Source organism: Gadus macrocephalus, chromosome 4, assembly GCF_031168955.1.
Source record: "Gadus macrocephalus chromosome 4, ASM3116895v1".
Classification (NCBI taxonomy): domain Eukaryota; kingdom Metazoa; phylum Chordata; class Actinopteri; order Gadiformes; family Gadidae; genus Gadus; species Gadus macrocephalus.
In genome coordinates, this window is record NC_082385.1 from 21428426 (window position 1) to 21572604 (window position 144179).

At 43.2% G+C, this 144179-nt stretch overlaps 3 protein-coding genes and 1 long non-coding RNA gene across 11 annotated transcripts in view; 2 read left to right on the forward strand and 2 right to left on the reverse strand.

Annotated features, from left to right (window-relative positions):
* The window catches only part of LOC132455154 (coiled-coil domain-containing protein 106-like), a 2309-nt gene extending 792 nt beyond the window's left edge, over positions 1-1517 (forward strand). Inside the window, exons 2-4 of the mRNA XM_060048902.1 lie at positions 1-123; positions 731-988; positions 1114-1517. The exon at positions 1-123 is cut by the window's left edge and continues 27 nt beyond it. Coding sequence (XP_059904885.1) covers positions 1-123; positions 731-988; positions 1114-1430 — 698 coding nt within the window. The 3' untranslated portion in view covers positions 1431-1517. The remainder of the gene's footprint in view (positions 124-730; positions 989-1113) is intronic.
* Positions 1518-21024: 19507 nt separating this feature from the next.
* On the reverse strand, positions 21025-98493 carry cfap221 (cilia and flagella associated protein 221). Of its 8 annotated transcripts, none has more exons than XM_060048879.1 (25): positions 98022-98492; positions 94136-94318; positions 93510-93610; positions 89759-89845; positions 89558-89653; positions 88702-88802; positions 88167-88276; positions 87260-87419; positions 82661-82814; positions 82177-82297; positions 81765-81876; positions 81204-81291; positions 80416-80508; positions 79210-79305; positions 77319-77400; positions 76743-76834; positions 75125-75205; positions 73781-73888; positions 73078-73242; positions 72517-72602; positions 67259-67301; positions 66848-66954; positions 22449-22544; positions 22240-22301; positions 21025-21581 (listed from the first exon to the last, which is right to left on the reverse strand). In XM_060048879.1, exons 2-24 carry the CDS (start codon positions 94257-94259, stop codon positions 22244-22246), a joined length of 2361 nt encoding a protein of 786 aa, XP_059904862.1. In that variant the 5' UTR covers positions 94260-94318; positions 98022-98492; the 3' UTR covers positions 21025-21581; positions 22240-22243. The 8 variants fall into 8 exon arrangements, with proteins under 8 accessions (XP_059904862.1, XP_059904858.1, XP_059904865.1 ...); XM_060048875.1 differs by having other exon boundaries at positions 22240-22306; positions 98022-98383; XM_060048882.1 differs by lacking the exon at positions 22449-22544 and having other exon boundaries at positions 22240-22306; positions 98022-98493.
* On the forward strand, positions 45692-46447 carry LOC132455157 (uncharacterized). Its single transcript, XR_009525103.1, has 2 exons — positions 45692-46079; positions 46120-46447. It is a non-coding gene; the product is annotated as an uncharacterized LOC132455157 (long non-coding RNA).
* Positions 98494-118563: 20070 nt separating the features above from the next.
* LOC132455463 (acyl-CoA-binding protein-like) lies at positions 118564-122476 on the reverse strand. The gene is made up of 5 exons (XM_060049326.1): positions 122470-122476; positions 119784-119811; positions 119563-119678; positions 118962-119024; positions 118564-118729 (listed from the first exon to the last, which is right to left on the reverse strand). Exons 1-5 carry the CDS (start codon positions 122474-122476, stop codon positions 118656-118658), a joined length of 288 nt encoding a protein of 95 aa, XP_059905309.1. The 3' UTR covers positions 118564-118655.
* Between the last annotated feature and the right edge of the window lie 21703 nt (positions 122477-144179).

Genomic DNA, 144179 nt, shown 5'->3' on the forward strand with positions numbered 1-144179 from the left:
AACTGGCTTCAACGAGAATGTACCATGAGCTGCAGATGGCCAGGCAGAAGTTGGACTGGCAGCAGGAGCTGGTTAAAGACTTGACCAAAGAAAGGGACTTCCTGCTGGAACAACTGGCTATGAGTAAGTCAATTTGCCATATTTGACAATACACTTGCTAACTTGAAACCTTTTCGTGCCAGCCCAAACGTGCCCTCATGGTCTAATACCACGTGTTTATAATCTCTTATGCTAACATAAAGTTATCATTGTGTTGCCGTATGCAGTTATGTAACTGCATTGTAATTCTAGTGTTTATAATACACTGAGTGCAGGTGATTGGTATAACAATTATTATTATTATTTCAGTTGTTTGCATAGCAAATCTGCATATTGCATAATAGTGAATTATATATTATGAATTATTAATATGTAATTGCACAATAGTGAATTATATATTATAAATAATGAATAATTACTATGTATATTGTTAAATATTAAGGATATTGGTACAGGTTGCTATTATGTATATTTATTTTCTGTATTTCTTTATTCTACAGAAAGCCAAACTTTAATTAATAATAACTAATGAATTATGATATTTTTAATACGGTAAATAATAAAACAAAAAACAGTAACGGGATGATTTTGAACTCAGAAAACTATCTTCCAAAGACCATCACACTTACTAGTGTGCCACGCACATGCCTATATTTTCCACTAATCATCCTCGGTCATTGTCTGTTTTTAGCAGCAAGAAAAAAGGACAAGGGCAGTCCACCCCAGGCGAAGAAGTGCCAGTCGCAGGGAGCCGACTCAACCGACTCGTCCAAGTCGGGGCCTGATTCTTCCCACTCTTCTTCCGACTCTTCTTCCGACTCTTCCTCCGACTCTTCCTCCTCGGATGAGGGACGGAAGAAGAAGAAGAAGAAGAAGAACAGCAGGGGAAAAGGACGGAAGCAGGGGAAAAGGGCAAAGAACCGGAAGGGGCAAGGTGTTTACCAGCGAGGTAATAAGAATATACAGTGGCGGGGGAAAGTGTACACCCACTTTCAAGTGTATCAAGTTTGATAATTGAATTAGTAGTATAAGTATGATGTGCGCTGTACTCATTTTACCTTCTCTCATTTGAAGCTAAAGATCCTGAAGAGGTGGTGGCCCGGTACCGCAAGGTGCTGAAAATCTGCAGGAAGGGAAGAACCATGGGGGCAGCCTTCAAAGCTGTGGGGGTCGACCGCAACACCATTGTTGTAAATGCCCCCATGGCAGAGCTGTGCATTGCTGCCCCAGAGGCGTATGCAGAGCTAAAAGAGAGCGCCCCCAAAAAGGAGAAGCTCTCCAGTTTTGCACAGAGGTGCAAGGATGCCATAGACGTGGACGAAAACATTGTTACCCGAATCAAAGAATATAAAGACTCTGGCAAACTTTTGCCAATTACTAAAAAAAACTAGCTGATCCCCTTATTTAAAGTTATGTTGTTGTTGTTGCTGTTGTGTTAGATATTAGATTATTAGAATGCATGTTTAAAGTGAATTTATTGTCAGTGTGGTTTTTTAAATAAAGGTTTTACAATTTCATTTCATTCCCTCGATGCTGTGTTGTGTGTTTTTGCCATTGATATGTTTAACAACCTAACGTTTGAGGTCATTTTTGGAGTTGTTGCTGCAGAAGTGTCTTCTAATGGTATGTCCCTCAGTAACAGGCCATTTGTAAATGCTTATAAAGTATAGACAGTACCAACTTTATATCAACCCATGCAAAACACTTTACTAATGGTAAGTAAATGGTTTCTATAGTATGGTCCTCAGTTACTGGCCATTTGTAAATGCTTATAAAGTATAGACCGTGCCAACTTCATATCAACCCATGCAAAACAGGGTACAACAGATGGGTAGAAGCAGTCCCATCAAAAGACCAAAGTGCGGCTACAGTAATCAAGTAATCAATCAATCAAAAATGTGGTCGATAGTGTTTGAGTGTGGTCGCTAGTGTTTACATGTGGTCGCTAGTGTTTACATGTGGTCGATAGTGTTTAAATGTGGTCGATAGTGTGTAGGTGTGGGCGAGAGTGTTTAAATGTGGTCGATGGTGTTTAATTGTGGTCGATAGTGTTTAATTGTGGTCGATAGGGTTTACATGTTTAAATGTGGTCGATAGTGTTTATATATGGCGAATAGGGTTTACATGTGGTCGATAGGGTTTACATGTGGTCCATAGTGTTTAAATGTGGTCCATAGTGTTTAAATGTGGGCGATAGTGTTTAAATGTGGGCGATAGTGTTTAAATGTGGGCGATAGTGTTTAAATGTGGTCGATAGGGTTTACGTGTGGTCCATAGTGTTTAAATGTGGGTGATAGTGTTTAAATGTGGGCGATAGTGTTTACATGTGGTCGATAGGGTTTACATGTGGTCCATAGTGTTTAAATATGGTCGATAGTGTTTAAATGTGGTCGATAGTGTTTACATGTGGTCGATATTGTTTAAATGTGATCGACAGTGTTTAAATATGGTCCATAGTGTTTAAATATGTTCTTTTCCCTCACTCTCCACCTCATCCCTAACTCTCCACCTCAAGCTGGTGTGTAGTGAGCGTTCTGGCACCGATTGGCTGCCGTGCATCACCCAAGTGGGTGCTACATATTGGTGGTGGTTAGTGAGGTCCCCCCTTCACTTTAGGCGTCTTTGAGTGTTATTAATTATTATTATTCTTCATGTTTAACCTCTGTTTTCCTTTTATTCCTAGTCTGTTTTACATTGTTTTGAATGATGACTATATGCTCTGTAAGGTGACCTTGGGTGTCTTGAAAGGCGCCTCTAAATTAAATGTATTATTATTATTTATTATCAAGTTTCGGACTAGAGAAGTCATGACTAGGTTTGGAATTCCGTCAGAAATAAGCTCGGACAAAACGTTTATTCAGAGAACACTCAAACAAGTGATTCAACATTTGCATGTCAAATAAAGACTAGATTACGCCCCAATCCTCAACCACAAGGTATGGTGGAAAGAGTGAATGGGACGCTCAAGATAAAAAAATTAACAACATTTGTCCAAGCACTAAATTGAATTGATGCACTACCACTGGCACTAATGAGTTATCGCATGAAAACTAACAGAACGACGCATCTAACCCCGCATGAAATGCTTAAGGGTCGACCCATGCCTTCACTTAACATTCGAGGATCCCAAAAGGGACTTCCATTAGAGTAATTAGAAATAGAATTAAGGAAAATATGTTTGAACATCTAACTGTTGTACATAAGTTTGTAATTCCAGCAAGAGAAACACAAAGTTCCAGGGCCAGAGGAGGAGCCAGATGCAGACACGCCCGGAGCCGACGAACTACCCAAGAATGATGCAATCAAATTTTGGCAGGGTTTGAATCAGTCCTGTTTTGGTGGTCCACTATTAACAAAAATGTTGATTGGATAAATAATATATACTATAATCAGCAACGTTTTGTCAATTTTTCCACGGATAAGGTCAAGGGACTATATAGATATAGATATGCTATTGGCAGAGCAAGGAGGGGTGTGTGGGATGATGAAGACGACATGTTGTACTTTTATCCCCAATAACACAGCACCGGATGGGTCGGTGGCCAGGGTGCTGGCAGGGTTACAGTCCCTCAGATTAGAGTTGGCAGAGAGCTCCGGCATTAATGACCCCTTCACAGGATGGATGGAGAGCCCAATGAGCGATGGGCGCTACAGGTGCAGCAGGTGCCATCCAAGATTACCTGGGGATCGAGTATACACCGGAGAGTTTGGACGAGGGACCACCAGAGGGGCCCGACCTGATCCGGCTGGAGAACATGGAACAGACCCCTGCCCCACTGTCCAAGAGACCCCACGCAATGCAGCGCACCAATACATGAAGATCACCTGACCCCCCCCCCCCCCCCCCTCCCTTCCCCATCCCAGCCACTACAAGCAAACCCCACCACCACACCCCCCTCCCCCCCGCCTGTGACGTGCTAGTAACCTCTCCAGGTGGGCTGCCCCATTCCCGTCCCCGCCAACGGCACCACCCCCCTCCCACCTGATGCACCCACGTCGCCCGGACCAGGGATCTGCGTTCCGGTACCAGGGGCTGCAGCCCGTTCCCTTAAGGCTTGAGGGCGCCCCTGGCTGTATTCGCTTCTGTACGCTTCACTGTTTTTAGCCGCTCCCATATCTATGCCCGCGTCTACGCAACCGACACTGGGAACGTAAATGTTGTTGTTTATATCGCTGTCCCACTAGATGGAGCTCGGGGATACACACGGGCGAGATTCCAGGGGCCTTGATTGCCCGTTTATCAGATGAGGTCCTGAGCGCAGTTGAATAAAAGGGTCTAATGCTCAGGTGGCGCCTTGCGTCCACCTGCCCGTGATGACGCTCAGGACTATTCCGTGGTTTCTTAGTTGTTCTTAGTTGTTGGCTGGGTGCTATAAGTGTTCCAATATATGTAGAAACAACATATGCAAAATATTTTTCCAGTACATGATGATTTAGGGGGGCCACCACACATCTGTTTTTGTTGGATAAAGTGGTTAACAGTGCTCAATGGTCGCCATGGAGTTCTGAGGTAAACAATACTACATCTTAAGAAAACTGAGGTGATCTTTCTGTTTGAGGTGATCTTTCTGTGTTGGGTATGCAATATTACACATTACTATCATATCTGTAGTTGTGTCATTGTGTCATCAAGTTGTATTAATAGGTATTGGCACACACAAGCGTGCCACAAGATGGTAGACTTAGTCAATGCTAACAACAAGCTGCTGAAAATCTCCCTGGCCATGGAGTGAAGACTTGATGTCACATTTCCGTTGTGGCCTTCAAAGGTCAAAAACCTGATTGATAACCCAGAAGACCTAGCTTTCTTGGCCAGCATGAAGACTGACAGAGTGGCCACATTTGGTGTATTGGACAAAAAGCTGCAGCTCAAGGTGAAGCAGTGAGAGGAGCGTCAAGGTGCCGCTGCAGCCAAACAGCCGGCTGTGTAAAGGAGCTGGAGGAGATGACGGCAATGTCAAGCTTGGAGTCGGAGAGTGATGAGGAGTCAGAGGAGGATACTGACACAGTCTTTCCACCATCTGAGCCATCCCACAAGCATAAGAAGACTGGAACAAACGTCTTAATTCCACCTGACTTCCTTAGCCGACCAAGTGTCGTGTCATTGGCTACAAGGTTGAGGATGTCACCAATGCAACAGGCTGCATTCACACGTGGCCTTGTTGTGTCAGGCGGTGAATGTAGACTCTCTCTGCATCTTACGAAACAGCTCACCGAGCAAGACGCAAAGAGCTGGAGACAATCAGTGAGGAACAGCACAAGCAGTGGACACCAAGTTAACACCGATGCTCAGCAATGTGCGCCAGGTGGAGGAGCGTCTTACAGTGGTTGGAAATGCAGAGCGGCTGAAACTGCTTGGTGTCCCGGCGATAAGAATTAGACCAATGAGGCATGTGGAGTGATCATTGCCCGGTTGACATGCAAGTTGCTGCAGGACTGGTGGTGCGCTGACCAGGTTGGCAACATGGCCTTTGACACCATTACCTCAAACACTGGCCATCTCACAGCAGCCTGCATTGCCATACAGCTCTCACTGGGCCGACCACAGCTTTGGTCTGGGTGCCGGCACCACATTGGTGAGGTCCTCCTGAACCTGGTTTTCACAGACCTGAAGGTGGAGACATCATGCTCGCCAGAGGTTACCTTGTTCACACGTCTCTGACAGAAATGTAACCTATTACCACAAGAATACAGCAGCTACTGGTCCCGCTACATTCCTGGCAACACGAGCAACCACTCCTGGGCAATTTACGTGCTGAACTTGTCAGGTGCGCAAAATAAGTCACTGACCACAAGCGAGGTGACTACCATGAGTTTGTGCAGCTGTGTCTTGTGTATCTGGATGCAGATGGTGAAGAGCAGACTGCAGTGACCTTCCAATAACCGGGAGCGCTCCACAAGGCACGATGGATGGCCAAGCTGCTCTATACACTCAAGCTGGCTTTGATGGAGAAGCACATCGAGTTGCTTCCCCAGGGCACAATCACCACACGCGGTAGCAGGTGCCGAAGATTCGGGCATTTGCCATTTTCATTAGACACATCTATGCAAAGTGGTGGTTGACCTGCGAGAAAGCTGTAGATGCTGCCTGGAATGACCTGACACTCTACCACCACCTGCAGGCATACAAGGCTGTAGATGAGGGCATTGCAGCATCCGCGATCAAGGTGATGGAGAGGCATCGCTGGTACCTAACTGTTGAGATGCTACCCCTGGCTCTCTTCAGCATAAAGGTGCCCAATGATGACAAGTGTGCACTTGCCAGAGCAATCTTGTAGCACAAGCCCGCTGATCTCCCCATGCACATCCCTGGGCACCGCTTTGGCACTGGCTTTGTCAAGCCAAAGTTCCCCACCCTCTTGCCAATCACCAGCTTGGCTGACCTCGCCAATAAGGATTGCTGCTTTCGAATGCACCAACTGCACATTAATGCTGCGTTCAATCAAGTGAGGTCAATGTACGTGCAATGAACGTGGTCAATGACTGTGCCAAGTGTGGCGTCAAGCTCACATCCGACTTCGTTGCAGTGGCAAGGGAGGAGCAGCACCTGCATATTGTGCTGCAGGCAGTTGAAAATGACCGCAACCAACAGCAGAACCTCCACCGCTAAAAACGCAAGCTAATCCCTGAATAGGACGGTTACTCTAGGGCGGTGGGTGGGAGGCATATCTGGGGGGAGATGCACTGGCTAGGTTCAGAGTTCAGGTTCCATTTCCTCTCTCTTTCTCCCAGGTGATGTTGCTTAGTGGAGCAGACTCTGGCACAGACTGAGCAATTAAGTTTGAAGTTTAGTTAGTGTCAGCTCTTACCATTAGGTACTGTTAGTTGCCAGTGAGTAAGCCACTAGAGAGGGTTTGTTATTTTAAGTGTGTCAGCATCACCCCTTGTGTTTAACAATATAGTCAATTAAACTTTATGTGTTTGTCCGACATCCATCACTGCTGCACAAAATTCAGGGTAAGGCCACGTGAACATGTCCCATTGAACTCCATTCATTTAGTCTATAAAACAAATTAATGGAGAATCTTGAAAGTTGAATTCTGAGAAATGGGTTAGGGTTAGTTGCCCAAAGGGCAAACAAACAACTTTTACTTTGGTAACCCTATTGAACATGCAACTGTGTAAAAGTTCACTGTACTCAACATTTCCAGGTCAACCTTTAGGCAATTAGAGTAAAAATTGCAATTTTTTTTGAAATTTCGCCAAAGTTCATGTGTTAGGTGCCACCCCTAAATCTCAATGGAATTCCTCAAAACTTTGCAAAAGTCACTTTTATGTTAATTGGAACAAAGTGCAATGCCAGCCAAATTGATATTTTGAAATAAAAAAATTTCCATTGAAATTTGATGCACCCTAACGACCAGTTAACTCCTCCTCGCATCCTTAGTGTGTGGTCATCTAGGGATGGGTTGAGGGGGATTGCCATTCGTTGTGTACCTCATATCTTTCTGATATTATTATTATTATTTAGGGACACGTTTCATGGTTGCATTTCTTTCCTGTGATTGTTATTGTGTAGTGTTTGTGTGATTGTTGCATTTTTGTTTATATCGTTATTGTTTACTGTTAGTTTTATTGTTGCATTTTGTTGTTGTTATGGTTTGGTGTTGGTTTTGTTGTGTATCATCTGCTGCCAGTATTGTTGGTATTGTCTGCTCGCGATGTAAGGCCGGGGTGGATGCCACCCCCTAGGTGGGGTGTGTATGGCATACCCATGTCTGAAGCAGGGGTAGCGTTTCTCCCACGTGGTTTCCCCATACACCCGGTCCAGCGAGTTGTTTTAGTCCCATGCTCATGGTTGTTTGTTTTTATGATCATTTTGCCTTCTTTCTGTTATTTCTAATGGTGTCATAATGATAGTCCCGCGCTGGAGTCCTATCCCTCGTACCCCTAATGAGTAAAAGTCGTCTTGCGACGACTTGAGGGGGATATGTTGGGAAAAATAACCTGCTGAGTACATCACATGTACATTATAAATATAGCTAACTCCTACCCTAGCCTGATGAGCACATCACATGGCAGACACATTACAATATAGTCAACTCTTGCTCTAACCCAACGAACACAAACATGATAATATATAGTCAGGTCAAGGCCAGAGCCAAGGCCCCATTTCCCAAGCAGGCAAATGGTAGACACTCAGACAATGCACCAGTCATCCTCAAGAACGGGAGAGCCACATTAAATTATCACACAGGAGACACTTCGGGGGGGCGCTCCCCCGTTTTAATTTATCACACAGGAGACACTTTGAGGAGCTCTCCCCCGTTAGGAGGACATATGCATATACCAGGGGCCTGGGAGCCAAGGTCAAGCAAAAACACACAGAACCACACACACCTCAAACGCACACACCTCATCGAGAGGAGGATACAGCATAAGACTGTATCACACAGGGACTCTTGATCTTCTTCTGAAGCAGACCTTCCACGGAGGCGAAGCTCTGGACGAACCATCAGCGCTGATTAGGGACTTAGACATATTCGATCTCTCACGCTTTATGACTCTGTATAACCGTTGCCACTTTACTTAATAAATCCAAGGTCCTCGTGCCGACAGACTTTATTACCTCTCCGTCTCATTTCATCTGGTCCAGTAACTAGACAGACCGTTTTTCCCCTCACTTGTTCTTTGGGTCACGCAGGAAATCTGGCCAATTCCCCGGCAGCTTGTTCTGACCAGACACCTTCCGTCGTATCCCTTTGCCTCGCTTCTCCCTGGTTGACTCTTTTAGACTGCTGGGGAAGTAAGTATCCCAGACGACGTCAACTCTTTTAGAGGTCCACAAGTGTTTCATGATGTGGGGAATAAAGACACAGCTGGCATATTCTTCAAACGTGGTGATGTTGGTAGGGGACAGGAAGTGGACCACAGCAGCTCCGTCAAGTACTTTGACATCAAAAGTAGCAGGAGGTTCCGGTTGTGTCTTCTGTGCAAGGACGTTTAGCAGATCTGACTTCTTTCCCAGCCGTAGTTTCCCTCTATCAGATAGAGAAGGAGGGTATGGATGGTTTTCGTGCTCAAAGAAGGTGCCACATCATCCTTCAACATTGAGATCTGCCCTGCCTGCTTGCTCTTGGTCTTGGGTGTTGGGCATCTGAAGAGCGGCAGCGAGTTATGTTTGATGGGGTCATGGATGGAGTGTGTGCGGTCCACTATCACTGTCTTATTGTAGTTGTTGTACTGATCCCTGCCCACTGATTCCACAGTGCGGACAGTGTTGACCACAGACCCGTCAATCACATTCCGTGTGTCCAGCGTAAGTAGCTCTGGGGTGTTGTCTAGGAACGGATTGCTCATCCCACTGATGGTGGTCACCAGAGTGAGGGCTTGGTCTTTGAATATCTTCTGTGTGGACAGTCCTTCTTCGTGATGTTGTTGTTTCTTGACTTCTTCTGACATATACTCTTGCTCAAACTCTTTTAGGAGTCGTGCTTGTTCAGGCCCTGCGATCATCCACTTCTTGAAGGCAGAGGGATTTTATGTGAGTCCCACTGCACCCCCGGAACCCTTCACCAGATCGTTGTTCTGCTCATGAGCCTGATCTATCGGCATGCTAGAGAATCTGTTTGTGGTCTTGTTAACGACCCAATGGCCATGTTCTTCATATTCCCTGTGAATGAATGAGGGCAAGCTTTCCATGTCGCGAATGTGGACAGGGATCCATCGTGCGTAGTTCTGGTGATCAAGGGCAAAGAACCATGGAACAAGAGCCTTGAGTGTCTCCACATAGAGTGGAAAATCCTGTTCTCTGTGGGCCCGCACAAATATCAGACCCAGAAGTTCCATGTTGAGGATGGTATCCCAGTACTGGAATGTTGGACTCTTTCTGATCATGTCTTGTCTCCAGGCTTCTTTGGTCTTCTCATCATGTGGTCCCTCAGGCATCATGTCCAAGAAGGCATTGTGCTGCAGCTTTGCCAGTGCCAGGGCGCTCACTTGATGGGCATGTCTTGTTCTGGTGAGGTGGGATGCTTTGAGGAAGGAGTCGGCTGTGCCAGTGGATGCAATGCCCGCCTCAGTCAGTGCTGTGGTCCATCCAGAAGCTTCCAAATAGTCACCAAATGTCTTCCACATTGCCATTTCGATATGGAGGCCGCCAAACATGACTAAACATTTGTCTTCACCATGTGTTTGAGGCCAGTTCCACTGAACATATTTGGCCAGTGCGTACAGTGGTGCGTCCACAGCCATTACTGGGATCTGTCCTGGATTCAGGAACTGTGTTGCTTCACGCTGTACATCCATCCCATGCTTGATCATGGAAGCCGTAGCAGCCTTCTCGTAGAACAGTGGCAAGAGCTGAGTGAGAGCAGGCTGCAGGTCATCTGATACATCATGTAGAGATGCGTGGTAAGCTGACCAGGCCACAATGTCTCCCTGGTCTAGCTCCTCCTTTTCGATCACCTTCAGTGAATGCTCAATCCAGCATTCCTCTTTCACATGTGCTCCACTAAGGTGTCCCTCGATTGTTTTTGTCGGATTGGGTGTCTTAGGAACAGCCACATTAGCCTTCTTGAGTGCAACTGCCGGCACATTGGTGAAGTTGTCAGTTAAGCGATGATTCCTTTTTGTTTCTGGCGAAGGCATGCCTATTCCATCCTGGCAGTGTCCCACATTAGACATGGAGGGGAACTGAAAAAGACTGATGCCTGTGCCATGGAAGGACCCTTTGGCTGTGGTGCTTGATGGGTTATGATCAATGTTGTCGAGAGCACTAACAGTGAAGAGGCCTTTGCGTAGCTGAGCAGGACACACAACACCGTTCTTCTCAATGTTCTCACAGACAGCTGTAGCCAGCTGATTCTCCACTTCCACCACCCGATCATAGCTGACACCGAGGCCCAAATCAAAGAGCTGTGTTTTCACTTTCTTTGACCTGGTCTGCGTGTGCATACTTAGTTCGATGTAAAGTGGCAAGGGTGGTTCGTACTCCAGTGAATGTCGTGATTTGGAGGTTGAAGCCTTCTTCTTACAGTTAAACAAGATGGTCTGTGAGATAGTGAGGCAGGCCTGGGAGTCAGTAGTGCTCTGATCCTTCAGGTCTGCACCGACCAGCATCATTGTCACCAGGGTCTTGAGACTGGTGGGAACAAAGGTCTCCTGGCATTCCGAGGGGAACGAGGCATTGAACCTGAATCCAGCAGAGTTGAATATATCACGGCGCACAAGTTTGGCAGCCTTGGCTAGAATCAGTGCATCCTCCACATGGTCAGAGTTCAATGCCTGCTTCAACATTTCCTGCATTCCTGGTTCAAAAACAAGTACCACATTCTTTCCATCTCTTTGCTCCTGAGCATAGGGAAAGTACTTCAGGACTTGTTCCTTGAAGCGGACCTTGTTGATTTCCTTTGTGATACCAAGCTTGAGCAGGCGGTTTTCATACAGTTCACGCAGGGATGAGAACTTGAAGTGGAATTGACCACCTTCCACAGAATTTTCCACATGGCTGACAAGCTCTACAAAGGCGTTGGATTTGATTTGTCTCTCTTGTTTCTTACAGTCGGAGGAGTTTTGGCGTTGTCTTGTTAGCGATCGATGTCGATTTCGAAATCCAGTCAAGCAAGTCAGGTGATATTTTGCCTCTAAAGCAATGACGTCACCACCCGCAAGTCTGCTTGATAGTTCCGTATCACCCAGTTCTGTGGCCTTAACCTTGAGATTCTCATCTGCATCAAGACTCTCGTAGTTGTGAAGTCGTCCATCAGACTTTCCACAAAACAAACATGCGCTCTTGTCCAGAGGCTCACGCCGCTGTCGTTTCTCAGCTGCAGCACAGGTTTCAGAAAAACTAGCTCTCGCCCTCTTCCGTGCTCTTTCCAGTTTGTCTGCACAGAATTTAAAGTGACAAGACTTATGCCACTGTGCACGATGCCTGGCGAACTGCTCCACATTACTGGCCTCATCAAAAGGAAGTGGTACTGGCAGTTGATTCAGCTCCCTGAAAGAATTCACATTGTCCAGGAAGGATTTGTATGGCTCAGAATTCTCTTCAAATCCATCCGCATTTAAAGGGCATCGGAGTGGTTCATGAGTAGACTTTTGGCATACAATACACAATGTCCAATCCATCATGTGCACCAGATCATTAGTTCAAGTATGGCCCTGTCTTGTATCGTATAGTATCAGCTTGTCTATGACAGTTCCTCTGATCCTGCAATATGACCAGCAAAATACTATTAGGCTTATTTTACCAGTAAAAAACACATGGCAATGACTGACCTTGAAGAAATAGCCTCTGCCTTATCTACCCTTACCTCTAATATTAGCCCATGCTTTATTTTCTGAAAGAAACCTCGCTCTGCTTTCTCAATGACGAATTTTATGAACATAAAAACCACTGGACAAAAGTTACTAGCTTACATTAGCTACTGTTACAGGTACAGCTGTACGTATAATCTCCCTCTGTCTATTCCCCATCAATTCACAAGCACAAGAGAACAAGTATTTTGTACTTTTAATTTAATACCCCTGGAATTCACTGGAAGTTGATTGAAGATGGTATAGTTAGTAGTGTTGTTATAACCAGTCAACTGAACCAACGATCTTTTCACCAAACTGACAAAACCTTGTTAAACTGTCAAAAATCCATCAACATTCCTGCATGAGCTACTGTCCATTCTATTGGCTCCATTCTATTTTGAAGACTTGTGCTGGCTGCACAAGTGTAATTTAAGGCTCTCACAAATAATAGTATGGGTATATTATACATTTTCTGAATCATCAGAGTGCCTTGAGTATTGAAGTTGTTGAGTTTTGTGTCCCTGATGTTCCTTCATGCCCCAAGGATAAAAGAAAGCATGCAGTTTAGGCGGAAATTGTGATAAAATGTGTGTTATTTCTAGTTTAAAGACGTCATGTGACCTCTGCGTTTGTCAGACAGATTCAGTCCTGGGCTTAAATGAAAGCCTAAAAGGTCCCCTTACCAATGATACCAAGCACCATATTATAGAATATTGACAATATCCCTATCATGAGCCTAAACCAGATATACACCAGATCTCAAAAACGGAATTTATCTTAGGGGGTTAGTAACCTCATGAGCTGAAAAAAAGTGATTTCGCTACCACCCCTGCACTGCTATCGTGATTTTTCTAGTACTAGGGGTGTATACCTTGCCAAAAAACAATGATAGCATTTGTCCCCCCGATGATACCGATCAACCCCCCTGGCTCATGGACTAATTGTAACTAAGATAATTGTCAACTAATTTGACTAATTGTGTAAATAGCATGCAAAAAAATGATCTACTGTTGGTAAAACATCACTTACTGATTTTCCTAACATCTTTACTGCATTCATTGACCCAGCAAATGTACATTTTGACACCAAAATTGACCTTCTAAGTGACTTGGAAGCTGATATATTGACATTTATAGGTTTTACATGCGAAAATCTTGGAAATCCAAGATGGCCGCCTTCCACCATCTTGATTAAGTGGAACCCCCTCTAAATTGAAAGGTATGGTGATGGAGAACCTGTGGAAAAAATGTGGTGCTTTTGTCCGCCGTGTCCCCATTTTTCTCAAATCTGGTCCTAAGCCGCCTGACTATGACGATATCCAGCATGTCAAACACCTTCTCACGTGTGGGTGAGAAAACAAATGCGCCAGGGGTGTGCGTAAAGTAGCGAGTGTGAGTGTTGAGCAGGAGGTTGATTTGCGCGCCTTTTATTTCGTTTTCTGAGTTTGGTTTTATGAACATTTTCAAAGATAGCCAAACGCCCGGAGAAGAAAGGAGGGGGATGGAGGGAGGGAGGGAATCATGCAAATAGTTATTGTCATTTTACTTATTTTTGTTTATTTATAGTATTTTTACTATTTCAGTTTTGGTGTTTTATACCATTGCAGGTTGCACTTTTTAAAGGGGACATATTATGAAAACAGAACTTTTCTTGGGATTTGGGGTGTTGTTGTGGGTATATGGTGCTCCCACACGCATACAAACTTTGAAAAAAGTCTGTACTTGATTTTTTGAGTAAGATACGCATTTCTGGAAGCAGCCCGCCTCAAGCTACCAAACGAGCGAGTCAGTTTCAGCGCCCGTTCCTACGTAGGATGGGGCGCTCATTTGAATATGACCCCACCCCCTTCAATCAGAGTATAAATAGGACACGGCCTTGTGTTTCATGATTGGAATTCATCATGTCGAGGATTCACAAGAGGTGTTCTGTTGTTGGCTCTATGGACGTCCACAAATCCCTCCATCGTGTCCCAGAGGACGAAAGAGCGACGTGGATTGATTTCATTTTTGAAGGCGAAGTCCCGGCTACAGTTGGCAAAAACCTGTTGGTCTGCGCTAACCACTTTACGACTGACTGTTTCTCCAACTTCGGTCAGTACACGGAAGGATTAGCTGTGAAACTTTATCTGAACGTGTATATGTGTGTTTATCCCTTCCAACTTTGCGTGGAATACCTGCAGACGAAGGACATGTAAGTATACAAATAATTTGCTGTGTGTTTCTTTAGTAGATTAGCATGAACTTGTGCGTGTTTGTGGCGTGAGTTTTTCCATTGAAAACGATGAAAGGCTAGGGAAAGCACATGCTCCAAAGCTACCAAGGATACATTCAGTGAGACAATGGGTGAACTAGATTTTTATAGGTAAACGTTCACATTGTCGGTAGTTAATGCAAAGGTGACATAGGGGAGTTGGAGTGACCATCGTGGAGAATGCAAGACAGTTAACGGAATCTACATAACAAAGAAGTCATTCGATAGACATGGCCTGAGTATCGGATTTCGTGGCTACAATGGCAATTCAAATACCAACGAAGCTCCCATCCAGAGAGGAAGGGAGGTATCTAAAGGTACAGCGAGAATGTATACAAGTGAATAGCAATTATATATACATAGTGAATATAATTTGTGTATTATAGTTAGGCAGTGGCTATTCGTACGGCGACCGAGCTTGTCACGTGACCGCTGCTCGGCGCTAACCCTAACCGGGCCGACCGTAATTATAGTAATTAATTATAGTAATAACCCTAACCCTTACCCTAACCATAACCTGCCGTGAAAATAGACTAATGCAGTTGCTGAGTTCTTCAAGGAAAGTTGTCAAATCCAAAGGATAGCTTTTAAGAGACTTTATTTGGTATCTCGTATTTTCGGTATCAGGGTATCTGCAGGTTTCAGCAAGTCAAATTTAAGACTTTTTAAGACCTTTTTAATACCACCTTGAAAGAAATTTAAGACCTTAAACCCGCGATGGCGGGGGGGATCCCGCTGTATTACAACCCAAGCATAGCATGTGTGTCACTCAATGAGACTCATTCAATTTTACTTTCTGTCTGTTTATTGAACATAAAGTGATACTCCAGGGCTCCGGACTAACTTTTTCCTTGGGTGCACTGGTGCGCCTAAATTTTTAATTTGGGTGCACCAGCACGTATTTATGGTGCACCCAAGTTGTAAGTTGTTGAGAGGGGGGAGACAGCGTCTGGGCCCCCGGGCAGCTGCACCGGTTGCACCGTCGATATTTACGCCACTTATTAATAATATTTTCACCATTAAATAAATGCCTTCAGTAAGACCTGGGGGGTATACCACGAACCTCGTTGAACATACCCAGGCTTTCTTGGGAAAACCTGGCTCGACAGAGCCGCAACTCGCAATCACAGTTAAATGGTACCACGACGCTCACTTTAGATTCAATTAGTTGAACCAGGTTTTCCGCTTTAGGTTCAATGCGCGTTCACATAAAAGGGGCGTTTCTCGCGTCATTTGAATCACCCTTATGCAAAATAAATCGCGCAAGAGCGTTGTATTTCATCCAAGGCGAGCAATGTATTATTATGAACTCCTACGAGGAATTCAAAGTTCAAATCACAGCCAAGGGGAACACGGTTGCCCATAATATGGCTAGGGTGGCGTGCTGGCAAAAATAGCCAACCGTGTTAATTCGTAAGTGAAAAGATTCTGCATATTGTCTACAAAATATTATGTATCATCATCCCTTTTACCCCCATATATGTGGGGCCCCATGAATTGCGAGCCCAAGTACCGGGAATGCACTCGATCTCCGACCCAATATCGGACGTGCACGTCAAGTTGCTTGCTTTTAGTGGCGTGGTTCAACGTCTCAAATATCAAAACAAAATCAGCCTTGTTGACGCTGCAGATTCGCTCGTTTCGGATGAAAGGCGCTGGTCCGAAGCGAGTTATATACGCCGTTTTGTCCCTTCCAGCAGTAAAGGTGCTCACGATTTGAGAGTCAGGGAACATCAAACCGAAGAGATCTCCTATCCCCTCATTCGAGTTGTATGACTGGTGCTTGACCACTGTGTTTAGAATCCACAACACCTCCGCTTTCAGTGTTGGTGTCGCACCAAATGCTACCCTCAGGTCAGTGCTAGCAGCGCGGACCGTCTGCGGCGGTGGCGCCGGGGCAGAGATGCAAAACGTAGAAATGGCTGGGGTCTGTGTGTGGTTCCTGGCAGAGGTTTTATGTTTTTGGCTCTGCATATGGCTGACGACAGCCTTAATCCCCATGGTGCCGAGCTTGAATGTAGGCTACTTTTGCACGGAATGCATTTGGCCTGTTCTGGGTTGGCAACGGACGCTAGCCAACCTCGGAAACGGACGTCTTCCAGCCAACTGACGTTGAACTTGCATTTACCCATTGTTGCAGACTAGCTAGCAAGCGCGCAGACATCCGTTTATATATGCAGCTAGCAAGAAAGTAGCCCCTCGTACATCTTCTTCCCGAAAAGTCCCGCGAGAAAAATAAAAATGTAATTACCCTGCCCCGACAAATTTAAGACCTCCGAGTTATAAATTTAAGACCAGCATATGACATTTTAGACGAATTTAAGACTTTTTAAGGCCTTAAATTTAGAAAAATGAATTTAAGACTTTTTAAGACTTTTAAGACCTCCGCGGACACCCTGGGTATGGTAAACTGGGACTATGAAGCCAAGGGAGGTTGAAGCGTATCTAAGCACGTGCGAGCGTCTCCTAGCTGATCAAAACATTAACCCTATGTCTGTAGCTGCCGGTGAGATTCTGGAGATCTCTCCCCCGTGTTCCTGGTGTTATCGTCTGGTCTGCAAGACCCAGAAGCAGTGGGAGGAGTCGGTGTGACGTATTACCCTCGGCTTCCTCGCCTTGTCTGTGGTGCTGCCTTCTGTGGCTAAAGTATTTATTGCGGCCTTCAGTAAGGTCTTGCTCCCCTTGTGGCTATGTATAGTATTTACGGCTTATATGTTTGGTCCTACTTCCTAGTGGTTAAGTGAGGGAAATACAGCTTGTGTTCTTAAAATACGTAACACAGTATTTTTACGGCGCGCCGTACGAATAGCCTAATTGCTATTCTTACGGTCGCCGTACGAATAGCCACTGTGTTATAGTTATGCTTGATATTTAAACGACACAGAGCTATATATGCAAGATAAGGTTGACGTCTCTTTTTGCCTCAGAGCATCCTGCATCATCGAAGTTACCTGCTACAAGGGATATTGGCTGCAATACTGAGCCACCTCAGAGACACCATGTTGGCACACAACTCTCTTTGAGGACTCTTCATTCACATTAAAGAAGTAAAGGTTGGTAGTGTTTATACTGTAACAGTACAGTCATGCAGAGCGCTGGCCTGGCCGTTTCGGCGCCCTAGGCGACTCGAAATCAACTTACGCCCTGGACAGGTCTTCCGAGGGGTGGGGGGGGGGGTGCTACGGTGACGGTTTCGGGCCGCCCTGGCGATTGCTCCCGCGCTCCCTCCCTTCTCCGTTCGCATCGTATATTTTAATTGACTAATTAAGGGCGCCACCAGAGGGCGCCCCCAACGCATTTGTCACCATAGGCGGTCGCCTAGCTCGCCTATGCCGAGCGCCGGCCCTGCAGTCATGTTTTATTCCTAAGAATGCCCTATCATAAATATATACGTTTTGTTACAGCTGTCCAGGCTACTGTGTCCTTCAAGGACTTTGGCACATCCACTGATCCCTTCACAGGCCCACTGCCTGTAGCATGCTCGACACCTGTAAAGCCGCCACCATCTAAGAGACCTCGGCTGCAGCAGCAGGAGAGAGTGCAGAGCCAAACCAGTCAAGACTGAGGCGACATTCCGTGTCAAATGTCAACTTTTTTTTTTTACTCAGAAAATTAACATTTATATTGAACATGAGACAAAGTACTGCAACTCGGGTAATTCCAACGCAATAAATGAACAAATAAATACACATAAATACCTCAAAATATACCAAATATTCGAAGTGCAAAATGTCAATGCATGAACAGTTAATCAATGAATAATCTAGTAACTAGTGATACCCTTTTGTGTGTATTGCATGTGAATGTATGTGAATGATTTGATGGACATGATCATGGAGAAGGTCTTTGTCGACCCAGCATCCTACAGAGCTGAGATTCTGAGGATAAACATCCCGCTGGAACTGTCTTCAGAATAAGAGCATCCAGACAAGGAGGAGGTCATCGCCAGCTACGTCTCCAGATTTAATCAAGGGAGGGTGGTTTGAAGCCTCCGTATCTTCCATGGGCGTCCGGAAATTCCCGGTGTATGCGAAGAACCACGCATGATGGGATAACAACCCGTATCTTCCGCCCAAGTACCAGCTCACAACATTTCTGTAGGCTAAATACCTGTAACGACTGAGAAAATGTAACATTGTTAGTGAACAGGTTCTACAATGTCAACATGTGTTCACATTTTCTCATTGAATTCAGTGAATTCTTCACTTATACTGTATTTAGATGCACAAATATTCATGACTGAGTTCAATAAATGTTTATTGTATCTGTACAATGTTTTATGTGAATTAATGCGTAATATGCAGTATCTGCTTATGAAAAAATTGGCTATGTTAAAATATGATGTGAAATTGTGGCTTTGGCTGACTTTATTTAGTTTATTGTTTATGAACAGTCAAGTAGGTTATTATATGTAAAACTCACTGCTCTATCCCCCGTAGTCGCAAAGGACCGTAGTCAGCTCTGTAGATGTTTCATGCGTTCTGCAGCGAGAACACATTTAGACAAACCGGTTCTAAACCTGGATGGTCCATCATGCAGGGAGGCCTTTCATCCAGCTTTTCCAGCCGTCTTGTAACCTATTATGGATAACATGAGGTGAGTATCTGCATAGGCATGTTATCAGAAATCATGCACTGCAAACAAGTGTAGGTAAGGGTTAGGTAGCTGCTAATGTTACCTGAGGCACCTCCTGACAGCATAAGTTCTCTGGCTCTGACTGCATTGTGGCACAATTTCCACATGTTCACCTATGCAAATAAATCATGCATGCATAATGCTAAATAAATAAAGCTGGCATACCAGAATTTGCAACCAATAATAGCTCCCACGTCTGAGTTGAATGTCCAGTAGCGCTAGGCATTCTCAAGATTACAACACAAACACATCTGGTTGACATAATTTCACATTTTGTGAAATAGAATATAGTTATAACTAGTGTAAATTCAATAGGCTTACTATATAATCGCCTAGCTTTTAAAGATGGCTACTAGATACTTGTATTTAATTCATTTGCACAATTAACATGACATATTTACCAAAAGCACCTTACCATGCATACTGAAACACGGCTGGCCCCCGCAAGCGTCTGATACAAGCGTATGAACCCAACGCAGACTATTCATAATATTCGAATGAGCACGGAAGAGGCAGTGAATGAAGTATCCTATTGATTAGACAGTGATTCAGACACTGTCAGAGTGTGAGGAGAGTTCACGTACAAGATGGCGGTTGACCTAGTTTCAAAGTTTATAGGCCTACCGTGTATACTCGGTAATACGGTTGTTGTATTACTCGTGTATTACTCGGTGTGAAAATGTCCACATCGCGGCAACCCTAATGTCTTCTATATATCTAGTGCCAGCAGTTAGCGTCAAACGTATACGGGAAAATCAGACAATGACGTTGAAAAGTTCCCTTAAAAAATAGAAAGTATTTCTATGACTAACCATTCAGAAGCATTCTGCTGAATTCTCGGAGTCTGGGGTTCTGCAGGAGCCTCCTCTCCTTCTTCAGGATCCGATTCAGGTTCGAACATATAGGGTTGAACCACTGAAGCTGCCATGTCCGCTACTTTCACAAGCTACGCTGCACTCTCTCCGTAACCATGGTATCAGTTTGTTAGAAGGGCGTGTCCAAATGCAATGAGCAGGGTGCCTCATTTGCATTGAAGCTACACCCCCCTGAAACAGCGCATTCTGAAAGGGACTGAACCAGAGGGAATAGCGGTAGGCGAGATTTTTTTTCCTATAAGTTATTTCAAGCAAACAGCTTCAAAAACACGTTTTTGGAACCTCAAATGCTATGTTTACTTGCTGTGAAAATAGCATAATTGTCACCTTTAAGTAAAAATAATTTCCAAAACACTTTTTTTTTGTCAAAGTTGCATAGTTGCAATAGCTAAAAAATTGATTTTTGTGTTATTATGCCTGCCTCATTACATATCAGAACAAGGGTAACCTTTAATTTGAGACCGAGACAAGTTTGGGTTCATGTGTAGTAAACCTTTTGTTTACAGTATGCATTTTGGGTAGCCAAAGGTCTTTTTTGGAGACTCCAAAAGGACCCTGACCAAAACGAATGGACATATTACATAAAAGGAGCTGGAGACTTCATCTTTCATTCTTTGATCTGCTTTTACACACAGCATGACCTATGGCTAGGGCTCAGCAGTGTTTCCAAGGGACATGGAGTTACCCAGGGTACTACAATCAGCTTGGTTTTAGAGGTGTGTGTAACCGGCTGGAAGGAAAAACAATATTGTAGCCTTCCCAGCACTGTGTCAGTACATGATACAGTTATTCTGATAATGTCATACAATTCTACAGGTTCTCAGTTTTCCAAAGAGACCAAGCATGTGATTAGAGGTCATACTATGAAGGAGCAGTGCTCTCTGGAGTAGGCGCAGTGCAAAAACTAAACAATGGCCCGAAGACTAAGTGGTTAAGATGTTATATATATCTTTTTTAAATAAAAGGTTTTTGTACAAGACACTGTTTTGGTTTGGATTATTTATAATATAATGGAAAGTGATTGCAGAAAACCTGTACATTAGCACGGTTCCCTACGGACGCTGACTTCGGACATGTAAGCAATAAATACAAAGTTAAAATAAAAGTGGATGAATAAATAAAAACAAAAAGCAAAAATCAGACATACTTTCCACACAAATTCTCTTCACCAAAATATACCAGATTGCTTCTTTTACATGTTCAAATCACAAAAAATTATTTAAAGGAAAGTAATTGTTTACCCTTTTAAATGTGAGTATTTATCCAAAAGACAATGAAAATGTTGAGTGGCGAGGTGACGGCAGGTGCATTCTGGGAGCTCCAGATGAAGGGGCCACATTGGGCCCCTCTGCTTGTCAATTGGAAACCAATGGCAACGTCGCCACCAACAACATCACTGATCAGGAGGATGAATTCTGGGCTTCTTTTCTTCTTTTTCTGTCGCCACGGCAATGACGACGAATCACGCAGGCAGGAAAATAGATTATCATCCTCTGTCGTTGTAGATCAAGGAGGACTCCCGTCTCTTTCCTAACACGTCTTTTATCCAGAAAAACACAACAGTAAATGAAAAGGAAAGTTGGCCTGCTCTCTGAGATGTATGTAATATATCTCTGGTTTGCTTGTAGAATATGAAACATTGTTGTGTCAACTGAAGAGGGATTCAAATTATGTGGTCGTTCACCCCCTATAGCGGCCAATTGTGGTTTAAGCTCTAGGAGCTGGTCGGGGAAACCAAGCCACCATTTACCACCAAGATTTAGAGCAAGCGTGAGGCTATTGATTGCGAACAAGCAAAGCCTTGCAGCTAAGTGGAACCTCCGTCCCCGCAGCACGATGTGAGGTGCTGCTGGAGACTGAACCAGAGGTGGGAGGGGAGGGGAGGGTAGGGGAGAGGTGGGAGGGTATGGGAGGGTATCGTGTAGCGGCACAGTCAGCCTCTGTAGGGAACCGTGCTAATGTACATGTTTTCTGCATGCCTGGCAGTCAAATCTATTGGTTTGACTGGAAATCTCTATGCTTTATGTGTTTGTGTTTGCATGTGTCTGTGTCGCTCTAGGAGTGTGACTATGTGCCATTTTGTATGTTTGTGTGTATGTCTGCTATAATGTATGTGTTTGTGTATGTCTATGCGAGTGAGTGTTTGGTTATGGTTAGTGTCTCTGGTCCAGTCAATGGGTCAGGTCCGGTCGCCGACCTCTTCATCCCCCAAGAACTCTGCTCGGATCATCTCCTGCGTCAGACACACGCCTGGCTCCTCTGTACTGTGAAATACACACACACACACACACACACACACACACACACACACACACACACACACACACACTCAAGCTCAAACCAATGTCTATGAAGCTGCTTTTCGGAAACAATTTAGGAATTTAAGGCTTGATTAAGGGGTCTCACAGTCTGTCAACCAGGGCGGGATCAATGTCATCGGAGGGGCCAATGAGGGGTGGGGGGACTCTCTCTGGGAACATGTCTGTTTTCAGGTCCAAAGACCTTCAAAGAGGAAGAAGAAGAAGAAGAAGAAGAAGAAGAAGAAGAAGAAGAAGAAGAAGAAGAAGAAGAAGAAGAAGAAGAAAAAGAAGAAGAAGAAACCAATCAAAAAATTAAACATTGTAAGTACTATAAAGCATAAGAAAATTGACTCATTTTTTTCTTAACCACTGATAAAACAAGACTATACTACTGTTATCAGATTTTACTTCTTCCTCTCTAAACCAGAAACATGAATATATGTACAACAAGGTTGTATGTTGCTCTCTTCAAATCACTCAGAGGAACAAGGATATGACATTCATCTCTCTTAGAGAAACAGAGCTTTATTTTTATGGACCAATGTTTTCTGTCCTTATTTTGATACAGCAATCAAACACTAAAGTCATCAGAGTGGAATAAGAGTCATGGGGACACTCTGCGGAGGTCTTCGTGAAGAAGAGGATAGAACTAGAAAAATGCATTTCCTGCAGAAAGTGCAGTGATTGCTGAAGTACAAAGTGAGGTTGAACATATTTTTTAATAAAGCCACATAGATAAGGGCATAAAGAAACGTTAAATGGCTTAAATCAAGTGAAGAATTTGAAAAAGTTCAATAGTCTAAATGCAGCAAACAATGTAAACATGCACACCATTTAAGAAAATGTAAATGGTTGGAAACAAATAAAGTAACGGCTGAATGAAAAGCGCAACGCATTGCTAAGAATGCAGAAATGTAAAATCAATTGAACTGAAGAATCTGAAAGGTCAAATGCATTGCCCTGCAGTGTTAGGGCCCTTACATAGTCGACGCGAGCAACGCGTGTAAACGACGTGAGTGACGCGAGCGTCGCGCTTCCTTTCATAGTCTACACAGCATACGCGAACGTCGCGGGCAATGCATGACATGCAATACACCACTCACGCCATGGGTGGCAGCAGAGTCACCGGTGTTTTCGCGGGGGGACGTTCGAGGTGACGTTCCGATCAAAGTGGCTACGGAAGAAGAGCGATGAAGCGCAGAGATAGGCGGTGGTATGTGCGCCCTTTAAATACCACACGAGATCAGGATGGGGAATTTGTTTCTCTGGTGCTTCCAATGCGAAGCATGGACGAGGAGAGGCATTTCCAGTATTTTCGGATGTCGGCACCAAAGTTTGATGATCTCCTTTCGCGAGTCATCCGATATCTTCCCGACTCTCACCAAAACCGGCCCGTCAGGGAGCAGCTGGCAGATTATTTTTTGTCAGATGCTGGCGTGTTTCCCCACCAGTACAATGTGCTACGATTGGGTATGCGCACTGACCAATAAATGTATATACATTGGTCACTTGGAAGCATGACTTTTGATTCATTAGTTATCATGTTACACAAGTTACCTAATTTGGTTTACGTCAAACTCATTAATTCATATCCATATAAAATGTTTATACAACGAGCTATTGCCTTGACAGATTAATGAATTATTTAAGTGTAGGCCTATAGCCAAAGGCTTTAAGCTATAGCGCATAATGTCCACAGTAAATTATATGGTAGCCAACATTATTAGAGAAAAGGGGTTTATTTATCAAATACAGAAAATAGTCCCACCATACACGCACACATTTTTCATTCACTACACACTCACGCTTTCAAATTTCATTCACTCAAAGAGGCTACTGAACTTATGTTTCAAATTGAACGTGAACACAAAACATTACGTAATTAATTCAAATAGGCTAACAGTAAAACAAATAAGGCCAGTAATAGAACGAATATCGGGTGACAAGAAGATCATTAAAATGGCTCACAATCCCGCATCAGCTGTTTGATGTCGCGCATCAAAATAGCACTTTGACCCTGTGGAAGGGTTCGCATAAATTGGCACAGATAATTAGTAAAAGAGACGTCAAGTCATTCTTATCACGTTCCCACATCCTCTCATATGTTCTTCTGTAAATATAACCTATAGTAGTAATAATGTACAATATTTGCAGTATCGCCCCCACCGACTACGCTTGGTATTGCATGGATCGGTGCGTCGCGTATCAAAAATTTGGAGGACGCGTTTTGCTACGCTTCAACGCTTAATGGCGGCCGAAGCGTCGCGTCGCGTAGCCTTTTGGACGCGTAAGCGTAGCGTTGCGTCGACTATGTAAGGGCCCTTAGGGTTAGGGTTTGTGTGTGCGTGTGCGTGTGTGTTTAAGAGAATAGCGAGCCGGTGCGTGATTTAAAGAGGCCAAATAGAGCGGGAAAACCCGCCAAATCTGCATGCGCGCAGATGGCACTAGGGACTCATATACTGACCCCCCCCCCCCCCACTGTTCCTACATAAGGCGACAAACATCACCGGTAAAACTGAGGATTAATGTTCCGTTAGTTAGACTACATAAGGCAGTGTTTCCCCTATATGCACCTAGCAGCGGCGGTTGCTGAAATATGATCGCCGCTGCTGAATTTCTTTTTTTTAACAAGAGGAGAGGAGAGCTTCATATTAACGGAGGAACTTCTGCAGATTCTGAGTTTGCGGTTAAATAGATCAGTGAAACATCGCTGCGACACAATTGAGTGTTGCAACCCAGAGAACCAGCTACAACATTGTTTTCATCCAAACGAGCCGTCTTTAGCGAACGGTGAATTGCATTGGCTTCTACGAGCAGAAGGCTTTCAGCCGCGAGCTTAGGGACCGTCTGCAAAGTGTAAAACTGAAAACGACCACAATGTTAAAATTTCCATAGCGTCGCCATTATTGACTCTAGAGCCCCAAAACTTGTTCCATAGAGGCATGGCCTCTTCATCGTCCTACTACAACCTTTAGTTTTGAAAAATATATCTTATTTTTTAAGATTTTTTATTTAGGAACAATTTCAATAGCGTTGCCATTATTGACTCCCATTATTGATCCCTAAAACGTTTTCCATATGCATGGGCATACTGCAACCTTATGTTTTGAAAAATATATCTCTACTTATTTTTAAGAAATTTATTTTTAGCAAAAATGTCAATATACATTTATTTTAGCAACTTCTTCAGTATTTTGACTCTAGAGCAGTATATTGTATATTGACTCTAGAGCCCCAAAACTTGTTCAATAGAGGCATGGTCTATTTATGCTCATACTACAACCTTTGTGATGGGGAGAGGGGAGGGAGTGGAAAGATGCATTGGTTTGAGGCACAGACCTTTTCGATTGTTGTAGTATTTGGGTTATGGGATTTTCATAGGGTGGTTGTTGATATAAAATATTTTTTGTTTAATAAATGTAAATAATGGTTTTAAAGATTATACTTGTAATATGTTCAATCTCTCCTTATTTCCCCTGCTCATTACTGTGCACAAATGTACTGTATGTATGTTGCCAGCAGACACATGGAAACCTCCCGGTAGGGTGCGCTTTGCGAGCACACAAAAAAAATTGCGCGCGAAAAACATAACATTTCACCTCCGCTGCTGCAACTCCATCCTAGGGGAAACACTGTAAGGTGAAAAACACAGCTGGTAAAACTGAGGATTAATGTTCCGTTAGTTTGACTAATTTGCCTGCAGCGCGTATTGAGAGCCAGGCTTTTGTGTGCTACGACTAATGGTGCGTTCCTGATGTGCACGAATGTCGGAATTTCCTTGCTCCAAGTCAGAATTTTAATCAGAACCTCCCGTGAAGTCGGATCTCCACCTCGCAAAGTCGGATTAATCTCACCAGCCAGACATAGAATTCATGCTATCTAAAACACGACTCTCACTCCCCAGGGTCCTAAAGAGGAACTTGTAGCTGCACCTGTACCTGTTGCGGTGATCATTGTCTACTATGACAGAGCGGGTCCTTCATTAAGAAACAAAATGAAGAAGAAAAAAACAATCAGAGCGTTTTTTTAAAAAACTAACAATGTAAGTAGGCTATCCTACGCCTGTTGCCTGTTGACTTTCCCAAATGTGGCAGCTAATCGCTTTGTAATGTTGAGTAGCTAGTGACATTAATAAACGGCATTTGCTCTCACCTGAAGAAGGCTAAATGTAAAATAAAAGTATTTTTAGGCCGTAGGTGAATAGCTTTAATGTTTTGAGTGTGGCCCATATATTAATACCTTATCATTCTCTTTAGCTAACTACCTAGCGCTAGCATATTAATACCTTGACATTCTCTTTAGCTAGCTTGCTATTGATAGCAGGGTTGCCAACAGTCACGCCCCTGGCGTGACTCTCACGCTTTCACCATCAATCTCACGCTGTCACGCACACGCAAGAAATGTCACGCAAAAATAAAAAATCCTCCCGTTCATTTTCTGCGGGAGCAGACAGCTGTAACATCTGCCTACCTACAACGTGATCACGGCAGTATTCTCTGATCGTTGATTCGCTGAAAACCACGCACCTGATACTAAGTTGCGTTTGAAAAGGTCAGAGAGAGTTCAGAGCCGGAGTCGGAGCCCACTGATGCGCGTTTGGGGATGGGTCGGTCGCGACCGATTCGTTCACAACGAACGAATCCCGAACGTGAACGACAAGAACTTGTTCCCCAAAACAAGAACAACTGGTTCTTTGATAACATAAAACAAAAATATGGTCACTTAAATAAAATAAACAAACGAACAGAGCTTCGTCTCCCCGCGACCTTATATCGATTGAGTCTACAACGTTCTCAAAGATTCAGCCAATGAGAGGTAGCAATGGTGTTGCCATGGCACCTGGGTAAACAAATGACAAGGTGGTACCGTCGAATTTGCGCGCTTTCTCTGTCTGACGTATCTTGGGTCATACCATTCGACGTTGGGCCACTAATATATCCCCCTACATTTCCGAAAATAGACTTGACCTCCATCTGTTTATTGGATAAACGCATTTCCCAATCCTAGGAGCCTTTGCTCCATTCTACGTCAATTGAAGAACAAACAAAGAAATTAAACTGCAGTTCGTATTTTTTATTTATGACCATGAAAGTTCTGTAATGCCTGAATTATGAAGAATTAAATGTAAATTAAAATAAAAATTATAAATATAAAACCATGAATGACATATAGAGAGTAAGCAAGTGGTATAAATATTGGTGGGACGTTTGATTATACTATATAGTATATCTTGTCGATTTTCACGGGGGGTAGAGCCTAGCCCTGGGTATATCTTGGAAATCTTAAGAATAGGGCAAGTGGCACTTTTAAATTCCCCAAATTATTCAAGGTGGCCCAGATTGTGTTGAGCATGTCTCACTGAAATGCAAATGCTGAGCGAACATTTTCATTGATTGGCCTAAACAAGACTGACACCAGAAACCGACTGTCCCTTGAAGGCACCCTGTCGTCAATTATGACCATGAAAATGAGCAGCCTTGAACCCTAATTCAGATACGAACCTCCTGCAGAGGTTGTGAAGCAGGCCAAAACTGCCCCTGTGGCATACAACAGGCCGAATATGTAACTTCTATGTTCTGCCTCTCCTGCGGAGTGTACACGCACACACACAGCCCCCCACACACAGCCCACCACAGCCAGCCAGCCAGCTCTGGGGTAACTATTGTGTCCCTTTTTTTTTTTTTCTCTGTCTTTATTTGAGATGCCTGTCTTTATTTTGTAATACTGCAATCAATAAATGAATTGTACATTTTTGAAAAATCATTGCTTTATTGGCCTAATCTGAGAAGAAATCTATGCCATAAACAGAAATATTATAGGCCTTTATTACACGGGTCTTCTCAATGCCGTGGAACGCTCCGTTCACTTGCATAGATAGTCCGGTAACTTGTCAACCCCAGCGTCTTCGTTTGCTAAGCAACGTCAACGTCTTTGAAGGACCATTTCTCTGCTGATCAACACTACGAATGCTGCTAACGAATAAATTGTAAAAAGACACACCATGTGAAGTTATTTTTTCGTCTTGGCAAGTAGCCTCGTAATAAACGACGCTGAAGTTGGCATCCGATTCGCAGTGAGGCCTGTAAGACCACTCTCTCCCACCAGTCTTGGCTGCAGACTCGCATCCAAATTCCTCTTGTTTGCGGCAGAGCTTAAGGTAAATATAAATATCTGACGAGAAATTGACGTTGCTGCGCTGTCCTCCTCCTTCTTAATTGAAGGAGCAGGCAGAGAAAAGCTCTCTCCTGCTGTGCTTTCATTAAAATCAAATTTAAAATCCCCGATATTGATAAGACATCCATTATGTCGCCGCCGGTCCAGAGATGTGTCAGGTGTGCGCGGAGACAGAACGGACACTTTTGTTACTGCCATGTATACAGTAGCCTACATTCGGAACACATTTTAGGAACAGATCTATAGTCCTTTTTCCATCAGATTTTCAAGCGAATGAACTCTTAAAGCGAATTAATTTGTAGCGACATAAGAAGCGCCTAAACGGTTTTCCATCGACAGAATGATTATAGCGAATTAAAATTGTGCCCGTGTTGAAGCGCATTTTTCTGACCCGCTAGATGATTTTCCATCAACAATGCGCATGCGCGACATTCTATATAGCTTCAGCCGTTTTCCATTACTTTTATGTCGCTAGAACTTTCCCAAAACCACCTCTGCAGAGCGAATTAACTTAGTGCGACAAAATCGGCGTTAGAGCGATATAACCCTTTTTCCATCACATATGTCGCACTAACTTTTGATGCGCATCATTTTAAAGCGCATTATCTTTTTGATGGAAAAAGGACTTATGCCGCATAGAAATCTATGCAGATTGTTGCATTGTCTGTGTGGGAGGCGGAGTCCTGGCGCAATCGTGTTTACATCCTTTTTATTTAGTGTTTCAATTTTATTTATTGTTTTTGGTGGTGTTTGGTTTTTATTCAAGAGCATTTTTTGTTAATAATAGATTGTTTTTGGTTGTTTTGTTAATTTATTCTGGATATTTTAAATGTCTTCCAGACGTCCAGTTCCAGTGTTCTTTAAAAATAAAGGTTTATTGATCTTCGAAAGGGTGTACTTTATCATTATATTAGTTGAAAAACTGCAATATTATCGCTTATCGCAATAATTCCTGGGGCAATTAATCGCCCAGAAAAATTTGTTATCGTGACAGGCCTATGCGTGTTAGTGTATGTGAAAGGCAGGCTTTTGTTGTCGTGAAACCAGGGGAGGCTATTATGAAAGTAACTACTTGAGCGCTAGTTAAAGCCCAAATTACACAAAAATAAGTTATTGAGTTGAAATCATTTGCTGACAGCTTGATCCCCCCCAGTTGAAAAATCCCATCTGTGCCCCTGCCAATCTGGCTACACCGCCTGAAACGTCCTCTAAAATTAGCCCAATCCGACGGGAAAGAACGCCCAATCTGGCAACGCTGCTGAACGTCCTCACGGTCCAGCGTCAACGTAAATTAATGAGACATGAAACTGAAAATGAAGCCGGTATGAAACTAAAACTGATTCTGAAGAAAGTATGAATTATTTCGAAATTCCGTTTAGATATTATTGAAGATAATAGTGTCAAGATTTGTTAAATGGTTTGAACGAAGATAAGCGGTTGAAAAATGATTTAGTTCGGTCGTAAACAGTTGAAGTAGCTGTCCCCCCATTGACTCCAAAGTCAAAAAATATATACTATTTTAAAAGTGGAATATCTTAAAAAGTATAAGAAATCTTAAAAATCGGAAAAGAAGCGCTGCATGCAGCCCTCACCTAATAATGGCAGATGTTGGAGCTAAATGGATATCCGCATTTTAGAAATAAATATCTGTTTTGAAGTAAGGTTTGGCGAAACATAAATATACCATAAATATATACAGAACAAAACTACGAGAATAAATGTAAAAGTTTCGATAGATACGTTTTTAGTGTGTCCTTTAATAATGCAACTTTTAATGGAAAATGTATGATTTGTATTTTTATGGACGAAATTATCTCCTCAGAAAAAGAAGGTTGTAGGGTAGTGCCCTCATGAGAAGGGACCACAACGGCATGACAAGGAACAGCAGCAGCAGATTACCTGGAAGAGTCAGCTAAACTTTCAGACGCTTCCCCAGAGGAGCTGCAGATATCCCTGCACCGCAACAAGATAATACCACTAAATTGTATTGCGCCCGAAAAAACACCTTCTTAAAAAAAGATTGGAAAACAAAAACGAATGCCGTTAATTACCTCATCCTAAATCACTCAGGAAAAATACAATAATAAAGAAAAAGTGAGAAGAGATGGATGGTTTGAGGGGGTCATTTTATGCGGCCTGGCTTACAGTTTGTGAAACAGACTTGACAATACAATTACAATAGGGCATTGAGCAGACGTTTTTATCCAAAGCGACTTACATCGTTCAATACACACATTGACAAATTGACGGCAGAGTCTGCCAGCTCGTCAATAGGTTAGGTTTAGTTGCTCAGCGACACATCACAACTCAGCTAGGAGGAGCTGGGATCAAACTGCCAACCTTTCGGTTACAAGACAATGGCTCTACCTCCTGAGCTAAGCTGACCCACGCAGAATAAAAAGAAGATTCAACCTTCCTATTTGGGGAATCACGACACTCAAAGATAAAAGTCAATGGGAAACATAAAGCAGTACCCTACATACAGTAGTACCCTGCAAACACTAGTAGCCTACACGAGTACCCTACCTACAGTTTTACCCAACATAAACTAGTACCCTACATACAATAGTACCCTACACACACTAGTACCCTACACACACTAGTACCTTACATACACTTACACCTTACATACAGTAGAACCCTACATACACCTATACCCTACACACACTAGTACCCTAGATACAGTACCTTACACACAGTAGAACCCATGTGTACAAAAGTACCCTACATATTGAAGTACCCTAAATACAGAGGTACCCTACCTACACTAGTACCCTACATAAAGTAGAAACCCTACAGACAGAAGTACCCTAAATACAGTAGTGCCCTACATGGAGAGGTACCCTACCTACTAGGGATGGGAATTGATAAGAATTTCACGATTCCGATTCCGATTCTGCTTATCGATCCGATTCCTTATCGATTCTCTTATCGATTCTCATTGGGTGAGAAAATAAGTACAAATGTGTTTGTTTGCATTAAATCTCTTGAATATCTGTTCAGAAGTGCATCAAGTATTAGGAAATTGTACATTTTCAAATCAATTGGTCTAGACCAAAAATATATACGTTTGGCTTTTTAAGCCCAAATGCCATCATTATGTGCCATAAAACTAAAAACACAGACTGAAAAGAGTCAAGTAAGAGCTTGTGCCTTTTGGAATGCTAAAAGTGCTCATTTGCATTAAACTTGTAACAAAATTCAACTGACATAAACAAAATGAAGCATTGATTAGACAGAGATTTATTGGATGGGCCTACCTATTAAACCATTGGAACACACAAGACCGGAAACCATAGCAACGCCGGTAAACAAACCCCGAGAAGCCCAATCCCTATGAGCTCCCCGCGCTACGGCCACCCGGAGGCGCACAGAGCTGTTGGCCGTGATATTATAGATACAATTACATTATATACTATTATATATAGAGCTCCGGGAGTCGCAAACTGCAACAATCACTTTCTCCTACATGCTGCAGTTCACCCCGGACTGCACTGCACTGAGTTTGACGGTTGAACGCTGATTGGCTGTTACGTTACACATGTCACTCAGTTGTCACGCTGTTGAACGCTGATTGGCTGTCATCACGACAAAAACTCGTCGCCGGTTTTCTCTCGCGAAAAATTCGCCCGATACGCGTCTCTACGTTCACTTTGTATGGGATCTTGTCGCCCCGTCGCGTTTGGTGTGAACGCACAATGCGCTTCTTCCTCGGCGGCGCCGTGTTTTTCTGCGTTCTGAACCAAAACAAAAGCAGCGTGTGTGTGATGTCATGACGCATTTGCCGCGACCGGAACCGATAAGCGGAATCGTTAAGCAGGCTTGCTAACGATTCCAAGGAATCGGTTGACTCGGCACCGGTTCTGAACAAGAACCGGTTCTCGATTCCCATCCCTACTACCTACATGAGTAACCTACATACATTAGAAGAAGTACCATACTTACCCAAGTAGGTAACACATTACATTAAGATCCCCGTAATAAGCCTTAGTTAAGATGTAATAAGACTTTATTATATGCTTAATTTGTGTTAATAATAACATAATAAACGTGTTTGTTGTGAGATTAAAAGACCTTTATAAGCACTTAGGATAAACTTGTTAACTATTTATTGATTGCTTAATAACATTAATAATGGCCTTATGTATAATGAGATTCTTATAGTTGTTAATGAACACATTACAAACCCATTTATTGAGCCTTGCTAACTTACCTATTATGCCATGGTTAAACCTTTACTAAGCATTTTTTATGCTTATTAAGGTTACTAAATCCTTTATCAAATCGCCAAACACTTCATCAAGCATATGCGTCATCCACATCCACATCCGCATAAATATAACTTCCGGTTTAAAACGACCTTCAAAATAAAAGCCTTTAAAGGATGTATTATATGAGGCACAAAACAAATCGCAATCGCTCAACGTGTAGATTTATTAACCCTAATAAGCATAAAAAATGCTTAGTAAAGTTTTAACAATGACATAATAGTTAAGTTATTAAGACTCAATAAATGGGTTTGTAATGTTTTATTAACTGTAAGTAACTCAAGACTATTATTAATATTATTAAGCAATCAATAAATAGTTTACATGTTTCTTATAAGTGCTTATAAATAGTCGTATAATATCACAATAAACATGTTTATTATGTTATTATTAACACTTATAGATAGTCTTATTAACACCGATTAATGTTAATAAGCATAATTATAATAATGTCTTATTACTTATAAACAAAGGCTTATTACAAGAAAAATATATAGCGTTGCCCAAAAGTACCCTAAATACAGTAGTACCCTAAACACATTAGTACCCTAACTAAAGTAGTACCCTAAATACAGTAGTATCCTTCATATAGTAGTACCCTACACACACTAGTACCCTACATTCAGTGGTACCATACACACCACAGGGGCCCTATTTTAAAGGTCTGAAACACAAGTGAGATGCGCAAAACACAAGTAGCTTTGTGGGCGGATCTTTGGCGCTGTTGCTATTATACCGGCGGATAAATTACTCTTGCGCCCGACACAAATCTAAAATGAGTTGATCTGAAACCCGTAGGTGTGTTTTGGGCGTAATGTGAAACAAAACAATGAGAGTTCCATCTCCCATCCCCTATAAGAGCCAGCGCATTTGAACTTGACAAGTTGATATTTTGACCGCACGTTTGCAGTCTCGGCTGAGACAGATGCATGACCACATGAATTTTAAACTTCAAATGGCTCAGTTTATGACGTAATATAATAGGCCTAATTCACACATGGAATGGCGTTTTCTTCTACAACTTCAGAAACTGAGTCGTCATGTAAATTTTTGAAAAATAACTTAACACGTCCTGTGGCCGCAACTGTGGGTCTATTTAATGATATGCGGAAATAAATTAACAAACATTGTTTCTTACAAGTATTGTATATGCATTATCGTTATAGACTTGTGTTCCTAATATGCATGGTTCCACCCGTTAAAATCCATTGCCATTGACTGTATTATGCGTTACGTGTTTAGTTTGGGTGTGTTTAAACAGATGGGTGCTCGTACGCGCCAAGCATCACCCGCATTCATTCATTCTTTTTAACACTCACTCGCGGTAAAACTGTGTTTTCTCAAAATCAAATACTCATCGAACCTAAAAGTCATGGACTTGTACACGATGTCTGTGTCAAGAAAATATGTACGGTGTTTGCAGATGCATTGATTTAAAAGTAGAATTGATTACCGCTGTATCAGCTGTTCTTCCCAAATAATTTAACCAATGTTATGATTGACCCTAAAACCAAATTTTGTTTTGGAAGGCAGACAGTTCTGACCTGCCGATGCATGACAAAATAGCAAAAACAACTGCGTAAGATAGCACCATGTATCATTTGCGCCGGAACACGCCTCTGCTTTTCGCTGACACTCCTCTCAGGGCGCAAGTGTAGTGGCGTGAGTTTGCTGCGGGGGAAAATGAGCTTTGCGCTGCGTGCAAACTAACAACGATACAAGTGTTGGCGTAGAAAGTCAATTGCGCTGGGTGCAAGATAGGGCCCTAGTACCCCACATAAACTAGTACCCATCCCAGTAGTCCCCTACATACAGTAGTACACTGCCTACACTCGTACGCTACATACACTAGAACCCTACATATAGTAGTACCCTACATACAGAAGAACCCTTCCTACACTAGTACCCTTATCACACTAGTATCCTTCATACACTAGTACCCTACATACACTAGTTCCTTACACACAGTAGTACCTTACAGACAGAAGTACCCTACATTCTGTAGTACCCAACATCCAGAATTACCCTAAATACAGTAGTACCCTACATACATTACTACTAGGGATGGGCGATATGGCCTAAAATTCATATTGCGATATACATGCAACCTATTGCGATAACGATATATATCACGATATATAAATCATAATAGAACCATTTCAGAACAGGTTACATAGACTCTAAGGAAAGCTAAACTGCTAAATGTATGTCGTTTTGAGAACATTTATTGTGCAAAACTAATCATACAACATAATGTTGTAGCTGCAGAGACTTTAAAAAAGAAAAAAAAATTCTGTGTAATGACGTATACTTCCCTTAATGAAATAAAAATTGGTGGTGTCTTGTTAATAAAGAAACGGATACTGTGAATTAGGGAAATACGTCCAGTATTAGGCATGGCTATTTTAAATAAAGAAAAATCTTCCAAGTGTGTGCACAGATACTTGCTATTAAAACATAAAACAATAAGTGGAAAATGAACGCATATAATTTTGAAATGAACATGAAATGAGAGCAATCACCAGCTCCTCCGTTTCGCTTTCAGCCATATTTACTTAGATGACGATGATGCGTTGAAGCCGGTTGGAGCTCATGGCTCTTTAAATTCCGCGGGTCGCGGACGATGCGTTGCAGCCGGTTGCAGCTCGTGGCTCTTTAAATTCCGCGGGTCGCGGACGATGCGTTGCAGCCGGTTGCAGCTCGTGGCTCTTTAAATTTCGCGTGTCGCGGATGATGCGATGCAGCTGGTTGCAGCTCGTGGCTCTTTTTAAAATTCGCGGGTCGCGGACGATGCGTTGCAGACGGTTGCAGCTCGTGGCTCTTTATATTTCGCGAGTCATGGATAGATCGCGTCAAACATACATTATCGCGATAGAGCAATATAACTAAAATCTCTATCGTAGGTCATTTTTTATCGTTTATATCGTATATCGTTTATATCGCGCATTCCTAATTACTACCCTACATACAGTAGTACCCACAGATAGAAGTACCCTAAATCCAGTAGTACCCTACACACAGATGTACCCTGAATACAGTAGTACCCTACACCAGTACCCTACTTAGAGTAGTATCCTACATACAGCAGTACACTACACACACTACTAGCCTACAGTCGTACCCTACATACAGAAGTACCCTACAAACTAGTACCCTACATACAGTAGGGCTTTGACTCCGAACTTCGTAATTCGAATATAATTCGAATATCAAAAAATAAATCAAAATTCGAACAAATATTAGGCAGCCCTTAATATTCAAACCTGTTATGGGCAGGCCAAGAGGGAGAGACGTCGGAGAACCTGACGCAGTCTATTCATAATATTGTAATGACCACGGAAGAGGCAGTGACTGAAGTATTGATTAGACAGCGATTTATTAGAAACCTAATAAACCGTTGGAACACGCAAGACCGGTAACCATAGCAACGCCGGTAAACCAACCTTGCAAAACCCAATCCAGGGCTGAATCCGAATACTCATACTTATAGTATGCAATTTGTAGTACGTCACAAATATAGTGCGTCCGAATGCTCAGTACGCATTGTGTAGTACGGAAAACGTTAAAGAATGCGTACTACCGCCACAGTATACAACGGTAGGTCCCTACGCTATCCCACAATGCAACCGGAGTCTGGTAACGAACGAAGAAGAGATGGCTGACCCGACACTACCAACAGCGGCTTAGAAAGCGGCGAAAAAAAGAGACATTAAAAAAGTAAAGTAAGTAATTAAGTAAAAAGAGACATTTTTAATTTAATAGCAACGATGACAAGACGGAAAACAGGTAACTTATCAAGGTAATTCTGCCGGCATCTGAGGGGAGATACGTCATCTCCAAACATCCGGTGGAGTTTCAGAGGCGTTCTACGCATGGACATAATAAAGGATGGACCACGGACTGGAAAATGGCCGCCCATTCATTCCTATGCAAACTGCTCAGTGGCGCATGGTAACATCATGGACATAATAAAGGATGGACCACGGACTGGAAAATGGCCGCCCATTCATTCCTATGCAAACTGCTCAGTGGCGCATGGTAACATACAGGAGCGATTTGCTTCCGCGGTATGTGGCCAGGACACGTGACCTAGTCCGTGACGTACCGGATGCAGAGATCTTCTTCTTCTTCTAGTTTAGTGGCGGATCATAGTTTTTCCCCATATACCGCGACCTACTGGACTACTACACAGGAGTTTGTGACAAGGACGTTGACAAGGACAAGGACGTTGGCAAATCATACTTTAAATCATACAAATAAATTCAAAGAAAAAACCAAACTAACGAAACAAAATAAACAAAATAAAACAAACTAACAAAAGAAATGAATAAATAAAAATAAAAAATATATATACTTAAGGTTAAATTCTTCTAATTAGGTTAGTATCTTTTAGCTAATTTATCAGCAATTTCATTGCCATATATTCCATGGTGGGCTGGAATCCAACAGAACTGAATAACTAAACCAAGGCTTATAATATTTAAAAGAAGATGCTTTACCTCTATCACCAAATCTTCACGTATTGAATTATTTGTTTTAAAACTTAGTATCTACAACCCATCTAAGAGCGGTTATTATTGTGGCCATCTCGATTGAGTATACTGATAAAGTCACCCACTCTATATCCATATCCTTTTTCAAATTCTGGAATATATATGCCAATACCACATTGCCGCAATGAAGCAGGACCTGCAGTACCTCCACCGGCAGTTCCCAGCAATGCAGATCGTCTACTCTACCATCAACGAGAGACGCTGGTGGAGGGCTGACCATCCGGGGAAGCTAAATCACGCTAGGAAATGGGTGAACAGTGTGATGAACGCATTTGTTAGTGTAGAGCTAGGAGGCAACAGCGTAGAGCATCCTGGAATAAGGTTTAACTGCTGTGGTTTATACCTAAAAGACAAGGTTCATTTCACCAATAGGGGAAATGACATTTTTTTAAAAAGCATTTCACAGTCTCTTGAAGCGATAATCCAGAGTGGGTGAAACTGACACTTTTAGGGCCAATGCCTTCAGCCTTCTCCACTCTGAATTGTAATTTCAACAGTTTTCAATACTGTAAAATATAATCCAGGTCCTTAATCTTTATTCGATGATGCTCTTCTCTGCGTATTTGATAAATCAGTAATTATAACCTTTTTGGTAATCATTTGCGTTTATCACACTGTTCATTCATTTCACTGTTCTTCCTCTCATTCCTTTCCTTACTTCTTAGGCTACCTGTCTTTGTTTCCCCTTCCACTCTTCTGCCCCAGCCAAACAGCCAAAAAATGTGTTTTGTTCAAATTTGGGGTGGGGGGTCTTTTAATAAAAGCTTTTTTTTATTGTAACACTTGGTTCAAATCCTATTTCTTACACATGCAGCCATTTGGACACCATTCTATGATAGCTGATAACCAAGGTACACACTGTAATACTATAATCAAGAGGACATACAGGCAGTTCAAATAAAAAGAGATAGAACTTTATTGATCTGGAAACTTCATAAATATGTAAGATTGCTCCATATAATACCATAGTAACATAGTAAACGTATGTAGGCCTAAAAATTTCAGTTCAATGTTATTGCTTAAGAAACAGATTCCTTCCAACTAACTATTTTACGAAGAATGCAATCAATAATTTATATAAAAGTAAATGTTTACATATCGACCAGCAACGAAGTTGGAGTAGCCTACCCAAATATTGAATTGTAATACACCAACATTGTCAACTGTCATACATAGCTAACCATAACCCTGTCATACATAGCTAAACAAGCAAATGAAAATGAAATACCTACCAACACAACTGAAATGTTAATATCAGACAATTTACAATATTATGAAAATTACGTAGGTCTCCCATAATCATTCAGGTAATCAATATATACGTGCGTGCCTGTTCCAGCTATTGCAATGATATGTGTGTTATATATCCGTGTTCAACGCCATTCATGTCAAGTAAAGGACAAATCTCAGACTTTGGAAGTTAATGGAGTTAATTCGGAATTTAATTTAATTCGGAAGTTAATGGAGCCGTGCACTTCAAAATAGGATCATAGCAAGGAGCCGTTTGTTTCAGTACAGCTCCTTTCAGCTGCGTACCCAACGTAAACTGCTAATAAAACGCTTGAGGAGGCGTTTTGAAAAGAAAAAACTTAAATTTTTTTAGAACAGGGTAGAAATATAATTATGAGCCTTTGATTGATATCCAGACATTTCTTGCGGAGACACAATCCTGTTCCCCACTTGTATTGGAGTGGACGGCGATATCTACTTCTGGGCCGCATGAAATGACGGACCCCCGTCCACTCCCAGCTAAACAGCTGCAATACCAGGCTTGGCCTCTGAGCACGGGTGGATTGCGGAAGTATATGCCTGTCCTGGGGGCGAGTTTATTTTTTGCAGGGTGGTAGCGGGAAGCTCGTGAATATTCATGAGGGAACTCATCCCTCATTGGCTGGGACTTGGCTCGCTGGGACTTTGTCAGAGGGCTTGTGAAAACAGAGGGCTCGTGAAAATCACGAACGCAAATAAATGAAACGTTGTTATAAATCAACACAAATCATTGTATCAATAGTGTGACACATGTTATACAGTAGTTGTTTTTAGCATTACGAGCTAACGTTTGTTTTGGCACTTACAGAAAGGTAGCTATAGAGTTGCCGTGTAGTAGGCCTAGGTGGATTGATAGGTGAAAATCAATATTAAAATTCATGTAGCCCTACGCGAAAATATTCTATGGATAGGTCTACAGATTTTATGGCCCTTCTTTCTATAATGTAATTGGTTGTGGGGTGTGGCAGAACCACTATGAACGAATATCAGAAATCATACGGTTTATTCTTATCCATCTACACCTCCAGCAGCTCCATCTCCTCAAAGTTGACATGGGTCTGGCAAATGTTGCAAGCTTTAATAAATCCTGCCATTATGCTCACCACTTCTAGAAACGGAACAGAATGGAATCTTAATGGAAATATCAAGACATGGATGGACAAACAATTAGAAAAAGGCTTTTAGACGAGTGAGCTAACGTTTGTACTTACAGAAAGGTAGCTATTGAGTTGCCGTGTAGTAGGTGGGTATCATGTGTCACATTATTGCTAAAATGATTCGTGTTGATTTATAACAACGTTTAATTCATTTGCCGATGCGCTATACATAACGTTATAAAATATAATAAATACAAAAAGGATTTACTACAGTAGCCCCTGCGACACATAACAGTTTCACAGGGGCTTTTAGACGAGTGAGCTAACGTTTGTGCTTACAGAAAGGTAGCTATAGAGTTGTATAATAAACACAAAAAGGATTTACTGCAGTAGCCCTTGCGACACATAACAGTTTCACAGGGGATTTTAGACGAGTGAGCTAACGTTTGTGCTTACAGAAAGGTAGCTATAGAGTTGCCGTGTAGTAGGTGGGTATCATGCGTCACATTATTCGTTTTGATTTATAACAACGTTTAATTCATTTGCGTTCGTGATTTTCACACAAGCCCTCTGACAAAGTCCCAGCGAGCCAAGTCCCAGCATACAAGTCCCAGCCAATCAGGGATGAGCTTCCCGCTACCACCCTGCAAAAAAAAAAATCGCGTCCTGGGGGCCTGGTTCTACGCATAGCTGTAGTACGGTCAAGTAGTAGACACTGAACATAAATAGTATGTACTAAGTATTCGGATTCAGCCCAGGTCTTACTGAAGGCATTTAATGGTCAAAATAGTATTAATAAATATTCGAATATTAATATTAATAAACAAACAAACTTTGAATATGATTTTTAGGCAAAAGTCAAAGCCCTAACATACAGTAGTACCCTATATACAGGAGTACCCTACACACACACGTGTACCCTACATACAGAAGTACCCTACCTAAACCAGTACCCTACATGCAGAAGTATCCTAAATAAAGTGGTATCCTACATAGAGGTTACCCTACGCACACTAATACCCTTCATACAGTAGTACCCTAATTACAGCAGTACCCAACATATACTAGTACCCTACACACAGTAGTACCCTACATATAATATAGTAGTACCCTACACACACTAGTACCAGGGCTCTGCAGTGCGCCCATTTCACTCGCATTTGCGAGTGAATATTTCGGCGTGCGAACAAGAAAAACAAAACCGGAGCACGCGTGCGAGTGACTTCTCCTAATGCTAAGTAAGGCGTTAATACAGTAACCAAACTACTTTTTCATGTAAAAAGTAAAGTTACTCACAACAACTGGAAATATGGTGACGAAACATAGTTCCTTTTTCAATTCGGCGCAACGTTTCTTTTCCCAGGGACCGATTTGACAGCGATACTGCCTTCTCAGGCAGCACGCAGGCAAGCAGCAAGCACGCAGCAAGCGCGCCTGCGTGCTTGCGCAATAGTGCCTCCACAAGCCCTCATTCCACACCGTACGAGACAGACGCCGGTAGCGTGAAGCTGTCTCTGCATATCAGACATGGCCAGTCCTTACGACAAAATGCAAGCGGTGGAACGAGATAACAAACGCCGTCACCGTTTACCTGTGTAAGGACATGGTTCCCTTTCAAAATGTCGATAGAAAGGGCTTTAAAGAGATGGCAATTTTGCTGCTTACCAGTATTTTACCTCTTCAGAAGCATTGATATCGAAATTAGAAGATAAAATTAACATAAGTACCGTGATATAATACCGTTACCGTCTATGCCTCAAATTATACCGTGATATACATTTTATTCCATACCGTACAGCCCTAATTTGAAGGAACTATCTTATGTTATACTCGAGGGAAGTCAATCTTTTTGGAGCAAAAACAACAGCTATTTGTTTGCTTGATTCAACTAACGTTAGCTACTGCTTTTTTGATGCGATATAATCTACAATAATATTGTATTTTTAGGACCGAGTCAACGCCGAGTAGGCCTACTGCACGAACGTAGACCTTGCATAAAGTTAGTAAATTCGAACAACATAGGGCTATTTAGATAAATAATCTGGCAATGGTGGTGTCCTAGGCTTATACACCAACAGCAAATTTCTGTATAATATTGCGTTATTTCTGGAAGAAAGTGGTCCAATCCTTTGTCGCTTTTAACTCACTTTATTTGTTAAAGTAGGCATGTTTCGGTATGGTAACTATGAAGCTTAAAGGTCCCATGACATGCTATTTTATGTATTCTTTAATATAGGTATTAGTGGGCAACTAACACAGTATTCAAAGACGTTCCCGAAATTCAGCCGTGGTGCAGAGTTACAGCCACTCCGAGCCAGTCGCACATTGAGCTTCCCCCAAATGCGCTGTTTTGGTGTCTGTAGCTATAATGCAAATGCAGGCATGCAAACTGGCTCGGGGTGAAAAAGGTGAGAATGATGCGTGAGCTGAGAAAAACACAGACCCACTATAGGGTTCCAGGTTTATAATCCGGGGAGTTTTCTTTTACATTTTTTATTACTTTTTTAATGTATTAGGGTTCGTCACAAGCTAAAAAAAATTACAGGACTGCGCACAATTACGAACAAAGCATTAATGTATTATGCGCAAGGGCAGCCCCAATAGGTACATAACTAAATACAAAAATTAAGAAAGAATATTGAGAAGAATAACAAGAGGTGGGAGGACAGGGCAATAGGAGTATGCCATTATTTATTTTTCTTCTTGGCCTGGACCAGTGTCTCAAGGGCCCGCTTTCCTCTCGGCTATATCGACTAGTATGTATCAACACAACTGGTGACCCGCTGAAAAATTCTCTTTTGGTGCGTTTCCACCGGAGGGTGCGTTCGGTTCGCAAAGTTGCGGCACGGTTTGCGTTTCCACCGCCAAAAGTGGGCGTGACATGGGGATAAAAACAAGCCGCGAGGTATAATTCTAGACAATGGACGAGTCGCGTAAAGCGTTAGCTTGGGCGAACAAGGAGGTGGAGCATGGACCTATTAAAGAAGGCAATACTTTATTAAAGCATGCAATTGTGATGTAGAACAAAATAAAAACAAAACAAAGTGCTTGCATGACATTGAAGCCTACAGCGATCGTTACTTAACTTGTGTGGTGGTGCCTTATCATTTGTTTACCCTCGCGTTGCCATGGCAACGTGATTGCACTCTCATTGGCTGAACGATGAGAACGTTTTAGATAATAGAGTGGCGAAGTCACGCCCCTTCCGGTAGGGCTCATGGGACCTATGAGATCGAAAAATATGAATGGGTGTCAATGGAGAGAAAATAATAATTTTCTGGTCCCGGTCTTTATATGCCCTGGATTACACATATGTTGTTTGTGGATTTAAATGATAATTTTTCATGCAAAGAAAACTAAAAATGTTCGTGAAGAAGTTTGATAATTTTAGGTTTAATGTGAGGCCGCTTTGTGAACTACAGCTCTTCGCTGCTCTCGACGCATATGATATACGTCACCACACCCGCCCTTGGAACTCGGCACAGAGATGGCGATCTCTCTGCCCCACTTCACCGCTTTTTCCAAGGGGAGGATAAAAGCATCGAAAGAGGTGAAAACCATTATAAGTCGGGGCACGTGCTGAGTTTCAGTTATGCCGATGGGAAGATTGTCGGCCTTGTCCACGCCAGTCGCAGGGAGCGTGACGTCACATACGAGCCGTGTAGTCTTTCTCGTTGTGTTTTCTCTACAACCTTTATCTGAACAATTGCACAATAAACGGTCGAACTCTTTGCATTAAAAATTATCCTTTAAATCCACAAACAACATGTGTAATCCAGGGCATATAAAGACCGGGACCAGAAAATAATTATTTTCTCTCCATTGACACCCATTCATATTTTTTCGATCTCATAGGTCCCATGAGCCCTACCGGAAGGGGTGTGACTTCGCCACTCTATATAAGGTCGCGGCGAGACGAAGCTCTGTTCGTTTGTATATTTTATTCACGTGACCATATTTTTGTTATGTTTGTTTTGGGAATCAGTTCTCGTCGTTCACCTTCGGGATGTTTACATAGCTGCCGCGGCGATCGACATCCGGCCTACCATGAGGGTACTGTTGGCGGTGGAAACGAGGCATTTAAAGGCTCCGCTGGGCTCACGCTTGGCCGTTTCAGATGGTAGGCGACTTTCCGCTCGCGCTGTCGGCTGGCCGCGCGGCTTCACGAGCGAGCGCATGCATTCGACGAGCACTGAAGCGACAGTTCCACGGGAGTGCGCCCACTTGTCGTGCCGCCTGACAGAATGCTGCGCCTTCTCTCTGTCCACTCGCCTCTCCATTGAGAATGCATTAGCAGGCGCTACAAGGACTCCATGGCTGGCCATCAGACCCCCCCCCCCCCCCCCCCCAAATGTTTTCTCAACGGATCTCCACGAATCACACAAGTGGTCAATTTTGTCTTCAAAACGGCGAATTTCGCCGAAAGGTGACTAGTTTGCATGCCTGCAAATGAGGAGGAGCGAGGCGGGTCAAGGAGGAGGGTGGGGGTGTGGCCCTGAGCAGCTTGCAGCCACGGTACCATGCGCTCTGTTTACAGTGGATGTATCGCAATGGCGAGGTGCACACAGCCTTTAGCCGTGTTCTGTAAATATTCTAGAACACACGGGAGTCCTGGAGCTCTATATCTAAATATTATCATATAGCCTACATAGATATCTATATCATATAATATATATTATGTCGGCCAAAAGCTGTGTGAGCCGATATTATGAATCTCAAACGACCGCGTTGGGTTCTCCGACGTTCCTGGTTCTTCAACGTCCTCATCAATGTGAAGTAGACTGAACCGCGACAAGGAGGAGAAAGGGATCGTTGCCGGGCAGCGCTTAGGCACCTCCGCCTCCGGCGGTGGTCCCTCAGCGGGTCTCAAGCTGGAGACATTCGCCGCCAACAATCCCTTTCTCCTCCATGTCGTGGTTCATGTTCTTGAGGGAGTCAAAGCCAAAGTTCCTTCCCCCCAATTCATTCTCAACCTTGGCTGAGATAACCCCCAATACGAGTCTCGTTGTAGAAATACCAGAGACGAGAGTCCGACAGAACGGTTATCCAAATAACAAGGAAGTGTACAACACTTGCGTTACAGTCCTGGAGCTCTATATCTAAATAATATCATATAATACATAGAAATCTATCTAATTTAATACATATTATCACGGCCAAAAGCTGTGTGCGCCTCCAGACGATATAATGAATCACAAACGACTTTGTTGGGTTCTGCGACGTCTCTGGTTCTTCCACTTTCACATCAACCTGAAGTCGACTGAACCGCGCGCTGCCTGCTGCCGGCTGCCCGCTGCCGGGCGATGGTGCCTCGCGGCAACCGGCGGCATGACGCAGTTCATGTACTTCAGCCGGTCAAAGCCAAAGTTCCTTTCCCCCAATTCCTTCTCAACCATGGCTGAGATAACCCCCAATACGAGTCTCGTTGTAGAAATACCAGAGACGAGAGTCCGACGTGTTATGCACCATAACGCCAAAAGCAGAACGGTTATCCAAATAATAAGGAAGTGTACAACACTTGCGTTACAGTCCTGGAGCTCTATATCTAAATAATATCATATAATACAGAGAAATCTCTATCATTTGATACATATTATCGCGGCCAAAAGCTGTGTGCGCCTCCAGACGATATTATGAATCACAAACGACTTTGTCGGGTTCTGCGACGTCTCTGGTTCTTCCACTTTCACATCAACCTGAAGTCGACTGAACCGGGTGCTGCCTGCTGCCGGGCGATGGTGCCTCGCGGCAACCGGCGGCATGTCGCAGTTCATGTACTTCAGCCAGTCAAAGCCAAAGTTCCTTTCCCCCAATTCCTTCTCAACCATGGCTCAGATAACCCCCACAACAGTCTCGTTGTGGAAATACAAGACACGTCAAAGAACCGACAAGAAACACTTGCGTTACAGTGTGTGTATTCACTAGTGGTGAAACGGATCAGTGTGTCCACGGTTCGGTTCAGATAACCGTTTTGGGCCTCGGTTTGGGGAAAAACACAAAAATGAATGAGACCCACAGGCTATTTGCAATGTGTTAATTGGCTGCAATCAGACAACTTGCAAGGCTTTTTTGTGCAATAAATGTTCCCCTAAATGCATTTGAAAACATGCTGCACTGAGTGTAACATGTAAGGGATAACGGCCGACGAGGCTTAGAACTCTGGCGACAAGCGCAGCATGAAGCCAGAGTTGCCTCTACCTGTCCATTATTTCCATCGAACCGGTCGACCTCGAAGGCCGTTATCCCGCTTATCACCCGTTTGTATTTATCTCCCGTATATTTAGAATATAATTGTATCAATTACTTTCTTTAAATTTAGGAATCGTGCGCTTGAACTTCAGAAAACAACCTATTACAGCTACCGTTACACTGGAGAGTTACAGTAAAATAGCCCAGTTTGTTTTGAACTCTGACAGGCTGAAGGGAGGGGCGGGAAAAGTCTCATTGGCTCGGGCAGCACTGGAGAGAAAGCATTCCGCTGGGTCCTAAACACCCTTTTGTATCGGACGTAGGCTACAGTAGGCAAAATACGCTACATAAGGCAATGCCTTCATGAAACCGAAATCCGCGGATCTCCAGAATGCTCCGAACTGTGGTAAACGAACCGAACGGATTCGGATACAATTCGAATCCGCTGCAGGCCTAGTATTCACACACACACACACACACACACACACACACACACACACACACACACACACACACACACACACACACACACACACACACACACACACACACACACACGTGGCGCTCGCACGGTCGAGTCTCATTGGCGGGCCAACGTCTCTGGGCGGGCCAGGCAGAGTAAGGGGAGGAGCTGAGATTCCTGATGTCGTCATGAATACAGACATTCCAAATCAGCGCACTTGAGCCTCCGTTTTTTCAAAGGCGAGCAGAACAGCTCGTGCTCGTTTTACACCAAACGCAAGTTTTAGCCATTGGGGGACCATAGGCAGGCTAGGGGAACTCATATTTATGTTAGAAAACCTCATAAAGTGAGATTTTCATGTCATGGGACCTTTAAGGGAGGGAATTGTATCTAACGCGTGTGAGGGATAATATCGTGAGCTTCAAGCCCCGGGCATAAGCCCGGTTCTCTCCGTGGTTACCTATTGATCTCTGTCCTCTCCGCTATTGCCCGTCAAGTGGGCGTGGCCTATGTGAAGTAGGCGTGGCCTATGTGACGTATTAGCCTCGGCTTCCTCACTTGTCTGAGGTGCTACCTTCTGTGGATGGAGTAGCTATTGCAGCCTTCAGTAAGGTCCTGCTCCCCTTGTGGCTATGTACAGTATTTACGGCTTATATGTTCGGTCCTGCTTATGTGCTTAAAATACGTAACAATAATAAAGGGCTACATTTTCCAAGTCTGTCATTTGAAATTTGTATTGTGTGCTACCACATCCGTAATGAATATTTACGCTAAATCCCGCCCAGGGTAGCACAGAATTCGAGTAGCCGTATATCCGATCAGCCATATATCCAAAAACTACGCATTGTGGAGATTTAGTTAAAAAACTATGCATTGTGGAGCTTTAGTTAACAAACTACGCTTTGATGAGCATCAACTCTGCGGGACAAGCCAAGACGGCGAGAGTTACAACTGCTTTTGAATACAGTGGAGCCGTGAGTAAACCAAGCGCTGGTGATTCATGAATGGAGCGCTGGTGGTTCGAATAAAAACTAAAAACAAAAGGATCTCTCTGTCAAACAATGGAATAAATGCCTGCATTGTTGTTTGATAAAATGAAGAACTATGATGCCCATGCTTTTGGAATTTTGGTATATTTGGCACGGGGAAACATTTTTTGCATAATGAAATCAATAAAAAGGAAACAATTGTTGAACGGATATTTGGATTAAAAAAATTAAGTAAATCAGTTCCTTAACGAATGACTTCAATTAAACTTATAACCGAATAATCCAACAAGTCCGCAAAATTTTACGACCGTATAGGTCGTTTGCACACACACACACACACACACACACACACACACACACACACACACACACGCACACACACACACACAATGCATTTCGCTGCTAAAACAACAACTTGGGCTGCTTCTAGGAGATTTTGGGTGGATTTTGAACGGTATGTGGGCAGGACGTTTTTTGCAGGCAGGACCTGCGCTGTTGCCCGAGGTGCAGAAATGCTCCGGAACAGATCTGGATCCACCATGGCCAAAATAATTGTCATGAATAGCATGAATAGATTCATGCATTATCATTCAACTTGAACATGTGTTTTTACAGTATAGAGTGGTGAAGGGATGACGTATGTTGGCCAACCCGGAAGTGAGCGTCGACCTGGAAACCACTGTGTTTCCCTTGACAAAAAGCCAACGGGTTTTTCCATTGGATTTTGGATTATAGCAGAAAAATTAGCATCTTTGAAGCACCTCCACAAAAACTGAAAATAAATAAAAATAAATGTGCTCCAAAGAACGAAATGTAAACCAATGCATTCTGAATGGGAGTGTTTCTCCGATTTTTCCATGCTACACAGAACGAAATGTAAACCCATGCAAATAAAGACTTCATGGTCATAATAATTTAAATATCATTAATCACCTGAGGGTGGTATTCTATTTTTTTCAACGGGGCTGCATCCAGTCACTCGACCGTCATGGTTGCTATGGTGGTTGCTATCGACCGCCCCCTCATACTCATGGCTCTAAAAACCACGCGGCAAAGGAGCTGCCGTAAATTGTGTTGTTTTTGTCGTAGGGTCCGATGGTTAAAAAATCGAATGAAAAAAATAGACAGATATTCCAATGTATCCTTAAAAGGCAGCTTGGATGTTTTTATTTTCTGCTGTTTAGACTTCTTCTATAACCTATTTTTGAAAGCAAAACACCAAGCTCATTGATTTAACGAGGCAGGGTTATTTGAAACAATTTATTAAATAAATATTTGTGAGAGGTCATTCCTTCTCCTGAGTTTGCTTCCTATTTATGTCTAGTATACACCCCTACTGTCCACAAGCATCCCCCCCCCCTCCCCATATGGATTCAGAGAATTGTTGCCACGTCCCAGTGGTGGAGGTATCATATATGAAAGAGGGCATTCAATTATAGCCTACTACAATGATCAATTAGGAGGCTGAAGCCCTAAAGGAAATGATGCAATAGGTGACTGAGTCGACAACATTTAAGTAAGCTCTACCTTGGGGTCTCTTATATATCAGGGGGTCTGAAAGGACGCATACGCTTCAACCTGTGGCTCCAGCCCGACAGGAAATGACTCAGCAAGTGCTCCATCTCTTTGCACCTCACCCAGCGGCCCGCTTGCAAGATTTTGGCCTGAAGTTCTTCCCAGACCTACACGCCATCCAACATGCATATCTGAGAATCAGCCCTCTCTTTAATAATGACAAAAAGTTATTAGAGAAATACACGGTGCCGGCTCCTTTTGACCTCTTGACCCCAGACTTCAAAAACGTGGCCACGGGCCAGCTGTGTCTACACACCTTAAGCCACAAATGTACACCTCCATCTCACAAAAAATGAGGACTAGAAACTAACCTCTGTCTTATGTACATTTACTGTACTGTTGGAGGTCACGCCCCTTTTCTGGCCTTTTCGAGATAGCTAGGGATGCTAAAATGTTTACACACATTTCCCGGGGCCCCGAGAAAGACATACCCGAGATTTGGACTTCTAGCCCTTAGAGAAAAAAAGTTTTCCCAAATGGACTGTCATTTGGACAAAGCCCCTCAGAAGTGTTGCCTGCAAGACCTAATGGTTCAGAATGTGGTGGAAAAACTGTATTTGAGATAGGAAGGTCCTACCGCCCTGAAATTTGAATACCTTATTCTAGGGCCTAACTGGGACCCCCGCACCGAAACTTGGCCCGGTCGGACCCCGAGGGCAGGAAGGGGGGGTCCTCCCTGCCTGAAACTTGGCCCAGTCGGACCCCGAGTTCAGGAAGGGGGGGCCTGGACTTTCATAATCTTCGCTCGGTGAATGTAAAGGATGTTTGGTCGGATGTTATGACGAAGAATCATAATGTGAATGGGAATATTCTATAAATGTCTTGATATCATCTTTCGTCTCAACACTTCTGCTGCAGCATCTTAAAGTCTCACTCCGAGAACCTTAAAATATGAATCAATCCATTAGAAGTATGAAAATATCTTCCCGGGGGCGTAACGGAGCAAACAAGGTGTCCTTTGACATCTACGTTTCGAGGCGATTGCAACAGTGTCACACATGATCATATTTGAATATGTTTCGGGGTAGTAATTAGCTGTTGATTTTGGAGGCCTTTATCAATAATGACCAGCTATAGATTTGCTTCCCGATGGAGATTTTTGACAAATTACATGTTATTTAGCATCTATACGTTAAGCGTCCAATGAGATCAAGCTCGCCCTCTTGCTACACCGAGATCATGTCCTAGACCTAGGTGTACCATGTAAAATACATGTTACCATGTGTCATGCTCGGTGTCATTGGACTCAGCTCAACGTGTAGATGCTAAATAACATGTAATTTGTCACAAATTTCTATCGGGAAGCAAATCGATAGCTGCTCATTATTGATTAAGGCCTCCAATTTCGACAGCTAATTACTACCATTAAACATGTTCGAATATACTCATGTGTGGCACCGTTGCAATCGCCTGGAAGCGTAGATGTTAAAGGACACCTTGTTCGCCCTCTTATGCCACCGGGAAGATATTTACATGCTTCTGATTGACTAATGAATTGATGCAGCTATTCCCCCAGAAGTCAGGGGTCAAAAGGTCAAAAGGAGCCGGCACCACGCCGCTTATGAGACAAAAGTTAATGTGTATTTCTCTCATAACTTTTTGTCATTATTAAAGAGAGGCCTGATTCTCAGATATGCAGGTTGGATGGCTACGATGTAGGTCTGGGAAGAACTTCAGGCCAAAATCTTGCAAGCGAGCCACTGGGTGCAGGTGCAACGAGATGGAGCACTTGCTGAGTCATTTCCTGTAGGGCTGGAACCACAGGTTGAAGCGTATGCGTCCTTTGAGACCCCCTTTGATATATAAGAGACCTCAAAGTACAGCTTACTTAAATGTTGTCGACCTGCAGTCACCTATTGCATCACTTCCTTTAGGGCTTCGGCCTCCTAATTGATCATTGTAGTATAATTGAATGCCCTCTTTCATATATATGATACCTCCACCACATACCTGGCAACAATTCTCCAAATCCATATGGGGAGGGGGGGGGGGGGGTGATGCTTGTGGACAGTAGGGTTGTACACTAGACATAAATAGGAAGCAAACTCAGGAGAAGGAATGACCTCTCACAAATATATATTTAATAAATTGTTTCAAATAACCCTGCCTCGTTAAATCATTGAGTTTGGTGTTTTGCTTTCAAAAATAGGTTATAGAAGAAGTCTAAACTGCAGAAAATAAAAACATCCAAGCTGCCTTTTAAGGATACCTTGGAATATCTGTCTATTTTTTAACCATCGGACCCTAGTTTACAACAAAAACAACACAATGGACGGCAGCTCCTTTGCCGCGTGGTTTTTAGAGCCATGTAAGGATTAGAGGGGCTGGTCGATAGCAACCACCATAGCAACCATGACGGTCAAGTGACTGGATGCAGCCCCGTTGAAAAAAATAGAATACCACCCTACACACTGAGGAGAATAATGATATTTAAATTATTATGACCATGCAGTCTTTATTTGCATGGGTTTACATTTCGTTCTGTGTAGCATGGAAAAATCGGAGAAACACTCCCATTCAGAATGCATTGGTTTACATTTCGTTCTTTGGAGCACAGTTATTTTTATTTATTTATTTATTTTCAGTTTTTGTGGAGGTGCTTCAAAGATGCTAATTTTTCTGCTATAATCCAGAATCCAATGGAAAAACCCGTTTCTTGACAAAAACCCGCTTTTTGTCAAGGGAAACCCAGGTCGACGCTCACTTCCGGGTTGGCCAACATACGTCATCCCTTCACCACTCTATACTGTAAAAACACATGTTCAAGTTGAATGATAATGCATGAATCTATTCATGCTTTTCATGACAATTATTTTGGCCATGGTGGATCCAGATCTGTTTCGGAGCATTTCTGCACCTCGGGCAACAGCGCAGGGTTGCCAGGTCCTGCCTGCAAAAAACGTCCTGCCCACATACCGTTCAAAATCCACCCAAAATCTCCTAGAAGCAGCCCCGCATTGTGAAATGCATTGTGTGTGTGTGTGTGTGTGTGTGTGTGTGTGTGTGTGTGTGTGTGTGTGTGTGTGTGTGTGTGTGTGTGTGTGTGTGTGTGTGTGTGTGTGTGCTAACCATGGTGCTAACACGCTATTTTATGTTGAAATGCGACGTAATCCAGTGTTCACGAAAACGTACACTGTCAACGTATGCTTTTGGCGACTGGGTTGGCTCTCAGATAAACGTGTTTCACGTCACAGGGTTTGGGAGGAAGGGGCGGGCCTTCTGAGAGGGGGTTCCGGGGGTTGTAGTTTTCCGATGGAGCTGTGCCTGCCTGTCCGATTGTGGAATCCAATAAACCTGCTATCAAGCTTACTTCGCTCAATACCTCGCCTGTGGTTATTACAATATCATTACAAGTTACAAAAAGTAACGGTTTAATAACACAAACGCAGGAAACACTTGAGCTGCTAGTTTAGCGAAAGCAGCGTCCCTAGCAACCTGACGTTGTTGAAACATGCGAGCGAGACGATTAAATCTTCCTAATAACTATAAAACTAAAGATCAGACACAATCACTGACTGAAGATTATGCAAGTAAAAAGTATATTTCTCGCTAGAAATGTTATTAGAAACACGTTTAACGGTGAATCGATCCTAAAATATTGCATTTCCCATTCAGATAATAAAGATTAATAAAGATCATACACATTCACTGACTGAAGATTATGCAACGAAAATGTAAATTTCTCGCTAGAAATGTCATTAGAAACACGTTTAATGGTGTATCTGTCCTAAAATATTGCATTTCCCATTCAGATAATAACGATTAATATGGCTACGTAGCCATTTCACCAAATGCTAGGAGAACGTATCGCTGTTGGTGCTATTCCCCCATTCATTTCGAATGGAGAAGGACGCGTGTTCAGGGTGACGCTTTGGCAAAGCGTCACCCTGAACACGCCTTGCGATGTGGACAGACGTATCTATTTTACGCCTTGGCGTGATACCGGGAGAGGGATAGCTAGGCGTGTCCCGAGCAACCACGTGCGTCCACGAGCGGCCCCGAGCGGCCCCGAGACTTCAGAATGTCGTTATTTGCATGACCGCTAGAGGCGCTACATTTTGATACGCTCCAGTGGGTCGTAATTTGGGGCGGTACAAACGACCTATGCGGTCGTATTTTCTTGGAGGACAGGCTGGAATAATCATGGACATGGATAGTGATAATCCTTACGTTGATGAGGAATTAAAGTCACTCAGTGCATCGCGGAGAGGAAAAACTTGGCGCATGCACGCGCAAAATGAACAAAATAAAGAGTGTACTGGTGCTTGGTGGAAATGTTGATACGATAGATGAAGACGTTGCAACATTTAAAAGTTCTCTGAAGGAATTTGAGGATATTCTTGCAAATGTTCAAAGGTCTGATGAAATAATGGAACATGAAAGAATGAACTGGTATGAGCCAAAGATGTCTATATTCAGGAATTTTCTGTGGAAAATTCCTCAATGGGTTAACCCTCAATGGGTTATTTTTTTAGGTCCCACAGAGACAGCCAATAAACACGCACGTGTATGGGCTGCATTAAGGACACGGTAGCCTCCCAGCACAACAAAAGATCTATATTTACCATATAGACTGGCATCCAGCCCTCTGTGCACTCCACGCTCCCTAGCCAACCCTTCACACTTAACCCTGTCTCCACCGTAACATAGCGTGCAGGCATGGAGTGATGGCAGCGGTGCTGCTTTACGCACTCATAACAAACTTTTTGGGAGCCAAACATCTGCATGAACTGGACTTCCTAACTTCGACAAGTAGTCATACATCACAAAAACAGTTTGGATTTGGCCACCTCGCATTGTTTACCACCTTTATCCGCCCTGGCATGGGAATGCAGCAGGGCTCAGACAAACAATTCACCAACACGAATCAAAGAGGGGGACGACTCCTCATAACTTTCTGTCTGCTCTTAGCTGGTGATGTTCATCAATGCCCTGGCCCAATGTTCCACACTGAGCTTGCAACCAAATCACCAAAACCTGACATGGCTAAGACCAGTCAGTCACCTGGCTTACAGATACGAACTGCTGTTAACATTGTACAAAAGAGTTTGGATCACCCACCTAGTTGCCGTGCTTGTTCCTCGGATGGTTCGGGCGGTATATCGACTACAATCACCACTCGGGCGGGATCGCGGGGGATGTCTGGCATGGAGGAAGCGGAAGAGCCACGATCACTGAAATGGTGTACATCCTCGATAATCTCTGGGGAAGTCGCATGGCAGCAAATCCACCACACGGATGACTCCCTCTCCTCCGACAAGGCCGGAGGGGTCTCCTCGTCAAGGGTGATGATTGCCCAGTCCTCGTGCAGTGCTCAACCAGCTGACCTCTGTCCACCGAACTCCGATCTTCCCGTCAACGCTCTCAATGGTCCAGGTCAGCAAGGGCCAATCAAGAATCCTCGTAGAACAGGAGTCGGCGACACTCAACGGAGAGGCGCAGGACTAAATCCAGCAACTATAAAGCTGCATAAATTCAACCTTTTTCAAACAGTGAACAATGCCAAAGTTCTGTGGTACCCTCAAGCAAAACCCAGTGGGCTAATGGGCGGTCACCTGAATATCCGCGGTTTTATTTCTAAAAGTGATGAGATAAAACATATTATTGTGGACTCTAACTTGGACTTCCTATGCTTATCAGAAACTTGGTTGAATAAAAACTCCCCATCCGCAGCCCTACATATTCCTGGCTATAATGCTTTTAGGAAAGATAGAAAGGTTGGCAAAGGTGGGGGGTTACTATTATACATCAAAGACCATATATCATGTAAAGAGGTTCAATGCTCAGTTAACAATGAGCTTGAGCATATTTGCCTTAACATTAGCCTTGAACCACAAATGTCCTTCTCTCTCATTGGAGTGTATAGACCTCCATTTGCAAAAGCTATTTTCTTTGACAAATTAGAAACTGTTCTAAAGGAATGCAGCTCAGGGCAGGAAATACTAGGAATGGGGGACTTCAATGTTAATTGGGAGGACAAAGGCACCAGTAAAGCACTGCAGCGGGTCTAAAATAAATTTGATTTCACACAACTAATAACATCGTCCTCACAAACTCAAATTGACTTGATATTTACCAACAAACATGAAAGGGTGACAAAATCCTTTAATATGGTCACTGGTCTGTCTGACTATAACCTCACTCTTGTAGCCAGAAAGCTCACTAAATCCTGCTTTCATTTAAAACCTAACACCAAATCTAGCCAGTTAAGAATACCCAAGTGTGATGTTGATGAATTTGACAGGGAAATCAAAAATACTAACTGGGACCAAATCATAGCTGGTGTACATGTGGATAATGAGACAAATGTCCTCATGTCCACAATCCAAAACATAACAAAGATATTCCTCAAGAAAAGCACATCTAAAGGGAATAGTAGATATACCCTCCCCTGGATCTCTAGTGACATAAGGAGATTAATGATGGAGAGAGATAATGCTTAAAACACTCTCTCAAGTCCAACTCATTGACTGACTAAATCTAAATCTAACTTTTTGCTAAATCTAACTTTGTTGACCTCATACGGGATGCTAAGGGTAATCATGAACAAATCTTTCATTGTCTGCATAAACTAACAGGGAAAGGACAAATCTAGAGTCACACCTCTTAAACTGGCTGCACGAATGGACAGAATGATTCAATCAAAGCTGCAGATTGACCTCCAAGAGTCTAACTTTTGGACTGACAGCCAGAACATTCTGAAATATATCCGAAACAGCACCAGAAGGTATCACACTTTCGTGGCAAACAGAACAGCAGTCATTCAAAACATGTCAAAAGTAAACCAGTGGAGGTTTTCAAACTCTAAACAAAACCCTGCTGATGATGCATCATGAGGACTGAGCATTGAACCATTCCTGACTCCAAAAAGTTGGCTTCAGGGTCCAGAGTTTCTGAAAAAAACTGAAACACAATGGCCTGGAATGCCAAAAGAACCGGGCTTCATCCTCCGCAATGACCTGGAAGTTACTGTTACCAGCATTGTTGCAAGTCAGACAGAAAAAACTCCAACTTGTATGCTCATTGAGTACCATTCATCCTGGAACAGCCTAAAAAGAGCCGTAGGTTTGATGATGAAGTTAAAAAAAATTATCTTTCAGATGGCACGGAAAAGGAAAGGTATTTGTATTAATATCTGGCATATCGTTTTCACCTCAAAATACCAACTTCCGTTTCTTATGGTAAAGCTGGCGATGTCCTGGCAGATCCTTCATTAGGTTACTAAGTTGCTAGAGAATGTTGTCCTTGCCCGCCAGCCAGTCGTAGTGACGTCACGTGCAAAGCATGAATTCCAAGACTTGAGCTAACAGCAGCCACTCTAGCTGTAAGAATGGATAGGATGTTACGCTCAGAGCTTCAGCAGAACCTTAGAAAGTCAATCTTTTGCACCGACAGTCAGTCTGTACTGAAATACATCCGCAATCAGTCCAAAAGATTCCACACCTTCGTGGTCAATAGAATTGCTGTGATGCAGGACTTGACAAATGAGACACAGTGGAGGTATTTGGACTCCAAGCAAAATCCTGCAGATGATGCTTAAAGGGGCTTAAACATCGAGCCTTTCCTGAAGTCTAAAAGATGGATACATGGACAAGACTTTCTTCAAAAGGAGGAATGTCAATGGCCAAAGAACCCCGACACATCACCAAAAATGCTCCTTCCTCCTGATGAAAAAAGGGATGTGATTGTCAACACAGTGACTATAGAGGAAAAGAGCCCCACCAGTAAACTGATTGAATACTACTCAGATTGGAGCCATCTGAAAAAGGCTGTTGCCAGGATACTGATGTGGAAAAGTTTGCTCCTGGAGATCACCCAAAAGAGGAAGATGGCAAATACAGGCAGTAGAGGAAAATTGAAGGAACGTGCTGCAAACCTGAAGGTCTTACTGAGCACTAATGTGACTTTCGAGGATACGGACAATGCTGAAAGAGCCATATTGGCATTTGAACAACAGCAACACCTTGAACAGGATATTGCCCTGCTTGAAAGAGGAAAACAATGCAGGAAAAATAATCCTATTTTGAAAATGGACCCAATCATGGACAAAGGCATCCTCAGAGTGGGAGGAAGATTGAACAGATCAGCAATGCCTGTATGCAACAACAATCCCATAATCATACCTAAAAATTCCAACATAACAAAAATTATTCTAAGATACATACACATCCAAGTTGGTCACTCTGGAAGGAATCATATGCTTTCAAAACTAGGACAAAAGTACTGGATGCCCTCTGCAAACTCCTCAGCAAGAAAAAATAATCTGAAACTGCGTCTTCTGCAGACGAATGCAGTCCAAAGTAGGAGTGCAAAAGATGGCAGATCTTCCACCTGATCGCGTGATGCCAGACCTACCACCTTTCACTTCAACTGGCATGGATTACTTTGGACCCTTCGAGATGAAGCAAGGTCGTGCTAATGTCAAGTGGTGGGTTGTTATATTCACTTGCCTGACTAGTCGTGCAATCCATCTTGAGGTGGCCAGCAGCTTGGACACCAATTCATGTATCAATGCCATACGCAGATTTGTATGTCGAAGAGGAAATGTAAAAACCATAAGATCTGAACAAGGAAGACATTTCATTGGTGCACAAAGCTTGAAAAATCACTAAAGGAACAAAACCACAACAAAATCTAGAGGAGTCTACTCCTAGATGGAATAAATTGGTTATTCAACCCAGCATCCGGCGCTCACCATGGAGGTGTATGGGAAAGACTCACTAAGTCCTTGAAAAATATACTGTGGTCTGTGGTGAAAGAACAAGGTCTCGATGACGAGGCTCTTCAAACGGCCTTATGTGAGGTAGAGGCAATAACGACAGACCCATCACAACAATAACAAACGACTTGAATGATGTGGAACCTCTAACACCTAACCATCTGCTGCTCTGTAAAACTAATCCTGTCATGCCTGTCAGACTGTGCGAAAGAGAAGATCTGTACACGAGAAGGAGGTGGAGACAAGTAAAATATCTAGCCAACCTTTTCTGGAAGAGATGGGTCAGAGAATACCTCTCCATCATGCAAGAAAGAACTAAGTTGAATAACATTCAGAAAAACCTGAGACATTGTTGTCATCGTGGATGACTGCTCCGAGAAACTCCTGGCTTCTAGGACTGATTCTTAAGACCCTGCCAGGAAATAAAGGACTGGGGTCTCATTTATAAAACTGTGCGTGGGATCGTTACTAAAAGTGTACGCACGCCCAAAAGCAAGGTTTTGCGTGTGCCAAAAAATATTCAGATTTATAAAACCCTGCGTACGCACACCTCTAAACAATCTTTGCTTTATAAATATAGAGTGTCTACAAGTGTGCGCAGCTTCACGTTCTGCCCTGTACACGCCCCTTTTTAACCATAAATGGTCAATGCAAACGACCTCATGAATGCGATCTGCATATAAAACAGACTCAGATGCAATATTTTTATGTAGGCACCAATAAATCGTTATGGTCCCTGAAGACCCTCTCCCTCCGAATCCTGCCAGCATGGTCCTCCGGCAGTGCCAGCAGCAGACCTGCAAACTCCTTAGAGTAAAAAAGGTGACAGTGTCGGGGGGGGGGGGAAATCAACGGTCGAAGGACTGATCGGTGTTTCGAGATATACGGCTACTCGAATTCTGAGCTACCCTGGGCGGGATTGAGCATGAATATTCATTACGGAGGTTGTAGAACACAATACAATGGAAAGATTTCTACTGACAGACTTCGATAAAAAATGTAATTTTCTGTTAGTGTATTAGCCTAGGACAACACCCTTACCAGATTATTTATCTAAATAGCCCTATGTTGTTAGAATTTATTAACTATATGCAAGGTCTACATTCGTGCAGTACTCAGCGTTGACTTGGTCCTAAAAATACAATGTTATTGTAAAGTATATCACATCAAAAAAGCGGTAGCTAATGTTATTTGAATCAAGCAAACAAATAGCTGTTGTTCTTGCTCCAAAAAGCTTGACTTACCTCGAATTTAACACAAGATAGTTCCTTCAAATTAGGGCTGTACGGTATGGACTAAAATGTATATCACGGTATGACGGTAACGGTATTATATCACGGTATGTTAATTTTATCTTCTAATTTCGATATAAAGGCCACTGAAGGGGTAAAATACTGAAAAGGCAGCAAAACTGCATGCAATTTTTTAAAATCTTTTCTCAAGTTACTTCCATCTCTGAAAAACACAAATGTTTAATAGCATGGATTAGTTTCTCCACTTGCTTGCGGACCTTGCCGTATAGTTTTGGCATCTCAATTTGGCTGAAGTGTGTGCGGGCATGTAACGCGTACCTGGGATAGAGTGTTTTGAACATCTTTTTAAAGCCCTTTCTATCGACATTTTGAAAGGGAACCATGTCCTCAGACAGGTAAACAGTGACAGCGTTTGTTATCTCGTTCCACCACTGGCATTTTGACGTAAGGACTGGCTTTCAAAATGCCTGCGGAAGCAATGTATGATTGCAGAGACAGATTCACACTACCAGCGTCTGTCTCGTACGGTGTGGAATGAGAGCTTGTGAAGGGACCATTGCGCAAGGAGCGCTTGCTGTGCGCCTGCGTGCTTGCGCAATAGCATACTGCCTGAGAAGGCAGTAGCGCTGTCAAATCTGTCCCTGGGAAAAGTAACGTGGCGCCGAATTGAAAAAGGAACCATGTTTCGTTACCATATTTTCAGTAGTTGTGCGTAACTATACTTTTTACATGAACATTTTCAAACTGGTGTACCTTCTATACCGTTAATATCGTAGGCCTACACCCCTACTTCAAATTGACGTTAAGAGTTTCCATCAGACTCGCGCGGTAGCCAGGTGTCTCATCCAAAGGCGAGCTCAGTTGGCGCTGTGTGCTTCAAGATTCTGAAGCAAGTGCTGAGATTCCGATTGGCCCAGAGAAATGTATATTATAACAATTATCCAATAATGTATCACACCCCCCCCCCCCCCCTAAAATAACTCTGGTTCTACGCGATTCACGTGAATTACCCAATTGACCAAGAAAACGGCGATTATCGCCGAAAAGAGACAAGTTTGCAGGTGTGCAGCAGTGCCATGGTGCAGCATTACGCACAGGGCTCACTGCGGTATTTATAGGGTTACGGTAATAAGACTAACCAAGAACACCTTGGATAATCAGTTTGTAATCACCCACGTAAAATGTTCCTTTTTAATGCCTGATTTGTCATGAAAAGCATCAAGAGGAACGGACAATAATATAACGATTGTGATGAGGAGTATGTGGCTTGGTTTTCCACACTTGGGATTTAATTGACAGTGTTTACAGTGTCACATAAAAATTTTATGTTATTGACACATGTTGGACAGATGCTTTATTCCATGCAGTCGCGCCGTCAGTGGACAGTATGGAGTGACGGGATTAAATATAGAGAATGATGATTTTGAATTTCATTTCGATTCTAAGGAGATGTTTCTGGAGTTATAACTGAGAAATAACGCAGTTGACTTAAATTATTCGGATTACATAGATTTAACGCATGACACGGGTTGAAATTAAATTTATGAAGGGCGATGATAAAACATAATCGTTCTTCTCACTCTAGTTCTCAGTTCACCACCACACCGTCTGTGTCGCCAATTCTCCTTTTCCTCCAAACCATGCATACGCATGGGTCAGAGTTTGCTTAGGGCGGCGCACATTCACCCGTTAAGTTAGTTTTTTATAGATCACAACCTTGGCGTGGAAAGTCACGTACGCCAATTTCAGCCCCGTTTTGTGCGTACGTAACGGTTATAAATGAGACCCCTGGGGCCTGTACCACGAAGCTCGCTTAGAGGGTTAGCGAGGTATGTTGAGCTCAAAGCCTGGGTTAGTTGTACCACGAAAGTCGATCTCTTTTAGCATCGCTGTATCACCATGGTGACTTATGCTCGCAACCAAACCTGGGAGCAGGGAGCAGTTTTTCGGCTTAGTCTAGTCGGAGATCGGCTACTTAAATCGGCGTGCGCAGCTTCCTAGCCCCTACTCTGACAGAGGCGTCACCATTTGTGGGTGTTCCCCTGGACCTCGGCGCACTTCTCGTACAGGCGTCTCTCCGGAGACAGCGGGTTTTACGGGACAGAACCGATCCCTTGGCATTGTCTGACGATATTCAGATTTCAGACTTTATTGTCATTGTGTAAACAACGAAATTGGGGTTCTTCATGAGAGATACAGATTCTCATCAGAGGGTGTTCGTTATTTGATCGTCCTTGTTGGACCTTATGTAGACAATGCTTACTGTTGCGCATTGTGTCTCCGTGACAGATCTCTTTTAGCGTCGCTGTATCACCATGGTGACTTATGCTCGCAACCAAACCTGGTCGGGAGCAGTTTTTCGGCTTACTCTAGCCGGAGATCGGCTACTTAAATCGGCGTGCGCAGCTTCCTAGCCCCTCCTCTGACAATAGCGTCACCATTTGTGGGTGTTCCCGTGGACCCTGGCGCACTTCTCGTACAGGCGTCTCTCCGGAGACAAGGGTTTTACGGGACAGAACCGATCCCTTGGCATTGTCTGACGATATTCAGATTTCAGACTTTATTGTCATTGTGCAAACAACGAAATTGGGGTTCTTCATGAGAGATACAGATTCTCATCAGAGGGTGTTATTTGATCGTCCTTTTGGACCTTATGTAGTCAATGATTACTGTTGCGCATTGTGTCACAGTGACAGAGTGCTAGAGTGGAGGTAGCGCGTCAGTCTTGAATTTCTGCGCGGGGGGTTCGACTCCCAAGTGACGCGAATTTATGTGAAGCTTAAAAAGTCCTAATTCTCATGTATATGGAATACTTATTCACTAAAGCTTATGGAATTATATTTTTGTGCTTATTTCGAACTTGAACCCATATTTTCAAGGCCGTGCTGGCACCACATCTATGGGGGTAAAATGCATGATGATAGACCGGCGAATTTGAACCCCGGTCGCTGGCGTTCGGGTCTTATACTAATCCACTACGCTACAGCCGCTACCTCTCAGCGGTCGAAAACATGCAATACATTTCTTAAATAGGGTGTATTTAAAGTGAATTCCCTAAATGATAGAATAAGGCAGGATGGACGTTGCTTATGCATTTTTAAATCATCATCATTCTATTTGGATTAATGGCGAACAATTCTGCATTTGGCATAGTTATTTTACAGACAATATGCAGAATCTTTTCACTTATACTCATAAAGACTGCTTGATAAATCGTAAAGGTGAGAAAAATTACGCAAAAAACGCCCCTTTCACGTGAACGCGCACTGAACCTAAAGCGGAAAACCTGGTTCAACTAATTGAACCTAAAGTGAGCTTTGTGGTACCATTTAACTCTGATTGCGAGTTGCGGCTCTGTCGAGCCAGGTTTTCCCAAGAATGCCTGGGTATGTTCAGCGAGCTTCGTGGTATAGGGCTCAGGGCTGTAGTGTCCTAGTCAAAACAAAAACAAGTGTCTTACAAAAACCTGACAACGAACTCTGTCTGCTCCTGGAAGCAGGCGAATAACAGAAGAATAAACTGTTGAATGAACTCCGAACTTCATGTATGGACTGAAAATAAAATTTGTAATGACTGATTATGTCTTAATATAGGCTCTATTAATTTTGTTGATCTTATTGCTATATTATGAGCAATTAGGGGCTGGAGAGTTAGAGCCATATTTTATGTTTGTTTAAAATCTATTTCATTTCAATTTTTCGATCAATGAATTCCTATTTGACTTAAGTAATGTTTATGTTTTATTCTTACTCATCTAAATGTTAGATTTATGTTGTATTATTTGGAGGTATAGCCTAATGAGAGCCAGCCAGCATAGAGGGGGGGTCGCCAAGCCAGGTTAAGAATCAGGAACGGGGGCATTGAGAGGGTGGTGCAGGGGGAATCAACCAGAGGGGAACCATCTGGGCTTTCTACGCCTTAAAAAATTCTGAACCAAAAAATATGAGTATTAAATAATATATGTATAGATTAAAAGAAAATGTAACTAATTTAATTTAATACAATACATTAAATACATTTTCTCTCATCTATGTTCTAAAGTTAAGTTTACTGTCAAGTTCACATCAGAAATGAAAGGGTTACTGTCCAGAAACATGTTATCCAATCAGAATAGTCTGTCACTATCGAAGCCCGGTTAGCTTGCTCATTAATTGGTTAGGACTTCACAAATCTCGGGGAAGGCCAAGCAATGTGTTTTGATTTGGAGAGTGATGGTAAAATTGACCAATCACGGTTTGATTTTCAGTGGGTGGGAAATATCTTCCTGGTGGCGTAGGAGGACGAACAAGGTGTCCTTCAACATCTAGGCGATTACAACGGTGCCACACATGAGCATATTCAAACATGTTTAATGGTAGTAATTAGCTGTCGAAATTGGAGGCCTTAATCAATAATGAGCAGCTATTGATTTGCTTCCCGATAAAAAATGGTGACAAATGACATGTTATTTAGCATCTACACGTTGAGATGAGTCCAATGACACTAAGCATGACACTCTAGCTAATGGTAACATGTATTTTACATGGTACACCTAGGTCTAGGACATGATCTCGGTGTAGCAAGAGGGCGAGCTTGATCTCATTGGACTCAGCTTAACGTGTAGATGCTAATTAACATGTAATTTGTCAAAAATCTCCATCGGGAAGCAAATCTATAGCTGGTCATTATTGATAAAGGCCTCCAAAATTGACAGCTAATTACTACCCCGAAACATATTCAAATATGATCATGTGTGGCACTGTTGCAATCGTCTCGAAACGTAGATGACAAAGGACACCTTGTTTGCCCTGTTGCACGACCGGGAAGATATTTTCATACTTCTAATGGATTGATTCATATTTTAAGGTTCTCGGAGTGAGACTTTAAGCGGCTGCAGCAGAAGTGTTGAGACGAAAGATGATATCAAGACATTAATAGAATATTCCCATTCACATTATGATTCTTCGTCATAACATCCGACCAAACATCCTTTACATTCACCGAGCGAAGATTATGAAAGTCCAGGCCCCCCCTTCCTGCACTCAGGGTCCGACCGGGCCAAGTTTCGGTGCGGGGGTCCCAGTTAGGCCCTAGAATATGGTATTCAAATTTCAGGGCGGTAGGACCTTCCTATCTCAAAAACTGTTTTTCCACCACATTCTGAACCGGCAACACTTCTGAAGGGGCTTTGTCCAAATTACAGTCCATTTGGGAAAACTTTTTTTCTCTATGGGCTAGAACTACAAATCTTGGATATGTCGTTTTCGGGGCCCCGGGAAATGTGTGTAAACATTTTAGCATCACTAGCTATCTCGAAAAGGCCGGAAAAGGGGCGTGACCTCCAACAGTACAGTCAATGTACATAAGACAGAGGTTAGTTTCTAGGCCCCATTTTTTGCGGGATGGAGGTGTACATTTGTGGCTTAATGTGTGTAGACACAGCTGGCCTGTGGCCACGTCTTTGAAGTCTGGGGTCAAAAGGTCAAAAGGAGCCGGCACCACGCCGCTTATGAGATAACAAAAAGTGAATCTGTATTTCTCTCATAACATTTTGTCATTATTGAAGAGAGGCCTGATTCTCAGATATGCATGTTGGACTGTTAGGGTATAGGTCTGGGAAGATCTTGCAAAATCTTGCAAGCGAGCCGCTTGGTGCTGGTGCAACGAGATGGAGCACTTGCTGAGTCATTTCCTGTAGGGCTGGAGCCACAGGTTGAAGCGTATGCGTCCTTTGAAACCCCCTTTGATATATAAGAGACCCCAAGGTACAGTTTACTTAAATGTTCTCACCTCAGTCACCTATTGCATCACTTCCTTTAGGGCTTCGGCCTCCTAATTGATCATTGTAGTATAATTGAATGCCCTCTTTCATATTATATGATACTTCCACCTCTGGGACGTGGCAACAACTCTCTGAATCCATATGGGGAGGGGGGGGGGATGCTTTTGGACAGTAGGGGTGTACACTAGACATAAATAGGAAGCAAACTCAGGAGAAGGAATGACCTCTCACAAATATTTATTGAATAAATTGTTTCAAATAACCCTGCCTCGTTAAATCAATGAACTTGGTGTTTTGCTTTCAAAAATAGGTTAGAGAAGAAGTCTAAACTGCAGACAATAAAAACATCCAAGCTGCCTTTTAAGGATACCTCGGAATATCTGTCTATTTTTTAACCGTCGGACCCCAGTTTACGACAAAAACAACACAATTTACGGCAGCTACTTTGCCGCGTGGTTTTTAGAGCCATGTAAGGATTAGAGGGGGCGGTCGATAGCAACCACCATAGCAACCATGACGGTCAAGTGACTGGATGCAGCCCCGTTGAAAAAAATAGAATACCACCCAACACACTCAGGAGATTAATGATATTTAAATTATTATGACCATGAAGTCTTTATTTGCATGGGTTTACATTTCGTTCTGTGTAGCATGGAAAAATCGGAGAAACACTCCCATTCAGAATGCATTGGTTTACATTTCGTTCTTTGGAAAACGGTTCTTTAGTGATAATATTTGAGGGAATATTTTTTTGTTGTTGTTTTAGCAGCGAAATGCACCGTGTGCGTGTGTGCGTGTGTGTGTGTGTGTGTGTGTGTGTGTGTGTCTGTGTCTGTGTGTCTGTGTGTGTCTGTGCGTGCGTGTGCGTGTGTGTGCGTGTGTGTGTGCGTGCGTGTGTGTGTGTATAACACGCTATTTTATGTTGAAATGCAACGTAATCCAGTGTTCACGAAACGTACACTGTCAACGTATGCTTTTGGCGACTGGGTTGGCTCTCAGATATACGTGTTTCTAACAAGATGATATCATTAAAAGTTACATAAAGTAACTAACTAAGTTTAATAACACAAACGCAGGAAGCACGTGAGCTGCTAGTTTAGCGAAAGCAGCCTAACAACCTGACGTCGTTGAAACATGCGAGCGAGCCGATCAAATCCTAATAACTATAAAACTAAAGATCAGACACTGACTGAAGATTATGCAAGTAAAGAGTATATTTCTCGCTAGAAATGTTATTAGAAACACGTTTAACGGTGAATCGGTCCTAAAATATTGCATTTCCCATTCAGATAGTAAAGATTAATAAAGATCATACACATTCACTGATTGAAGATTATGTAAGGAAAATGTACATTTCTCGCTAGAAATGTCATTAGAAACGCGTTTAACTGTCCTAAAATATTGCATTTCCCATTCAGATAATCAAGATTAATATAAGCTACGCCGTGTTCCGGAGCCGCGGGGGATTCTGGGAATTGGGGTTGTCAGTTGACAAATGGGGCTTTTGTTAACTTGTTTTGTTGTTAGGATTAAGTGGGGTTAATGGGTTCGGGATGTTATGTGGTTGTGTGTTGTTCTATTAACATTGTTCGTGTGTTCATTGTTGCCGACACCGAGAGTGACGTGACCATCGTTTCGTGCAGCTGTTCCGTGTTGAAGTCTCGTTCAATAAAAACCAACTCTCGTTGTCGAGCGTTCAATAAAAACCAACTCTCGTTGTCGAGCGTGCCCCCCCCCCCCCCCCCCCCCTACAAACGTGTCTCCCCCCTCAACAAACGTGTCCCCCCCCCCCCCCCTTCAACTAACGTGTTCCCCCCCCCCCTACAATCGTGTCCCCCCCCCCCCCCTCAACAAACGTGTCTCCCCCCCCCTCCCCGGTCAACAACAGTCTACCTCCCCCCCCCCCCCCTAAACAATCGTGTCCACAATTTGCCGCGAAAGCCGTGAAACCCAAACCCCGAAACCCGCCTCCACAGCGGCACGCGTGGATACTGAAGGTATAACACGCTATTTTTTACGTTGAAATGCTACGTATCCAGTGTTCATGGAAACGTACACCGTCAACGTTTTTTCTTGGCGACTGGGTTGGCTGTGACCACTCCCTGTTATCAATCGCACTTGAACCTTCGGGTCACTTTGACTTGAACTAGAGAAGGATGATTTTAAAAAGCGATTGATTTTTCTTTATATCTGACCTTCCTGCCATCCGCTCGGCCATGGTGGAGCAAGTGGGCAGCTCGGAGAGGCGTCTCAAGGTGGTCCAATCAGAGGTCTTCCAGGTCATGACCCCTTTAATCACTTCCTGCCATTGGTTCAGCAAGTAAGAGATACGCTGTGTAATCTTTAAAACTCACCGATGTAATATATATATTATATTTTTGTAGTATCTATTTCAATTTGTTTGGTTTAAATTATACAAACAAACAGAAAAATACATTCACACACTCTAGTAACAAAGACATTCATATGTCCCTTGTACTCAATGTAGTATAATTTATTGTATCGCTTTTTACTGTTTATGCTACACTCTATGCTAATATGTTTATGAGGCATAAAATCAGGTTCACAAAGTCTGCACTGTTGAGGAAATTTCTAAAATAAAGTACCTTTAGGTCTAGATAGTTTTTCTTGCTCCTGTTGTCAGTAAACCTGCATGAATACAGTAGCAAAACATTATATATATATAATATATCACAATACATACATTCAATTGGCAGATTGTTGCCCTTAATCTATATCCACCTGACTAGCATATTAAATAAATGTTCTTTAAGTTAGCTTTCACATACTACACAGGAACGGTCGGCCACTTACAAACAAGATAGAAAAAATATTGTGCTTTCAGTCCAATATTATGCAACATTAAAGCGATTTACTTCAGCTATATAAATATAGAAATATTATCTGATGCTTACTTTACTTTTGTACTTTTACATCAGTAACATTTTCAATGCAAGACTGCTAGTTGTAACCGAGTATTTGTACAGTGTGGTATTCCTTCTCTTACTTAAAGTGTTATTCCGGCGAAAATTGAACCCAGGGTCATTTTTTCTACATGAAAACCCATAAAGTAAGCCCTAAAGACACTTTTTTTCGTTGATAATTGAGTATAGAGCTTGCCCAAAGTTGCCCGGAGCAATGTAACAGCCCAAATGGCTTCCATGTTATTGGTTAGAGCAGGGGTCACCAACCTTTTTGAACCTGAGAGCTACTTCATGGGCACTGAGTTATACGAAAGGCACCCAGTTCTATACACTCTTCTGAAATAACAAATTTGTTCAGTTTGCCTTTAGTTATATATTAGTATTAATGATTAATGATACTCTATCTATGTGAAGACGTAACATGACTTAATTAATATGTTAATTAATTAAGTCATGTTAATGATTTCTCACAATAATTATCAACAATGACTTAAAAAAGGTGGGAAAGAGTTGTTCAAGAATGAGTAGTGCTATTTTTAGAACAGGCCTGCGGGCGCCTCATGTGGTCCTTGCGGGCGCCATGGTGACCCCTGGGTTAGAGCATGGTGTCTTAACGGGGGCGGTACCGCCCCCTGGGGGGCGTTCACACAAGCTGGGAACGTGATTATTGTTTTCATTCATTGTATTTTTTGGGTGAAAAAATAGGCTACCTGAAATAAATAGCCTATTTTCATTTATTGGTTTCTAACCCCTCTACCGTCTCAGCTACTTTTTTACTGTCTATGCGCAGTGTAACAGTGGTCATACAGGCAGCGCGGACCGGTCCTACACACGCCCGACTCCGCGCTCACAGTGCCCGCGGTTCCCGGGCCATTCATTCATTCGTTCACGGGGCACGGCGGGAATCGCGGGAGTGCCCGGGCTGCGGTCACGGTGAATGAATGTTCAATCCTCTCTCTCTCTCTCTCTCTCTCTCTCCCTCTCTCTCACCCTCTCTCTCTCTCCTGTGAAGGACAATGCATGTCATGAATATTTATCAATATTTATTTATATATTTTTCACTAAAACCGACTCAGAGGGCATTCATTGCTATAAGTGACCACCGCAAAAGCCAAGAAAAAATGCATGACACCTTTAAGCAATATAACAAAAGTGTAATTGGCAGAGGTGGGGGTAAGTAACTCATGTGCAAGTCACAAGCAAGTCTCAAGTCATAACCTTCAAGTCTCAAGCAAGTCCCAAGTCACTGTGGTGAGAATCAAGCAAGTCACAAGTCAAGTCATTGCTCAGGTCAAGCAAGTCACAAGTCAAGTCATCCAAAAATCTGATCTAATCCAGTTTCCACATTTAAAAATCGGTAAAGAGAGTGGTTCATAAGTTGAGTTTTATTTCAACATTAACAATAACAATGTCTTAACATTAACAATAACTCAAACTATTCAAAAAATTCCAAAACCATTATGTGAATAGTTTGAAAATGTTTATATGATCATTACCTCCAACCTATGAATAGAATCAAATAGAATCTCTAGTCAATCACTCAATCTCCCTAGATGTTGTAGAATATTATTTGCTACACATGGCATCAGACATGAAAAAAAATAATATTTCAAAAATAATATCACATACACATCAGTGTTTCCGCTAGAAGAAATTGGTGCCGGTCATGTGACCGGAAAGGTTTCATTTTACCGGTCAAATTGGAAAAAAAACGGTCGGATATTGTCCTGTTTATTGCACTTAAAAAAATTGATAGGCAGGCTATATAAAGAAGAAGAAGTGTGATCATATTTTGATTCGCCATGGTTGTTAAATACCGGTGCTCCGCAAAGCTTGCCGCCGGCTTTCGCTAGCTTGCCGCCGTTTAGGTCATAAACCTACGGTAGTCTATAGGGGAGCGTGTCTATGTTCCCCGAGTCCTATGTTCCCCTCTTTGTATGAGACTGGGGAACATAGGACCCTTTTTTTTTTAAAAAGGGTCCTATGTTCCCTGCTTTTCCCAAAAAAGGGTCCTATGTTCCCCGATATGTATGTGACCGGGGAACATAGGACCCTTTTTTTAAAAAAAAGGGTTCTATGTTCCGCGGTCTGTTACTTTTTCCACCATTACTGCCAAATTCCGGCCGAGATAACTACCATTGCATGTCTTTACCTTTTGTGGAAGAGGGAGAGACGTCGGAGAACCTGACGCAGTATATTCATACGCTGGTAAACAAACCCCGAGAAGCCCAATCCCTACGAGAGCTCCCCGCGCTACGGCCATCCGGAGGCGCACAGAGCTTTTGGCCGTGATATTATTATACAATTATATTATATACTATTATATAAAGAGCTCCGGGAGTCGCAAACGGCAACAACACTCACTGCACTGCACTGAGTTGGCCGGTTGAACGCTGATTGGCTGTTACGTTAGACATGTCACTCTGTTGAACGCCGATTGGCTGTCATTACGCGAATGCCGCGTCAAAGTTTAAATATTTTTAAAGATTGATAGATTGCGGGGAACATGGGACCCTTTTCTGGGAAAAGGGTCCTATGTTCCCCGCTTTTCCCAAAAAGGGTCCTATGCTCCCCGGTATGTATGGCTACAGGGGAACATGGGACCCTTTTTGGGGAAAACCGGGAACATAGGACCTGCTCAATTTTGTTCTGCTCAATGGTTGAATCTCCTCGTGACTGAATGTTTGTATACAGCGCGCATGCTGTATGAGCGCAGGGTTAATGCGCTCCACTTTTTTCTGTGGAGAACCAGCGCCTTGAACATTAAGCATAAAATTAAACCGGATCGTTTTCGCCCGTTTCGGCTCCGTGTGGACGGGGCCTTATTTCCAATCGGTCATTCTGACCGGAGACATTTAGAATTTTCGGCCCTCCTCATTTTTTTCCGGTCAAAGACCGGTAATTACCGGACAACGGGAACTCTGATACACATACTGTAGGAAGGGGAAATAGCAATACACAAGCCTGAAAGCTGGTAGTATTCTTGCTGCCTCGCAACATACATCGACTTACAATGCATTGCATTTGCAAAAAAAAATATTTGACAGTACTTTGTCACTGAGTTGTGAATAATTGGGTCACATTATCACCCCACCATGGATGAACACACGTTCAACAGGTGCACTTGATGCAGGGACTGCCATAACTCTTACCTCCACCTTGAACAAAGAGGGGAGGGTGCGCCTGTTCATGGCCCAAAACTGAGGGCAGCTCCGTCCATCACAAATGTCCAGGTAGTGGTTCAACTGAATTTGGGGACTGGAACATGAACCCTCTGGAACATGAACGCGGTATGCTGAGAACAGCCCAGTCTGACGGTCTGGCTCTGACGGTGTAATTTTACTTGACAATTACTTGAAATCCTTATCATAACCCACTTACAGCCACTGATTTAGAAGTAGCCTACTGACATGAAAATTAAACGAGTCAATCATCTGTGGAACGGGCAGGGCTCGAAAATCTCCAGCCAATGATTTTCAGAACCACGAGTGGTATTGGACAGTAAGTACGTCAATCAAACGGTCGTACTGCACTCCCCCTCCCCCGCTCCCCACGAGTGACCCCTTCGTGCACGTGCACGTACTCAACGCTAGTGACCCAGAGCAAGCATCTGTTTGTTGTTATCCTGCGGTAGCTACTGGAGCTAGCTAACTAGCTAATCCACATTTGGACCTAGCACTAGAAGACAACCCTATACTCCAACCTAGCTAGCCTGGCTCACTCTCGCGCATCTGTGTTTGCGCTTGTGCGTGATTGCGCGTCCATGTACTTGGAATGGGTGGAGTCAGAGTCAGCATTGAAGGAGAGGGGGTAGGACCATTTGAGTTGTGTGTTTTCAAAATCTGCTGGCGTATCGCAAATCCCATATCCAACCTTTAATCTAACTTTAAAAAGGTAATTTCGAGTCATCTGTCTCAAGTCTAAGTCAAGTCTCAAGTCATGAAGACCAAGTCAAAGTCAAGTCAAGTCTTTTATCAGTGTTAGTCAAGCAAGTCTCAAGTCCTCAAATTTGCGACTCGAGTCTGACTCGAGTCTCGTCATGTGACTCGAGTCCCCCATGTCTGGTAAGTGGGGTTGTTAGTTTACTTATTTATTTTTATTGGGAGGGGGGAGGGGGGCTCCAGAGGATCAGGGTAAGGTCCGGGGGGCGTTTGCTCGAAAAAGGTTGAGAACCACTGGGTTAGAGGCACAGCGAACTCTTCAAAATCTGCGTTTTATTAAAAAAGACTGTTTTCCAAGTCTGTGCTTTACCGGTAAAGCACATGTTTCCATGTGCTTTACCGGTAGGTCGGTAGGTCAATGTTTCCAGGAAGTCCACACAAGTCGATTACCGGCTAACGTAAATGATATAATAGAGGCGCCAACAAATTTAGAACAGCCGAGTATCAAGAGGGGAGATTTTTAAGTTACATTTGTTGGCGCCTCTATTATATTACTTACGGTAGCCGGTAATCGACTTGTATGGACTCCCTGGAAACATGGACCTACCGGTAAGGCACAGACTTGGAAAACAGCAATAAGCTCCCGGTACGCTAACTAAGTTGTTGATGCTTTTTTATATGTGAAGGGACCCTAATCATGCTACTGCAGAGGTTTGGTGCTATTTTGAGCAATATTAGTGGTTAAAAAACGCAGATTTGAAAGCGTTCCCTCTGCCCCTAGCCAATAACATGGAAGCCATTTGGGCTGTTGCATTGCTCCGGGCAACTTAAGGCAAGCTCTATACTCGATTATCAACGAAAAAAATGGCCCGGAGGGCTTAGTTTATGGGTTTTCATGACGAAAAAATACCCTGGGTTCAATTTTCGCCGGAATTACACTTAAAATAGAAGCTCTGACTACTTCTTATTATTTTTTTTATTTTTTTTGGAGTTCTTCTTCTAAGACTGTTCTGTGGATAATGATGTTTGTGCCTTCTCCAGTTTCTGGATGCAGGGTACCTGGGCAGAGGACAGAGGTGGAGCTCTGCGCTGGTCTCCAGATATTGAGGGATGGGTTTGTAGATCTGCCGATCTGGCGCAGGGTTCTAAAGGCAGAGCAATAGACACGTGATATACTTTATGAATACCAATGGAGGAATGACCTTCTCTGCATTTGGCTACACTAGGAGCTAGGACCAGTCAGCTGCCTGGCTCACAGTGCTGAACCAGCTCAAGTCGTAGTGCCCTGTCCTGGGTTAGGCGCAGGTCAGGAACGTGGACTGTCATGTTTCGTGGTGTGGGAGGTAACCCACGTGATCACCAGGAGAGCAAACAAACTCCAAACAGAAGGAACCCCCCTCCCGTGGTTCGAACCCAGTACCTAGTCACTGAAAGGCAGCAGCACTGACCACCCTGACACTGTGACACTCAATCTACCCAATATATTACGATATAATGTATTATACTGTATCTATGGTAAGAACATATGCTCCGATTTATTATCAGAAAGCTTTTTTCGTGGAAGTGTTTTTTTTAGATGGTGTTGCTTGGTATTCTTTTGATGGATGGATAAAAACATACAAATATCCGTGTAGGTTGAGCAGGGCCTGGCTGAAGGATTGCCTCTGCAACCCGGTTCCCCCCCCCCTTGAGCTCCTCTTCTTGGTCCTCCGCCTCTCCTGGACCCTCCCTCCTCACTGAGCCAGTAGCCTGCTGGGCTTTCAGCAACTCTGGTAACAGCTTATCCTGGAGGGGGCGATCGGAGCAGTTAGGAGGCAAGGAATGGCATGATGGATAGATGGATTGATGGGTGGGTGAATGGATGGATGAATGGATGGATGGGTGGATGGATGGATGGATGGATGGATGGATGGATGGATGGATGGATGGATGGATGGATGGATGGATGGATGGATCGGTGTATGGATGGATAGGTGGATGGATGGATGGATGGATAGATTGATTGATAGATGGGTTGATGCATGGATGGATGGATGGATAGATGGGTGGATGGAAGATGGATGATGGATGAATGCAGAATTAGTGACAGAACATAAAAGTTACGACAAAATGTAAGACAAAATGCCAACCAGAATTAAATGCAAGACCAGCAACTAGAATTGCTCAAAATGGCACCATTGTCGGCAAAGTCGGTTCAAGAGTAGTACTTTCAAACAGCCAAATGCAAGAGGTGTAGTACTGGATAATATGCCTCAACCAAAATCCAAAGTGGCTCCAACATGCGTGTTGTGTGTTGGCCGCATGTTGTGGGCGTCATAGTTACCAGTGCTCCGGAACGAAGTGGCCTGGTCAGAGTCGGAGGGACGTAGCTGTTGAAAGCCTCCCAGGACAGTGGGGGGCTGTAGCCCATCACCTTAAAGTGATGGGGAACCTGGGCACACACACACACACACACACACACACACACACACACACACACACACACACACACACACACACACACACACACACACACCATTACATCAGGAGTTTTGGAAGGAAGATAGTGGTTTGGTCTCAAATTATTATTTCAATTTGGTCATAGATTATTATTTGGTTTGGGCCATACATCTCTCCGCTGTAAATTAATTTCTCCAAATTCAATCCATCTCCTCACCCTGAGTCATATCACTGTCATTAAGTCACGGCAGAAACATTAAGAGCAACCGTGGCCTGTGGCGCATTTCCACCGGAGGTTGTGGTTCGGTTTGGTTCGCCTCAGTCTGGTAGGGAGGGGGCAATTTAGCCCAGCTCAGTTCCGAGGTCGTGTTTCTACCACCGACAGTACCCTAATGGTAGGCCGGATGTCGATCGCCGCGGCAGCTACCTAAACATTGTGACATCATAGCAGCGCGACACAGTGTAGCCTGCTCAATAAAAACAATGGAAAAGAGGAACGCAACACATTAAACCAAGAGCTACCATAGAAGTCGTCCAGCAACAGTCTCGGAATGTCTCCACCTCCTTGTTCGCCCAAGCTAAAGCTTGGCGCGAAATGTCCATTGTCCAGAATAATACCTCACGTGTACTGTTTGTTTGTTTTTATCCCCATGCCACGCGGAAGTGACGATTCTGTCGACCAATCAACGGAGGGCACGTGTAGTTCGAACTTGCAGGCACCCTTTCAGGCATCTCAGTTCCCCAACGGAGGAGTACTGGAGACAAGTGCGAAACGAGTACGGCTCAGTACGTCTCAGTCCGGGTCACGCCCGTTTTTGGCGGTGGAAACGCGAACCGCGCCGCACCTTTGCGAAACGAACCGAACCGCACCCTCCAGTGGAATTGCGCCATTAGGGAGTTGCGAGATTCATCCTCTGCCCCTTTGGTCGAAGGGTCCTTGAGCAAGAAAAAAGTTGATGCATGTATACATTTTATATAATATATGTATAACCTCTTCCTTTGAGCTATGAGAAAAGATCTCTCATTAATCAGTCTGCACCATTATACCTCACAGTGCAGGGGAACTCAGCCCTTCTATCATATACTCTCCATTCATGTGTGTGTGTTTCTGGTTTCTTGCATGTAAAACCAGAGCCCAAGGGGTGCATGTGTGGAATATGTGTTTGTGTGTACAGTGTGTGTGTGTGTGTGTGTGTTTGGGCGTGTGTGTGTATGTGTGTGCACTTACTTGAAGCTGGAAGAGAGGAACATGCGTTGCCATGGAGGTGTCAACCAGTGCCACTGCCACTGTGGTCAAATCGCTGAGGGACTGAGAAGAGGAGAAAGCCCATTTCACACACACACACACACACACACACACACACACACACACACACACACACACACACACACACACACACACACACACACACACACACACACACACACACACACACACACACACCCACCCACCCACCCATACACACACACACACAGTGTGAAACTTACACAACATGTTTTTCCACTCGACAGTTGCTACTTAAATTAAGGATTTATACCAGTGATCTCCTGACTTCTAGATGGTTTATGTTAAGAGGAATTGAAGACATTAGAAAGTTATGATTCCCGGTCATCCCTATGGGTGTAAATGTTTTAATACTTGTGATATACTTTGTGTACATGATGAAAAACACTTTGGATCCCCAAGAGAACCATCTGAATCCAATTGTATCCTGAAAATGATTCGGTAAAATTTGTTATTTTGTAATTTTTTTACTTTTACAGTCACATATCATCATCGTGGGGTACGCTAGGCCTCAAAGCTTCATTTTGTGTTACGTTAGGCCTTAATGGTTCATTAAGCATACGCTAGGCCTTAATGTGTACTTTTGGGGTACGCTAGGCCTTAATGCTTACTTTTGGGGTACGCTAGGCATTAATGCTTCATCTTGTGCTACGCTAGGCCTTAATGCTTCATTTTGTGGTACACTAGCTTTATGCATTATTTTGTGGTACGCTAGGCCTTAATGCTTAATTTTGGCGTACGCCAGGTCGTATTGCTTCATTTTGGGGTACGCCAGGACCTAATGCTTCATTCTCCTGACTTTATCTTTAAAGCTACAGCCAAATATTACTACAAGGAAAAACACATTCTGAAATGTTTTATGATTGGAAAATCCAAATATTAATGTTTGCAGGGTTGCAATCAAACAGGTTTCATTCAGAATCCATCGGATGCAAGGGGACCCCCTCTTTCTACTAGACTATAACAACAGAGACGGCTCTTTGCATGGGAACCCACTCTTTCTACTAAAACAGCAGAGACGGCTCTATCATTAGGCTGTGCATATATTATATATATTTTTTCTTTCTTTTTTTTTATACATCGGGAGTGCTAATAGCACATCATCAGTAATTATACCTCATGGCTGGGTAGAAATCTCCCTCTTTTCAGTATGCAGGACAGAGCTCAGTCCTTAATCTTGAGGGTCATGTTTTAGAATAGATCATTCATTAGTTAATTTATTTATTAAAGCAGCACGAGATACAATTTCAATTTAATTAAAATCATGTTATATGCTGTTAAATATTAGTGTGAGAAGAGTCCTAAGTGGTCTTGAGTGACACATCCTCTACTCAACTGTTGAAGCCTTGTCCCCAATATCCAATCAAGGGCAAGAGGCGGGGACCATATCTGTCTAGCCAAAAAGCGACAGTGCAGGAAGGCAACATCCAAATGTTGAGGCAGTAAGCTTCCGGCTAAACAATATACCGCTGTCAACTGCTACTCTCATAAAAATATATTATAAATCATTTTGGGATATTTTTATAATTTAATGTTAGTAGAGCTGAGTATTGTTACCCACCAGATGGCCGGCCATGTTGACACAAACAGGAAAGGACAACGGAAGTATTTTGTCTGGCGAGATCAGACCTTCCGCTTTCTTATTTCCCTTTACTTAAAATTGGAAAAAATACAAAATAAAGAGACATATTAAGGACATATTTACAGACAATAAGTAATGCGAGCCAAGTGGTATGTTTACTGTGATAAAATGTGAGATAATGGGTCTACATTAAAGCGGCCTCCCTTGCATAAATAGCGCCGCTAATGTTTCAGATGACGCGCTTTAAACAAAACACAACACAAACACTGTAAAGAGCCCCACTGTCACTACGCAGAGGCACACACAGTAAAAAAAAAAAAAAAAAAACAGTGTAAAAGAGCCCAACTGTCGTTACGCAGAGGCAAACCCCATCAGGACTGACTGAACTCGAAACGAACCTGAAGGAATAAAAATAAAAATAGGACAAGATTCGGTACTCCTGGCAGCGCAAGAAGGTGGAAGGGGAAGCATATCATGAATCCCAAGATTCTGGGAAATCCGTAAACGAAAAAAATAATAATATGAGGATAAATTAATGAACAAGAAAATAAAAACCATGTTCTTGGTTTTTGTGTGATGGCTTCTTCGTTTTCCTGAGACAAGCCAGCCGGTGGTTCATGCGGCATCGGATCACAACCTGAATGCAAGCGCCAGGAAGGAAAGATGTTCTTCAGCTACAGGGTCGCAGTGGTGAGGAAGTAACTTCAAAATGTAACATATTATTCACTACTGTTTGCTTTAATTTTAAAGTAATACGATCAGTTACAGTATGACTATGAATCTGGTACCTCGGAATATTACTTATTACACTACTTTTGCGTTACTTTCGCAGACAAAGGCAGATGTCCGCCTCTAAAAGTGTGCATATGATGGCGCTGCACCAATAAAGCTTCAATCCACATATTCTAATAGATTCTACATGTCCTCAAAGGCTTCGTCTACTTTCCTTTAAAGCTCCATAACCAGCCCTGTGGACAATTCGTTAGTCGTAAGTAATTTGTGATGTTACTTGGTCACGGATAAAATGTTAAATTACTGGATTATTTATTGAATCTACTGGACAGAGCCATTTCTACGACCTGGTAGAAACATTCACCAATATTCAAAGTATATATTATTCTAACACTAGGCCTACTAGGCTACCACTGACCCCTAATAATAATAATTATATAATAATAATTATAATAATTAATAATTTGATAATCAACCTAAGAAAAGGGGCAAAAAGGTACTCCATAATTTGGACATAATTTCAAACCCCAAGAACAAGGGGGTCTGTGAGATGATGTTCCAACAGCCAAATCCAAAAGACATTCGTATGGATTTGATTCCCAGTGGGGCCAATGCTCGCAATGTTCAAAATGCATGCCTCAACTATATTGCATTTTTGTATCACGTTTTCCTTTTGTTGTATTTTGTTTTACACACAACAGGTGATCCGGCCATCTGAGATACGTTAGTTGGTATAGCTTAGCTTAGCGTAGAAGGATCCCACCCAGCGGTGGAATGCTAAAAGAATGTCTTAAAGTTGTTGAATGGAATAGAATCCATGCACTGAAGCCCAACACACACCGGCGCCAAAGCGGTGCGTCAAAAAGAACACCCGCTTTATTTCGCGCCGCCCCACTATCCTTCACGCCACTGTTCTATTCCCTAGCGTCGCCGCCCCAGAAAAAGCGCTTTTTTAAAGCAGTTTGTTACATCCCGGCTAGATACAAGGTCCTATACATATTGAGATTGTTCATGCACTAGATTAATTATTCCACAATGCAAAAAGAATGAGCAATGAAAGTAAATAAAGTGTGTAAAGTGACTAAACCATAAACAAAGTGCCCGACAGTACACACGGTATCTATGAATTAATGTGACTATCATTGTACGCACAAACAGAGGATCATGGGCATCAGGGCCATATATGCAGTCATAAAACAACTTGTATAACGTTATTGTAGCCTATACCGACCAAGTTTGTTGATCTGCTTCTTTCAAAACATATCACAACGGTGCTGCAGCGCTTCTTGTTGGTGCTAGGGGTGGCAATTGAAGCGTGTGAAATGCGCACCGCAGAGCTTCGGCGCCCGTGTGTGGCCGGCTTTACAGTACTGCTTAAACTTCAATGCTTTTTTTAACTTTAGACTGCACTTGACTAGCAGTTTAGATACATATACTGAAACCCAATACACAGACACACAAACTATATAACATGGTACCTCTATAACTGTGTGATTTGAGTGAGTTCAGTTCATAGTTAGGGGAACAAAATGCATAACACTGGCATATGGAGCTGGACATGATGAACTATATATTCACATATATACTCTGCATGATTAATGTGTGTGTGTGTGTGTGTGTGTGTGTGTGTGTGTGTGTGTGTGTGTGTGTGTGTGTGTGTGTGTGTGTGTGTGTGTGTGTGTGTGTGTGTGTGTGTGGATGGGTGTGTGTGTACCTTGCGTGCGGCCTGCTGGAAGAGTCTCAGAGCCCGGAGGCTGACCAGCAGCTCGGGGCCGCAGTAGAATGTGAAGCACGGGGCCCCCACCACAGCCTGTGTTTGAGTGTTGATATTGAGAAATGAGAACATCACAAATACTCGTTGATTTATTATATATGTGTGTGTGGAAGTCCCTGCAGACTGCCTTCTACCACCCCTCGTAGCTTCCTAAGAGAGCGGAATCAACACCCGCCTAATCGCGAGTTCAATCCCGCCTGGGGGATGGGACAGCCACGCCAAGAAATATATTCTACACATATCTAAGGGGCAGTGTCAAAAATGTTTTGGTACTCAACATCAACGGTGGCCAAAATACGGAGGTCATCACAAGGTTTAGGTGGACTTTGCTGTTGCTGTCGAGTCATGAAGCTCAAGGCTGCTCAAAAATACCCAATCAGTGTATGGACTGCAGATATCGGCATTCAAACACAGTCCCACAACCCTGACTACAACAAGGCTATTCACATTCGGGTAAATCACATATATTGCAACATGGATCACCAGGCCATGTACCATTTGGAGGAGCCAAGAGAAGTCACCTAGGTGGCGTGTAGCAAGCACATTGCAACAGAGGACAAGCTGTTTAACCAGGCGCAAAGCATGCAAGCCACTGCTAGACGGTGCTGGAGGTACTATGTGGAGGTTTACACTAAGCTAGTACGCTTCATCACGCTATGGATGGGTTACTTTAACGTTTCATCTTCCCTCAAAAGTGATTTGGTGATGTGCTCTCGAACAGCAAGAAGAAAGGAACAGGAGTACCAGGAATATGGGCTCAGATCGCCAGTTTAACACATTGAGCCTGTCATTGGGAGAGTGGGTAGACATTATGTTATGTATACCTTTATATATGTTTAACTTTCTATATAATTTGTGGAATAACATTTACTTTACAATAGATACCACTGAAAAAAGCATTTAGCTTTACTTTGCTACCTCATGTGTTGGTGACGAAAAACTGTTTATTTCCATTAGAAAAGAGGACAAAATGCCGTCCGGTTACTTTCTAGCATTTTTAACGAAGTAGGCCGCCAGATAAATAAGGCCCATTGAGGCTGTATGAAGGGCCTGTGAAGCCCTTTGAGACTCCTTCTGTGAATTAGGGCTATAAAAGGTAGATGAGTCTTATCTTGGCTTGACTACAAAGTGTCCATGTTTCCTCACCTGGCGGACGTCTCGCAAGACCCTCTTGGTGGACAATCTGGGCCGCCCCCACACAAACACATTCTCTTCCTGGTGCCCAGAGTCCCACTGTATCTGCATGCCGGAGAAACAGGAAGTGAGCAACCGCTAGCTCCATGATAGTACAATTAGAAACAAAGTAATATTTGAAATGCTTACATACACAAAAACACACGGTCACTCACAATTCTACACTTCAAATTGCAGTAAAAGTAAATCGACCCTTGAAGGCGGCCTTGATGGTTCAGCCACTGTGGATGAGCCACATTGTGAAAGAAATGAAAGTAGTGGAAACCTAACATCTGTTACAACCCATGGATCAACTCCCTAGAATAAGGTTGTACACAAGAGGTCAGCTTTGATGTTTGGATGTCATTTGGAAAAACACCCATCTTGTTGTCAAAGCTGTATTCTCCCCAACACGGACGCATAAAGAAATGAGGTGTCAGTGGTCGCACGATTGTTTACAGGGAAGGAACAAATATGAGTGTACATTCCTGAATATCTTTTTCATACGTTTACTGTGTACAGTATGCATGTCTGTGAAGCCAACTAAAAAAGACTCTAGTGTGTGGACAATAAAGATGTCAAATCTAATCTAAAGAATTTATATTTTAGCTAAAGGATAAAAAATATTCTGTATGTTCAGAAATTACTTTAACCTTGAAAGAAGAATCCTACTGTATTCTCATTAACAACCTTTACTTTGAAGAGATATTTGTTATACTGTCTATTCATAAATAACTTTCACCCTGAAGGATAAATCTTACCGTATATTGATGAACAGTGATCTCTCTCTCCTCTAGTATCTGCCCCCTGCTCTTCTCAGATACAGGGGTTTTGCCCAGATGCTGTTGCCTACAGAACAGAAAAATATTGCCAGGTTTTCTTGGGTACGCCTTACTCGGTGCACTCAATAAATGCTACCAAAAGTAAGCACAACATTAATAAGAACAACAATGCAGTCTAGAGTTCACCTAGACTCTGAATAGCCACCCCCTCCCACCCCTCCTACTCACTGTATGTTGTACATCCTGGCCTTAAATGTCCACACTTATTGTATGTGGTACTTAGTTATAGTACTTAGCATTGTGTAGCTTCTTATCCTAGCTATCTTTATTGTATACGGGGAATGGGTTGACCTAGCGATAGTTCTTGGCACGTTGTTCTATGAACATCCTTACTGTACCGACAGCGATATATTGTTTCACACTCTTCTGACAAATGTACTTAGCTTTGTATAAAAGCGTCTGCTAAATGCCCTAAATGTAAATGTAAATGTAACACACTGGGCCATGTCTTGCATTGAAGAGACCAATCAGTACTATCACCATCTCAGGCGGTTGGCCCTCTCTTCTGTCACGTCGCCACGGACCTTCTTCATGAATAGGGCCTCCTTTAGCTGTCTGCTCCTCAGACCCACGATGCTGTCACAGGACATGACTACGACCAGGGAGAGGATGAGGATGTTATCAACTAGAAATCACAAGGACATACCTGGAGAATGATATCGGGGCTGGGCTCTGAAAGTGCCATAATGAAGCTGTTTTCATAGAGTGTGTGGGTGTGTATTTCTGTATGCACAGACTAGTTTCAGACTACAGTGTGCAAAATACCACTGTGTCACGACCTGACTTAGGCCAGCGACAAGCTTGGTGGTCTAAAAATACGGCCACTGTATATTGGCACCATGGCAACTGACAGAGCTGACATACAGAGAGGGATAGGAAAAAGGAAAATGACCCCGGCCACCACGACCTTCCCGCAGGTCTCTGGATTGGACTCTGTCGCCGTCTTTGATCAGCATCTTCGCCACTCCTGCCGGGGTGCAGACGTTCGTAGGGGAGGGGGGCTGGACAGCGGCCTTTGATCCACCAGACAGATGGAGGATGAGGGGGGTGGGGGAGGCAGGGTGAAAGGTGAATAAACTGCATAAACGACTAGATTTAAGAAGGTGTTTTTGTTAATAGAGAGCGTTGCCATTTTCCAAAGATACCGTACGTTTTCCAAACCATTTTCTGAATTGGGTTTATGTATAAAGACATTTTACTGTTGCTCTTCTGAAAACGGAGGGTTTTATTCTATAGTTCACTGCGTTTGTTAGCCGTACTTACATTAATTTAATTATTTCCTGATAACATTTCAACAAAACCACAAGGTTTTTGGGATCATAGATCACATATGTGCATGCAGGCAGAAAACACAACCAGATTTGGCGAGGTGGTACCTTCAATTTGTCTGCTTTCTTGGAGGCGGTGCGTTTGATTTGAAGCACGGGGGGAACCTGAAGCACAGCATGGTTCCTGATTACAGGAGCCATAACCCGGGTCCTGTAATCAGCCGCCAACATTGCCTCGCAAGCCATCTCGCCTTCATGGGAGCTGTGGTCAGAAAACTCCATGAACCCCCTTGGACCTTAAGGCCTAATAATTATCTTTATAAAAAGATGAAAAGTTTGGACATAACAAACAAAGTATATATATGTTTATTAGTGCTGTCAGTTTAACGCGTTATTAACGGCGTTAATGCAAACCAATTTTAACAGTGTTCATTTTTTTATCTCTTTTGGATTGGCAAACGTTGTAGTTTTTTCACCGGCTGTCTAGCAACAACTAGTCAGTCACATTAGAAAAACGACAACACCATACCGGATCTAGCTACACTGGGAAAAAAAACAACAAGCACGCCGCACAAACTTGTTGGGGCAAGCAAGGATACAGAGCAGGTGAAAAACTCCTGAAAAGTGTGCGTGTGTTTTTGCGTCACTCTGTTCGAGCCTGCACGAGTTCAATGTTGTCATTAGCTGTTACGTCTTTCTGACCAATCGCACATCAAGGCCCACCTGGGCTGTACAACTTCGGGAGGGGCGGCTCAGTTACTTCCCTCTAGACAAAATCGACTTGGTTGCGACGTTGACAGTTTGTGAGTGTTGCATCTGTTGAGTGAGAGGTTGCGGGCGCACAGCTCAGGCTGCCGGACGGCGCTGCAAGGAACTTCTATAAACGCAATATTGTTATCCCGCAGCAATCAGCCCGACAGCCCTGAAACGTTAACGTCCATGTGCGTGCGTGCGTGTATAGGCCTGCGTATGGTAGGAATATTCATACTGGTTTAGATAATAAATGTTATAGAATTTCCCATCTTTGCTGAGCAAGAGTTTTGTTCGAAAGTTCAGTGATTGAAACAAATAAAGGCCTGGGCTATTGAAGTTTTACGGTAGGCCGACCCGATGTCAAGTGGACCAGGTTGAATTCACTGCGGGTCTCTCTTCCAACTGCCCTTCTCAACACTCTCTGATCTCACTAAAAGGCTAGCAGCACGAAATCAAGGGATATTTAGAATAGAAAAATTGTTGGGATTGATCACGATTAATCGCGAGTTAACTATTACATCAATACGATTAATTGCGATTAAATATTTTAATCGCTTGACAGCACTAATGTAATATACATATAGATATGACGCATCTCACAAATGCAAATACACCTTTCATAAGCACACTGATGAAGCACCTTTTGAGGTAGGCTCGCTTATTGTGCCGCCATCCCCTTTACAAGGTGAGTTGATCAAATTGTATACTTTTAAATACATTCTCACTGCCGTAAGCCTCAGACAACCCTTCAGTCAAACTGGAATGGTTTAACATCACATTCAGTTGACCTTGAAGGTCCTTTATTCATTTTTATTCATAATTTATTCATTAAATCTCACACAAAATCAGCTTTTGAGCATGTTATTTGGCGTCCTAAGGCATAAGCTATAGAGCTGTGTCCTCCTTTACATGCTAATTCATTCATTCAAGTCATATAGCCCTTATAGCCCTTCAGCCTACTGCTAGCATCTATTTATTTTCATTGTCATGTAACAGGAATTACCTAGAGGTATCCTCTGACAACATTTCTTTTTCCATATATTCCCTTTTTCAAAGTAGTACTGACGTACTGAAATCCCTGCATAGTTTTGTAGGCTTTGAAAAGCGTTTTTCCATATTATTTTTCCAATATCAGGCCTCGACATTAATGTTACCTGCTTGCCCGGGGCAGGTTAACTCTCTGATCGGGCAACTTAAATGTGACATGTAGTTTCCCGTTCGGGGAAGTGTTGCGTCGGTTTTCAGTAAAACAGGAGAATCATAACAACAAATATAGCTGCATGCAGCAATGCGGGTGTCAAGCATAATGGGACTCTATAAACTAATTCTGCCGGGCGGACATAATCGGCTAGGTGGCTACATGACGACCGTATCGATAATCGGACGGACGTAATCGGCTAGGTGCATAATGGGACTCGATAAACTAATTCTGACGGACGGACGTAATCTGCTAGGTGGCTACATGACGACCGTCTCGGTAATCGTAATAACGACGGCTGGTGGAATGAACTAGAGCATTATGCGAGTACGCATCAATGTTTACCAAATGGAAAAATGACCCTACCTAGTGGTAAGGGCGCATTATCGTCTGCCCGAATGAACAAGTGACACAAATACATAAGGGTATTCCGAACAATATCCCTAACAGAGACACATGTAAACAAGCATCCGCTCATAAGACTATGAGCCAAGTTTGGTTTGGATGCATGAAGGCCTTGCAGAGAAATTAGCTCACTTCCTGTTTGACATCCCCCTGAGATCGAAGGTCACCAAATTGTTTGGATGTCCCCAGAATGATGTCATGAGTCTATTTACCAAGTTTGGCTATGATATGTTAAAGAGATGCTGAGAACAGGCTTACTTGCTATTTGGCGGCTTTGCCGTCAAGTTTGATTGGCTGTCACGGCCAAACGGTGACAACTTTGAATATGGCGGCAAATTTCTGAGGTTGCCATGGGAAATATTTTATTAGCTATATGGGGCGGTCTGACAGTATCACCAGTCATTGAAAATAAGTGTGAAATATACTCACGTGAAGAGAGAGGAGTTAAAACACGTCTTTGTTAATTATAGCACCCCCTAGATGTCAATGATCACCAAATTCATTGAGTGTCCCCATGAGGATGTCATGGGTCTATGTACCAAGTATAGTTATGATATTATTACTTAAATTAGCTTGATGGGCTAATGGGGCTGGCCTGAACCAGTGGGCCAAATTTCACAACTTTTCACCAAGGCGTTCTATGGGCTGCCATTGACTCCCACTGAAGGATAATAATAATAATAGGAATTCATACAAAAACAATAGGTTGTCTCGCAACTTCGTTGCTTGACACCCAATTTATGTTCAGTCACTTCCATATAGCCAACCGCCACATACGGAATAGGAGAAAAAGAAGAGTCACTTTTGTTATTTTCCTTCAGCCTCCGAAAACTGGCCAAGTGCCAGGTAAATTTAACGGAAATAAATAAATAAAGACACCTGAAAAGGAGACGCCGCCAGGATATGAAACAAAAGGGCAAAGGAAGTTTCCGTGGGTCCGTCAGGACAGCGGATAAAAGTTAACTGATTGCGGTTTTGACTACCCTGCAATCGGATTCATTAACGCAATTTCACTACATTACGGGTGTAGTATGTTGAGCACAATTGAGGACACCGTATCGACAAAAATCACGACGACATGTTGCTATCTATATCTGTGCGAGAACAGCACTTAAATCTACAAATTACACCCCACAGACTTCACGTGGAATTTTTTCAGGCAAGAAATCACCACAAATCAATCAAAATACATTTTGTCATTCTGATTGCTGTAGTAGTTGCCAATGGTGGGCTGTTACTTACTACAGGTGATTATTTGCAGATCATTTTGCATTATAGCGAATCGGGATGCAATTAATAGTTTGAAATATTCACTAAAAATCAAAAAAATATATTAATTAATTTTGAGGCCCTAGTTTTTCTTCTGTTGAGCTAGCTGGTTTGACAGCTTTGCAGCCATAATTGTTGTGTTTTATATTTGAATAAATTATTATAATTCAACAAATACTTGTTGGTTTTATAAATTGTCTTAATAGGCCTAGATTTTCCATTTTGGTCAAGTATTATTTGCTATTGGGCAATTAAATATAACAGCAACTTGCCCTTTTGGCAAGTGGCCAAAAGGGCCACATTAAAAAGCTTAATGTCAAGACCTGAATATTATTTTTCTTTGGCATAATTTATTACCACAGGACACATATCTTTGCCGCAATGCATATCTCATCTATCTGCCTTTCCGCTGTTTGCAGGGAACAGTGAGGGGGAGGTGGGTCGGTGGTGGAGAGGCTGTGAACATCCATTTGATGCATATCTAAACATCCTTGTCACAGCTAGTGACATAAATACAATAAATATATATATATTACATATATATTTTCTTCTTTTCGTTCCATGGATTATGAACTGTTGCAGAGATAACAACGGCACCACAAGAGCCTTTGATTTGATGGATAGTGGCCCCAACTTTTCTCCTAGGAACCGCATCCTAAATATGAGGGGGTTTAATATCCGAGGGCACCACTGCTGGGGGTTAGGCCCTGTCCACTGGGGGTTGGGCCCTGTCCACTGAGGGTGGGGTCCTGTCTACTGGGGGTCGGGTCCTGTCCCCTGGGGGTGGGGTCCTGTCCACTGGGGGTTGGGCCCTGTCCACCGAAAGTGTGTGTGCGGTGGCTCCGCACCTCAAAGTCCCGTGGAGATTTATACTGAGCTATTGCAATTTTTTACAACCATTCGTCCATTTATTGCCGTCTTTTAGTCAGAATCGATAAAGGGTTGTTTATATTTTAGGAAGGCTCGATAGTCCAATATATACTCAACACATAAGCTAGTGATTGGTGTAATCGTGCATATGTTCGAAGCAGAGTTTTGGATTTTTATAAGACTTTTATAAGATTAGAGGGTGTTATGTTTACCTGGTGGGCAGGTGAGGGGCGGAGCTCCCGATTAGCGTACACAGGAAGGGTTTGCTGTTGAACTGGGAGATGACCAGCTGAATGGTCACCTGAGAGGTTCCGTATTCGAGTGGACGGAAGGTCACGGTGATCACCACCTCCCCGCTAGCCGGTATCGATCCTGGAACACGGTAGAGGTGGTGAAGTGTGGGTTTGTGTGTGTGTGAGAGAGCTAAACCACAACCTAATTATTGAGGTAGAAGGAGGTTGTGCTTGGTTAGTGCAGAGAGAAAGTTTACTTCATTATGACACACACAAAAAAATGTGTACTGTGGTCCCCTCTGCTCTCAAAAATAACAATGCCACCACTTTATTGCTGGAAAGGTCAGTTTGTGTATAACCGGTGTCAGTGGTATATTTAACAACAGTCCATGCTCTGTAATATAATTAACAATTTACAATTAGGGCATTTAGCAGACGCTTTTATCCAAAGCGGATAGAAGAGATGAGAGAGCAACACCCTACACCTGAAACAGCCCTACTTACTTAAGGTTATCCATAGCCTTGTGGGACCATCTAGATATTAAAAATAAAAAAATAGAATGCCTAGTACAAATAATTTAAATTAACCATAACAAGCCGTATCAAACCTGGGTGTGGACACTACTGGGATGTCACTAACAGAATTAGGTTTGTAATGGCAAAAACATTTCGGGCACTTAAAGGTGCATGCACACTGGCCCGATGAACACCAATACCCAATAATAACATTTTGGCCGAAGTTTGGAAAACATGCTTTCTACGTAATCCGACAACAGCCAACAACCACCAACGGGTTTGGCACACTGGCCTGAATTCCAATGTGGGTGTTTTTGGTATTTTCTTGGTGTGCCCTTATGTTATCTGTCCGAGAGTGGTGGGTTGGTACCTGCGAGGGGCTGCACCTGGAAGGCTTGGTGGGGCTGGATCACATGCACCTGGAACTCAACCTCTAGGTCAGCGGGACAGCTGCAGCGGAGGGGGAGGCTGTGGCTCACACTACAGGAGGGAAGACAGATAGACGGATAGAGAGAGATAGACAGATAGAGAGAGAGAGAGAGAGAGAGAGAGAGAGAGAGAGAGAGAGAGAGAGAGAGAGAGAGAGAGAGAGAGAGAGAGAGAGAAGAGAGAGGAAGGTAGATAGGTAGATAGATAAATATATAGATAGATAGATATGTGAATAAGTAGGTAGGCAGACAGACAGATAGAGAGATTTGTTTGTGATAGAGAGATAGAGATAAAGATAGACACACATATGCATTAATAAATACAACGAAAACAAATATGCCCGCCCCCTCACTAAAACCCTCTCACGCAAACACACACACACACACACACACACACGCACGAACGCGGGCGCACACACACACACACACACACACGCATGCGGGCGGGCACGCAGGCACGCACACACACACACACACCTGTGTCCCAGAGGTATGCTGGGCAGGTGGATGTGCGGGGGGATGCATAGGTCATCAATGACAGGGTAGGCATGAACTGGAATTAAAAGGGCCTCCTCGCCCTAGGGGGAGTGGGCGAACCGGGTCAGGAAGAGAGAGAGAGAGAGAGAGAGAGAGAGAGAGAGAGAGAGAGAGAGAGAGAGAGAGAGAGAGAGAGAGAGAGAGAGAGAGAGAGAGAGAGAGATGTTTAAATGTGTTTGATGGTTGAAGCAGCCCCACCTGGCCAGAGTCCGACAGGTTCGACTCTGGGGCTGGGTGAGGCTGAACAGTGTGTGCAGTTTGCTCCACTATAATCAAATCCTCTAAACAAATAGGAGACACTTGGTTAAAGGACAGCACATGCTCATCTTCACTGGCTATATAAGGCGCGTCCCAGAGAGGGTCAAGCTTCTTCGACATTTATAGTATAACGTCACAGTGTGTGGCACATTTCACATGCAACATTGCTAATCATAACACACAACGAGAAAGGAATCACAAATGGGTCTTAGCCATGGGGATAACTCGCCCCCTCATTCCTACAACTCTTAGCATAAAAGGCTTTTTGGGATTAACTCTAGAGCAGTTTTTCCCTCCAGGGCTACTGTAGAAACATGCTTAACCATTCTTATTTTCACTGGATTAAACCCTAAATAAAACACACTTATTAATATTATATTTAATCTCTGCCAAGTCCGTTCCTTTCGATGCCACTAAATTCGACACACTTTACCTTTAATATATAAGGATGGACATGGGATTCATTCTGACATGAACCTAAATAATAACAGGGCAACAAGAAATATCAACTAACACAGACAAGAAGAAAAGGGTGGACCTTGCAGTGGATGCGAAGGCAGTCGTAGAAGTAGCGCCATTGGTCAGGACAGAAGTGGACCTTGACAGTGTAGGCCAGGCCGGGGATGAGCCGGTACTAGAATCAGGGGAGGGTACAAAATTGAACAAGGATCAGATCGGCCGGGAAAGCTGTCGAATCAAAAAAGTCTTAAATTGTGGATTACTTAATAACGGAAAATACCTTTTTGGTATAGGTCGTTCGGAAGTACTTGGTTTGCGTGGTAATGATGTGGATATTAATCACCTCGGATGAGATATTGATTAATTTCTAACCAAAAAATGTTTAATTATGAGACAAAGAATAAAATGTTAAGGGAGAGAGAGAGAGAAGGGAGGTAAACAACTTTGTCTTCCATTAAGACCAAAACCTTTCCTCCCCAACGCAGTGATGTTCCTGCACCACAGAGAACTCAAAACTCAGAGTTAAATGAACATTTGCTATGCACATGTATACACACTCAAATCAATCTAGATCAGGGTCTTCAACGTTTTCCAGGCCAAGGACCCCCAAACTGATGGGAGAGATGGAGCGGGGACCCCCTACTTATATATTATATAAAATTGTGTTTTATATTAAACTGGTCCTATAGTGCCATACATAAATGTACACTGTAAAAAATAAAAAGTTGAGCAAACTCAAAATTGCAAGGCAACTTACTGCAATAAATTGTTGAGTTTTGAGCCCATCAAAAAGGTCATTTTCCTCTTTAGACAAACTTGAAAGTTAGAGTTATACCAACTAAGATTTTTATATTATACAAACTCAAAAAAATCAGTCAGGGGTGTTAACTTAATATTTCAAATTAAGGTTAATATTATTTAAAAAAAAAAAAAACATTTCAAAGAATGCAAAACGAGTTTTAAATTCACTTTATTACAATTAATAATTTGAAACTTCCATTTTAAATTTCAGAATGCCAGACAGCAATAGAACAAGCAACATGTAGCAGCAAACCAAAGTGCAGAACAAGTTTGACATTATGGTCAAACTTGTTCTGCACGAGACGGGAGCCCAGGTTAAACGGTGACGCAACTCTCGTGCCTCATACACCGCACGATCCCGAGAGCTGCCTTTATTTAACACACACCCGCAACACACAGCGCACCGCACACACAACCAACGGACATGTAAGTCTCGGTAACGGTGGCGGCAACACTACGCACAATAAACAACACACAAACAATATAGACCCCAAACCCGTTAACCCAACTTAACCTAACAGAAACAAATTGACAAAAGGCAATAAACCCCTTTTTCCCAACCGGCATCACGAATACCCAGACTCCCCGGGGGGTATTGTCGAAATGCGCATGTGCACCGTAGTTGGCCCAGCCTCAGACAGATGGTGCGTTCGAGTATTCTCTGCGAACCGACTCGGGTCTCGGATCTGACGCCACGCCCACACTTCAAGCGTTTTATTATTTCGCTCGGTCGTTGGAGGAAAACATGGACGCCACCCGGAAAGCTGTTGTCGCGGTAGAATTGGCAGAGGACCAGGCGATCCAATATAAGTAGGCTATAGGCCATAGTCAAGTCAAGTCAAGTTTATTTAGATAGCACATTTAAAACAACAGTAGTTGACCGAAGTGCTGTACACAAATACAATATATTTGTGTACATAGGCAGAGATACGGACGCAGTAAGGTATTGCAGTAATACGAGTGATTGAAATTACAATTTAAGCCACCAAAGTGGTCCAAACACAATGAAAACAGTTCATACTTCAAGTCACAATGGGCGCAGCCATCTTGAATTCTGTCTCGGAATTTCGCTCGGTCACCACTGAGTTCAACCGAGATGGCGAGATCGCCGTCCGAGGAAAAGGGGCGTGTTTGTGCTTGTCGCTAGGCAACGTCCTCGGACCTCCGAGACGGAGCAACGCACCAAGAGTCTGACTTATGGTGCGTTCGAGTATTCTCTGCGAGCCGACTCGGATCTCGGATCGGACGCCACGCCCACACTAAAATCGTTTTATTATGTTTTGAGCGTAGGTCGTCAGAGAAAAACATGGACGCCACCCGGAAAGCTATTGTTGCGGTAGCATTGGCCAACTACTACTACTATTTTCATTTATATTATTTCAGGACTACGAAATAATATAAATGAAACGGTGCGTTTTCACCGTACGAAAACGCAGCCATTTGAACTTCTAAAATTGTCACTTCATTTCATGTTTCAATGTATCTTCTGCATACGTAAGTTATTACAGCAATACGAGTGATTGAAATTGCCATTTAAACCACCAAAGCGGTCCAAACACAATGAAAACAGTTCACTACATGTCACACTGGGCGGATCCATCTTCAATTCTATCTCGGAAGCCTCGCTCGGTCACCGCTGAGTTCAAACGAGATGGCGAGATCGACTTCCGAGGAAAAGGGGCGTGTTTGTGCGTGTCGCTAGGCAACGTCCTCGGAGCTCCGAGACGGATGGATATTAAAACGCACCATTAAACCCGTGTGTCTTGCTAACAAAGAGACTACAGTGAGCCCAACTCTTGACCCAAAACTCAACATTGTTGGTTGGACTAAATTGCATTGCACAGTTGACATGAATACTTAATGTTTTATATTCATTTTACTCAGAAATCATAATGAGACCAACAATTTTAAGTTTTCGTTTTTACAGTGTACCTTGTTATTTTGGATTCAATACTAAGATGTCCAAGTAATACACAGGTTCATATATTCATGTTTTTATTTTAAACATGTGCAAGGTACAGTGAGTAGGTTGGCCATGCCACTGCCATTCATAAACATAACATAACATAATAAACTGATACCTGCCAAAATCAACAATGTCTGTCAATTGCATGTAATCATGCATAAAAGCTATTCAAATAGACATTTTTAAAACATAAATGTTTAAACGAAAATTTGTGATGTTTGTTAGTGTGTTTCTTATCACTCCGCAATAGTCCGGTAACTTATCAACCCCAGCGTGTCCGGTTGCTTAGCGACGTCAACGTCTTTGGTAGACAATTTCTCTGCTGATCGCTTATAATCCCGATAATGGCCGGCATTCTGTACATTATCCCTTACATAACAGCACTCTCTCTCTCTCTGCGCGAGAGAGATACGAACGTACGCTTACCACTATTGTAAATGCCATTCGGATCGCATGATAGGAATAGATCAATTCCGAATAGAAATGGGATCAAAAGTGTCCATGAAAATGCGGCTAGTGTATTGGATTCATTTTAATGTGTGTTTAAAGACATTTCAATTTGTGGAAAAAATTGCGGGGGGAATATAAAAAATTGTCTAATCAACCAGAACTTTCGCAACCCCCGGACGCGTCCGCGGACGCCCTAGGGGTCGCGGACCCCCTGTTGAAGACCTCTGATCTAGATCATTGATATCTACTCTATGATTATATGATATGATTATAGTTGACATGCCTCATACCCATTTCATAGCCTAAAGCCACTCTCACGGAAACCTTTCACAGCCTACATCATTGATAGTTCTTAATAACTTATTTGGTTGGAATTCTTGTTTAATATTATTTAATTATATTAACTAAATGTTAGCTCAATTTTGAAGAAGAAGTTCTAACAATAAAGCATTTTGTAAGCACTTTGTATTTATATGCCAACCAAAATCATTCAGAATTCTGAATCCGAGTGAAATAATTCAGATCTTATACAATCCTCTTGGTACGACATGTCTACATGACATCTAGAACTGAGATAAAGAATCGAATCAACAGGACAACGGATGATGAATTCATGTACAACCACTATCGACAAATACCTGTACAAATATCTGTCTAATCCAAAACGGTAACAGCTATGCATTCCTGTGGGTAAATATAACAATGGGAACGGGGTTAAGCTAAAGATGGGCTATTTGGGATTGGACCAAAGAGAAATGGAAAAGGGGGTACAGAACAGCTAGACTTTGCAGAAAGAAAGGGAAGGATGCCTCACCAGGACCTTTTGGTAGCCTTTTCCCAGACTGAAGCCATTAAAATGGAGGGCAGCCGGTTCTGCTTGTATCTGGCTGTTGCTCTTCATTCGACTGTATATCTCTGAAAGAATAAAAGGATATTAAAAAGAATATGCTTTGACAAAATAATAAATCTTTTTGCAGATGAAGATTGCTAGTGGATTTTTGTCCATTTAAAAGACAAAACAGACACATGAGTGACAGTCAGTGGCTATGGGGAAACTGGAAATAAAGAAAACGATCTCCAAGAAGTGATATACGATATGTATTATATATATTGATATAGCAAAAGTCACTCAAATCTAAATATAAATCCCAATACTACAGATAGCAAGTATGTATTTTTTATAATCTGTCCAATGATTTTTCCCTGCATAAATGACAGCAAAAATGAAGGACGTCATGAATGCTATTTCGGTTTAGATCGCAGCAGGCGGCTGTCGAGACAAAATTAAGATTTGGAACAAAGATTGGCATCGATATCGCCCTAAGGCTTCCAGTTCTGCTCCAAATGTTCTCCTTATCGTGGCGGAAGGTGAAGACGTTCCACGTTGATTCATCTCCTCATCACAGTCCTAGAAGGAATCAACACAGGGATGGCTATCACCTGAAGTGAGGAGGTGATGGGGGGCGGTGGAGGCTCTGGGGGTCCGGCTCTCCTCCACCAACTGGCCGAAGGGCACCGGAGACCCCTGTCTAAGGGCAGGGAAACTAAGGTGGGTCACTGCCATCGCCTCAGGGTCACGGCAGCTCACCCCCTCCTCATTGAGGATCAGAGTGTGTAGAGGTGCTAGGTAGGAGAAGGGAAACACAAAGAAAGAGTGGTTTGATGGTAGGATGAGGAGGGTTTAGTGGCTCAGGTTGAGTGTTTTGATGGTAGGATGGGGAAGGTTTAGTGGCTCAGGTTGTGTGTTTTGATGGTAGGATGGGGTGGGTTTAGTGGCTCAGGTTGTCCAAACTCTGTTCGATGACCATTGTACACACCATTGTACAGCCCATAAGTCATAATCAGCCCAATATGTCATATTCAGCCCGTACGGACATCATATTCATCCGATACGTCATATTCTGCCCATACGTATACGACATTTTTAATAAACAATCTGTACACTTACAAAGTTCTCAATGCCTCGTTTTATATGTTAAGACCCTTATTATACTGCCAAAGAAATGTCGGGCTACTTCTAGCCTTTTGAGTGGTTTAAAATAGCGATTTAGTTTTTACCATAACCACTGCCCCCTTTGTTCCAAGTTTATAGCGTTTTGATAGAATCAGCTAAAAACAGCCAACTGAAGAAAGCGTCTATATGCGGTATTTGAGCTCCAAAATGAACGTTTCAACTCGTTATCATACAAAACACATCCCAAATCCATTTTACACTGGAATTACCCTTTAACTTCTCGTTTCAGAGGTTTTTCCTTTTACTTAACATGAATGACGGTGATGGTTTTCAGTCACTGTGGTGACTTTTTATCACTAAAAGTTTTTTAGTGATAAAGGGAACTTTTAGACTGGTTCAGCTGCTGCTCTGTGACTCTCACGTTCCTCTGCTTGCGACCAAAGACAAAGAACGGGTGCATTACGGTATAATTTTCATAATATTGTTAATAGCCTAATAAACATTTCAGTTGCGTTAGTTTTAATTTTTTCATTTGCTTGTTTAGCTGTGTGACAGTTAACAATGTTGGTGTATTACAATTATTTATGTGGGTAGGCTACTCCAACCTCGTTACTGACCGATATGTAACCATTTATTTGTATGTAAACTATTGATTGCATTTTTTATAAATAGTTAGGAATCTGTTTCTTAAGCATAAAAGCATTGAACAGTATTTTTTCTAGGCCTACATACATTTACTATGTTGTTGGTGTTATATGGAGCAATCTTTCACATTTATGAAGTAAACTTTTACGGTCGGTAAACAATGCGACTGCGATCGCTCAGACCTCTCGCTTATGATGCTACAACGCTAACAATGCTAGAAAACAATGAATATTTCTGCATCCGGTACGTCATGAACTAGGGCGTGGCTAGGCTCCCATGATGCGGAAGCAAATCTCTCCTTGATGTTGCCCTGCGACATTGAGAAGTTTTCATAGGAATGAATGGGCGCCATTTTGGAATCCGCTGTCCATTCTATAATATGTCCATGGTCTCACAAACAATCAGTTTTTCCGGTTTTATGTCATAGCCTACAAACTTCTTAGGGGCGTTTCCTGAACACTCTTATTTTGGAAAAGGGAAGGTTTACGTAAAGACACGTAAGAGCTTTCAAGCTGATTGAAGGCGGTGTCATGCCAAATTTGTACCTGCTGCCAAATTTGTACCGGGCACGTCAACAGTTGTATTTAATTGTTTAATCAAATTTAGCAAGTAAACTGAGTGTTTAAAGCAGGTCAATGACGAAATAGCACAATACAGATAACGGACAAGTGCGAATGAACGAGCTTGAAGGTTCGCAAATGTTCGTGAACCTTTCACGTCATTCGACGCGATCGTCCGTTGCCAGGCAACGGACGACGCGATCATCTGTTGCCAGGCAGGTTTGGAATGGATTACGTATGGATGACGCGCCCGGTACAAATTTGGCAGCCGGTACAAATTTGGCATGACAGCGGCGTCAGCCCATACGTCTACATCATATCCAGCCCATTCGTAAACGTCCTATTCAGACCCTAAGTTTGACTATCCGGAATTAACATTGTAGATATCAACAAAGTCATTCTGACTAGTGGTAAATAATACATTTTGAATAGTTGGAATTTTCAGATACCTGTAACGTAATTATGAATAGTCGAAACGACAGATAGAGTTATCTGTAATTCAATTTCTGACTTGGCAAAACTGAATTACAGATATCTGCAATGACGTCACTGAAAACAACATTCAACTTGTCACACATCTTAAATGACAATTGCAGATATCTGTAAATCAGTTTTTACTAGGCAGAATGATATCTCAAACGTCATAATATTTCAAGCCAATCTGACATAAATTCGCTAGACTGGATGTGTTGCAGATATCTGTAATTCAGTTTTGCCTAGTCAAAAATAACATTTCGGATATCCACAACTACATTCTTCCTATCGACAATTGTCATTTCAGATATCAACAAAGACATTCCTCCTACGAGAAATGACATCACTTTTGCCATTCATGTCTATGTGGTTTCTCATTACAGATCTACAATTCAATTGCAGATATCCACTATGTGAATTACGGATATCTGCAACTGAATTGTTGATATCTGTGATTCCAGTTTGAGATATCTAGAATTTGATTCTGACAAGTCATAATTCCAGTTTAATTCCCCTCAATTCAAGATATCTACATTTCCCTTTTCAGCTATCTTAAATTAAGTTTTGACTAGGCGAAATGACATTGTAAATGTCTCGTGGAATGGTGGATATCTACAATTCAGTTGCAGATATTCCGAATTCACATAGTGGTAATCTGCAATTGAATTGAAGATATATGTAATGAGAAACCCCATAGACATGAATGGCAAAAGTGATTCACGCCATTTCTCCTAGGAGGAATGTCTTTGTGGATATCTGAACTGACAATTGTGCATAGGAAGAATGTTGCGGATATCCGAAATGTTCTTTTTGACTAGGCGAAACTGAATTATGGATATCAGGAAAACAAATCCAGTCTAGTGAATTTATGTCAAATTGGCTTGCCATGACAATTCCGACTGCCGTCATTTCCCCTAGTCAAAACTCTAATTCAAGATATCTGTAATTACATTTTGACTAGGAAAAATAAAACATACAGATATCTCCAATTTTAGATATCTCTAATCAAAATTAAATTCAAGATATCTATAACTTGATAATATATAACTACAATTAATATGACTATCCCTAACTCCAGTTTGAGATATCTAAAACGTCATTTTGACTAGTCATAATTCCACTTCGAGATATCTGCAACATCATTTCGCCTAGTCAAAACTTAATTTAAGATATCTGAAAAGGGACATGTAGATATCTTGAATTGAGGTGAATTAAAGATATCTTGAACTGGAATTGTGACTAGTCATAATCAAATTGTACATATCTCAAACTGGAATTACAGATCTCTACAATTCACATAGTAGATATCTGCAATTGAATTGTAGATATCTGTAATGAGAAACCCCATAGGCATGAATGGTAGAAGTGACGTAATTCCTCCTAGGAGGAATGTCTTTGTGGATATCTGAAATGACCATTTAGGATAGAAAGAATGTAGGCCTAGTTGCGGAAATCCGAATTGAATTACAGATATCTGCAACACATATCCAGTCTAGTGAATTCATGTCAAATTGGCTATAGTTAGCTCGCACATTCCAGGCTGATCACCAACGCCACGTTTATAGTCGTGATCAAACCGAAAGGAAGAAGAATCGTGCGGTGTTATGGAAGTTAAAGAACATGAAACCACAACCAACGGAGTGGCGTCAACGTAAAACACTCTCGCGGCTATCTGGCAAGATGGTTAACTTACCTAGTTGTGAATGGTTTACAGTTGAAGACAGTGTGAACGTTTAAATGAGCATTGAAGCCCTCTGTAACAACATAACGGCACTTAGTTCATGTGTATTTTAGCTGTAGAACTATCTAACTAACTATCTAACTCATGACTTCCCGACAATATAGTCCTCGTTTGTATCCAGTGGCGTTAACCCCCTCGTCTTCAAACGCTCTCGCCGTTGCCATGGTGACATGGCCACCTAACGCTTCGTGGTTGCCATGGTGATACACAAAGGCCCTGCGGGTTGCACCAACTGGGCGTAAGCCTGGTCTTAACTACGCCTGGTCGTAACCTGGCGTTCTAAGTCCAACCTAACCGAGGAGGGGGCTGGAGGGAGAGGGGGCAGGTCCATGGATTGAGTTTTGCAACGCCAATTATTTGTTGAATAAAACGATATGAAAAGTTTAATCATTATTTTTGTGATACTAATAATCGTTGATTATTGTGTGTGTATTCATCAAGGACAACAAAGGGGAACTTATGCTAAGTATTGTAGCCGTTGTAGTAGTCATGTTTTCGCAGCAGGTGTGTAAACAATATTAATGTCATTCAGATTCAGATTCAGCTTTATTGGCCAGGTTTGCGAACAAACGAGGAATTTGACTTCGGTCCCTTAGCTCTCTATGTACAACACTTAACCTACACAACACACAACATTTAACCTATTGTTAATATCTAAAAAAGAGAAAAACAGAAAACAGTACAAAAAAATAAATAAATATAAATAAACGGTTAAGTATACAGAATAACAATACAATACAATAAATAACAATAATTATAATAATATAATAAAATAGAGGGTGGGGGCTAAGCGTTCAACAGAGAGACTGCTTGGGGAAAGAAGCTGACTTTGTGTCGGCTGGTTTTGGCAAACAGTGCCCTGTATCGCCTGCCCGAGGGTAGGAGGTTGAACATTTTGTGACCAGGATGTGAGGGATCTAGGGCGATTCTTGTTGCCCTTTTCCTGACCCTGGACTGGTACAGGTCCTCAATGGTGGGAAGGTCAGCTGCAATGATCTTCTCCGCAGCCCGTATTGTCCGTTGCAGTCTGGCCCTGTCCCGTTTGGTGGCTGACCCAAACCAGACAGTGATCGAGGTGCAGATGACAGACTGGATGATGGCTGAGTAGAAGGTGGTCAGCAGCTCTTTAGGCAGATTAAACTTCCTTAGTTGTCGCAGGAAGTATAACCTCTGCTGGGCCTTTTTCTGGACAGAGTAAATGTGGGGACACCATTTTAGGTCCTGTGAAATGGTTGTACCTAGGAACCTAAAGGAATCGACAGTGGACACTGTGTCGTTCTGGATGGTGAGGGGGGGGAGTGGGGGGGGGACTTCTCCGAAAGTCCACTGTCATCTCCACAGTCTTGTTGTGGTTTAACACCAGGTGGTGCTGACTGCACCATTGGACCAGCTGTTCCACCTCCTGTCTGTAAGCAGACTCATCACCATCCTGGATCAAACCATCTGCAAGTCATCTGCAAACTTCAGGAGTTTTACACACGGGTTCTTTGAGGTGCAGTCATTGGTGTAGATGGAGAAGAGCAGCGGGGAGAGGACACACCCCTGTGGGGCGCCAGTGCTGATGGACCGGGTTTTGGAAGAGATGCTCCCCAGTCTGACATGCTGCTGCCTGTCAATCAGGAAGCTGATGATCCACTGACAGGTGGTGACAGGCACTTCGAACTGGGTGAGCTTCTGATGAAGGATTTCAGGGACGATGGTGTTGAACGCCGAGCTGAAGTCCACAAACAGGATCCTGGCATACGTCCCTGGGTAGTCGAGGTGGTGCAGTATGTATTGTAGTCCCATGTTGACAGCATCATCCGCCGACCTGTTTGCCCTGTAGGAAAACTGCAGGGGGTCCAGCAGGGGACCTATAATGTCTTTCAGGTGGCTCAACACCAGTCTCTCAAAGGATTTCATGACCACAGACGTCAGGGCGACAGGCCTGTAGTCATTTAGTCCTGTGATGGAGGTTTTTTTGGGGACTGGGATGATGGAGGAGCATTTAAAGCAGGAGGGCACTTCACACAGCTCCAGGGACCAGTTAAAGATCCGCGTGAAGATTGGCGCCAGCTGTTCAGCACAGACTTGCAGACAAGAGGGGGACACACCATTAGGTCCTGGAGCCTTCTTGATCTTCTGCTTCTGAAAGACCCGGCACACATCCTTCTCGCAGATAGTTAGTGCAGGTGGGGGGAGGGGGATGGGTGATGATCATTCAGGTCGTCTGCCAGTCTGGGATTTCCTGCAGGGTGGGGGGATGGTCTCTTGTAGTTTGTAATTTGTTGCAGGCCTTTCCAAACTGATGCAGGGTCATTCGCGGAGAGGCTATATCTTAGTTTCTCACTGTAGCTTATTTTGGCTACCTTGATCTCCTTTGTCAACTTGTTCCGGGCCTGCTTATATAGGTCCCGGTCCCCACTAGTATGGGCCTCCTCTTTAGCTTGACGCAGCTTCCTAAGATTAGGAGTGAACCAAGGTTTGCTGTTGTTGTATGTGCAGAAGGTCTTGGTCTGCACACAGAGGTCCTCGCAAAAACGGATGTAAGATGTTACCGTGTCTGTGAGGTCGTTTAGGTCTGTAGCTGCAGCTTCAAAAACGCTCCAGTTGGTGCAGTCAAAGCAAGCCTGCAACTCCAGCTTTGATTCCCTTGTCCATTTTTTTAAACTCTTTGCCACAGGTTTAGAAGTTTTTAGTTTCTGCCTGTAGGTTGGGATGAGATGAAGCAGACAGTGGTCGGAAAGTCCTAGAGCTGCCCGGGAAACAGCGTGATAGGCGTCCTTCAAGACTGTGTAACAGTGGTCCAGTGTGTTTTTGTCTCTGGTGGGAATCTTGATATGCTGTCTGTATTTAGGGAGTTCCTGGTTGAGTTTGGCGTTGTTAAAATCCCCAACAATAATAACGAGAGAGTCCGGGTGTTTTTTCTCTATGTGGTCCTATGTCCGTTATCTGGTCGGCCAGCTGTTGCAGCGCGTCTGCGACGCACGCTTGTGGTGGTATGTAAACACCAACCATAACAAATGAGGAGAACTCCCGCGGAGAATAGAAGGGTTTACAGTTTATGAAGAGAGACTCTAAGTGAGGGCTACACGTCTTTTCCAGCACTGTAACATCTGTACACCAACCAACGTTTAAGTAGAAGCAGATTCCTCCGCCTTTCGTTTTCCCCGAAAGCTCTGTGTTGCGGTCCGCCCGGATGAGTTGGAAACCGGGCAGCTGAAGTGCGCTTTCCGGGATGCGTTCACAGAGCCAGGTTTCGGTGAAACACAGGGCAGCGGATCTGTAAAAGTCTGAGTTGGTTTGATTGAGAAGCAACAGCTCATCCATCTTATTTACCAGGGACCGGACGTTTGCCAGGTGAATGGCTGGAAGCGAGGTGCGTAGTCCCCGCTTCCTTAATTTCACAAGCGCTCCTGCTCGTATCCCCCGTCTGCGTCTCCGGCAGATTCCAAGGAGAACCGTTGCTCCTCCGACCAGGATTTCAATAAAACTTGCTGAGTTAGTAAAAACTGGAGAAAAAAATCCTGTAGAGGTATGCCGGATGATTAAGAGCTCTCTGGAAAAAGTTGCTGGTGAAATACCACCGAAAACATAATAAACGGACAAAAACAAACAAAGTACTAGAGAGCGAAGTACCGAGGCTGCCATCCGCGGCGCCATGGCAACCATCCGAAATGCATTCGAGTTAGAAATATATGTATATATATATATATATATGTATATATATATATATATATATATATTAGGGCTGTCACTTTTTATTCGAAGTTCGAATATTCGTTCGAAGGTGGGGTGAAAAGTTCGAATTCGAAGTGTAATTCTCCATTCGAACTGTAAAAATGCGCTATAAAGAAGAGAGCGGCGAGTGGCTTTTCCTCAATAAAGCGGCCCTCCTGGATCCCCGCTTCTCCCGGTTAGTCCTCCTTTCCCCTGCACAGAAACATCTCGTGACTGAAAGCCTCTCACACGAGCTCACTGAAACGGAGACCGACACTGATCGCACACGACAGGGAAAAAAGTCCGCTGCTGCGCTGGGCGCGATGGGCAGCCTGTTTGGGGACTTATACAGCACGGCTGACACAAGCAGCTGCAACGGTAACGGAGAGCTGCGAGACTACTTGTAATTTTCTTTCCGTAAGGAATAAAAAGAGCAGCATGCCGTGTTGGAGGTTGGCCTCACAGATTGTTCGTTTATATAGGCTGTGTGTGCCATGGACGACATGCGCTCCGCATATCGCGCTCCGAGCAGTTATTGTTAATGTGTAAAAGACAGCCGCACTTGTGTGTCGGAGCTTCCTCTTGTGTTTACAAATGTGTTATCAAAGATGTGTTTTTATCCTGTGCTGTTATGAATTCAGTAGGTATACGTGAGGTATACGAGAGCAACGTAAAAAATCAAGACTGTTGTCGTGTTCTATGGGGGGGGGTCGAATGTATTCGAATGTATTCGAATTAATTATGGACATTCGAAATTCGTTCGAATTTCATTTTTGGAAAAAGTGACAGCCCTAATATATATATATATATATATATATGAATTACTATATTGACATCTAGTGGCAGTATTTGGAAAAACATTCTTATATATTTTAGAAAATAATGTTGAGGTTTCGTCTCAACTATTCAAGATTCAAGATTCAAGATTCAAGATAATTTATTGTCATTTCAGCCATATACACAGTATACAGTGAAATGAAATAGCGTTTCCCAAGGACATAAGGTGCAACATAGAGCGACAATAATAACAAAAAATCAACAACAACAACATGCTACATATAACTGCAAACCAGTAAAGTGACTGTGTGGAATTTGTAGTGCGGGAATATAAATATAAATATGACTATGTGTCTGAGTAGTGCGGGAATATAAATATGAATATAATAAATATGAATATAAAGCAATAGTGCAATAGTGCATAAACCACGGGTAACAGAGATGATCAGGGCCCCGTTTCCCGAAAGCGTCGTTAGCCTAAGTGGATCGTGAAGTGCGTCGAAAGGGCATCGTAGAGTTTTCACCGCGTTTCCCGAAAGCATCGTGGGGAACGAACGTCTTGAAAACGCTCGTAGCTAACGAGTACTCCAGGGGTGCTCGTAGGTACTCGTAGGACGCTAAGAGCATCGTCAGCTATAGCCTCAGTGGCGTCACCATCGGACATTCCGTCTATTGGATGCGTTTTATTAAAACGCATTGCGCCTTTATGTTCTTAGTTTGGTAATTAATAAAGATTATTAATTAATTTATTAATAAAGATGTTAAAATGGCCAAAATAAAACGGGATTTGTGCAGACTGACATAGGCTACTCATAAAACGTAGCATAAAATAATGTAAAAAATAAAATAAAATTAAAAAAAATTAAATATAATAAATTATAAAAAACAAGCAAAGGAGCAGGCAAAAGGCTGGGATATGGTGGGGATTGGTCACGTTGACGGGAATGTTTAGTGACATGTGGGAGGGTGGAGGGGGTTAAAAAAAAGTCTCAAACACTCTTCGACGCGCATGAAAACCAGCCGCGTAGTTATGAGGGAGGCCGTCCTCACACCGATCTTCCTCGTCGTCATCGTCCTCAGCGTCCTCCGGTTCAAGCAATGCCACCCCAGCCTTAGCTGCAATGTTGTGCAACATAGCCGTCACACATATCACGGCGCATGACTTGGCCGGCGAAAACTGGAGCCCTCCGCCTGACTTGTGAAGGCATCTAAAGCGCAACTTCCACCTCCCGATCGTGCGCTCAACGATGCACCGGGCCAGACGGTGGGCTTCGTTGTATTCCTCATCATGGACGTCTCCCGGGTTATTCACAGGTGTGAAGAGGAATTATTTCAGGGGGGAAAATGCCGTGAAACGCACAGTGCATTCAGGATTAGGACTGATATATGTCGGTTTAAGCCTGATCAATTGTGTTTTAATGTCTTTAGCATTCATATAATTGCAGTCTATTTTTTTCGTAGGCTACTCTGCTGTTGTCCTTGATGGGGATATATTTTAACCCTTTTTAACACAATTTTCCTGCGAGATTCCTGCGTCTCCCCCTCCTACGGAGCCCATTTCAGCACCGTGTCAGTAGACAGTTACAATCCTACGACGTCGTGAGTGCAGCGAATGCGCGTTCACGTTAAGAGGAGTTTCGGGAAACGCTCCAAAGAAATTGACGATGGATCGCAAGATCCATCGTGAGAATGATCGTACGAGCGTGGATCCATCGTTATCGGGAAACGGGGCCCTGATCTGTCCCTTAGAGTTGAGGAGTCGGATGGCCTGGGGGAAGAAGCTGTACTGTAGTCTGGTTGTGGCGGACCGGATGCTCCGGTACCTTCTGCCAGACGGAAGGGGGGAGAAGAATTTGTGTGAGGGGTGGGAGGGGTCATCCACAATGCTGGTTGCCTTGCGGATGCAGCGAGTGGTGTAAATGTCTGAGATGGAGGGGAGAGAGACGCCGATGATCTTCTCAGCTGTCCTCACTACACGCTGCAGGTTCTTGCGGTCAAGTTTGGTGCAGTTTCCGAACCAGGCAGTGATGCAGCTACCCAGGATGCTCTCTATGGTCCCTCTGTAAAAAGTGGTGAGAATGGGGGGTGGGAGGTGGGCTCTCTTCAGCCTTCTCAGGAAGTGGAGGCGCTGCTGGGCTTTCTTAACCGTGGAGCCGGTGTTGAGGGACCAGGTTAAGCTCTCGGCCAGGTGGACACCAAGGAATTTGGTGTTCTTCACGATCTCCACCGGGGAGCCATCAACGTCCAGCGGCTCGTGGTCCCTCTGTGCTCTCCTGAAGTCAACAACAATCTCTTTGGTTTTGTCTACGTTCAGGGACAGGTTGTTGACTTTGCACCAGGTTAGCAGTTGTTTCACCTCCTCTCTGTAAGCTGACTCGTCGTTCTTTTCTATCAGACCCACCACGGTCGTATCGTCTGCGAACTTGATGATGTGATTCGAGCCGTGTAGCGCCGTGCAGTCGTGCGTCAGTAGTGTGAACAGCAGTGGACTGAGCACACAGCCTTGAGGGGCCCCTGTGCTCAGAGTGGTGGTGTTGGAGGTGTTTTTCCCGATCCGGACTGTCTGGGGTCTCCCCGTCAGAAAGTCCAAGATCCAGTTGCAGAGGGAGATGTTCAGGCCCAGCAAGCCCAGCTTCGTGATCAGGTGCTGGGGGACGATTGTGTTGAATGCTGAACTGAAGTCTATGAACAGCATTCTAACATATGTGTCCTTTTTTTCCAGGTGGGTGAGTGCTAGGAGGAGGGTGGTTGAGATGGCGTCATCGGTAGAGCGGTTTGCTCGATACGCAAACTGCAGGAGGTCTAGGGTGGGAGGCAGGAGGCTCTTTATGTGCCTCAGGATCAGCCTCTCAAAGCACTTCATGATGGTAGAAGTGAGTGCTATGGGGCGGTAGTCGTTGAGGCAGGACACAGGTGACTTTTTCGGCACAGGGACAATGGTGGTAGTTTTGAAGCACGATGGGACGTTGGCACTGCTCAGGGAGATGTTGAAGATGTCCGTGAGAACATCTGCCAGCTGGTCTGCACATCCTTTGAGCACACTCCCGGGAATGTTGTCTGGGCCAGCAGCCTTACGCGGATTCACTCTGCGCAGTGACTTTTTCACCTCAGCCGTGGTCAGACGTAGCACTTGTTCGTCGGGAGAGGGAATGTTCTTCTCCGCCACCACATCATTTTTTGCTTCAAACCGGGCGTAGAACACGTTCAGCGCATCAGGCAATGAGGCATCGCTGTCACAGGCTGGTGTAGATGTCCTGTAGTTGGTGATGGCTTGGATGCCCTGCCATAGCTGCCGTGTGTCTCCACTGTCTCTGAAGTGGGCGTGGATTTTCTAAGCATGTGCACGCTTAGCGTCCCTGATAGCCCGGGCCAGTATTGCCCTCGCTATGCTCAGAGCCTCCTTATCACCTGCTCTGAAGGCTATGTCTCGGGCTCTCAGCAGTGCACGTACCTCTGCAGTCATCCATGGCTTCTGGTTGGAGCCTCTGGTGATGGACTTGGTGACAGTGACGTCATCAGTGCACTTACTGATGTAACCAGTCACTGATGCTGTGTACTCCTCCAGGTCAATGAAGCCGTCGGTGGTTGCTGCTTCCCTAAACATATGCCAGTCGGTGCACTCAAAACAGTCCTGGAGGGCAGAGATGGCTCCTGCTGGCCAGGTTTTCACCTGTTTCTTGGCTGGTCTGGAGCGTCTGACGAGCGGTCTGTATGCTGGGATCAGCTTGACGGAGATGTGATCCGAGTATCCGAGGTGGGGGCGGGGCTCAGCCCGGTACGCACCAATTACGTTGGTGTAAACAAGGTCCAGCATTCGCCCCTCTCGTCGCAAAATCCACATGTTGATGAAATTTAGGAAGCACAGTTTTGAGATTTGCATGGTTGAAATCTCCAGCGACAATGAGCAGTCCTTCTGGGTGAGTGTTTTGGAGATCGCTAATGGCTCTGTATAGTGCGGCCAGCGCATCCTTAGCATTTGCACTGGGGGGAATGTAAACAGCTACCACATGCAGGGAGGAGAACTCTCGTGGCAAATAAAAGGGTCTACATCCCACAACCGCGTATTCCACCAGCAAGTACTTTGAGACTAGGGCAGAGTTGTTGCACCAGTCAGTGTTGATGTAAACACACAGCCCGCCACCTCGGGTCTTGCCGCACAGTGATGAGTCCCTGTCGGCTCGATGCGAGGTTAGTCCGTCTAGCTGAATGGCCGCATCCGGGACTCGATCGTTGAGCCATGTCTCTGTAAAAACACAGACACAGCAGTCCCTAGTCCCCCGTTGAGTAGTCCGCTGTAATCGGATGTAGTCCAGTTTATTCTCCAGGGAGCGGACGTTGGAGAGCAGGATAGACGGGAGAGCCGGCCAGCTAGAGTTGGCTCTTAGTCTAGCACGGACGCCGGCTCTCTTTCCCCTCTTACAGCGTCTCTCACATCGCTTTCGGCGCCTCCTCAGCCAGCCCTTGCCAGGGCTGGGGCTGGGGGGTTTACATAGCAAGCCAAGAGCCTGTAGTTCGTTGAGAAGTTCCCCCGATGGTACAACTGCCGGACTGCGTTTGAGTTCCAGTAGAAGAGTACGATTTATAGGTTTAAGACACATAGTTAAACGTATAAATAGTTATAATCAGTGGCGATTTTGGTTTGGAAACTCTGGTGGGGCCCATGCAGGAAAATATTATAACGCAATCCAGAAATACCACATATTACTACCATCACAAAAAAAAATGAATCTGCGAATCTGACAACATATATTAGGCTATTATAGCAATAGCACCACCAAATGGCAGCGTCCAAGATCTCACAATATCAAAACTCAAGAAAACAACAACGTGGCAACAATAAAAACACAACGGCGCACACCCTTTACACAGCAATCAATATACAAAGCCACCACTCACAATATACCAAAAAAAGTATGGTTTAAGTTGCATTAAGTTTGCAGGCCACCATACTGTACAATTAACAATGAATCTAGCCTGATAGAGTGGTTGCCTATTCAGACCTGGATAATCCTGGTTGAAAATTTAAGTAAGTTTGGGCTAAGATGGTAATTACCTGTGCTTTAAGGTGTTACGTATTTTAAGAATCTAAGCTACCCACACATAGACCCAATGAATTAGGACCAAACATATAAGCCGTAAATACTATACATAGCCACAAGGGGAGCAAGACCTTATTGGAGGCTGCTCCAGCCACAGATAGCAGCGCTTTTATATATACGAAGAAGCCGAAGCCAGTACGGCACCCCGGCCACGCCCACTAGGCCACGCCCACTTGACGGTCTTTACCTGAGGACAAGGGGTGGAGATGGCCAGAGATCAATAGGTAGACGACAGAGAGCCACCCGGGCCTAAGCCCGGGGGGCTTGAAGTAGATCACGGTATTTTCCTCACACACGTGTTAGATTCAATTCCCTCCGTATAGCTTCACTTACCATGCCGAAACATGCCGAAACATGCCGACGACTTTATAATAAATGAAGTGAGTTCAAAGCAACCCGGGATTGGACAACTTTCTTCGAGAATACACAATAAAGGACAGTGCTGTCTGGTCTCCTTTGTGTGGCTGAGGTGAAACACAAGCATTTTTTTCCGCTTGAACAACTCCTGGTTGAACGATCTATTCTTGTCCTTTCCCTCTTGAATAATGATTAAATCCGTCGGGCGATGTGGTCCCAAACGTTTTATCTCCAACTTCTGTTCAAGTGCTAAATCTCACATGAGACAGATACTCAACACGATTCATAATTTAATGAATGAAACGTCCATTTGTTGTTATTTACTGTAACAGTAACTACGTTAGCCAGCTAGCAAGATCTGATCGGCTCCTGCCGTAAACCCCGCCCTTTCTACAAATCAGCCAATGAGAAGAGCTTTGGGGCACTAAACTTCTGGCCCCACCGCCGAAACAGAAGCGGGCGCTGCGCACGCGCTTGCTCGCGCAACAGCACCAGTTTTCTACACTGCAGCAGACGGGGCCATCTCGGCTGTGCCCCACCGAGCGGAAATGACGAGACGGAGCAACGAACTATTTCACACACAACTACTACACTACAACAATTGCGTTCATCAAATTAAAACTGCGGACATGTAATTAATTATTAACAATTAATGTATTATTAACTTATGCTCAATGACATTTTTGAAAAAAAAATGAAAAGTATAATCGTGCCCTGCACGGCAGCGTTCTCTGGTGGGGCCGTGCCCCACTGGCCCCTAATGCAAAGACGCCACTGGTTATAATAGTAATAGTTTATAGTTTATACGTTTAACATAGTTTAAGACACATAGATTTCGATTTAAATACACATAAATAACATAAATAACACCGTATTTTTGCTCTCGGGGGGTCGCAGCGAACCAGTCGCGCCGCCGCCATGGCAACCAATTTTATTTCTATTGATTTGTTCTTTAATTGTAGGCTATTTAATGTTCGCATAATTCCGCACAAAATAAGACAACAAAGTACTCGACTCCTTGTAGTGTATAACTGTCATCAATAATTAGACTTTCTTCCATTTGACAGTTGTTCAGACTGCATGGGAATGTGGGACAATTTGAACTGCTGGCCATCAGCTCTAGTTGGTGATGTTGACATTGTCTCAACCTCATGCACAGAGCTCTTCCATACCCGTACACACAGCCACACACAAACACGCACACACACACACACACACACGCGCACGCACGCATGCACACACACACACACACACACACACACACACACACACACACACACACACACACACACACACACACACACACACACACACACAGTAACATAGAAGGTAAGAGAAAGAAAGAGAGATGAGAACAGATTGTATTGGTTAATTACCTACCGGGGTGGACAATTTCATCTATTCGATTCCCCAACTCCTAGGGCAGGCCTATTCAACTAGCGGCCCCTCTTAATTTTTTTCTGGCCCGCAAGAGGTTGCATGCAAAAAAAAAAAAAAATAAAGGAGAAACATAGTTGCATGCAAATCAGGTTTCTGTGTGTAGCCGGTGATACTAGCCAGTATCAGTACCACACAATCAGGAACTGGCATCACTTACTCTGACAATGTTTGGCTCAACCGATACGTGTGAGTCTAGCTCTTCTCATATGAATGCCATCAGAACAAGGGCACGTTGCTCCATGACCTACGAGTAGCTGCATGAGTGTCTCAGGATGAGCCAAACTCGGCAAACAAGGCAGTGCAATCTTTCTCACTGACTCACTGGCTCAAAATGTCTCATATGTACAGTAGTTCTTTTTTGTGCAAGTCCGCAAAATTTTACGACCGTATAGGTCGTTTGTACTGCCACGGATTACGACCCACTGGAGCGTATCATAAACGAGCGCCTCTACAGGTCGCGGGAGGTATGTATGCCACATATATGTTTTTTCTCTGTGCATTTAGGGTTTTAGCCATTTTATTCAGGTGTAAATGATTTAAGATCAAAACTCAAATCAACGGTTGGAAAAAATAACTCACATTTTTTGCTAAATCTATTCATTTCATGAGTAGGCTATAAGGATATAAGGATACAACCCGGTATAAGGACAACGCCCATACACTTTTTATACTTACATTACATACCCGGTATCACGCCAAGGCGTAAAATAGATAGGTCTGTCCACATCGCAAGGCGTGTTCAGGGTGACGCTTTGCCTGACCAAAGCGTCACCCTGAACACGCGTCCTTCTCCATTCGAAATTAATGGGGGAATAGCACCAACAGCGATACGTTCTCCTAGCATTTGGTGAAATAGTTAAGTAGCCATATTAATCGTTATTATCTGAATGGGAAATGCAATATTTTAGGACAGATACACCATTAAATGTGTTTCTAATGACATTTCTAGCGAGAAATTTACATTTTCCTTGCATAATCTTCAGTCAGTGAATGTGTATGATCTTTATTAATCTTTATTATCTGAATGGGAAATGCAATATTTTAGGATCGATTCACCGTTAAACGTGTTTCTAATAACATTTCTAGCGAGAAATATAAGAGAAGATTAACTCTTCTCTTAAAGTAAAACTTTAAGAAGATTTAATCGGCTCGCTCGCATGTTTCAACGACGTCAGGTTGCTAGGGACGCTGCTTTCGCTAAACTAGCAGCTCACGTGTTTCCTGCGTTTGTGTTATTAAACCGTTACTTTATGTAACTTTTAATGATATTGTAATAACCACAGGCGAGGTATTGAGCGAAGTAAGCTTGATAGCAGGTTTATTGGATTCCACAATCGGACAGGCAGGCACAGCTCCACCGGAAAACTACAACAACCACAACTCCCGCCCGGAAGGAAACCCCCGGAACCCCCTCTCAGAAGGCCCGCCTCTTCCTCCCAAAACCTGTGACATAAAACACGTTTATCTGAGAGCCAACCCAGTCGCCAAAAGCATACGTTGACAGTGTACGTTTTCGTGAACACTGGATTACGTCGCATTTCAACATAAAATAGCGTGTTAGCACCATGGTTAGCACACACACACACACACACACACACACACACACACACACACACACACACACACACACACACACACACACACACACACACACAATGCAAACAACTTGGGCTGCTTCTAGGAGATTTTGGGTGGATTTTGAACGGTATGTGGGCAGGACGTTTTTTGCAGGCAGGACCTGGCAACCCTGCGCTGTTGCCCGAGGTGCAGAAATGTTCCGGAACAGGGGCCGTATTCACAAAGCATTTTATCTTACCGCTAGGAGTGCTCCTAACTCGCGCTAAAACATTTTACGTAGGAGTTTTTTCTTAAAAGTTATTCACAAAGCCGCTGAGACCTACTCTTACTAAGGATAAATCACAAAGAGTGAACTGAGAGTGACGCGCCGTTGCTATGGATTACGTCAATTCTCATGCACGAGTTTAGAAGCAGTCAGTTCGGTGATTGGTTGTTCAGACGAGCCCACTGAATCACCGAAAAACAAGGAAATAGCCTAGGCTAGAAATGAATTCCTATTAAGTAGTTATAGTGCAGTTAGCAGAATACACGCATGATGACAATTTTGTGCAGACCACGATAATGACGTTGTAGCCTGCACGTTCAAGAGAGAGAGAAAGCAAACAATAAAAATACGTAAAATTTAAAAGAAAATAAATGTTATGAACTACACAAGTGTTGACTGATTTGTGCCAAGGTGTTTACCTAAAATGTGTTTTCAAAGTGATCCCTAAATGCCAGTCCACTCGGTTCCACACGGCCAAATTCATTGTCATGTTGATCGCCATCATCATCATCATCATCATCATCATCATCATCATCATCATCATCATCATCATCATCATCGTCTGGCTGTGGAATGTTCCTCCGCTTGCAGAGGTTGTGTAGAATGGCACATGCAGTAATGACTGTGCTTGCCCTCTCTGGGGTGAGGCGTATTTCGCCGTGGAGGACATGAACCGACGTTTCATCTGCCCAATTCCTCTCTCCACAACATTTCGTGTATGTTTGTGTGCTCTAGCATATATGGAAGAAATCAGTAAACAATAATAAATATGGATTCAACAAATAAAAGGCGTCAAAGAGCCAATACGATGTGTTTTACACGTAGGAGTAAGCGTAATATGCGTAATCACTTACATGTTATACTTTAACTGTGCTCCCGGTTGTGGATTGAGGTAGGGTGTCTAGAGCCACGTCTTGCATGGATAGTCACTGTCTCCCAGCAAGTGACACCCAACTGGTACATCTCAAAAAGCTGCCTCAGACCGCTCTCCATTAAAATGCGCGAATCATGGGTAGCTGAAGATCCAGGCCACTTTGCAACAACATCCAGTAGGCTATGTTAAAATTTGCATCAAAAACAACCTGCGTGTTGATGGAATGCACTTTCGTCCTATTGACGAACACGTCCTCGTCTTTTGATGGCGCAATTATTTTTATGTGCGTCCCGTCAATAGCACCGACCACACCGGGCATACCTGCAATTGCCATGAAGTTGGCTTTGATCCTGTGTAATTGTTGAATGTCCAAAGGAAAGTTTATGGCACGGCTGACTGATGGTTGCGATATTTTTAAATCGTCGGCATTGCAAAGTTGCATTTCCCCTGTTGCTAAATAACGTAGTGTGGCCAAACATTTTATTTCGGGACTAATCAGATTATTCCTGTTAGTCTGGGATGTTATTGCATTGCGATTAACTCCACAACAAGTTTAATACCCTAACATTTCGTCTCGCAGGCATTTACGATTCTTTGTGAATAGGTCTTACTGAGTTAGGAGTCCTCTTGAGGACTTTTAAGCTCTCCTAGACTTAGGTGCTACTTTTAGGCCTAAATTACTTTGTGAATTGCTCTTAGTGAAAAAAGTTAGGAGTCCTAAATTTAAGAGTGACACGCCCATTATTTTTAGGAGTTACTCCTAAATTCGCCAGTTAGGACCTACTTTTAGCCCTAAAATCCTTTGTGAATACGGCCCCAGATCTGGATCCACCATGGCCAAAATAATTGTCATGAATAGCATGAATAGATTCATGCATTATCATTCAACTTGAACATGTGTTTTTACAGTATAGAGTGGTGAAGGGATGACGTATGTTGGCCAACCCGGAAGTGAGCGTCGACCTGGGTTTCCCTTGACAAAAAGCCAACGGGTTTTTCCATTGGATTTTGGATTATAGCAGAAAAATTAGCATGATTTAATGCACTCATTGATTTAACGAGGCTGGGTTATTTGAAACAATTTATTAAATAAATATTTGTGAGAGGTCATTCCTTCTCCTGAGTTTGCTTCCTAATTATGTCTAGTATACACCCCTACTGTCCAGAAGCATCCCCCCCCCCTCCCCATATGGATTCAGAGAATTGTTGCCACGTCCCAGTGGTGGAGGTATCATATATGAAAGAGGGCATTCAATTATAGCCAACTACAATGATCAATTAGGAGGCTGAAGCCCTAAAGGAAATGATGCAATAGGTGACTGAGTTGACAACATTTAAGTAAGCTCTACCTTGGGGTCTCTTATATATCAGGGGGTCTGAAAGGACGCATACGCTTCAACCTGTGGCTCCAGCCCGACAGGAAATGACTCAGCAAGTGCTCCATCTCTTTGCACCTCACCCAGCGGCTCGCTTGTAAGATATTGGCCTGAAGTTCTTCCCAGACCTACACGCCATCCAACATGCATATCTGAGAATCAGCCCTCTCTTTAATAATGACAAAAAGTTATTAGAGAAATACACGGTGCCGGCTCCTTTTGACCTTTTGAACCCAGACTTCAAAAACGTGGCCACAGGCCAGCTGTGTCTACACACCTTAAGCCACAAATGTACACCTCCATCTCACAAAAAATGAGGACTAGAAACTAACCTCTGTCTTATGTACATTTACTGTATTGTTGGAGGTCACGCCAATTTTCCGGCCTTTTCGAGATAGCTAGGGATGCTAAAATGTTTACACACATTTCCCGGGGCCCCGAGAACGACATACCCGAGATTTGGACTTCTAGCCCTTAGAGAAAGAAAGTTTTCCCAAATGGACTGTCATTTGGACAAAGCCCCTCAGAAGTGTTGCCTGCAAGACCTAATGCCGCGGCCACACCAAACGCGTTACTCGCGTTGGATAACGCAAGTAACGCGCCTAACCTGACGCTTGATCATTGTGTGGTGGTTCAACGCTTCCAACGCGTCAATGCGCCAACGCAGCTAGATGAGTCCATGTCCATGCAAGTGAACAGAGCGTTCCCTCTTCGTCATAACTATCAAACCAAACATCCTTCACATTCACCGAGCGAACATTATGAAAGTAAAATGCACATTTCTCGCTAAAAATGTTTCCATAAACGCATTTAATGGCGTAACTATTTCCACCCAGAATAAAGATAGTTGTCGGCCGTGGCTGCGCTGGAGTCCGAGGTAGGAACCCCAAACGCCGCCGTGTTTGGGTGATAGAGTTTAGATCGGGTTAGATTAAATAATCTCTGATATAAATAACAATAATCAGGTTAAATAACTTCACATGGTGTGTCTGGTGTGTTTCCAGCATTCGTAGTGTTGATCAGCAGAGAAATAGTCTGCCAAGACGTTGAGGTTGCTTAGCATCCAGACACTCAGTCCATGCAAGTGAACGGAGCGTTCCCTCTTCGTCATAACTATCAAACCAAACATCCTTCACATTCACCGAGCGAACATTATGAAAGTAAAATGCACATTTCTCGCTAAAAATGTTTCCATAAACGCATTTAATGGCGTAACTATGTTACTATTTCCACCCAGAATAAAGATAGTTGTCGGCCGTGGCTGCGCTGGAGTCCGAGGTAGGAACCCCAAACGCCGCCGTGTTTGGGTGATAGAGCTTAGATCGGGTTAGATTAAATAATCTCTGATATAAATAACAATAATCGGGTTAAATAACTTCACATGGTGTGTCTGGTGTGTTTCCGCCATTCGTAGTGTTGATCAGCAGAGAAATAGTCCGCCAAGACGTTGAGGTTGCTTAGCATCCAGACACTCTGTCCATGCAAGTGAACGGAGCGTTCCCTCTTCGTCATAACTATCAAACCAAACATCCTTCACATTCACCGAGCGAACATTATGAAAGTAAAATGCACATTTCTCGCTAAAAATGTTTCCATAAACGCATTTAATGGCGTAACAATGTTACTATTTCCACCCAGAATAAAGATAGTTGTCGGCCGTGGCTGCGCTGGAGTCCGAGGTAGGAAACCCAAACGCCGCCGTGTTTGGGTGAAGAGTTTAGAATAGAATAGAATAGACTTTATTTGTCATTGTGCATTGGATACACAACGAAATGTGTTTGTGCAACCACTAACAAAAGTGCAGTTGTGCTGGGTGGAGGGTAGGAGTGTAGTGTGATTATTAAGTTCTGTGATGGCCCTGGGGATGAAACTGTTCTGCAGTCTGGAGGTGCGGGCTGTAGTGGCCCGGTAGCGCCTGCCAGAGGGTAGCAGGGTGAAGATCGGGTTAGATTAAATAATCTCTGATATAAATAACAATAATCGGGTTAAATAACTTCACATGGTGTGTCTGGTGTGTTTCCAGCATTCGTAGTGTTGATCAGCAGAGAAATAGTCCGCCAAGACATTGAGGTTGCTTAGCATCCAGAGACTCTGTCCATGCAAGTGAACGGAGCGTTCCCTCTTCGTCATAACTATCAAACCAAACATCCTTCACATTCACCGAGCGAACATTATGAAAGTAAAATGCACATTTCTCGCTAAAAATGTTTCCATAAACACATTTAATAGTGTAACTATGTTACTATTTCCACCCAGAATAAAGAAAGATGTCGGCCGTATGCTTCTGTCCAAGCTCACTACTCTCTGCCAGTGACGTCGGGTCAAGCTCCACGCTGATTGGCTATCGCGGCTAAGCGCCACGCGTTGGAGCGTTGAAAGTTCAGATTTCTGAACTCCGGGCGTTGGTGCGTTGGGCGCGTTACTGCGTTTACGTGTGTAATTACGTGCGTCTGCCGCACCTAACGCCCCTAACGCGACGCTTCAACGCATGTAACGCGTCTACGCGCCTATACCAATGGTTCCCTATGCAAAAATGCCGAGTTTGGACGCCCCTAACGCGAGTAACACGTTTGGTGTGGCCGCACCTTAATGGTTCAGAATGTGGTGGAAAAACAGTTTTTGAGATAGGAAATTTGAATACCTTATTCTAGGGCCTAACTGGGACCCCCGCACCGAAACTTGGCCCGGTCGGACCCCGAGGGCAGGAAGGGGGGGTCCTTCCTGCCCGAAACTTGGCCCAGTCGGACCCCGAGTTCAGGAAGGGGGGGCCTGGACTTTCATAATCTTCGCTCGGTGAATGTAAAGGATGTTTGGTCAGATGTTATGACGAAGAATCATAATGTGAATGGGAATATTCTATGAATGTCTTGATATCATCTTTCGTCCCAACACTTCTGCTGCAGCATCTTAAAGTCTCACTCCGAGAACCTTAAAATATGAATCAATCCATTAGAAGTATGAAAATATCTTCCCGGGGGCGTAACGGAGCAAACAAGGTGTCCTTTGACATCTACGTTTCGAGGCGATTGCAACAGTGCCACACATGATCATATTTGAATATGTTTCGGGGTAATAATTAGCTGTCGATTTTGGAGGCCTTTATCAATAATGACCAGCTATAGATTTGCTTCCCGATGGAGATTTTTGACAAATTACATGTTATTTAGCATCTATACGTTAAGCTGAGTCCAATGAGATCAAGCTCGCCCTCTTGCTACACTGAGATCATTTCCTAGACCTAGGTGTACCATGTAAAATACATGTTACCATTTGCTAGAGTGTCATGCTCGGTGTCATTGGACTCAGCTCAACGTGTAGATGCTAAATAACATGTAATTTGTCACAAATTTCTATCGGGAAGCAAATCAATAGCTGCTCATTATTGATTAAGGCCTCCAATTTCGACAGCTAATTACTACCATTAAACATGTTCGAATATGCTCATGTGTGGCACCGTTGAAATCGCCTGGAAGCGTGTTCGCCCTCTTATGCCACCGGGAAGATATTTACATGCTTCTGATTGACTAATGAATTGATGCAGCTATTCCCCCAGAAGTCAGGGGTCAAAAGGTCAAAAGGAGCCGGCACCACACCGCTTATGAGACAAAAGTTAATGTGTATTTCTCTCATAACTTTTTGTCATTATTAAAGAGAGGCCTGATTCTCAGATATGCAGGTTGGATGGCTACGGTGTAGGTCTGGGAAGAACTTCAGGCCAAAATCTATAGTTTACGACAAAAACAACACAATGGACGGCAGCTCCTTTGCCGCGTGGTTTTTAGAGCCATGTAAGGATTAGAGGGGCTGGTCGATAGCAACCACCATAGCAACCATGACGGTCAAGTGACTGGATGCAGCCCCGTTAAAAAAAATAGAATACCACCCTACACACTGAGGAGAATAATGATATTTAAATTATTATGACCATGAAGTCTTTATTTGCATGGGTTTACATTTCGTTCTGTGTAGCATGGAAAAATCTGAGAAACACTCCCATTCAGAATGCATTGGTTTACATTTCGTTCTTTGGAGCACAGTTATTTTTATTTATTTTCAGTTTTTGTGGAGGTGCTTCAAAGATGCTAATTTTTCTGCTATAATCCAAAATCCAATGGAAAAACCCGTTGGCTTTTTGTCAAGGGAAACCCAGGTCGACGCTCAACTCTCCCCAAATATGGCTACTTTTGTTATCGTTATGATTATTATTTACAGAGGTGGTCTTCTTAAAAAAAGTGTGTGTGATGCAGAATCCTTTTTACTTCCATTAGCAATGCACGGTTTATACAGATCAGTTTGATTATAATCTGATTTTTTCCATGAAACACTACAATTGACCTATTTAGACCTTCCTGCCCTATGCCAATGGGAGGGAAGGGGGGGGAATTCAAGGAAGTCCAGAATAAAAAGATTTGTAGAAAAAAAATCTGACTTGTAGATGGGCACGATTTATTATTGAGAAACTTTACAGTTCCGATATGATTTAATGGAGTAAATAGCTGCAACAGTAACATTACAAGTCACATAGTGCCAATTTAAGGAACTGGATCATGACTATTTCTGGGAGTTTAACCAATGATGCATTGCTTTCCCTTGTTCAGTACCTTGATACAATAAAACCTTACCTTATAATTCAGTGAGAAGGCCTATACTCAACCACCCTTAACCACATCTTTCAGCTGAAGCCTTCCCAAAAGCATTTATCTCTATGTATCGATCTATTCCAGTATAAAGTCTGTTAACTAGCTCCAGTGGGTCCGCTGATAATGCTCTACTACAATCATCTGTCCTTCTTCATCTGATATCTCAATACATGCTGGTGTGATGGAAAGCATTTAAATTGGTGCAGATGAAATAGAGCTAACTGTTTGTTATTGTGCCAAAAAGGTCTACTCTCCAAATCAGAAAGATGTAGCCTAAAATACATGTTTTTTATATGAAAACCTTGTGCTTTTTAGAAACCCATCTGCAGAGGTAGTACAAATGCTTGAAGTGTATTTTTTTTTTTTCATTAAAACCCCTAATTGGGCTATTTTACAACCAACAAAATATTAAAAGAAATTACATATGGATGGGTTAAGACATCACATTACATGTAGTGTAAAGATTAGTAAGGAACAGCACCTAGATGCCGTACTTGACTTTAAAATCTTCAACAGCCTTAATATAGCCTTTCGTTGCTTCTTCTTTGGATAGACCTGTTGGTTAGACACATTGAATTCAGTCAGTTGGGAGAGAAAATTCACATTAATTAAGCTTTCAATTTTGTGCCTTTAATATTCAAAAGTCGAACCAAATTTATTTAAATAGAGCGTTAATCTATTCTACTCTCACAAGCACAGGAATTGGGATAAAATAAGAATACCATGAGGGAAAAATATATGCAAATACACTCTGGAGTTTGAAAGTTGTATTTGTTAAAGTAATGACCTTTTCTGGATTTCCACGCGTCCCATTTCTTCTTCCCAACAAAGTCTAGCATCCCAGGCCGCTCTGCAAGCTACCCCAGATGTCACAAAATGTACAGTTTGTAATATTAAACAGTTTGTATAAATTATAAATATTCATCATCAATCGTGCCTAATGCAATCGATCAGTTCTATGCGGATTCGTTAAGAATAGTCCAAGTCAAACAACAAAAAAAATCCTGCATGGATGTGTAATATATAGGCTAGATAGATAGATTGAAAGAGAGATAGATGTAACTAGATAGATAGATAGATAGATAGATAGATAGATAGATAGATAGATAGATAGATAGATAGATAGATAGATAGATAGATAGATAGATAGATAGATAGATAGATAGATAGATAGATAGATAGATAGATGCTTAGGGTTTCATTCACTTTTGTTTATTTAAAGAAACGGACACAACTGGGTATAAACCAATCTCGCTTTACCCAAAGTGCCCAGAAATTATGATCACAATTGTCTTTCTCATGTGATATTGGAGGGGAGGAAACGATCTCAAGGCCTAACTTTAAACACTAAGAGTAACCAGATAATCAGTATATGGGGGGTCTCTCACCTGTGATTACATCCCCCTCGGTGGTCTGCTTGTAGAGCCCGTACAGGACCCCAAGGTCCTCGGTGCTCGGCCTCACCTTCAGGACACTCCTCCACGGCTCTCTGGAACTCTTCCTCCTGCAAACGCAACCCATTAAACACATAACAGAGGAATACATGATGTGGTTCAGGGATAGATGGTAGTATGAGCCCGATTGCGAAATGAATAGAAATGTTACTGACGGACATGACGGCCGATGGATCTCTTCTCCTACCTCAGAGGGCGCAGCGCTTCATTTATAGGCTCTGGTGGTTGAACCGGTCGATCTGCATAGCACCCACCGAGAACAAGCATATACGTGTGTGAAAGGTTATTGTCCACCTGGAGGGAGTGTTCAATCTGAACCAATGCTGTTTAAATATTGCGAGACAAAAAAGGATTTCCATGTTTTTATAATCCATTCACCACCGCCTGTGATGCCAGTTCCCCAGTAGACACCAACAGATGGCACTGTCGACACCCTCGATGCTGTAAACCCCCCTACAAATGATATACTGATACTATATGTACACTTGGCTGTGTCTCAATTCAGGGGACGCATCCTTCGAAGGGTGCACTGCATTCGAAGGGCGATTGCGTCCCTGCGACGCGTCAAGGGCTGTCCCATTTCGAAGGCACCTTCAAATGCGGCCGACAAATGCAGCCTTCTTTTCCCATATTGGAAGGATACATGTATCCTTCACGGCCCAACGCATCCCAAGTATCATTGAATGATCATCCCAAGTATCATTGACCGCAGATGGTTGCAGATGCAACCATCAACCACCTGCAGACGGAGGGGACTCGTCGACGCCACTTTGCCCGGGGCTGGAACTTTACGTCCTACGTCACTCGCTATGGGTGTGCATGTGTGCGCGTAGCCGTCACTCGCGATGGGTGTGCATGTGAGAAAGCTTTTGGCTTTTAGTGTCTATGGCAGGGATGCCAGGGTGAAATTGGTCAGGAGATTTTTTTCAAGTGAGACCTTGGGGGGCCGGATTACACTTTCGTACTGAAAAGGCCTGAAAAGGCCAAACACTGACTCAACACATGGATAGGTAGGCTATTTTAAATTATGCTTGAAGGCCTAGGCATCAAAAATAAATTGCATTGGCCCCAAAATAGCCTCACAATGAGGCCTACAATTACAACGCCTCGTGCCCACTACCTCCGTCCGTTGACTGATCCCCATTGACTTTGAATGGGGACGGACGCGCAATGCATTGTGGATCTGTGCGCTGAAGGCTCCGTCAAAAAGTTGAAAAATTTTCAACTTTTTCGGCAGCGACGGATCCGTCATCCAATCAGATCACGTATGCAAATTTAAGCACTGTGACACTACTCGGGCTCTGACGACCCTGGAAACCTCCCCCATCCGTCAGCCATGCCTTCCCAGTCCTTTGACTGACGGTGCAGTGGGCACGAGGCGTAAAGCAGGAGACAGCTCCCCTCTAAAAACTTAACATTTTCCTATCCATGCAAGTAGCCTACATTTATAAATGAGAAATGCAACAAAATAGACTAGGTGCCAACAAAACACATTTCCTTTAAATTGTGTAAGTGTAAACTGTTAATTACTTTTATTTTATTTATTGAAGGCTTGCATAGGTGAACTAGGCGATCGCCTAGGGCGGCAAATGCGTTGGGGGCGGAAAAAGTGTTGGGGGCGCCCCCTGGTGGCGGCCTTAATTAACGAATTAATTTTAATGAAACATGCGTGTTTTCTAAACACGTTTCGAAATGGAATAGAGAATGGGGGATGAACAGTTATTGAATCGTAACAGACCAGCAGCAGTAACAGACCAACTGACGGAGTCCAAAAAAAAAAAAAGAGTGACACAGTCGGGCCGTGTCCGGCCCGCAGGCCGTAACCCTGGCATCCCTGGTCTATGGGTTGGTAATAACGGTTCTGATGATTTTTCTGATGGAAAAGTGGTATTTTATTTCCATAATCTTTTGTTCAGTGAACGCATAAACCCGTTTGTTAGTTAGCAGTTAAACAAAATGCGATCTCTTTGTTTACAGTTACCAACGACCAACGTTTAAAGACTGATGATTGGGGGTTCGATTCCCTAGTGATGCAAGGTCAAAATGAAGGTTCTTTCATTTTGGACTGCACACACATCACGGATACGAGCACAATGTACACACATCACTGTCTTTACAATTTCTAGGCAACCGAAGTTTAAAGATTGTCAAGTGGTTAACTCTTGAATCACATGTACTAAGACCTGATGGGTTAGTGGTCAGAGAACAACTCATTAACGCGGGGATAAGGGGTTTGATAACTTAATGAAGCTAGCTTTTTTCTTTCATATTGGACTGGATGTTTGTATGCCATTTTGCGTAAGTTGTAGTTTATGATGAAGAAATGTTACTGGGGTTAAGGTTAGGGTAACGGTAAGGGTAAGACACAAAGTGTTTTTGCAACACAATATTTCTTACAATAACACAAAGTATAAAGTTTTGATGACTCCAGTAGGAACCTTAAGATGCCTAGAGAAATGCGTGAGTGCTCACAAAACATCAACAAGTCAGCAGTGTGGTACAGGGTGATCATTTCTGATATACAGTACAGAAGCTGTAACTATTAGCCAGGAGTGGGAAAGATGCAGAATCAGACGTTGGAAGCAATAAGACACACCAACACACAGTTGCCTGTTGCAAAATGGTTCACAGTTTAATAGAAATAGTTAGGGTTAGCTAGGGATTTTTTTCGAAGAACAGAGAACAGTACACACTGTGCACCCCACTGCCGAGCTCCATGGCATCCTCAGGATTTTGGGTTGATTTAGGTTGTTTCGTCATGTTAATCGCTAGTAATAGTAAGTCGTTTGTAGAAATATAGCCTATCATCACAGACTGTAGGAATGTCACCCAGACACCCACTCTCCATCGCGAACGACACTGACGCTCGTAATCCTGTAGTGCAAGGGAGTTCGTGCACAGATCCCTGAGACAAACGGCTACGCGCACACATGCACACCCATAGCGAGTGACGCAGGACGTAAAGTCCCGCCCCGGGCCAAGTGGCGTCGATTTGAGAGTCCAGCAGCCGGAGCCAGAGAATGTCTAATATGAGGAGAATGGGCACTCGCGGGTTAGTTCCGGTTTTCTGGACTGGTTGCAGTAATAATCTCTGACCACGCGGGGCGCTCGTAGGCGAGTCCAGAATGAATGGGAGCCAACGGGGTTTTATCCTCAGAATCCACTTTTCTCACGATGTAATTTTTTGTCAAGTAATTTGAAAGTTGCTATCAAAAAGGTGGGGCTAAGATAATAAACTCAGCTGAATATTGCATTTTTTAAGGTCACGTATCTGTTCTAAAAAGGCGTTAAAAACATGCGATGACGTCACACATTGTCATACTGTCAGAGGTACTGCTTTACGGCAGTTTCTAAAGCACTTCCCTTTTCCCCAGCCTGTCCTCCAAGAAAATACGACCGCATAGGTCGTTTGTACCGCCCCAAATTACGACCCACTGGAGCGTATCAAAATGTAGCGCCTCTAGCGGTCATGCAAATAACGACATTCTGAAGTCTCGGGGCCGCTCGTGGACGCTCGTGGTTGCTCGGGACGCGCATAGCTATCCCTCTCCCGGTATCACGCCAAGGCGTAAAATAGATACGTCTGTCCACAACGCAAGGCGTGTTCAGGGTGACGCTTTGCCAAAGCGTCACCCTGAACACGCGTCCTTCTCCATTCGAAATGAATGGGGGAATAGCACCAACAGCGATACGTTCTCCTAGCATTTGGTGAAATTGTTACGTAGCCATATTAATCGTTATTATCTGAATGGGAAATGCAATATTTTAGGACTGATACACCATTAAATGTGTTTCTAATGAAATTTCTAGCGAGAAATGTACATTTTCCTTGCATAATCTTCAGTCAGTGAATGTGTATGATCTTTATTAATCTTTATTATCTGAATGGGAAATGCAATATTTTAGGATTGATTCACCGTTAAACGTGTTTCTAATAACATTTCTAGCGAGAAATATAATTTTTACTTGCATAATCTTCAGTCAGTGATTGTGTCTGATCTTTAGTTTTATAGTTATTAGGAAGATTTAATCGGCTCGCTCGCATGTTTCAACGACGTCAGGTTGGAGGTATCATATATATGAAAGAGGGCATTCAATTATACTACAATGATCAATTAGGAGGCCGAAGCCCTAAAGGAAGTGATGCAATAGGTGACTGCAGGTCGACAACATTTAAGTAAGCTGTACTTTGAGGTCTCTTATATATCAAAGGGGGTCTCAAAGGACGCATACGCTTCAACCTGTGGCTCCAGCCCTACAGGAAATGACTCAGCAAGTGCTCCCTCTCGTTGCACCTGCACCCAGCGGCTCGCTTGCAAGATTTTGGCCTGAAGTTCTTCCCAGACCTACACCGTAGCCATCCAACCTGCATATCTGAGAATCAGGCCTCTCTTTAATAATGACAAAAAGTTATGAGAGAAATACACATTAACTTTTGTCTCATAAGCGGCGTGGTGCCGGCTCCTTTTGACCTTTTGACCCCTGACTTCTGGGGGAATAGCTGCATCAATTCATTAGTCAATCAGAAGCATGTAAATATCTTCCCGGTGGCATAAGAGGGCGAACAAGGTGTCCTTTAACATCTAGGCTTCCAGGCGATTGCAACGGTGCCACACATGAGCATATTCGAACATGTTTAATGGTAGTAATTAGCTGTCGAAATTGGAGGCCTTAATCAATAATGAGCAGCTATTGATTTGCTTCCCGATAGAAATGTGTGACAAATTACATGTTATTTAGCATCTACACATTGAGCTGAGTCCAATGACACCGAGCATGACACTCTAGCAAATGGTAACATGTTTTTTACATGGTACACCTAGGCAGTGGTGTAGTGGTCCCTGGAGAAGTGGGTATACTCTAAATGTTTGCCCTTTTTTTAACGCAGCCCAGAAAAACACCCTTTTTTTAGACAGTAACAGTGATATTTGAGACTACTCTTTTTAGTTTACTTACATTGGCACATAATTTCTGCTGCTTGATCTCAGGGAGGAAGGATTATGAAATGACTAAACAAATACTGGCCCACAGACTAGTGAGAGACAACTATTCCTTATTCCTGGAATGACACTTATTCTCTCACATGGCAAATCAGTAATTTATTTTGTAAACGGTGTCTTTGAACAGCTGATTCGCAACACATAGCATGGGCCAGAGTGTGCCACTATTATGAAATTAACATGACTTGATCAGGAGCAGTAGGTATTACTGGTCACACAGGCAGCCAGCATGAATGTAAAATATAGATGAGGCAAACATGGTGTTTCAGCATTTATTTAAATAACATACTACTTATGTAGTATGTTATTTAAATAAATAACATACTAAAGTCATGTCAGTGATACTGCATCCTTATTCATATTTCACCTTAGATTAAACATTAGATTATTTCACTTTCACAACAATCATCTCGTTAGATATGTATAATATCAATATATATATATAAATATCATATGATGATTGAACATCATCATTCAAATTATTCAACAAAACAATATGTAACAAAACAACAATATTTAGTTTACAAAGAAAAAATATAAATGCATTTACAACACATCAACTGTGATATGCTCTCTGAGCCCAGTACTGGGTTTCTAACCATGATCATACTACAGTATAGACAGACTTGCTTTCTGCAGGAGTTTTCACACTGCACTGTCTAGAACGCACAGAAGAGGCAGCCCGATGGCTCTTCAACCAGGTCTCAAACAGCCTCCTCTCCGACGGGGGCGGGGGACAGAGCGGGCGTCGACGGTAACTGTACCGGTGTACGATCGCTAACATTAACTGCTGAGCTGCTGGCTGATATTGATTCGCGAGGACGTTTGAAATTGTCAAATGAAATTTTTGTTTGGATAGCTCGCTTCATTTTACCGGATTATTATAGAAAATCAGTTAAAGTAAACTTGTAAAAGTAAATTTGTCTTTCGCGATATTTACTTCGGCATGACCCGCCTTTCTCTCCCTCCGATTGGCTCATTCGTCGTCATGCCTACAGTTAACCAATCTAATCAGTAAAGGCAGCGAGTATTGGCCAATAAGTTGCAGAGTAGCGTGGGTCATGGCTTCACCGGGGAAAAGTGCGCGATTTCGCTTGCAGATACTACTGAATGGTGCGCATCTGGGGGGGTTTAGAAGTGGGTATACGCAATGCTGACTGAAAAATAAGTGGGTATACGCCGTATACCCGCGTATACCCTGGACTACACCACTGCACCTAGGTCTAGGACATGATCTCAGTGTAGCAAGAGGGCGAGCTTGATCTCATTGGACTCAGCTTAACGTATAGATGCTAAATAACATGTAATTTGTCAAAAATCTCCATCGGGAAGCAAATCTATAGCTGGTCATTATTGATAAAGGCCTCCAAAATCGACAGCTAATTACTACCCCGAAACATATTCAAATATGATCATGTGTGGCACTGTTGCAATCGCCTCGAAACGTAGATGTCAAAGGACACCTTGTTTGCTCCGTTACGCCCCCGGGAAGATATTTTCATACTTCTAATGGATTGATTCATATTTTAAGGTTCTCGGAGTGAGACTTTAAGATGCTGCAGCAGAAGTGTTGGGACGAAAGATGATATCAAGACATTTATAGAATATTCCCATTCACATTATGATTCTTCGTCATAACATCCGACCAAACATCCTTTACATTCACCGAGCGAAGATTATGAAAGTCCAGGCCCCCCCTTCCTGAACTCGGGGTCTGACTGGGCCAAGTTTCGGGCAGGAAGGACCCCCCCTTCCTGCCCTCGGGGTCCGACCGGTGTTTCGGTGCGGGGGTCCCAGTTAGGCCCTAGAATAAGGTATTCAAATTTCAGGGCGGTAGGACCTTCCTATCTCAAAAACTGTTTTTCCACCACATTCTGAACCATTAGGTCTTGCAGGCAACACTTCTGAGGGGCTTTGTCCAAATGACAGTCCATTTGGGAAAACTTTTTTTCTCTAAGGGCTAGAAGTCCAAATCTCGGGTATGTCGTTCTCGGGGCCCCGGGAAATGTGTGTAAACATTTTAGGATCCCTAGCTATCTCGAAAAGGCCGGAAAAGGGGCGTGACCTCCAACAGTACAGTAAATGTACATAAGACAGAGGTTAGTTTCTAGTCCTCATTTTTTGTGAGATGGAGGTGTACATTTGTGGCTTAAGGTGTGTAGACACAGCTGGCCTGTGGCCACGTTTTTGAAGTCTGGGGTCAAAAGGAGCCGGCACCGTGTATTTCTCTAATAACTTTTTGTCATTATTAAAGAGAGGGCTGATTCTCAGATATGCATGTTGGATGGCGTGTAGGTCTGGGAAGAACTTCAGGCCAAAATCTTGCAAGCGAGCCGCTGGGTGAGGTGCAAAGAGATGGAGCACTTGCTGAGTCATTTCCTGTCGGGCTGGAGCCACAGGTTGAAGCGTATGCGTCCTTTCAGACCCCCTGATATATAAGAGACCCCAAGGTAGAGCTTACTTAAATGTTGTCGACTCAGTCACCTATTGCATCATTTCCTTTAGGGCTTCAGCCTCCTAATTGATCATTGTAGTAGGCTATAATTGAATGCCCTCTTTCATATATGATACCTCCACCACTGGGACGTGGCAACAATTCTCTGAATCCATATGGGGAGGGGGGGGGGATGCTTGTGGACAGTAGGGGTGTATACTAGACATAAATAGGAAGCAAACTCAGGAGATGGAATGACCTCTCACAAATATTTATTTAATAAATTGTTTCAAATAACCCTGCCTCGTTAAATCAATGAGCTTGGTGTTTTGCTTTCAAAAATAGGTTATAGAAGAAGTCTAAACAGCAGAAAATAAAAACATCCAAGCTGCCTTTTAAGGATACATTGGAATATCTGTCTATTTTTTTAACCATCGGACCCTACGACAAAAACAACACAATTTACGGCAGCTCCTTTGCCGCGTGGTTTTTAGAGCCATGAGTATGAGGGGGCGGTCGATAACAACCACCATAGCAACCATGACGGTCGAGTGACTGGATGCAGCCCCGTTGAAAAAAATAGAATACCACCCTCAGGAGATTAATGATATATAAATTATTATGACCATGAAGTCTTTATTTGCATGGGTTTACATTTCGTTCTGTGTAGCATGGAAAAATCGGAGAAACACTCCCATTCAGAATGCATTGGTTTACATTTCGTTCTTTGGAGCACAGTTATTTTTATTTATTTTCAGTTTTTGTGGAGGTGCTTCAAAGATGCTAATTTTTCTGCTATAATCCAAAATCCAATGGAAAAACCCGTTGGCTTTTTGTCAAGGGAAACCCAGGTCGACGCTCACTTCCGGGTTGGCCAACATACGTCATCCCTTCACCACTCTATACTGTAAAAACACATGTTCAAGTTGAATGATAATGCATGAATCTATTCATGCTATTCATGACAATTATTTTGGCCATGGTGGATCCAGATCTGTTCCGGAGCATTTCTGCACCTCGGGCAACAGCGCAGGGTTGCCAGGTCCTGCCTGCAAAAAACGTCCTGCCCACATACCGTTCAAAATCCACCCAAAATCTCCTAGAAGCAGCCCAAGTTGTTGTTTTAGCAGCGAAATGCATTGTGTGTGTGTGTGTGTGTGTGTGTGTGTGTGTGTGTGTGTGTGTGTGTGTGTGTGTGTGTGTGTGTGTGCTAACCATGGTGCTAACACGCTATTTTATGTTGAAATGCGACGTAATCCAGTGTTCACGAAAACGTACACTGTCAACGTATGCTTTTGGCGACTCTGTTGGCTCTCAGATAAACGTGTTTCACGTCACAGGGTTTGGGAGGAAGAGGCGGGCCTTCTGAGAGGGGGTTCCGGGGGTTTCCTTCCGGGCGGGAGTTGTGGTTGTTGTAGTTTTCCGGTGGAGCTGTGCCTGCCTGTCCGATTGTGGAATCCAATAAACCTCCTATCAAGCTTACTTCGCTCAATACCTCGCCTGTGGTTATTACAATATCATTAAAAGTTACATAAAGTAACGGTTTAATAACATAAACGCAGGAAACACGTGAGCTGCTAGTTTAGCGAAAGCAGCGTCCCTAGCCACCTGACGTCGTTGAAACATGCGAGCGAGCCGATTAAATCTTCCTAATAACTATAAAACTAAAGATCAGACACAATCACTGACTGAAGAAATAGAAATATAATTAGAAATGTTATTAGAAATGTTATTAGAAACACGTTTAACGGTGAATCAATCCTAAAATATTGCATTTCCCATTCAGATAATAACGATTAATATGGCTACGTAACAATTTCACCAAATGCTAGGAGAACGTATCGCTGTTGGTGCTATTCCCCCATTCATTTCGAATGGAGAAGGATGCGTGTTCAGGGTGACGCTTTGGTTAGGCAAAGCGTGACCCTGAACACGCCTTGCAATGTGGACAGACGTATCTATTTTACGCCTTGGCGTGATACCGGGTATGTAATGTAAGTATAATAAAGTGTTAAGTGTTTATGATACGCTCCAGTGGGTCGTAATCCGTGGCAGTACAAACGACCTATACGGTCGTAAAATTTTGCGGACTTGTTGAACGGAAGAAGATCCGCGACGAGGGACGAGCTCTTCGACCTCAACTGCGTCAAACATTGTAGGCCTAATTGTGTTTGTCTTTCAAAGTAATCTGTCTTTTCCAGGCTTCGCGCCGCCGCCGATGTACTCACGCAGTCGCAGACCGCAGGTGTACAGGGAGCGCTTGGTTTGCTTTGCAGCGGAGGTAGAGTGTCTTTTTTCGTTTTCCTTTTTTTTGCGAAAGCATTATTTTAAGCATTATTTTAAAAAAATATCACGAAAATATCGCGAGAACACAACATGTCACCGTGGGAAGCCAATATCGTCATCGGGATAAAAATTTGATATATTGTGCAGCCCTACTATAGGCTACGCCATTGTCTCACAAAGCAAATACGGCAAAATTGCAAATTATTTTACTGTCTATGGCAAAAATAAATCACGGTTTCGTAACGCAGTCTGCTAGCAGGAAAGTAAAAGTAATCGAATTACTATTTTTGCAATCGTAATCCCTTACTTTACTCGTTATTTTAAAAAAGTAATTGGATTACAGTAACGCCTTACTTCTAACGCATTACTGCCCATCACTGCTCAGAAGAACATGAACTGAATATATGCCAGGTATTTAGCATATCGGAGACGGGCACACAGTCAGTGTGGATGGGAAGCCAACAGCGGAACACCCGATTCCTGAGAAATGGCTGGGATATGAAACTCAAGCTAAGGAGAGGCGTCGGGTGCTTGTCAGAGCATCAGGTAAGAACTATTATTGTATTTCATTTTATACTAGGCCTACTGCATATTTTCTTGTTTGAGCACAGTAATACGGTGTCTGCCACACCAACATTAGGTAGCCCAGCTATTATTCAACATTTTCAAATGTGAAAATCGTGAAACTCACTCTTTTTTTTTCTTCACAGGAACATCAACCAGCGATGCAATAGAAGACATAAATGGTCTGCTTGTAACACCCAGTCCTTCAGGTACCTTGGATGCATCAATACAGTGGGGCAGAGGCGAATTGGCCGTCGGGACGATCGGGAGAATTCCCGGTCGGCCGCCCGCCCGGCCAGCGAGGTCAGTTGGACCGGCCCATAGGTATGAGAGTGGCCGCGAGGCGTCTGCAAGCCGGCCCTGAGCATAATTTATTCCCCGTCAAGATGCCGTGAAAATCCCCGAAATAAGCAATACATGTCTCGAGAACATCCAACCAATATTTATACCACTTGCTTACTCTCTATGTCTCATTCATGTTTTTTTTTTTATGATTGGAACTCTCGTTAATGTTCTATTGTGGCTCGATCTTCACAGAGACCCATAGTGGAGGACAGATAGAACTCAGAAAGTTTCTTATATCGGCTGATACGTATGTAGTTTGCCCCTCCGCCATATTTGAAGTTCTTGATAGTGCCCCCTACTCGTTAACACGAGATTATTCACAATTACATCTCAACATCTCCAACTGTACCACAATAATATAACTATTATAAGTCCCAACTGGACAACCCCCTGCTTTTCAAGAAGCCGATCTACTGTTCTCCCCTCATCCAGCTCAAAAATCCCCTTAATTGTCTGCCCCCACCAGACGAGACCAAATTTGCCTTGCAACAATAGGGTAACGCATTAAACAGCCGTTCAAAACCCCTCTTGACTTTAACATTCATACTGAATCAGAGGGATCTAATACATTTCTATACACCCCCTATGCCACATCAACTTGATAGACAAAGACCTATTGATTTCCCTGCAGATCACACAGCCCTGCAACTTAAAGAGGAACACACCTAGGCTGTATCTTCAAACGCTCTCTACCACACACTCCCTTATTCATATTGCTGAAAGAAGGAGGCTAAACCCCTTCCTATTGTCAGTTAAATTAAAGTCTTATCTTATTGTTCTTTCTCCCTCTTGCCCCCTCCCACCCCTAACGCCTAGTCATGTGTTGGAAAGAAGGTACATTTAGTATATTTGTTTGTATATTTGGGGGTCTGTGTGTCTGGGTGCTGAAATACGGAAAGCCAGTCCCTTGTTAATATCGCACACACAAGTATTTGTGTAGGTTGTAATCAATGTTTTTTGATTCACCAACATTAATAGTTTAAACGATCTATAAATGTTTTGCATTTGTACTAAATTTGTTCTCTTTTCTCGTCAGGCCTTTGCAACCCGAGCAGTAATGGATGCCCGACATTCATCATTTTAATTGTTTACATTACTTAAAATATTCTCTTTTCTAATCAGGAAGTGGCAGCACAACGATCAGTTGCCCACGATCATCATTTTACTTCTGTGCATTGATCTTAATTCTCTTTTCTCTTCAGGAGGTGGCAACACAAGCATTACAAGTTGCCCAACACTCATCGTTTACATTACTTAAAATATTCTCTTTTCTAATCAGGAAGTGGCAGCACAACGATCAGTTGCCCACGATCATCATTTTACTTCTGTGCATTGATCTTAATTCTCTTTTCTCTTCAGGAGGTGGCAACACAAGCATTACAAGTTGCCCAACACTCATCGTTTAACTTCTGTGCATTGATCTTAATTCTCTCTCTCTCTCCAGGAAATGGCAGTATAAGCAGGAACGAATGCCAAACACTGACAGTAATTATAATTTTTTTCAGGTTGCTGAGCCCTTCTGTCTATTCCACATGCGTTTTGTGTAGCAAGACAGGTAGAGAACCAGGCTGGTTCAAATAGACACGGGGTTCAACTGCTAGAATAATATGTCTAATTAATAAATGGTGCACATGGTTTTAAACGGTGCCCAAGGAGGGGGTTAGCTCAACCGCTGTAGCCACAATTACAATACATTTTTTGCGAATATTAAATCTACATGGGTTAAATTCTGCTATAATCAGCTACTACATACAAATAAACTGAATAACACTGCGTGAGATGTTCAAAGGTAAACTATTGCTTCCATTGGAGCGATTGCAGTAGATATAATATCGTATCACCAATATGCATGCATTATCTTGTATTCAACAATTAGGAAAGCCGGATTCCAGAACCGAAAGAAGTCCTACAAAAGGACACCAACCCAGGGGTCTTACATCAACCAGATCCCTGTACGACAGTTACACGGTGATCTTAAAATAGGAATAATTATCTAGACTCCACATCATGAACGGTTAGCCTTTAAAGTTGTCCATAGCATGCATACCGCTCGTCCACAGAAGTCCGGGGATTATCCAGGCCTGGGGATTCTTATTAGGAGAGTTCTGGGATAACCTGCCTCGTAGGAGAGCAGAAGAGTCCCCCCCAAATAGAGGATTCTGAGGACATGCGGTAGAAATGCATAGTTCAACAGACCTGATGAGGTCCAGAGTACCAAAATAAGAAAGATTAAAATATATTTCCTTACAAATTATGAAAATAACATTTCAATAAAAGTCTTCACGTAATCTAAGGTTAATAATTGGCAATATTTACAATTAAATTACATAAGTAGTATAAAATATAATCCATAATTCATCCTAATTTTGATTAACAATATACGTGTTACGTTTTTCATTACACGACGGGCTATGTAGACAGTGGATACTCGATTATTACAATATATCACGACCAATTTAATGGTCAAGCGAATTGCACAGCCATAACATAACCCCGACTGTCCCCGACTGAACCCCGACTGACAACGTTCCAGTAACAACAGAAGTATGATGCCTGATATTGAAATGCAGATTTCTAATATTAAGATATTTTGTTAATGTTCAAATTTAAGTTTTGTATGTTTGTGTTTACCCATGTGGTCTTCTCACCCTGTTATTCTGCAGGGTTGTTTAAAATGTAATCCTTTAAGGTTAGTAGAAATCAGTTCTCACTCTGTTCCTTTGTTATCCTGTGTGGGTTTGGGCCTGTTATCCTTGATCCCCAGGGAAGCGCAGAGAGGCGAGTGATAAGGAACGGCCAACCCCATATTTATGACATCTTAAGGAATGATGACTTAGATGACCATATGGTTAACAAAGGCTTTTGGTTTGTTGTGAGGCAGCTGCCCTCAGCAACACTTCTGAATGTGTAAGAACTCCTGGCCACTCAGCGGACCTATCTGCGGACCCTTTAGAGAATGCAGGGCTCCGCAGGGAGAAATCCCATCTGAGGACTCAGATTGTTGAATAATATGCTTATTTTTAGGTCTGTTGATGCATGTTATGATGCATCTTCGTTCGTGCTTTTCTTACGAATGTGTACATAGAGATAAAATTAAAATGAAAATAAAAATAAGTAAAAATATAAAATGAAAACAAATGGTGGATTCATATACCATGCGTGAATGTCCTCTCGTGTGTGTCAGAGCCACCAAGATAATGGAGATTACTCGACTGTTACATACACGAGGGGATATTGAAAGCATACCACATATAAAACTATAAGATAATTAGAAAATGATTCATTATAATTAACTTGCAATAACATTTGGTTCAACCAATAACTTCTGAATTTTTCTTTTAGGTTCAGTTTTTGTTTTGTTTTAGAATATCACCATATATTTAATACCCAGATGTGCATGATTGTTGTGAGTTCGGATGACTCTTATTCTACCTAGTTTAGACAGTTTTAATTGCCCTGGCTCAAAATTCCCCCCATAGACTTGGTGTCAGACGTTGGATTGTGGCACTCCTTGGGAGCCTCCAAGCCCACGACGACTGACTGATCGTTCCTGCGGGTTCTGGTGAGGTGACGGTGGAGCTCATGGGGAGGCTCCGGGAGAGTTCACAATCACGGGCTCCTTCGGGGAGAATACAAGTGGGTCAGGATTAAAAGGTTGAATTAATGTATCGATTTGATGTTGACCAACAAAAAACTAGATAATTATCATAATAAATACTGTTCATGTAATGGTATAGTTAGGTCTGGGACCTGCGTAGCTAAAAAAAACAGTTTTGGAAATAGTAATGGACGTGTCCGGGACATGTATAGCTATAAATAAGTAAAGATAAAACTGCGTTTTAAAGATTAGGTCATCCAATATACATAGTTAGTGTAGGACAATCGGGTAGTATAATGAAGGTAACTGTTAGAACCAGATACGGTTACAAAGAAGTGATATTGAACATACACATTTTAACATTGTTATTTCCCTTTTTTCATCTTTTTGGGTTTGTAGATAAGAAATGGATTAGCAATACATCTGCTCGCCAGGGACAATATAGGCTCAATTTAGATTCAGAAGTAGTGGGTTCACCTTTCAAATGCCACTGCTACTGCTGTAACACTTTGATGCAACGTCAGCGTTTCATAGTCTGATATTTGTTACTCTGATAAGTTACGACACACAGGTATACTGAATCATAAAACATTTACGGTTTACTGCATTTAAGAACAGCGTGGTCTCAAGACGGCTGCATAGACCCACCACTATCGACCTTTGGTTTTGTATGTACTGGTCTTCATTTCTCTTCACAATAGATTGGTTTATGTACAGATGATTAAGGAAAGGAACTTCAACTTGGTTGCACTACACCGTTGTTAGGATTGGTTAATTTAATGCGCATGGCTGAAGCAATGCGCAAGGAGGGATGTAGTGTGAATATTAAATCAAGGTTGAAGGTTGAAATCAGCTCAGAATAAGGAATCAAAACAAAAATTTAAAATCTGTACAAGCACCAAATAGAATTGGTTAGATGAAGGAACACAAATGAGGCATTATCAATTATAATACAAACATATTTGAAACGCATGCAATTTTCAGGTCCAATGTTTCCAGAAGCAAGATGAGTACCGTGTATCACTCTGACACAGCTAACTTTGCACGTAATACTTACGGTTAGATTCATGCTTACACTTACATTTCAAGGGTCCCATAATGGACTTCCATCAGAACAATTAAAAATAGAATTAAAGGAAATATGTTTTTGAACAACTAACTGCTGTACATGAGTTTGTATTTCTACAATAGAAACAAAAGTTCCAGAACCAGATGCAGACACACCCGGAGCCTACAAACTACGTCCGCCGAGCAAGGAGTAACAGTCACATGAGGAAATCAAATAACGGCAGGATTTGAATCGGTTCTGTTTTGGTTGTCCACCATATAAAAAAAAATAAAAAAAATGTATAGATATATTGTTTGGATAAATTACATGTATCATAATCAGCAACAGTTCGTTCAGTTTACCAGATAAGGTTAAAAGGAATATATATAGATATGGATATGTTATTGACAGAGCAAGGAGGGGTAAATGCGATGATAGGCACAACATGTTGTACTTTTATCCCCAATAACACAGCTCCGAATGGTTTGGTGACCGCTGGCATAATTACAATCCCTCAGGTTAGAATTGGCAGAGAACTCCGGCATTAATGACCCTTTCACAGGATGGATGGAGAATATGTTTGGGAGGTGGAAAGGCATGATCCAGTAAGTGCCCGTCGCGGGAATAAATGCAGAGATTGTGTTAATTGCCACCGGCTGCCATTGTATTCCCTGTGCACGAGGGCTACTGCATCTGCTGATCACCACAGCAGTGGGCGCTACAGAAGCGCCAAGTGCCATTCAGGCTTACATGGGGATCAGATACGATCCGATGAAAGTGAACGATACATCACCTGAGGAGCCCGACCCTATCCAGCTGTAATATGTAGAATAGTCAACACCTATACTATTCTAGTAGAAGCGCCTGTATATAAGATAATCACTATCCCGGATTTACTTGAATAACACATTTTTAAACAACCATACCAGGCTATGTTTGTTATTGTGTAGTGTTGCTTGGTTGCGAGTGCAATGGCTGCGATAATAACAACGTCCAAAACCACCCACATGCAACAGCGCACCAATACACGAAGATCACCTGAACCACCCAAATCCATGCTAGCCTATCAATAATCTTGAATTTTTAAAATTTTATTATGACTACTAATTTTACTTTGAATGTTGAAATGTTGAAAATTGTATGACCTTGTTGCACATAACCAAAAAGTATTAGCTTAGGATTTCTATGGATACTTTTGTTTGTGTGCTGTTTGACCATATGATTGTATGATAACCAGGATATATGTTCATTGTTGTATTGTTAATATGACTTGTATTACCTATGAGACACATCAGGGCGAATGCCGTTACAGTGTTATGGTAATCCGTGGTGGTTTTTACTCGGTAAAAACCGAGTTTTCCCACTCGGTTGGTGGTGTTGATGATTTATCCTACTTTGACTATGTTTCGGTGTGGTAAATGGTGTTTATGATTTAAAATATTATTGTATGGTCATCTGAGATGACCAAGGAGGGATTGTTAAAGGCCCACTATGCAACTTCGGGCATTTCTTCGCTGTTTTCTTGGTTTTGGCACGCACATTTCTCCACACAGCGCCCCCTACAGCTTCGTAGTAGATATTTCACAACACTGTCGTAACAACTCGTTGACGACCCTTCCCCATGCACTTCTACGCGAGCCATGTGCATTTGTTTTCCAAGAAGCCGGTGAATGCGTGGAGCCATGTCCGAAGTAGATGTTCATAAAGTGTAGGCAAGGTTATACATTTTTAAAATGGTGTATTTGTATTGCAATAAACATAAATCCATCCTTTTTTATAGTTGACGGGGAGAATTTATATCCTAGATTATAATTGTTATGTCTTAGGTTGAACAGAACAATCAGTGTAAGAGGTTTGGCCAACATAATAATCTAAATAAACAAGAACCTGGATTCGGGGATTCAGTCTGTATCTGGGGGTCGAGACGGACGAACAGCAAAACACCCATGGAAACAAAGGTGTTTATATGGTTGCAACCAAGCAAGCTAGAAACATACAGGGCTCACAACAAAACGGTCGAGAAAACAATTTTTACAGGGCTCACAACAAAATGGTTGAGCAAACACATTTGTACAGAGACTATCAACATCAAGAATACCACGAAGACAAAGTTCACCCAAGGGTACTTTCAATTTCAAAAGCAACACGGCCGAGTCGGCGTCTGATTTGCAGTCTTCTTTTTCTTTCAGTTTATGCTATTCCTGAAAAGCTTGCCCAACGTTTACTCGTGTCTGGCCTCTCTGTCGGTCAGTCTCCCTTTTCTCTTCTTCTGTTCCTCCGACATTGGGTTTCTCTGTCTCTTTTTAGTCGGCTGATCTATGATGAATATAACAATCCCTTAGTTACTTGTGTTTATATCGAGCCGGTTCCGTGTTTGGGGGTCTGTGCCGTAAAGCACCAACGCCCGGAGTTCAGAAAATTGAACTTTCAACGCTCCAACGCGTGACGCTTAGCCACGATAGCCAATCAGCGTGGAGCCTGACCCGACGTCACTGACAGAGAGTAGTGACCCTTGCACAGAAGCATACGGCCGACATCTTTCTTTATTCTGGGTGGAAATAGTAACATAGTTACGCCATTAAATGCGTTTATGGAAACATTTTTAGCGAGAAATGTGCATTTTACTTTCATAATGTTCGCTCGGTGAATGTGAAGGATGTTTGGTTTGATAGTTATGACGAAGAGTGAACGCTCCGTTCACTTGCATGGACAGAGTCTCTGGTTGCTAAGCAACCTCAACGTCTTGGCGGACTATTTCTCTGCTGATCAACACTACGAATGCTGGAAACACACCAGACACACCATGCGAAGTTATTTAACCCGATTATCGTTATTTATGAGTCCTTAGCCCAAGTGAAGGAGTTCAAGTACCTCGGGGTCTTGTTCGCGAGTGAGGGTACTATGGAGCGTGAGATTGGCCGGAGAATCGGAGCAGCGGGGGCGGTATTGCGTTCGCTTTACCGCACCGTTGTTACGAAAAGAGAGCTGAGCCGCAAGGCAAAGCTCTCGATCTACCGGTCAATCTTCATTCCTATCCTCACCTATGGTCATGAGGGTTGGGTGATGGCCGAAAGGACGAGATTGCGGGTACAAGCGGCCGAGATGAGTTTTCTCAGAAGGGTGGCTGGCGTCTCGGGATAGGGTGAGAAGCTCAGTCATCCGTGAGGAACTCGGATTAGAGCCGCTGCTCCTTTACTTAGAAAGGAGTCAGCTGAGGTGGTTCGGGCATCTGGCAAGGATGCCCACTGGGCGCCTCCATTGGGAGGTGTTTCAGGCACGTCCAGTGGGGAGGAGACCTCGGGGAAGACCCAGGACTAGGTGGATAGATTATATCTCAACACTGGCCTGGGAATGCCTCGGGATCCCCCCGTCAGAACTGGTCAATGTGGCCCGGGAAAGGGAAGTCTGGAGCCCCCTGCTTGAGCTGCTCCCCCCGCGACCCGACCCCGGATAAACGGATGACGATGAGATGAGATCGTTATTTATATCCGAGATTATTTAATCTAACCCGATCTAAACTCTATCATGCACCCAAACACGGCGGCGTTTGGGTTTCCTACCTCGGACTCTAGCGCAGCCACAGGCGCGTTGGGCGCGTTGAACCATTTTTGTGACACACAATGATCAAGCGTCAGGTTAGGCGCGTTACTCGCGTTATCCAACGCGAGTAACGCGGTTGGTGTGGCCGTACCATTAGTCGATTGATCCATGATGAATGCAACAATTGCCTCGCAACTGGCTGTTTATATCTAGCCGGTGCCATGTTTGGGTGTGTGTCTGTGCCGTAAAGCATTTTCGAAACTACAATCTGACTACATTTTCGAGGATACTTCCGTTGCGTCACATCCGGATTGTCCTGGTCCGAACAGATCAAGTTGCATATGCGCTTTTTCACTGGAGAGGCGACATGGGTAAATTACACACCCACCAATCGACCCAGAAATGGATGCAGAACCATCAGCATAACTCTCAACCTGCATACTTAATGTAATTTTGGCTAAAAAAGTTGCATAGTGGGCCTTTAAGTATTTTAAGAAGCTGCATTACCCTCACATAGCCACTAGGAAGCAGGACCAAACATATAAGCTGTAAATACTATACATAGCCACAAGGGGAGCAGGACCTTACTGAAGGCTGCAATAACAGCTCCATCCACAGAGGGCAGCACCACAGACAGGTGAGGAGGCCGAGGGTAATACGTCACACCAGCTCCTCCCACTACTTCCGGGCCATGCGGATCAGACCATAACAACATACACATCGAGCATGCTCCTCAGAATCTCTTGGCAGCCCATAGGATAGGGTTAATATAGCTTTGGTCAGCTGGGAGACGCTCTCCACGTGCAAAGACACGCTTCAACCTCCTTTTGCTCCATAGTCATAATTTACCATACCGAAATACTTTACCAAATAAAGTAACTGTTAAAAGCTATCCTTTGGATTTGATCACTTTCCTTGAAGAATGCTGCAGTACCATAAATAAAAAATACGAACTACAGTTTACTTTAATTTGTTTGTTCTTGAATTGACATAGAATGGAGCAAAGACTCCTGGGATTGGGAAATGCGTTTATCCAATAAACAGCTTGCAGGTCAAGTCCATTTTCGGAAATGTAGGGGGATATATGAGCGGCCCCACATCTAATGGCATGACCCTAAAGACACGTCAGACAGAGAAGGCGAGCAAGTTCGTGGTTGCTTGCTTTTGCTTGTTGGGGCACTCATGGAAGGCAAGAAGAGAAAAGAGAAAGGAGGGGCTGAAAAGGCCAGAATAAAGAACAAGCGGATGCTGGAGGGGGATGCATCTAAGTGCTCAAAAATAACGGATTTATTCCGAAGTCAGGCATTAACAAGTTGTGCAGGTGAATTGACAGAAAAACAGTTAGCCAGAGCTCCACCATTGACGTTATTGCTAGGCGGGAGCTAGCACAAGCTGCTAGTCAAATGTGTGTGTGCTGGCTGGTATATTTCAGTTGAATTAATGACTTAACTGATCTTTCTCTTTTAATGGACGGAGAATATGTTAACAGATTTCGAACATGTAGTAGTAGTCGTGTAGTCGTGTCAACACCGGTATTACCAAGCATAAACGGTATAAACTTTGAAACTAGGTCAACCGCCATCTTCTCCGTCAACTCTCCTCTCAAACTCGGTGACAGCGTCTTATAACGTTCTATATATAATAGTATAATATAATTGTATGCATAATATCACGGCCAAAAGCTCTGTGCACCTCCGGATGGCTGTAGTGCGGGTAGCATCACGGCCATCCGGAGTGCTTTTGTTCACCGCGTTGCTATGGTTACCGGTCATGTAAGGAAGTGTGCCAATTCTCGGAGCGCCAATGGGCTTGGTGCAGGGTCTCCAACGGTTTCTACTTCCGTATGCCGGTGTGGGTTGGTACGCTTCCGGTCCAGCGTTTGACAGCTAGAGCGGCAAAACCCGTCAAGTTTGTTTTGAAGAGTAGTATGAGTGTGTTTCGAGTGAAAGAACGGCGACTTGCCTATCAAAAGGTGAGAAATTCAGCGCTACGTTGTTGTGTGCCAGAGTGTTCAAACTCATCTAAATTCAATAAGGAGATTAGCTTCCATTCATTCCCTGTTGACTCTGCGCTGAGGGCTGAGTGGATGAGAACGATCCGGTGAGATGACTTCAAGCCTACCAAAAACACCCGGGTCTGTAGTAGGCATTTTAATGCAACAGATATTATTGTGACTGCTAGTAGACTGAGAAGGTTACAAAAGGGAACGATTCCTGTTCTCTTTGAATGGAATGGATATGAACGACCTGTACCCAGACCCAGTGTTTGGGATCGGCGTCCGCGGCCAGACATGGATATCCCGGATTCAGGATCTGACTCTGAGATGGAAGTTGTGACAGTGGCACCTGATCACGAATACTGTGTGATTTCAGAAACAGGGGTGAGAGCAAGTGTGTTGACTGAGGAGAACGAAGCCTTGCGTCTTCAAATAAGAGAGTTTCAACACCAGGTCGAGGTGCTACAGCTAGGGCAGCGTTTTGGGATAGAGCGTCTGGTAGGATCGGGCGCGGACATTCGTTTCTACACCAGGTTTGCGTCCCACTCGCATTTCATGGCATTTTGGAGATTGGTGGAGCCTGCCGTGAACAGCAAGATGGTGAGGATTACCAGCGCCAAAACGACGGCATCTGCCAGCAGCAGCAGCAACACAGTCTCTCACCAAACAATGTAACACTAAAATTGTAATTCTGTAACAATCAACCTTTAACATTTTATTGAGTTAAATAATACGTGCAAAGTGGTTCTTCTGAATGAAGGTTAATATCTGTGAGGAACGATAAGTTAATATTCATGCATCATTTGTACTCATTCATAATGAAAGTTTATGGCACCTAAACTAATGGCACCTTCTGTGTTTCATAGTGTGTTTCATAATTACCAATGCTTGGGGTTTAACTAACTAAAGTATAATGCTACACAGATCACTTTTGTATCATGTCTTCTGATTAAACTCTTTAATAATAACAATAAGTAATTAAAATGTTAGTCTGCAAGGTTACAAAAACGTATTTTATTTTTTTCAACAGAAACTTCCACCTATTGACGAGCTGCTGCTCTTCCTGATGCATCTGTCAGCGGGTTTACTTCTCAGGGACAAGGGCGTAGGAACCGGGGGGGACGGAGGGGACGTGTCCCCTCCAATTTTCGAGACAGGCGCATTCGTCCCCCCCAAATATTATACCGCAAAATATCTTTTTTTTTTTTTACTCACTTGCTTTTATTTTGAAAGCGCAACACAGCGTCTTGTCACCTGCCCCATATATGGCAGCGCGCAGGGTTGGGGGCGGTTGGGAGTTATAAGGACTTCAGGCTGGAAACGCCTTTGAATCGCTGCCTAGAAGGCTAACGCCCCGTGCCCACTACCTCCGTCCGTTGACTGATCCCCATTGACTTTGAATGGGGACGGACGCGCAATGCATTGTGGATCCGTCTGTTCCGTTGGAGCCTTCGGCTCACGCCTCGTGCCCACTGCACCGTCAGTCAACGGACGTGGGAAGGCGTGGCTGACGGATGGGGGAGTAGTCTTTGCAGAGGCATCCGTCAGCCAATCAAATCGCTTCGCCGGGTTCTTCACGCTTCTTCCTGCTTGTTGCGAGGCAAGATGACCCGCTTTCCCGCTTTCCAGTATCGTCAGAGCCCGAGTCGCATCACAGTGCTTAAATTTGCATACGCGATCTGATTGGATGACGGAACCGTCGCTGCCGAAAAAGTTGGAAATTTTTCAACTTTCTGATGGTGGCGAACACTCCAACTGAACGGACGGATCCACAATGCATTGCGCGTCCGTCCCCATTCAAAGTCAATGGGCAACGGTCAACTGACGGAGGTAGTGGGCACAGGGCGTCAGTCAAGAAGTTGAAAAATGTTCAACTTTTTCGGCAGCGACGGATCCGTCATCCAATCAGATCGCGTATGCAAATTTAAGCACTGTGACGCGACTCGGGCTCTGACGATACTGGAAAGCGGGTCATCTTGCATCGCAACAAGCAGGAAGTAGCGGGAAGAACCCGGCGAAGCGATTTGATTGGCTCACGGATGCCTCTGCAAAGACTACTCCCCCATCAGTCAGCCACGCCTTCCCACGTCCGTTGACTGACGGAGGTAGTGGGCATGTAGGGTAAGTTGCCTGCTTTCCATCGGGGACGTAATCGCCGCGGAACGGCTGCGCCGCGGTCACCGTTGCTGATCGCTGCCAGCCTGCAACTCTAATTGCGTGATCTCGTGATCTCGCGATCTCGCGTGAATACGGCTGTCTCGCAAGACAGCGCTAAGCTGCCGCAACCCCTCAACGGCTCAGACTGTTTGAGATGCGGGTGTCTGCAGCTAACGCGACAGGTTAGAGCCGTTAAAATGAAAAGACAGCAGCAGCGCAGTTTAAAAGATTTCTTTCTCCAGGGGAAGAAAAAGAAGGAAGGAAATGTGAGTTGGTCATCATTTTATCCAGGAGGATGATTATATTTTCAGACTAACGTTAGAGTTGTTGATGTTAAGATGATGTTGTGATCCAACATCTAACTAGTACACTCTTGCTAGGTAAAAGTTGTTATTACGAACGTTACTAGCCAACGTTTGCTGGCGGACATTACAGTAAAGTAAAGGACAAAAAGCGATTTGATTTAATTGACAAATAACATCATTTTTCTATTAACTTAACCCATATCACTTGAAAACGAGAGTAACGTCACACATCTCCCACAGCTAGAAAGGAGTTAGTCTGTCTGTATGTTTTTCCCTTGTTCTTGACAATCCCATCAGTATTTTTCTATGCCTTATTAATCTCCACTGCTTTCATATTAGAGCTCAGATGAAGTCCAGCTAGACACTAACAGTAAGCGTGATTCAGTGAAAGCCAGCACTGCAGAGTTGCAGGTAGGTAGCTACAGTATATGAAGAGTGAGGTGAGGTTAGGTTGTTGATCATGAGAGGAAATTCTAACATGATAAGAAGTGTCACACACACCGTCACGCTGTCTCTGTGACTGCACAAGAAAATCACCCTGTAAATGCACAGATGTCCAGTGCTTTGGCAAATACACAATCAGACAACAGGCACTGTCTGGGGAAAATCGTGAGTTCAATCAAATATTTGGCACGACAGGGACAGGCCTTGAGAGGACATGAGGATGAAAACAGTAATTTGTATCAACTCTTGAAAGACAGGGCAGAGGATTATGTCCTTTTAGCCAAATGGTTGCAGAGGTCCCTGAAAGACCAGTCCACAGATCCAGAATGAAATTCTGTCTACAATGAGCAACAGTATTGTAAGTGGAATAGCTGATACAATCAGAGATCTACCAGTTATTCAGTATGCAGTTATTATGGATGGAACACAAGACATATCTGGGCAAGAACAAGAAAGTATTTGCCTGCGTTATGTTGACAATGACCTGAAGCCCCATGAAGAGTTCATCGGCATGTATTCTGTTACTGAAACATCAGGAAAAAGCTTTGCTGGAGTAGTTAAAGATGTGCTGCTGAGATTAAACTTACCAATGCATGGTTTACGAGGTCAAACTTATGACGGGGCAGCTAATATGGCTGGGAAGCATGCTGGTGCACAGGCACTGATAAAACAAGTGCAGCCACTAGCACTTTATGTTCACTGTGGAGCCCACTGTACTAATTTGGTCACACAGAAAGCTTGCTTAGCCTCTGTTCTGATCAGAGACTCATTGGATTGGGTCAACCAGCTTGGAGTCCTTTTGTCTCATCCAGGGAAGTTTAAGGCGATCCATGC

Excerpts from the sequence above, each read along its gene's own strand:
- LOC132455463 (XM_060049326.1), bottom strand. Across the intron at positions 119,025-119,562 it reads CGAGGGGGATGTAATCACAG|AGCGGCCTGGGATGCTAGAC; the intron begins GTGAGAGACCCC and ends GGTAGCTTGCAG. Across the intron at positions 118,730-118,961 it reads CGCGTGGAAATCCAGAAAAG|GTCTATCCAAAGAAGAAGCA; the intron begins GTCATTACTTTA and ends TCTAACCAACAG.
- cfap221 (XM_060048874.1), bottom strand. The coding sequence starts at position 94,259 with ATGGCAGTGACCCACCTTAGTTTCCCTGCCCTTAGACAGGGGTCTCCG. Across the intron at positions 82,298-82,660 it reads AGAAAGCAGACAAATTGAAG|GCCGCTGTCCAGCCCCCCTC; the intron begins GTACCACCTCGC and ends GGTGGATCAAAG. Across the intron at positions 75,206-76,742 it reads TCAACATGGCCGGCCATCTG|TCCCTCAGCGATTTGACCAC; the intron begins GTGGGTAACAAT and ends TCCTCTTCTCAG.